Source organism: Hemiscyllium ocellatum, chromosome 21, assembly GCF_020745735.1.
Source record: "Hemiscyllium ocellatum isolate sHemOce1 chromosome 21, sHemOce1.pat.X.cur, whole genome shotgun sequence".
Taxonomy (NCBI): domain Eukaryota; kingdom Metazoa; phylum Chordata; class Chondrichthyes; order Orectolobiformes; family Hemiscylliidae; genus Hemiscyllium; species Hemiscyllium ocellatum.
The window spans coordinates 65665535-65809713 of NC_083421.1; the positions used below are offsets into that span (position 1 = coordinate 65665535).

A 144179-nucleotide genomic window follows, 5' to 3' on the forward strand; every position below is an offset into this window, starting at 1 on the left:
CATGTAGTGTAAGCTTTACACTGTAGCCGACACTGTGCCGTCCCAGTCCTGGGAGTGTTTTGGGGGGACAACGTAGAGAAAGCTTTACTCTGTATCTAACCTTGTGCTGTCCCAGTGCCCGCAACAATGAAAGTGGAAACTGAAGATCATGCTGTTTAAAGGTGACATGGATCTAATGCAGAGTTTCAGTGCGAGCACAGAGAGGGTCCTTTGCTGTGTGGTGGTCCTCGGTTGTGACAGCTCACTGCCTGACTGGTTTCATGTGATCACACTGCCATCTGGTGGTACTGATGTGAATGGCAGAGAAAGGAATTCATGGCCAACTCTCACAGCCCTGCTGCTCCTGATCACTGGGCTCTTTCAACACATTGAAACCATGCTAACTGCCCACAAAGCAATTTGTCAGGTCCATTTCCCTGCTTTAGGGTCATGGACTAATATTATTTCTACAGCACTGAGAGCCCCTTTGGCCCATCTATTAACAGTAATTCCATTTTCTAGCACTTGTCCCACACCCTTGTACACTATGACATTTCAATATCTAAATATTTCTTCAATGTCTTGAGGCTTCCCGGGTGCCAGGGTCCGAGACGTCTCGGACCGTGTCTTCAGAATCCTTAAGGGGGAAGGTGTGCAGCCAGAAGTCGTGGTACACATTGGCACCAACGACATAGGTAAGAAGAGGGGTGGGGAGGTCATTCAAGAGCTCAGGGAGTTAGGCTGGAAGCTAAAAGCTAGGACAGACAGAGTCGTCATCTCTGGGTTGTTGCCGGTGCCACGTGACAGTGAGGCAAGGAATAGGGAGAGAGTGCAGTTGAACACGTGGCTGCAAGGATGGTGTAGGAGGGAGGGCTTCAGGTATTTGGACAATTGGACTGCATTCTGGGGAAGGTGGGACCTGTACAAGCAGGACGGGTTGCACCTGAACCAGAAGGGCACCAATATCTTTTCGTCTTCACTGTCAAGGGGGTGTTACCCGGGGACTGGAGAGTAGCGAATGTTGTGCCCCTGTTCAAAAAAGGGAATAGGGATAACTCCGGGAATTACAGGCCAGTTAGTCTTACTTCTGTGGTAGGCAAAGTAATGGAAAGGGTACTGAGGGATAGGATTTATGAGTATCTGGAAAGACACTGCTTGATTAGGGACAGCCAGCATGGATTTGTGAAGGTAGGTCTTGCCTTACAAGTCTTATTGAATTCTTTGAGGAGGTAACCAAGCATATGGATGAGGGTAGAGCAGTGGATGTAGTGTACATGGATTTTAGTAAGGCATTTGATAAGGTTCCCCATGGTAGGCTTATGCGGAAAGTCAGGAGGCATGGGATAGAGGGAAATTTGGCCAATTGGATAGAAAACTGGCTAACCGGTCGAAGTCAGAGAGTGGTGGTAGATGGTAAATATTCAGCCTGGAGCCCAGCTACAAGTGGAGTTCCGCAGGGATCAGTTCTGGGTCCTTTGCTGTTTGTAATTTTTATTAATGACTTGGATGAGGGAGTCGAAGGGTGGGTCAGTAAATTTGCAGATGATACGAAGATTGGTGGTGTTGTGGATAGTGAGGAGGGCTGTTGTCGGCTGCAAAGGGACTTGGATATGATGCAGAGCTGGGCTGAGGAGTGGCAGATGGAGTTCAACCCTGCCAAGTGTGAGGTTGTCCATTTTGGAAGAACAAATAAGAATGCGGAATACAGGGTTAACGGTAGGGTTCTTAGTCAGGTGGAGGAACAGAGGGATCTTGGGGTCTATGTACATAGATCTTTGAAAGTTGCCACTCAGGTGGATAGAGCTTGTAAGAAGGCCTATGGTGTATTAGCGTTCATTAGCAGAGGGATTGAATTCAAGAGTCGTGAAGTGATGTTGCAGCTGTACAGGACTTTGGTTAGGCCACATTTGGAGTACTGTGTGCAGTTCTGGTCGCCTCACTTTAGGAAAGATGTGGAAGCTTTGGAGAGGGTGCAGAGAAGATTTACCAGGATGTTGCCTGGAATGGAGAATAGGTCATATGAGGATAGGTTGAGAGTGCTAGGCCTTTTCTCGTTGGAACGGCGAAGGATGAGGGGTGACTTGATAGAGGTTTATAAGATGATCAGAGGAATAGATAGAGTAGACAGTCAGAAACTTTTTCCCCGGGTACAACAGAGTATTACAAGGGGACATAAATTTAAGGTGAAGGGTGGAAGGTATAGGGGAGATGTCAGGGGTGAGTTCTTTACCCAGAGAGTGGTGGGGGCATGGAATGCGCTGCCCGTGGGAGTGGCAGAGTCAGAATCATTGGTGACCTTTAAACGGCAATTGGATAGGTACATGGATAGGTGCTTAAGCCAGGACAAATGTTCGGCACAACATCGTGGGCTGAAAGGCCTGTTCTGTGCTGTATTGTTCTATGTTCTACGTTCTATGTTCCTGCCTCTCCTACCCTTTCTCAAGCAGAGTTCCTGATTGCCATCACCTTCTGGGTGAAAACACTCTTTCTGAAATCCTCTCTACACCTTCTCCTCCTTACTTTAAACCTTTCCCCTGGTTAATGACCTCTCTACTAAGGGAATTTTTTTCTCCCTATTGACACTGTCTCTGCCCCTCAGAACTTTGTACATCTCAATCAGGTTCCCCCCTCTCTGCTCTAAGGAAAACAATCCCAGCACCTCTGGTCTTTCTTCATAGCTGAATCACTCCATTCCAGGCAACATCATGGTGAATCTCCTCTACACTCTCTCCAATGCAATCACATCCTTACAATAGTGTAGTGACCAGAACAGCACACAGTGTTCTGGCTGTGGCCTAACTACAGTTTTATACAGCTTCATCATAAGCTCTTTGCTCTTGTATTCAGTACCTTCACTAATAAAGGAGAGTGCTCCATTTGCCTTCTTAACTACTTTATCGATCTGTGCTACCGTCTTCAAGGATCTATGCACACTGAGTTCCTTCTATTCCTCAGTACTTCCTGGGTCCTACTATTTAACATGTACTTGCCTGGTCAATCCTCATGAATTGCACCACTTCACAGTTTTCATGTTTAAACTATTTTTGCAATTGTTCAGCCCGTCTGACCAGACCAACCACATCTCCTGCAGACAATGGCTTTCTCCCTGAATATTGACTGTGTCTTCTTTGAACTTACTCATCAATCCTTCAATATTTATAGTTCGTTCATTGATGTCCACTACTAACAATAAGGGACCCAGAACTGAGTCCTGTGGTATGCCCTGGACCAAGCTCCCAGTCACAAAACTTACTCTATCTTCTGCTATCAGGCTATTTTTGAAACCAGTTTCCCACATTGCTCTGCATCCCATGGCCTCTTAGCTTCTTAAGCAGTCTGACGTGGGAGACCTTGTCAAAAGTCTTGCTGAAGTCCATGGAGACTGTGTCAAATGCATGACCCTCATCTTGTCACCTTTTCAAAAATACCAATTAAACCTACGATCTCCCCTGACAAGAGTCATGCTAACTATCCTTGGTTAATCTTTGCCTCTCCGAGTGGAGATTAATTCTGTCCTTCAGAATTTTTTCAAACAATGGTTTGTAAGTTGACACCAAACTTGGTGCTAAGTCAACAATGAAAAACGTTATTGAAGATTATAAAGGGATCTTGATCAATGAGGTCAATGGGCTGAGGAGTGGCAGATGGAGTTTAGTTTGGATAAAAGCGAGACATTGCATTTTGCTAAGGCAAGCAAGGACAGAACTTATACAGTTTAATGGTATGGCCCTGGGGAACGTTGTAAAACAGGGAGACCCAAGGTTCAGGTATATAGTTCATTGAAAGTTGCATCACAGGTAGATATGGTTAAGAAGGTATTCAGCACACTTCCCTTCATTGCTCAAACCTTTGAGTACAGGAGTTGGGACATTGTGTTATGGTTGTACAGGACACTGGTGAGGCCACTTTTGGAGTACTGTGTGCAGCTCTGGTCACCCTGCTATAGGAAGGTTATTATTAAATTGGAGAGGGTGCAGAAACTATTGACCAGGATGTTGGTAGGACTGGAGGGCGTTGTTTGAGGCTGGAGAGGCTGCAACTCTCTTCACTGGAGCGTAGCAGTTGAAAGGTGACATTTTATAGAAATGTATAAAATCATGAGGGGCATACACAAGGTGAATAGCAAAGGTTTTTCCTGAGGGTGGGGAAGTTCAAAACGAGGCAGTATATTTCTAAGGTGAGATAAGAAAGATTTAAAAGGGACCTGAGGAACAACCTTTCTCACACTGAGGGTGGTTTGTATGTGGAATAATTGGACAGGAAGTGGTAGGTGCAGGTCCAGGACAGGTCCATGAACAGGAAAGGTTTAGAGGGAAACAGGCCATATGCAGACAAGTGGCACTAGTTTGGGAAGCTTGGTCAGCATGGACAAATTGGACCAAAGGGTCAGTTTCCGTGCTGCATGACTCAATAACAAAGACAGATCATGGCACTAGATGAAAGGCAGTGAATGGTGAGCTTGAGTTCTCCTGTTGGCTAACTGGGTCAATCCTGCTGAGAAACATAAAACAGTTCCTAAATTGTCCCCTTCCATCACTACAACCACCTGAGGTATTGTCTATTGAGTTTCCTGAAGAAGGTTTGTGCTCTCAAAGGAAGGGAAGGCATTGTGACCAATACCAGATGTTCAGGGTCCCACTACCTCACCAGGATTACTGAGTTCACAGAAGAAGACGGATTCTGTAAACCAGGTCCCACAGAAACCCAGCACACCCAGTACACGTCCCACAGAAACCCAGCGCACCCAGTACAAGTCCCATAGAAACCCAGCGCACCCAGTACAAGTCCCACAGAAACCCAGCACACCCGGTACAGGTCCTACAGAAACCCAGCACACCCAGTACAGGTCCCACAGAAACCCAGCGCACCCAGTACAAGTCCCATAGAAACCCAGCACACCCAGCACAGGTCCCACAGAAACCCAGCGCACCCAGTACAAGTCCTACAGAACCCCAGTGCACCCAGTACAGGTCCCACAGAAACCCAGCGCACCCAGTACAGGTCCCACAGAAACCCAGCGCACCCAGTACAGGTCCCACAGAAACCCACGCACCCAGTACAAGTCCCACAGAATCCCAGCACAGGTCCCACAGAAACCCAGCGCACCCAGTACAAGTCCTACAGAACCCCAGTGCACCCAGTACAGGTCCCACAAAAACCCAGCGCACCTAGTACAGGTCCCACAGAAACCCAGCGCACCCAGTACAGGTCCCACAGAAACCCACGCACCCAGTACAAGTCCCACAGAATCCCAGCACAGGTCCCACAGAAACCCAGCGCACCCAGTACAAGTCCTACAGAACCCCAGTGCACCCAGTACAGGTCCCACAAAAACCCAGCGCACCCAGTACAGGTCCCATAGAAACCCAGCGCACCCAGTACAGGTCCCACAGAAACCCAGCGCACCCAGTACAGGTCCCACAGAAACCCAGCGCACCCAGTACAGGTCCCATAGAAACCCAGCGCACCCAGTACAGGTCCCACTGAAACCCAGCGCACCCAGTACAGGTCCCACAGAAACCCAGCGCACCCAGTACAGGTCCCACAGAATCCCAGCGCACCCAGTACAGGTCCCACAGAAACCCAGCGCACCCAGTACAGGTCCCACAGAAACCCAGCGCACCCAGTACAGGTCCCACAGAAACCCAGCGCACCCAGTACAGGTCCCATAGAAACCCAGCGCACCCAGTACAGGTCCCACAGAAACCCAGCGCACCCAGTACAGGTCCCATAGAAACCCAGCGCACCCAGTACAACTCCCACAGAAACCCAGCACACCCAGTACAGGTCCCACAGAAACCCAGCACACCCAGTACAGGTTCCACAGAAACCCAGCGCACCCAGTACAGGTCCCACAGAAACCCAGCGCACCCAGTACAGGTCCCACAGAAACCCAGCACACCCAGTACAGGTCCCACAGAAACCCAGCGCACCCAGTACAGGTCCCATAGAAACCCAGCACACCCAGTACAGGTCCCACAGAAACCCAGCGCACCCAGTACAGGTCCCACAGAAACCCAGCACACCCAGTACAGGTCCCACAGAAACCCAGCACACCCAGTACAGGTCCCACAGAAACCCAGCATACCCAGTACAAGTCCCACAGAAACCCAGTACAGGTCCCATAGAAACCCAGCGCACCCAGTACAGGTCCCATAGAAACCCAGCACACCCAGTACAGGTCCCACAGAAACCCAGCGCACCCAGTACAGGTCCCACAGAAACCCAGCATACCCAGTACAGGTCCCATAGAAACCCAGCACACCCAGTACAAGTCCCACAGAATCCCAGCACAGGTCCCACAGAAACCCAGCGCACCCAGTACAAGTCCTACAGAACCCCAGTGCACCCAGTACAGGTCCCACAGAAACCCAGCACACCAAGTACATATCTGTCTTGAATATTTAATAGGTGTTGCAGGAAACATCAAGTTTTATCTCATTAGAATCTGGATTGCATCAACTAATATTTAAAAGATGGCAGCAGAAAATTGACGGAAATAAAAACAGAATTGCTGCCGAGTTTCCCACAGACTCACTGACACATCCCAAACTCCAACAAGAGTAGATTTGGGAGCAGCTGGTGTGACAAACACTGAACTGACTGAAAAGCAGCATCTGTTAGATTGCACAGAGACTCAGCTGTGATACTTTCCTTAGTGAAAAGGCAGTCACTGAGCGGGGGAGAGTATCTGTTGTATAATGACGTGTACAGCAACTCCACTTTCACCATGGAGCTGAGAATGGCAGACTGACTCCAGAAAGGAAATGATTCAGTGAAGCAGCTGATTATAGAGGATGGAACATTAATTTCTCAGGCACAGTGTGGCCCCTCCCTCCCTCCCTCCCACCTGGCACAAAGTGAAGGGGCAAGCTTGAGTGCTAGAGCACCAATGCCCCACTCTGTCTAGGAGAGGCTGAAAGACCAAGTTAGCTCCTATAACCTGCCCAAATATCCCCTTACCCCTGCCATCACATACACTCCCTCCCTATCTCTGTAACCCTCTCTTACCCCTACACCCCCTCCCCTATCTCTGTAACTCCCTCGATGTTGTGGCCATTTCAGAGACGTGGCTAGAGGAGGGACAGGAATGGTTGTTGCAGATTCCGGGGTTTAGATGTTTTATCAAGAACAGAGAAGATGGTAAAAGAGGTGGGGGGGTGTCATTGTTCATCAAGGGTATTATTACAGCAGCTGGGAGAATGTTTGAGGACTCATCCACTGAGTTTGGGCTGAGGTTAGAAACGGGAAAGGAGTGGTCACCCTGTTGGGTGTTTTCTATAGGCTTCCAAATAGATCAGATTATTTACAATGTGGAAACAGGCCCTTCGGCCCAACAAGTCCACACCGACCCGCCGAAGCGCAACCCACCCATACCCTACATTTACCCATTACCTAACACTACGGGCAATTTAGCATGGCCAATTCACCTAACCCGCACATCTTTGGACTGTGGGAGGAAACCGGAGCACCCGGAGGAAACCCACGCAAACACGGGGAGAATGTGCAAACTTCACACAGTCAGTCGCCTGAGTCGGGAATTGAACCCGGGTCTCTGGCGCTGTGAGACAGCAGTGCTAACCACTGTGCCACCGTGCTGCCCACAATAGTTCCAGATATACAGAGGCAAGAATAGCAAAGATGATTCTCGATAGGAGCGACAGTAACATGGTGTTGTTATGGGAGACTTTACCTTCCCCAATACTGACTGGGAATACTATAGTTCAAGTAGTTTACTTGGGTCAATTTTTGTTTAATGTGTGCATGAGGGTTTTCTGTCACAGTGTGTAGACAGGCCAACAAGGGGCGAGGCCACATTGGATTTGGCACTGGGGAATGAACCTGGCCAGGTGTTAGATTTGGAGGTAGGTGAGCACTTTAGCGTTAATTACCTTAATTCGGTTATGTTTACAATAGCAATGGGCAGGGACAGGTATATACCGCAGGAAAAGAGGTGTAACTGGAGGAAAGGCAATTATGATGCAGATCCTTGTGGTACACCAATTGTAACTGAACTCCAAGATGAACATTTTCCATCAACCACCACCCTCTGTCTTCTTACAGCTAGCCAATTTCTGATCCAAACAGCTAAATCACCCTCAATTCCATGCCACTGTATTTTGTGCAATAGTCTATCATGGGGAACATTATCAAACCCCTTACTGAAATCCATAAACACATCAACCACTTTACTCTCATCCAACTGTTTGGTCACCTTCTCAAAGAACTCAGTAAGGTTTGTGAGGCACGACCTACCCTTCACAAAACCGTGCTGACTATCCCTAATCAAATTATTCTTTTCTAGATGATTATAAATCCTATCTCTTATAACCTTTTCCAACACTTTACCAACAACTGAAGTAAAGCTCCCTGGTTTATAATTACCAGGGTAGTCTCTCCTCCCCTTCTTGAACAGAGGAACCACATTTGCTATCCTCCAGTCTTCTGGCACTATTCCTGTAAACAATGGTGATTTAAAGATCAATGCCAAAGATTCGGCAATCTCCTCCCTGGCTTCCCAGAGGATCCCAGGGTAAGTCCCATCCGGCCCAGGGGACTTATATAATTTCAAACTTTCCAGAATTGCTAACACCTCCTCCTTATGAACCTCAATCCCGTCTTGTCCTGTAGTCTGTGTCTCAGTATTCTCCTCGACAACGTTGTTTTTTTCCAGTGTGAATACTGACGAAAAATATTCATTTAGCGCTTCTTCTGTTTCCTTAGACTCCATGCACAACTTCCTACTACTATCCTTGACTGGCCCCTAATCTTACTCTTGGCATTCTTTTATTCTTGATATAACTATAGAAAGCTTTAGGGTTCTCCTTGATCTTATCCGCCAATGACTTCTCATGTCCCCTCCCGAATTAAGAACAAATAAAGAACAAAGAAAATTTACAGCCCAGGAACAGGCCCTTCGGCCCTCCAAGCCTGAGCCGATCCAAATCCACTATCTAAACCCATTGCCCAATTCCTAAGCATCTGTATCCCTCTGCTCCCCACCTACTCATGCATCTGTCCAGACGCATCTTAAATGAATCTACCGTGCCTGCCTCTACCACCTCTGCTGGCAACACGTTCCAAACGCCCTCCACCCTCTGTGTGAAGTACTTACCGTGTGTATCCCCCTTCAACTTTCCACCTCTCACCTTGAAAGCATGGCCTCTCGTTACTGAATCCCTCACCCTGGTAAAAAGTTTGTCTCGATCCACCCTGTCTATACCCTTCATGATTTTGTAAACCTCAATCAGGTCCCCCCTCAATCTCCTTTTTTCTAGTGAAAATAAACCTAACCTACTCAACCTCTCTTCATAGCTAGCACCTTCCATACCAGGCAACATCCTCGTAAACCTTCTCTGCACCCTCTCCAAAGCGTCCACATCCTTTTGGTAATGTGGCGACCAGAACTGTACACAGTATTCCAAATGCGGCCGAACCAAAGTCTTGTACAATTTTAACATGACCTGCCAGCTCTTATACTCAATACCCCGTCCAATGAAGGCAAGCATACCATATGTCTTCTTGACCACTCTATCCACCTGTGCAGCCACCTTCAGGGTACAATGGACCTGAACTCCCAGATCTCTCTGCTCATCAACTTTTCCCAAAGCTCTTCCATTCACTGTATAATTCACTCTCGAATTAGACTTCCCAAAATGCATCACCTCACATTTGTCTGGATTGAACTCCATCTGCCATTTCTCCACCCAACTCTCCAATCTATCTATATCCTCCTGTATTCTCTGACAGTCCCTTATGCTTTCTGCTACTCCACCAATCTTCGTGTCATCTGCAAACTTGCTGATCATACCAACAGTGCCCTCTTCCAGATCATTTATGTATATTACAAACAACAGTGACCCCAACACTGACCCCTGTGGAACACCACTGGTCACCTTTCTCCATTTCGAGAAACTCCCTTCAACTACTACTCTCTGTCTCCTGTTGCTCAACCAATTCTTTATCCACCTGCTAGAACACCCTGCACACCATGTGACTTCACTTTCTCCTTTAGTCTACCATGGGGAACCTTATCAAACGCCTTACTAAAGTCCATGTATATGACATCAACAGCCCTTCCCTCATCTATCAACTTGGTCACTTCCTCAAAGAATTGAATTGAATGTACTGTCTGTACCCATGGTTTTGTTTTCGCTGCTGTTTACCTATTATTAACTATCTATACCACTTAACTCTGTGATCTGCCTGTCAATTGAATTGAATTGCATTTATTGTCACGTGTACAGAGGCAGAGTGAAAAGCTTTGTCTTGTGAGTGATACAGGCAGATCAGAGAGTTAAGTAGCGTAGATAGTAAATAATACCCTAGATCAGAGTGGTGCTGGAAAAGTACAGCAGGTCAGGCAGCATCCGAGGAGCAGGAAATGTTTTGGGCAAAAGCTCTTCATCAGGAATGAGGCAGGGAGCCTCAGGGGTGGAGAGATAAATGGGAGGGGGTGGTGCTGGGGAGAAGGTAGCCAAGAATATAGTAAGTGGATGGGGGTGGGGATAAAGGTGATAGGTCTGAGGGGAGGGTGGAGTGGATAGGTGGGAAGGGAGCTTGGCAGGTGGGACAGGTCATGAGGATGGTGCTGAGCTGGAAGGTTGAAACTGAGGTAAGGGGGGTGGTGGGAGGGGAAATGAGGAAACTGGTGAAGTCCACATTGATGCCCTGGGTCGAAGGGTCCCAAGGTGGAAGATGAGGCGTTCGTTGTAAACAGCAATATAAACAAAACCACAGGTACAGGCGAATGTTACGAATTTGTGAGTCCATTCAGTATTCTAACAACAGGAGGGTAGACACTGTTGTGAAACCGGCTGGTGTGTGTGTTCAGGCTTCTGTAACTTCTCCCCGACAGTAGAGGTTGTAGAAAAACATTGCCAGGGTGGGATGGATCTTTGAGAATTCCTTGACAGTGGGCCTGGTAGATGGATTCTATAGATGGGAGGTTGGCCTTTGTGATTGTCCGGGCTGAGTTCACCACTCTCTGTAACCGTCTCCGATCTTGAATGGTACAGTTGTCCTACCAGGTAGTGATACATCCAGACAGAATGCTCTCGATGGCGCACCTATAGAAGTTGGCAAGGGGATTCGCCGTCACGCCATATTTCCTCAGCTGCCTGAGGGAGATGAGACATTGTTGGGCCTTTGTAACCAGTGCATCCACAGTGCGTCCTGGCTCTTCTTAGCTCTCTCTTCAGGTCTTTCCTGGCTAGCTTGTAATGCTCAAGTGCCCTAACTGAGCTTTCATGTCTCATTCTAACATAAACGTTCTTCTTCCTCTTGACAAGATTCAATTTCTTTCGTAAACCCACAGCTCCTGCACTTCGTCCCTGCCTGACAGGTACATACTAATCAAGGACACGCAACTTGAATAAGCTCCACATCTGAATAGTGCCCATCCCCTGCAGTTTCCTTCCCCATCTTATACATCCTAAATATTGCCTAAACACATCAGAACTACTTCCCCCCCAATAATAACTCTGCCCTGCGGTATATACCTATCCCAGGATGTAGGTTTGCTCACTGAGCTGGAAGGTTCATTTCCAGATGTATCACCACCCTACTAGGTAACATCTTCAGTGGGCCTCCGGGCAAAGCACTGCTGATAATTTCTGCTTTCTATTTATATGTTTGGGTTTCTTTGGGTTGATGATGTCATTTCCTGTGGTGATGTCATTTCCCATTCCTTTTCTCGGGGGCTGGTAGATGGGGTCTAACTTGATATGCTTGTTGATAGAGTTCCAGTTGGATTGCCATGCTTCTAGGAATTCCCATGTGTGTCTCGGTTTGGCTTGTCCTAGGATGGATGTGTTGTCCCAGTCGAAGTGGTGTCCTTCCTCATCCGTATGTGAGGATAGTAGTGAGAGAGGGTCATGTTGTTTTGTGGCTAGCAGGTGTTCATGTATCCTGGGGGCTAGTTTCCTGCCTGTTTGTCCAATGTAGTGTTTGTTACAGTCCTTGCATGGTATTTTGTAAATGACATTAGTTTTGCCTGTTGTCTGTATCGGGTGTTTCAAGTTCATTAGCTGCTGTTTTAGTGTGTTGGTGGGTTTGTGAGCTACCATGATGCCAAAAGGTCTGAGTAATCTGGCAGTCATTTCCCAGATGTCTTTGATGTAAGGGAGAGTGGCTAGTGTTTCTGAATGTGTTTTGTCTGCGCGTTTGGGTTTTTATGCTGAGAAATCTGCGGACTGTGTTCACTGGGTACCCATTCTTTTTTGAATACATGGTATAGGTGATTTTCCTCTGTTCTGGATAGTTCCTCTGTGCTGCAGTGTGTGTTGGCTTGTTGAAATAATGTTCTGATGCAGCTTCATTTGTGGATGTTGGGACGATTGCTTCTGTAGTTCAATATTTGGTCAGTATGTGTTGTTTTCCTGCAGACACTGGTTTGAAGTTCCCCATTGGCTGTTCATTCCACTGTGACATCTAGGAATGGCAGTTTGTTGTTGCTTTCCTCCTCTTTAGTGAATTTTATGCCAGTAAGGGTATTATTGATGGTCTTGAGGGTGTCCTTTAATTTGTTTCATTTCTTGATGACAAAAGTGTCATCGACGTCGCGGACCCAGAGTTTGGGTTGGATGGTTGGCAGAGCTGTTTGTTCAATCTCTGTATTACTGCCTCTGCTAAGAATCCTGATATCAGAGATCCCATTTACAAAATACCGTGCAAGGACTGTAACAAACACTACATTGGACAAACAGGCAGGAAACTAGCCACCAGGATACATGAACATCAACTAGCCACAAAAAAACATGACCCTCTCTCACTAGTATCTTTACATACCGATAAGGAAGGACACCACTTCGACTGGGACAACACATCCATCCTAGGACAAGCCAAACAGAGACACGCATGAGAATTCCTAGAAGCGTGGCATTCCAACCGGAACTCTATCAACAAACACATTGAGTTAGACCCCATCGACCAACCCCTGAGAAAAGGAACAGGAAATGACATCACCAACCCAAAGAACCCCAAACTATAGTATTCCCAGCCAATATATGGAAAGTTAAAGACCCCATAACAACTACCCTGTTACTCTCGCTCCTATCCAGGATCATCTTTGCTTTCTTTTCCTCTACATCTCTGGAACTAGTTGGAGGCCTAGAGAAAACTCCCAGAGTGATCTCTCCTTTTCTGTTTCTAACCTCAGCCCATACTATCTCAGTAGACAAGTCTTCAAACATCCTTTCTATCACCATAATACTGTTCTTGACTAATGCCACACCTGCCCTCTTTTACCATCTTCTGTTCTTATTGAAACATCTAAATCTCAGAACCTGCAACAACTATTCCTGTCCCTGCTCTATCCATGTCTCCGAAATGGCCACAACATCGAAGTCCCAGGTACCAACCCGTGCTGACAAGTTCACCCACCTTATTCCGGATGCTCCTGGTGTTGAAGTAGACACACTTCAAACCACCTTCCTGGTTGCTGGTGAACTCTTGTGACCTTGAAACCTCATTTCTGACTCACTACTCTCAACAAGTTAGGTTCCCATTCCCCTGAAGAGCACTAGCAAATGTCCTCCCCAGGATATTGGTACCCCTCTGGTTCAGGTGAAGACCATCCTATTGGTAGAGGTCCCATCTGCCCCAGAACGAGCCCCAATTTTCCAGTATCCAAAACCCTCCCTCTGGCACCATCCCTGTAGACATGTGTTCAACTCCTCTCTCTCCCTATTCCTCACCTTGCTTTCCTGTGGCACAGGGAACAAACCAGAGATGACAACTCTATTTGTTTTAGCACTAAGCTTCACCTTAGCTTCCTGAATTTCGGCCTTAAATCCCCATCCCTTTTCCTACCTATGTCGTTGGTGCCAATATGGACCACAACTTGTGGCTGCTCCCCCTCCCCCTCAAGGATCCTGAAAACACGATCTGAGACATCACAAACCCTGGCACCTGGGAGGCAACACACCAACTATGAGTCTCTCTCATTCCCGCAGAATCTCCTATTTGTCCCCCTAACTATAGAGTCCCCAATGACTAATGGTCTGTTCATGTCCCTCCTCCCTTCTGAGCACAGGGGCAGGCTCTGTGCCAGAGACCTGTACCCCATGGCTTACCTCTGGTAAGATCCCTCCCCCCCCACCCCACCAACAGTATCCAAAATAGTACACTTGTTATTGAGGTGAACGGCTACAGGGGATGCCTGCACTGCCTGTGGTTCCCTTTCCATCCCCTGGCTGTAAACCACCTGCCTTTCTCTTCTACCCGAGGTGTGACTGCCTTCCTATAACTCCTCTCAATAACCCTCCCCCGCCTCCCGAATGATCCGAGATTGCTCCAGCTCCCTATTGCGGTTTTTGAGGAGCTGGAGTTGGGTACACGTCCCACAGATACAACCAGCACGGACACTAATGGTGACCTTTACCTCCCACCGGCTGCAGGAGGAACATTCAACCGCCCTAACTGCCATTCCCACGATTCTAAATTCACAAAGAGATTATTGAAAAATACAGAATAAAGAAAAGTCTAGTTATCTTACCAATCCAGCGCACAGAACCGTTTTTTTGGTTCAAGGAGGAGGGTAGGGGGAAAGATACTACCTTAGTCGTGTTTTGGGTAACGCAATCACCCAAATATATTACTTCACTTACCCTGCAGTCCCAATTGTTTGATTTTTCCTTTTTTTGCCAAGGGCTGTTAATGAGGATTGTTGCAAGTATTTAGACCATCGTCATTAAGTTGGGACAATCTGTTAGGTTTTTGGATAGGTTGTTATTCGGTATTCTGTTCTCTTTTGTTTGTGTTTCTTTCAGTAATCTTGTAAATAAATTGCTTTGTTTAAAACTAAGTGGTTTAACCAGCTGCACCTCTTCTGGATTATCCACATTACACCTCTTAAAACAACTAGCGGAGTTAAAGTCAGGGCTATTTCTTTGAAATGGTTTGAGGGGGTCCGACCTGGTCCATAATGTGAGTGCAGGGGTTCCCAATTTTAGATGAGGCACTGGATGACAGTGAGGACCACAGCCATTAGGGGAACAGGGAGCAGTCCTTTCATGACACAGAGACAACACTATCATCCCCCACAGTCTCCTGGCAGACATCCAGTTAGTCAGCCACATCTGTGCCACGTAACATGGTGCTGTAACAGACAGCAGCAACTGCAGGAATGTGGATCCTTAAACACACACCATTATTAAAAATCATGTAACTCTGCACATCCCTTCAAACATTCCTTTACGGAATTATATCAAAAATAGAATTTTAAGAAGATATTTAATCAAACTTTTGATTAAATTAAAAATGAAAACAAATACACAAATTTAATGTGGTTGGGTGGGTGGGTGTGCTGTCATTCCACTAATGTCCACTGGGTAGCAGTCTCGCTCCACGAAAAGCAGCTCCACATTTTTAAATCATGTCAATCCAAACTGGGGGCGGAGGTTTCATGAGAAATTCTTTCATTCTCCAGGAGACGTGATCAAATCGGCAAAGGCAGCATTTATTGCCCATTCCTAACTGTCCCTTTCTTCTACACCTTATCAACTCCAGGATTTAGATCAGGATTCAAACACAAGGAGACTTCACCCAGAGATTTAAAACCTCAAAAATATGAAATCTGAAAACTCTGAACGGTTTCCCTTAATTCATTCCTGGAATGAGAGCATCAGTGGCTAGGCCAGCATTAAGTGCCCATTCCTAGTGGCCCAGATGGCAGTTATGAGTCAGCCACATCACTGTGGGTCTGGAGTCACATGTAGGCCAGGCTGGGTAAAGATGGCAGATTCCTTCCATAAAGGACAGGAGTGAACCAGATGGGTTTTACAACAATTAGCAACAGTTTTGTGGTCATCGTGAGAACTTTAACCCTAAATTTTTATTGAAGTCAAATTCTACCACCTGCCATGGCAGGTCCAGATCATTCCCTGGGGCTCCGGGTTCAGAGACGTAAGAAACACACAAGGGGCAAATGTTTTAAACAGAGGGTGGTTTGTGTGTGGAATGAACTCCCTGAGGAAGGGGCAGATGGGGGGGCATTTACAACATTGAACAGACATTTGGATAAGTACATGAATAGCAAAAGTTTGGATGGATATGGACCGAAGCAGGAAAGTGGGATGAGTTTAGTTTGGGATAACGTTTGGCATGAACTGGTTAGACCAAAATGTCTGTCTCCATGGTGTACGACGTTATGATGAGAGATACAACCACTAGACCATTACCTCACCCTGCTTCCAAACAACAATAGCTGCCCTCTGTCTACTTTTCCAACAAAATATATGGGGTCAGAGTGAGGGAGGAGAGTGTGCGACCAGCTGCTCCTTCCAGTAACAGGGTATAGCCCAATCCCCTCCACACTGCAGCTGCTATCAACTCCTCCCTCCCTGAGGCTGGGCAGCATGTGGCTGAGATACCGGGCAGGATCCCCCCCACCTCCCACCCCTCCCCCGGGTTAGTGAACCATCTCAGCTACCTGCAGATGATGGTGAGCTGTGAGTGGATCATGGGGCAGTGCCCATTCCTACCATCGCAATAGCAGCGAGTGCAGACAAGGGCAGACGTGAACCTGACAGTGTGTACAGGGCAGTGAGGGGGGACAGTGAGCACAGGGCAGTGAGGGGGGGGACAGTGTGTACAGGGCAGTGAGGGGGGAAAGTGAGCACAGGGCAGTGAGGGGGGGGAACAGTGTGTACAGGGCAGTGAGTGGGGAAACAGTGTGTACAGGGCAGTGAGGGGGGGGACAGTGTGCACAGGGCAGTGAGGGGGGGAGACAGTGTGCACAGGGCAGTGACGGGGGGAACAGTGTGCACTGGGCAGTGGGGGTTGTGTGGGAGAGATGGAGGCAGCGTTCTGAGGAGAGGGGCTTGGCTGTGTCCTGGGCTGGTTCCAGTTCTCGAGGCCACTGTCCATCAGGGAGGTGCTTGCGGAGAAAGTTCATGCCTTCTCTCTCACCCCACCCCCAGTGCAGGCTCACCTCGGCCCAGGCTCCAGGCCCCGGAGATTATTCCAGTGTCTCTGCTGGCTCCGAGTGGGGTGAGCTGATACCTCCACCACCCTGAGAGGGTAAGGGCACCATGCTCATGAGATGATGGGTCACACTCTCTCCTTGCCACCCACCCATGGAAAGGTTGAGGAACTTTACTTATTGTGGATAGGGACAAAACAGTGAGCTCTGTTGTCAGTGAAGGTCACGACTTACTTGATCAGATTAAAACATTGAATTGTATTCATGTTCAATATGTACAGATTGACACACATGCTATTTCCCTGTAGCTCACTGGTGTGTGTTTCATTACATTAAGCAGTTGGAATTTATTACTGCAATGTTGTAGATTGGGAATTGTATTTTGAATCCAAGTTTGAGAGAAGATATCACGCAACGTGAAGCTATGTCCTGAGTTCAAACCGAAACAGATCTTGCTAAAAGAAACTCAGCAGGTCGGACAATATCTCCGAAGTGAGGTCTAAAGGAGGATGACTGGATCAGAAATATTCACTGCTTCTCTCTCCAGAGATGTTGCCAGACCTGCGGTTTCTCCAGCAATTTCTGTTTTTGGTTCAGATTTTAATAGCCTCAATAAAATCTTGAAAATAGATCCAGAAAATTGTTTTGATCCTTGATTTTGACCCAGCGACACTGAAGGAACAGCGATATATTTCCAAGTCAGGAATGAGAGTGGCTCGGGGGGGACTTGCGAGGGGTGGTGTTCCCATGTATCAGCTGCCTTTCTCCTTCTAGGAGGTGGTCATGGGTTTGAAAGGTGCTGACTAAGGAGCTTGGTGAATTGCTGTAGTGCATGTTGTACATTGTAGGGATGCTGGCTTTGTGCATTGGTGGTGGAGGGGGTAAATGTCAAACATAGTGGTTGGGGAGACTATGAAATAGATATAAAGCCTGACTGCAGAGGCCCCAATGTACATCCAGGAATAGACAGACACCAAGGAACTACTGAGACCACATTCCTGATGAAGGGATTATGCTCGAAACGTCAATTCTCCCGCTGCTCAGATGCTGCCTGACTGGCTGTGCTTTTCCAGCGCCACACTCTTGGACAAATATCCATGAAACAAAAACAGTCTTACAGAAACTTCAGGAGGTAAAATGTGACAAATCCGCAGGACTTGATAGTCAACAGCATGAGATGCTCAAAAGAAATTGCTGCAGAGATATCAATACAATGATGATTGTCTTGAAATCTTTAATGCATTCTAGAATGGAGTCAACAAACACATAAAAATGTAACAATGCTCAAGGAGAGAGAGAGACAAAAGAGAGAAAAAAAAGGAGAGACAGAAAAGAGAGGGGAAAAAAGTGGAGAGAGAGAAAAAGAGGAAAAAAATGGAGGAGAGAGAAGAGAGAAAAAAAAGAGAGAAAAAAGAAAGACAAAGAAAAACAGGGAACTCCAAGTCAGTTAGCCTTGTGTCAGTGGTCAGAAAATTGGGAAAGTTAAGGATGTTTTAAAGATGCAGGTACAAAGTGAAAGCCTGATTAGAATAAATCAATACAGCTTTGCAAAGGGAAATCCTATTTGATAAACCTAGGGATTTTACAGCGTGTAACTACCGAAGTAGATAAAGGGAAACCAGCAGTTGACCTGGATGTTCAAAAGGCTACACAGATAAAGGGTTCATGGAGTTGGGTTATATATTAGTGAGGATTTGCTAACTAATGGAAAACAGAATGAGTACAAAGGGGCAGGCTGTGACGGTTCGAGGTCTGTAAGGGTCAGGGCTAGGGCCTCGGCTGTTTACAATCTACAATCTGGCAGCACGGTGGCACAGTGGTTAGCACTACTGCCTCACAGCGCCAGGGACCTGGGTTCAATTCCCGCCTCAGGCAACTGACTGTGTGGAGTTTGCACGTTCTCCCCGTGTCTGCGTGGGTTTCCTCCGGGTGCTCCGGTTTCCTCCCACAGTCACAAAGATGTGCGGCTCAGGTGAATTGGCCATGCTAAATTGCCCATAGTGTTAGGTAAGGGGTATATGCAGGGGTATGGGTGGGTTGCGCTTCGGCGGGTCGGTGTGGACTTGTTGGGCCGAAGGGCCTGTTTCCACACTGTAAGGAATCTAATCTAAAATTAATGGTTTTGACAAAGAGGCAGAGTAACATATTTAGGTTTTTTGAAGATACAAAGCTCTGAGGAGGACACAGAGGCTGAAAATCAATATAGACAATTGATAGAGGTCCCAAAATGGACAACGGCATATAACGTTGGGAAGTGAAAAACTATTGATTTTGGTAGTAAGAACAGAAAAGTTTAAATTTTAAAGGTATGAAACTGATAAAAGCTGATATTCAGAGGGATTTGAATGGACCTCAGCTACAAATGGTGCTTCGTGTTGATGTTTGCACCATGTACTGATGAAGCTGCTGAAGATGGTTGGACAAGGGGCGACACAGTGGCACAGTGGTTAGCACTGCTGCCTCATAGCACCAGGGACCCAGGTTCAATTCCAGCCTCGGGTGGAGTTTGCACATTCTCCCCGTGTCTGTGTGGGTTTCCTCCGGGTGCTCCAGTTTCCTCCCACAGTCACAAAGGTGTGCAGGTCAGGTGAATTGGCCATGCTAAATTGTTCCATAGTGTTAGCTGCATTAGTCAGACAGAAATGGAGCTGGGTGCGTTACTCTTCAGAGGGTCGGTGTGGACTTGTTGGGCCGAAGGGCCTGTTTCCATACTGTCGGGAATTTAATCAAAAAAGGATATTACTTTGAAGGACTCCTACAGAGATGTCCTGGATCTGAGATAACTGACCTCCAGCAACTAAACTATCTTCCTATCTGCCAGCTATGACTCCAAACAGCAGAGCATTTAGCCCCTGATTTTAGTTTGCTAGTTTGTCACTCTTCCTCAAGGATGGCTTTGGAGGCCAAAACCAGACACAATCCTCCAGCTGAGGCCTGGCCAGTACATTCAAAGTAGGAGTGAAGCAGTGGGAGTGGGTACACAATATATTTTATTACTCGCAGCAATGAGTAACAAATTCAAACTGAAAGGGTTCCAAATGCAGAGTGCTTTGATCCTCGTGATGGTCCGAGAGACACCCTACTGGATCCAGCTAACGTGGAGCAAGTCAGGGCAGAACCTGACCCTTTGACACTTACACCTCCGAGGATCTAGAAATGCCCAAAGACAGTCTGCCCTCAGCAACCAAAGGGCAGTTACTGAAAGCAGAAACTCTTTGGAGGATGAACAGAATATCAGACAACAACTATAGAGAATTCCATTAGATGACGAGATCCTCACAACTGGCATTCAGACAATATTCAGAACACAACAAGCATTCAGCTGTTACTGATCAAAAATTAATATAAGCTAACCTGTCAAATTACACTGTGGATAATTCAGTTCCCAAAGACCCAAAATGGTCCCAGAAACATAAGCTTTCGTCCTGCAGACGGTGAGATGCTTTAACGTAGAGAGAGAATGTTTACAATTATCAGCAATGCTCAATCTAACAAAACAGATAAAGTTTCATTTATACAAAAATAGATTTCTGTAGACATTTTTCTTTTTTTGGATTTTCTGGAAGAGTTTTTGTAGTGTCAACACAGACCAATCACCATCATTTCACAAAACACATTCAGCACACAGATCAGCAGTGGCCTGTTGGATGGCTCCATTCACTGGGACAAAACAGCAGGAGGAAGGGCTGACCGAGGGCAGGGCAGGAGACCGAGGGCAGGGCGGGAGGGGGGTCAGGGTGCACAGGTGAGGGGGGAGGACAGAATGTAAAGGATGCCTGCGTTGCGTCAGTACTTAGTCACACTGACTCCACACTATCCTCTTACTGTGTCACCATGTGTTGAGTGCTTGGGTAAGAATGTTACCAAAGTTAAAAATCACACAACACCAGCTTATAGTCCAACAGGTTTAACTGGAAGCACTAGCTTTCAGAGGGATGCTCTTTCATCAAGTGATATTAGGTGATATCTCACTCTGAAAGCTAGTGCTTCCAATTAAACCTGGACTAGAACCTGGTGCTGTGTGATTTTTAACGTGGTACACCCCAGTCCAACACCAGCATCGCCAAATCATGACCACTCAAAGAATAATTTTCTGTGCTTACCAACTGTTAGCAAATGTAATTTCTAATTTTCCTTTTTTGTACAAAATTGCTGTACATAAAATATTCAAATTTCAGATTAAAAATTAGGGCTCGAAGAAAAACAACAGAATGAGCAGGGCAGGGGTCTACCGGGATAAGAACGGGAAGATAACAGCTCAGTACAAACGTGGGCGAGGAGAGGGGACGGGTACGGAGGGGGGAGGGGTGAGGGGGCCGGGTACAGAGGGAGGGGGAAGAGGGGAGGGGTACACAGAGAGGGGAGGGGAGGGGGCAGGGTACAGAGGGAGGAGGGGCGGGTACACCCTGACAGATAGTGAGGTTTAAACTCAAATGATCCAAGTCTTCAAAGAACCGACATCAGGGTCACACAGAGTAAATCTGTAAGAGGGTGTGCTTCCTGTGTAATGTTGAAATCCTCAGACTGTGAAACCAATGGCTGGGGATTGGAAAATACAGGGAGACAGGAGCAGCTTTGTAAAGGGCATCCAGTTGAAGGAGGTGTGATAGCGCTGAAAGATTGCACACATCATGATACCACATTGACCTTTGGTCATGTGTTGGTGCACATCAAAGACGTGTGTTCTGAGATGAAACGTAAGGACAGCTATCAGCTGAAGGGGAGAGAGGGAATCACAGAAGGTAACAACAAAGGAGGAAAGACACACCTCAGGCAGTTTCTACAGCTGCTTACAAGAGGAAGGGTTGTCTGGTTACCTGAGTAACACAAAACTGAGCATATACCTCACACTGACTGTACAGTGGTGCTGTTAACCACAACATCATCTTAAAGTTGTAAATAAGACAAGTTACCCCAAGGTGCAGGTTAAACCAGTGCCGCCTTTACCCACATTTCCTCATGTGCAGGGCTGCTGGGAAAGTACGGGAATCTCAGAGCTCTCCTCCGAATCAGTGCGAGCTGTATTCCAGAAGTTTCAGAAACTGGAGCATGGCGGGGTAGGGTATGGGAGCTCAGGGAGACTGTTAGTGTACAGGGTGGGAGGGCTTAATTTGTTAGTGTGTTTGAGGGGATCAGCACCAATCAGGCCAGGCATAAACTTCCAGACCAAAACCTGCCTTCTGGCATCTCAGCATCATGACCCGAATTTACTGATCACCGGGTATTAATGAAAGCATTCATCAGCAGCAAACTATCTTCAGGAGTTGAGCTTTGTACACACCCAATCCTGAGCTGAGAGGAAGGGACAGCAAGACACACAAACAGCAGGAGGGGAGGGAAGGGGGAATGTGACCAGGCAGGAGTCAGCATCTCTCCAACTGCGGCAGTGCTGGCATGACCAATACAAAGTCGAGTGATATAAAGAAGTGCAATTAGCTGCCACTCCTGCCGAGGTTCCAATAAAATCAAACCTCTTATTGCTAGGAAACATATAAAAGAACGATGAACAAATACTGGACGTACTGCATTAAAAATCAATTTGGTAGACCAGGTGTCAGAGTTACTGTCATGAACGTGAAAGACAAGTCTCTGGTTCTCTGAGGAGTTGCATCAGTGCCCACCTTGAGGGAGTTCAGTCAGCTGCAACACAATCAGCAAGTGGGACAATACAACAGGAAGCCAAGTCCCCTCTGCTTTCACACACAGTACCTGCCAGAGGAAGTTTTAGATCAGGAAGAGAGACTGGCTGAAAGTTTCTGTCTTGCAGAGTCCAAACCTCCAGCGTTGACAAATTCAGATGGACAGGACAAACCCGTCACCATTAACCACACACATACAAACCAAGTGGAGGAGATGGGAGCGAGAGTGAAGCAGCCTTGAGCACTCTCAAGGTGAGTGATTCTCACACACACTTATGCAAAGACACCTCAACCTATCTTAAGGTGTGATACATCGCAGAACCCAGTGACAGAGTAGATATAAACAGGACAGAAAGGTATTCCGTTGTCATCTGATCACAACAAAGTTAATAATTATTGGGCTTTGGGGAGATGCTGTAAATGTAGAGAGGAGGCCGATGATCTTCAGATCAGCTCCAAGAAATGGATGGCAGTCTGTGCTGGGGAGCGATCTTTTCCACAGCTACTGCAGAGTTAGGTGATTTGATGAGGAGCTTCCAGCATCTCCATGAGGAAAGTGTCAATTGGGGTGTCCCCAATCAGCTTGAAGAAGAACAGATGTTCGAGACACTTCAGTCCAATAGAGCGAAGGGCTGGCAGGCGGAGGAGGAGTTTAGCAAACCTGCATGAGAACGGGGGGGAAGAGTGTCCCAGTGAACATCATCACATCATCCAACAAAAACATCACAGACACAACCTGACAGTCACACAGGGCTAGCAGCACCCAATGCTGCACAGGGACAGCTTATACCAGGAAGTAGGTGGGAGCTGTACCCCAGTGAGAGTCAGTGTGTGTGGGACTGTACCCCAGTGAGGGTCAGTGTGTGTGGGAGTGTACCCCAGTGAGAGTCAGTGTGTGTGGGAGCTGTACCCCAGTGAGGGTCAGTGTGTGTGGGAGTGTACCCCAGTGAGAGTCAGTGTGTGGGAGTGTACCCCAGTGACAGTCAGTGTGTGTGGGACTGTACCCCAGTGAGAGTCAGTGTGTGTGGGAGCTGTACCCCAGTGAGAGTCAGTGTGTGTGGGAGCTGTACCCCAGTGAGAGTCAGTGTGTGTGGGACTGTACCCCAGTGAGAGTCAGTGTGTGTGGGAGCTGTACCCCAGTGAGAGTCAGTGTGTGTGGGAGCTGTACCCCAGTGAGAGTCAGTGTGTGTGGGACTGTACCCCAGTGACAGTCAGTGTGTGTGGGACTGTACCCCAGTGACAGTCAGTGTGTGTGGGACTGTACCCCAGTGACAGTCAGTGTGTGTGGGACTGTACCCCAGTGACAGTCAGTGTGTGTGGGAGCTGTATCCCAGTGAGAGTCAGTGTGTGTGGGAGTGTACCCCAGTCAGAGTCAGTGTATGTGGGACTGTACCCCAATTAGAGTCAGTGTGTGTGGGAGCTGTACCCCAGTGAGGGTCAGTGTGTGTGGGAGCTGTACCCCAGCGAGAGTCAGTGTGTGTGGGAGCTGTACCCCAGTGAGAGTCAGTGTGTGTGGGAGCTGTACCCCAGTGAGAGTCAGTGTGTGTGGGACTGTACCCCAGTGAGAGTCAGTGGGTGGGAGCCGTACCCCAGTGAGAGTCAGTGTGTGTGGGAGCTGTACCCCAGTGAGAGTCAGTGTGTGTGGGAGTGTACCCCAGTCAGAGTCAGTGTATGTGGGACTGTACCCCAATTAGAGTCAGTGTGTGTGGGAGCTGTACCCCAGCGAGAGTCAGTGTGTGTGGGAGCTGTACCCCAGTGAGAGTCAGTGTGTCTGGGAGCCGTACCCCAGTGAGGGTCAGTGTGTCTGGGAGCCGTACCCCAGTGAGAGTCAGTGTGTGTGGGAGCTGTACCCCAGTGAGAGTCAGTGTGTGTGGAACTGTACCCCCGAGAATTGATAATCAAACTAAATATAAAATTGTGGCAATGATGCAACCACATAATTCCTACACAATCTACTTGAGTTTTTCTGATGTGTTCTTTGTGATGTGCCTCTCTGGCTGGCTCAGCATTTACTGTCATCTCCAAATGCCCTGAGGACAGCTAAGAATCAGCCTCATTGCTGTGGGTCTGGAATCACATGATGAATTCCACACTGGGTAAGGTTGGCAGACTTTCCTAAATGAGGTTTCTTAAACTAAACCTAATGGGGTTGTCATAACACAAGTGGGTAATGTGGTAAAGAGGGCACTTGGCATGTCTACTTCATCAGCTTGGATCTCGTGTATAAAAACTGCAAAGTCATTCTGCAGTTGTATAGAACTTCAGTTAGTCCCCATTTAAAATGATGTATGCAGTTCTGTCACCACCTGACCAGATGGTTGTGGAGGCTCTGAGGGGATACAGAAACAGTTTACCCTGATGTTGCCCTGGGTTGGAGGGTATTCACCACAAGGAGAGATTGGACTAGCTTGGTAGGAGGGTGGATGAGGGGTGACCTGATATCAGTTTATTAAATTATAACAGGCACAGATAGATTCGATAGTCAGGGGCTTTCTCCCAGGGTAGAAATGCCAATGACTTGGGGGCTTAAGGTTAAAGGGGTGAAGTTTAAACGAGGTGTGAGAGAGAGTGTTTTTATTCCACGCAGCGGACGGTAAGTGCCTGGAATGTGTTGCCAGAGATGGTGGTGGAGGGCAATGCAATAGCAATCTTGACAGATCCATAAACAGGTAGAGAAAAGAGGGATATGGACTGTGGAGAAGCAAAAGCTGTTTAGTTTTGGGAAGGTGTCATGTGTCGGTGCAGTCTTGGTGGTCAGGGCCTGTTTCTATGCCGTCCTGTTCTGTGACATTTACAAGTGGTCACATGTCACTATTAGATATTTCCCCCCCTCCCCCTCCTTTTTATTGCAGATTATTTCTGAGTTCAAACATCACCATTTGCCCTAGTGGGTTTTAATCTCATATCCCCAGAAGGGTACCTGGGTCTCTGGATGACCAGTGCAGTAAGATTACCAAGAGGCCACTGTCTCCCCTTGAGCCAGCTCTCTGCCTACAAAGGCCTGAGCGTTGTTCTCTGGGCACTGACCTGCCAGGTTGTTCTGGATATTTCTGTTTGCAGTATCCTTCCAGAGAGGCGTACACTTTCTCACGGAGAGCCTCCACCTCCCCGGGATTGGACAGGCCTTTCGCATCTACATGGAACACAGAATTGCACACGATGTTAACTGTTTACTCCCTCACCGCTGCACTGTCAATGTTGGAGAATGAAAGATGTAGTTCCATCTCGCTCCAAAGTCCTGTGAGATCAGTAGATCTTAAAGTACTGAGAGCACGCAGTTCAAACTGTAGCTGCACTATCCTGCTTGCAGACCCTTTAGCCAGTTAAAATCCTGCCAGGTAAATTCATATCACTGTGTGACATTAGTAACTATAATAAAACTGAATGATATCAACTCATTCAAGGGAAATCTGGCAGAAGTAACCCAAGGTTTCAAAGTGGGGACAACTTTCAAATATATTCAAGGTTAATTCCTGATTTAGTGAGAAAGGGAATTAGCACTGATTAAAACACTGATTGAGACAAATCAGTAAATTACTTCAAAAAAGGACAACTGGAAAATCGTGACAACAACTGGCTTTAGTATCAATGTTCAGGGTGTGCGACATCTTGAACCGTTGCAGTCAGACTCACCATGTCATTGAAATAACTCCAGAGGTCAGTATCCTGTCACCAAGACACCCTTGACTGACACGTGAACAGTCCCTACCTCGAGTCCTGTCTCATACAGAGTCAGACAGCAGATTGTCAGTGTCTCTAACACTCACCCTCTACATCAGCCAGAGTTCAACAGCCACAGTCAAGGAACTCATTCTATAGTCCAGCTGCTGACCGTGGAACATGAGGGAGGGAGTTCTTGCATTTTGACCCTGTGGCACCAAAGGAATAGCGATACTTTTCCAAGCCTATTTGTGTTTTGAATTCCACATTTCCATCATTCATGCTTGTGACTTGTAGATGGTGAACAAACTTTAGGAAGTCAGGAAGTGAGTTACTCATCACAGGATTCTCAGCCAACTCTACTTTTGCAACTACAGTTCCATGATAGGAAGTACAGCAACCAATTTGTACACGGCACAATCCTACAACGGGCAAAGTGATACTGACCAGATCATCCATTTCAATTAATGTTCTTTAAAGGGATAATATGCCAGGGATCAGTCCCCTGTTCTACCTCAAAACTGTGCTCTGTGGTCGCAGAGATCCTCCTGAGGAAACAATTCGGGACTTGATATCTGCCTCACTGAGAGGTGTGATTACTTCCTGAGAGTGAGAGCGTTCAGCACTGTGAGGTTTAACAACAGGTGCACAGACAAGCTCCCATGGGCAGGGGTTGGAAATAAGCAACCATGTACCCTGCATACCTGGATTAAAGAGAACAATTGCTCGCAAACAGCCCAGCTCCGTCTTGTCCATCTGCATATCGCGCATTTTAGACACAAGTTCCGTCAGAACTCTGGAAAAGATTAAAGGATTCAGAATAAAACAGGTCTTGGAATTCCCAGGATTACTTTAAATAACAATCTAACCTGATTATCCTAAACTCACATTCAAACCAATATTCACAGCTTCCTAACATCAGGTTCAACACTGCTGTTCTCCCAACTCTCCCAACGTGCCCTACACCCAGCTCAAGTCCACACCACATCCAGATCCAGTGGATCATTTTAAAACCCCATTTAGCCACAGCCACCTTGCAGGGTGGCCCCTGTTCTTCCAGGGCTGTATGAAGCACCTTCCCCACCCAAACCCACCCCCCTCCCCCACTTCCATTAGTCAGGGACCAAAGGAGCTGACCTGTCAAAGATGGCTCCCACCCCAGCGCTGTGTGCACTGTTCCTGTGCACATGGAGACCGGTTGCCAACAGAATGCCATCTTTTACAGTGATGGAACGGTGAGAGAACGAAGCAATCAGCAGTTCATTCCAACCTGAGACACAAACACAAGCAGTGAGACAAAAGCTAGACTTAACTTACAAACAGGCCACTCCACCCTCTGAACCTGCTCAATAAAATCCCAGTTGATTGACTTTATCTCACTCTACATTCCTGCATACCCTCAATAATCTTTTATCCCCATGACCATCAAGAATCTATTGATCTCTCCCTGAAAAGTATTTGAAGATTCTGCATCCAATGCCTTTTGAGAAAGGGAATCCCAAAGACATATCCCTCCAAGAGGAAGATGTTTCCTCATCGTTGTGTGGAGGGGGTGCCATTTTAGTTTTAGACTATGGCCCTTAGTTCTAGATTCCCTAACAAGAGGAAGCATCCTTCTGACATGCCCCCCTGCTCGAGTGCCCTTGAAGAAGCAGCAGGTAAAAGCTGTCCATTGCTGCCTGCCAATGTCAACAGTGACAATTCTCACTCAGTAGTAGGACTACGCTTCCTGTAGTAACACAGTCAGCCAGTTGGATCTCAGGATTTGAAGTCTCTGATTGATTGGACAATATTAATAACCACAAGGAAGGAGTCCTGGCTGACATATTAAAAAGGGGAGTGTCTGAGATACTGACACTCTGAAGAGGCAATACCAGAGTCAAAGACAGTTGATGTGTAAATAAAGGGCAACTTGGAGATGGAATACCAGGATGTCAAATTTTAAACATTGTGATGAGGCCAAAGGAACCTCAATAAAAACTTTTCAAGTAGGGTACTGAGCTCAGAATCAGGTGGGCTGCTTTATCCTGGATGGTGTCGAGTTTCTTAAGTATTGTCGGAGCCGCACTCATCCAGTCAAGTGTGGAGTATTCCTTTGCACTTCTGCCTTGTGCCTTGTGGACAGCCTTTGGGGAGTCAGGAGGTGAGTTAGTCACCACAGAGTTAGGAGGCTCTGATCTGTTGTTATGGTCAGAACACTTGTGGGTTGGTTAACATTAGCTTAAGTTAAGTTATTACTCTGTATGTTGATAGAGAGAGATTCAACAATGATGGGTAAGCCAGATAGCTGCGCTCAAAACTGGATAATCCTACAGGCTGGGGAGAGCCAAAAGACAACTCACAATGGAGAGCACAACATGGGGTAACAACGCAGGAACTGGTGCACGCAGGTCAGGGCTACAAGCTGAGGGTCTAACACGGGCCGGTACATTTACTGAGTTACAAGGTAGCAGTAAATAAAACACATGTTGATTACCTGCCCGCAAAAGGATAACCTGGTCATCCAGAGGGAGCTCGGAGAAATGTGGGATCCTCTTAGCCCACTCGACAAGGGTGAAGAGTTGCTTGTCAGCTGCTTGGCAGATGTTGGTGACTGGGTCATTTGGCTGGCACAGAAACAGGAAGGGGTTACAATCATTCTCTCTCGACACCAGGAATCCTTCCATCCACAGGAGCCAAGATGCACAAAAATGAAACCTTATTCCAAGAAACAAACTTGCTATCGATCAGACATTTCAGGCCTTACAACCAAATATCGATATAGGAGGTGACTATTCAGTCCCCCTCACGTTGTTCCATCACTGAATGGGATCACAGCTGGTCGGAACCTGAATTCCATTTACCCAAAGGGTTACAGAATCATTAATGCCCTTACTCAACAAGAAGCCAACCCATCCCATTGGCTCCAAATGACTGGTTCCATGGTTTTTTAGGGAACAGAATTCCAAAGTTCCCTCCATGTGGGGAAGTGCTTGTTGACATCATTATAACCTGTCCAGCTCACATTTATTGGGTCCTTATTGAAGTTAACTCACAAAAGTCAACAGTGATACGGTTTAATTTTCAAAAACTTGATCAGATCATCGCCCAAACGTTTGAGTCACAGGTAGTTCACTGCAATAATGTGAGAAAAAGTAGCAGCCAACAGCCCATAGCAAGCACCGTAATACAGAACATGAAATGGGCAAGCCCTACCGCTTCAGCAAATATGACTGAGGGACAAACGTCAATCGGGGCATCCCAGACAACTCCTCAAAATCTTCACCATCTGGGACATGTGAGGTTTTATTTCACACCTAATGGACAGCAACAAGCCTAGTTTTTGACCTATGCAGACTTGATAGGTTGTAGGGCCTTTTTCTGCACTGTACACCTCTATAATTCTGACCAACGTGTCGGAGGGTCAGCGCTGAGGGAGTTCGGCACTGTCGGAGGGTCAGCGCTGTGGTAGTGCCGCACTGTCGGAGGGTCAGCGCTGTGGCAGTGCCGCACTGTCGGAGGGTCAGCGCTGAGGGAGTTCCTCACTGTCAGAGGGTCAGTGCTGTGGGAGTGCCGCACAGTTGGAGGATCAGTGCTGAGGGAGTACCACACTGTCAGAAGATTAGCACTGAGGGAGTGTCGCACTGTCGGAGGATCAGTGCTGAGGGAGTGCTGCACTGTCGGAGGATCAGTGCTGAGGGAGTGCTGCACTGTCGGAGGATCAGTGCTGAGGGAGTGCTGCACTGTCGGAGCGTCAGTGCTGAGGGAGTTCCTCATTGTCAGAGGGTCAGTGCTGAGGGAGTGCCGCACTGTCAGAGGGTCAGCGCTGAGGGAGTGGGCACTGACAGAGGGTCAGCGCTGAGGGAGTGCCGCACTGTCAGAGGATCAGCGCTGAGTTATTAATGGCTCTGGAGATACTGCAATTTACTGGCGTGTGCTGAGCATACTCACTGAGCTGCTGGCCATGCCGAGGCTGGAGTCTATGTAAGTCTCAGTCTTGGGTTCGACGGCCAGCTCAGCCTCCACTATCTTCTCCACTGGCATGTCCTCATTGGCACTGCTTGTTGACTCCACCTCATTCTCGTTCCTGTCCTTACCTCGCTGTCTCTCTTCCTGGACCGCTGAAGGTGAGAAAGGGGATAACTGTTGTGGGCCCAGTTCATGTAAAAACCTCACAACTGTGAAAATATCTTATACAGCAATCATATTTCAGGAACACTTCTATTACCTGTTCCCCAGGCTGCTGCTGCTGAGTTTATTTTAAAGTATTTGTTTCAGACACACCTTTCCCCCATTCTCCCCTTGAAGGTGCCAGGTGTTCTCCTGTTGCTGGGCTCCCTCCGGTGAACATGGCAGCACAGAGTCTCCGATCAGGAGATAGCTCTTAGCTCACTGACCACAGGAGCTTACAGCTGATGCTCGTCCTGTTGCTGCGGAGATTTTAGCCCACCCCAGGAGGGGTGTACAGGAAGGAGGCAACAATTACAACCTCTGCCCTTAGGAAAATGCAATGTTTCATTTCAGGTCTCTTCATTTAACAGACAGCCAGTCATATTCAACAACTCATTCATCAAGGGATGCAGGAACAGAGGCACATGAGAATTCAGAAACAAAAGACAGAATATGAAATCCATTTTTAAAAATATATATATACAGGATATTTGGCTTCATAGACAGAGAACAAAATATGAACTCAAAGACGTTGCATTAAATCCTTCAGAATTCACTGTTTGTATTCTAGTTGGGGGTTGGGCCAACTTGATACAACAGGAAGGAAGGATCTCGAGGAGATTTACTGATTGGCTCCGGGGCTGAGGGTCTGCCCTCCGATGAAGGGTCTGGAGAAGTTGTGATTGCTCTCCTCAGAGCACAGCTAATCAAGGTCACCACAAACATGAAGAGCTCTGTTCAAGAATATAGGAGAAACTGCTTTCAGTGGGAGGGATACAAATTGAACGGGAGCAGAGGAGGATCCAAAGTGGGAGAGGAGAAAAACAAGGCCCAAACCATACATATTCATCTGGGCAAGAAACAAAAACGGTTGCAGATGTCAGAAATGAGAATATTCTGAAGAAGGGTCACTGGACCCAAACCGTTAACTCTGCTCTCCCTCCATGGATGCTGCCAGACCTGCTGAGGTTTCCCAGCAATTTCAGTTTTTGTTTCACATTCATTTAGGTGTGGCCTCACCAATGCTCACAAATAACTATTTATACTGATATTCCAGAATATATTGGCAGCAAATCAAACATACCAGTTACTCGAGTTTCAGCTGTGCATGAGCTGGGAGAACTGGAGCTCAACACAAAACTCTCAGCTGAAACTCTGCTTCAGTACTGCCAGCTTTCACATTAGAGACGAAATCAACATCCCAGTTTGTCCCCTCGGGTGGGTACAACATCCCAGTTTGTCCCCTCGGGTGGGTACAATATCCCAGCTTGTCCAGACGTGTGGGTACAACATCCCAGTTTGTCCCCTCGGGTGGGTACAATATCCCAGCTTGTCCCCTCGGGTGGGTACAATATCCCAGCTTGTCCAGATGTGTGGGTACAACATCCCAGGACACAACATTATGAAGTGGAGCCAGGGCACAGTCTCAGAATAAAGACTAGGTTGAGGAGAAATTCTGTCTCAGAGAGTTGAAAGTCTCTGGAACGCCTTGCCATGGAGATCTACATATTTAAGGCTAAGGTAGTTAGATTCTTGAATAGTAGGGTCATCAACAGTAGTGGGGAAAGAGCAGGGAAAGTGGATATGAGGAATGTTGGACCAGCCATGATCCTGGTGATCCTGCATCTTCTCTGCTCCTAATGTCTTATCAGCTCTAAGTGCCAACAGCCAATTGTTAATCTCTCTTAACAAGTTAAATGCTTTCAAGTGATTGAGATTTTTTCTCCTGTTACCCTGGGCTGGGAAGCAGCTGCTTTTTCTAGTAAAGACAGATGCAAACTACTGATTTAACACCACAGCCACACCACTCTCACAATGTGTAAATCCCCTTTCTATTCTCTAACTCCCAGGTCTACCTAACTCCTTCTCCCATCTACTCACCGCTTACTTAACTACCAAACACTTTGGGACTCCCCTTTCTGTTTGCCCCCAGTCCCTGTTCAAAACCCCGCTATTTCTCCTTTTCACTTTTCAACCTCTCTTCTGAATCTTCGCTATTCAGCTTGGTTCTCAATTATATTTTCTATCTAACCCTTGTCATAAGCAGACTTTTTCTTCTTTATCTTAACCTCATCTCTTTTTTTCATCAGGAAGCTCTGGTTTGTTCGCTCACTGCAGAATTGTCAGCCTCTGACCTGCTCTACTTAAAGTGTGGCCCAGTTTAGTCTTAATCATGGTAACCCCCAGAAAGTTGATCGTGGAAGGGTTCAGCAATAGTAATCCCACTGAATGTCAAGGGGCAATGGTTGGATTCTGTCTTCGAGACCACGTCTGGATGTTGTCCCGGTCATTCTCCTGAAAGTATTAGAGTTCGTGCGCAATGAGTCTCCTTGTATCATGAAGAAGCAACTCTAACTGATTGGTTACACTCCAGCTACACTGCACTGTCAGGGAATTGTTTTTGGCCCATTGTTCCCTCTGTCCATTAATCTCACTCCACATTCCATTGTTGCTCACTAGCTGGTGTGTTCAACTCTCAATCACAAGGTCAAGAGTTGGAGTCTGAATCCAGGCTCACCCAGCTTTCTTCCTTGCTTCAAATCCAAACCTTTCTTCTGTTCGACCCACAATAGGAGAACCGATAGGATTAGGAGATTCGCTCAGTTGGAAAAGGCTGTAGCATACTCCATGCAAAATCGATTTCAGTATGATTTAGAATCAAGGAAACAAATTAATCTGTAATTTTCTAAGCACTGGTTCAGAACAGGGAGAGATTAAGACGTACCACAGACTGCCAATGCAGGTGAAACAACAGGAAGCTTCAAAAGGGCTTCGTTAAGGAAATAGGCAAGTTTCTGCTTCTGAAAACTTACTTGCTGGGAGAGATGGGAAGCTGAGGGCTAACCTGGATACAAAGGGAGTTGAGTCGGTACAGCAAGTAGAAACGCTACACAGCAAGCTAAGGGACAGAGTTTCAAGTATGCAGAATGATGCAAAGACAACACAGTTAATGGCACTCTACATGAAAATATGCAGAATTTGTAATAACATAGGTGGCGTAAAGTTATAAATAGGGTAAATAATTGAGTTATAATTGCAATTATAGAAAATGGCTGCATGGTGACCAGTCCTGGGTATTTGATATTCAAGAATGTGCAATATTTAGAAAGGACAGACAAGCAGGAAAAGGAGGTGGAGTTGCACTGACAAGGGATGGGATTGGTACGTTAGTGAGGGAGGATCTCACATTGGAAGAACATTGGGTGGAGTCTCTTTAGATGTCATTCATAAGCAGCAGGAGGAAACAGGTCTTAGTTAAAGTTATTACAAGTCACCAAGCAGTAGTGATAATGTGGGACATGGCATCAAGTCAGAGAGGCAGGCAGCATGTGCAATGCAGTTATCATGGGTGACTTCAACCTGCATACCAGGTAAACCACTACAACTGTGGAGGGCCAGTACCTAGAACATGTTTGTAATGATTATGTTGAGTCAACTACAGGATAGGCTATTTTAAATCCAGGATTATGTAATAGAAAAATGCTAATTAACAATCTTTAAAAGAACCTTTAGAGATGACTGACCACAAGATGATAGAATTCTACATTGATGTTTGACAGCGAGCTATTTCACTTTGAAGCAAAGGTGTTAAACTTGAACAAGGGAAATTATAAAAGCACGAGGCCCAAGCTGGCTTATCTGGATTAGGAAAATACATTAAATGGCAAGATTGTACATGGGCAGTGCAATCTACATCAGCAGTCTTTAAAACACTTTTGCAGTTTTGCTTAAAGCAATTCCTTCTAGTGCAAAAACTCAAAAAAGGTTAATCAACCGTTACTGATAAAGGAATTTAAGGATTGTAGAAGATTGAAAGAAAAGATTTATAAAGTAGCCAGAAATAGTATTAAGTCTGAGTAAAAAAGATTGGACAAACTGGGCATGCACATTCTGTGTTTCCAAGGAATGGCAGTTGATCTCAGTGAAACTTACAATAGACAGAGTAGCTGCAGGTAAGATGTTCCCCCTGGGTGGGGAGTCTTGAACCAGGGGCACAATTTAAAAATATGAGGGTGCTATTTAGGACCAAGATGAGGACAAACATTTTTACTCAGAGAATGGTGAATCTTTGGAATCCAGAAGGCTATGGAGGCTTGGTCTTTAAGTATATTTAATGTAAAGGTTGAGACATTTTTTGATTACCCATGGCATAAAGGGTTTAGGGATGGAGTGGGTAAAAGGCACTGAAATGTTCAATCAGCAGGGATTAGACTAAATGGTGCAGCAGGCTCAATAGCCCACTTTTGTTCCCTTTTCCAATGGTTATTAAGAGCATATTTTGGGAGCAAATTGGAGCTCTGAATGCTATTTCTCAACAAACACATATAGCCACAGCATAGCCACCAGCCCAAACTGATTAAAACAAGTGTTTATTGGATCCTCTCAATGGCCAAGTTGCTCCATATTAAAGCCTATTGTGTAGTTAATTAATATTAATTAAAAAGCAGCATGGCTTAATTTAAAAGTACATCTTTTGTTTATATTGTTTGCTATTCAGGTGCTCTTACTCTTTAAAGCTTTCAGCAATAATTCAGATTCGATTCCCTACAGTGTGGAAACTGGCCATTCGGCCCAACTAGTCCACACCGACCCACCGAGGAGTAACTCATCCAGACCCATTTCCCTCTGAGCAAGGCACCTAACACTATGGGGCAATTTAGCGTGGCCAATTCACCCAACCTGCACATCCTTTGGACTGTGGGAGGAAACCGGAGCAATCCGAGGAAACCCACGCAGACACGGGGAGAATGTGCAAACTCCACATACAGTCCACCCAAGGGTTGGAATTGAATCCAGGTCCCTGGCACTGTGAAGCAGCAGTGAATTTAGATTACATTCCCCACAGAGTGGGGACAGACTCTCCGACGAGCAACCCAACCCCCTCTGACTAATGCACCTAACACGATGAGCAATTTAGCATGGCCAATTCAGCTGACCTGCACATCTTTGGACTGTGGGAGGAAACCGTGCTAACCACTGAGCCACCATGCCACCCATAAGTGAATAAAGTGAACAACTTTACCAGTGAAACATCACAGAGCATTTCACAGGAGTGTCAATCACAGAATAATTTGACATGGGGCCACATAAGGAGATACCTGCAAGAGATGACCAAAAGCTTGGTCAAAGAGGTATTTCTCCAGGAAATCTGAGAGGAGTGAATTGAGGAGAGAGGGTCAGGTTTAGGGAAAGAATTCCAGAGCCTGGGATGGAGCAACAAAGTAGGGTCAGAATTAAAGCAGCACAAAGATCTTGGAGAGGTGTCAGGGCTAGAGAAAATTTTATTGTCAGAGAAGGGATGTGAAAACAAGAATGAGAATTTTAACTGGAAGGCCATGATTGATGAGGAGCCAGTATGGGTCAGTGTGCATAGGGTGTTGTGAGAATGGGATCTGGTACAAGTTAATATACAAGGAACAAAGATTCAGATGATCTGAAGGAGGTTGTCAAAATGAATCAATTGACAGAGAAAACAAAATGAAGAGCATCATTCTCCTCTGCTATCCCATCTTTCATGACAAACATCTCCCTACGGTTTCTTGGCCTGGCATTGAATGGAAGCTCTTTTTACCTCTTCCTGTAACTGAGCACATTAACACTTCGGATATCTAATCAAACTAAGAACAGCAAGGCTCTCCTCATGATGCCTCCCATACAAAAAAAATACAAAACAATCACTTCTTTTCAAAACAACTGACTTTACATGAGGTGCTGAGAAACAGTTATGACGCTTGCCTATTTACTACATGTAGGTTACAACCAGAGACTGTAATCAGCACAGTTTCACACAACAGGCTGCCTTCAATAGACTCCATTTGTAGGCAGATTACTGACCTCTCTACAGGAGATTTCCTCAATGACTTCCTACTGTCCCCACCACACCCCAAACTGCACAGCCCTAATACCTTCACCCCCACAGCCCCCTTGCTGGATGTCTCCCATGTTGAAGACCAGTACGCCTTGGTTAACACAGGGCAGAGCATCACAGGAACTCAGCTGTGGCTTTGGTGTAGTCTGCCTGCTTCACTGATAACAAAACAAACATTACATTCCAGCTGCACCTCCATCATTAACAGCCAACGACTGGTCCTCTGCACAACACACCCAGAAAGTCTACCAGAGCCCACCATCTCACACACTGCCTCCACTGGACTGCTCCCTACTGCACTGTCCCCTCTCAGCCCATCATCATCCACTGCATTAGCCCATCTGAACATACCATTGTCCCCTCCTCAGATTCACCACCAACCCCTGCCCTGACCTGTCCCTCCGGGGTCTATTATCCCTGAGTGAATGCCCAAGTCTGAGGCTGTACCTTCCCCCACAATGACCCTGTAACTGATTCCTCCCAAGCACAGATCTCCCACTAATTTCCCCATAACCCTGACCCCTCTGTTCCTTTCCTTCCACCACACCATCCCCACCATTCCACCCCAACCCCCAACTCCAAGCCCACACCCCACACATCCCCACCACAAACCCACGTCACTCTCCAACGTCCCCAGACCCCACCCCCCACCAATCCCCCCACACCCCACCCACTCAGTCCATTGATAAAGAGCAGTACAGGGTCTCCCTAACAGGGCCAGGGATTGGTGAGGCCATTCAGACAGAAAGCAGTTAGTGTCACGTTACACAGGACAGAGATGGGCAATGACAGAAACTGAGCAATGATCTTTCATTCAGTCTAAAACCTACAATCACTTCTCATCTTTGCAATTAGCATTTTAGTAGAAATCAAGGGGTTAACAAACAATGAATCAGATTTTCAAGACACATGCTTTAAATTGAGTAACTTCAATCCACTGCAAGAAATTTCGACTGGATTAAGATTACAAACAATCTCAGTGTTCACTTTTAATAGTGACACCTCCATTATTGGTACCGGAGCATGCCTGTGCATCAGCGATGGGAACAGCAGCTGGATTACCGAATGTGTTCACTGTCAGCAAACCACACAAGGGATGCATGGGAAACAGAGTGCCAGTGCTAGCTGACCCCACCACCCCGAACTCCAAACAGCAGCAGAATTCCATGAAACTTCTGACTTGCTGAGTGATTCAACAAGATTTTACTTTCGTGAAATTTGGGGAATTTTCCTTTGAGATTTCCACTCTGAATAAGACCACCAGGTTTGAGACAATGCTAAAGAGCACAGCTCTATGATGTGGGGATATCCAGTTGTCAGAATGTACACTGTCCCGTATGCAATAGGGTATCCCTAAGGAATACCCTGTGGGTGATCTGTAATGACCCTTGGAAAGTGGCCCATATATTGATAAGCTCAGTTCCTGCAAATAGATAGGAACCTTCCCTGTGATCAACATTGAAAGGGCTGAGGGTTCAAGGACAGCATTTAATCTTTGATAAAACAGGGCCAGTCTGCAAGATACTAAACCATTTTAAACAGCAAAGGAACAAATAAATGATCGAGTGGGTAAAGTCCCTTGCGAAGGATAACACCGAGCTCCCACTATTCCAATGCAATGTTCAGCCCCTACCCACCCACCTGCCAGGAAGTGACACTACCAGCCCCTGCCCTGCAGTGTTGCCAAACACCCTGCTTCAGTTGAGATTGGCACCTAGCCATTCTGATCAAACCCTGCCCACCCCCAACATACTTAGGGACAACATGAGTCCCCCCAGAGGACAGAAAGGTCCCTATTCCATTCACGAGTGGCAGGGAGTTCAACTGATCTCATTTGGGGCAGTATTCACATCAGCACCTCTCTTCTCAGTGGCCCCTCTGCGAGAGAGGGGAAAGCAACCAAACTTCTTGACCCAGATCACTGACCAGTGATCCCTCCTGGATGGGGGGCAAGAACAATTCGAGCTGAGCTCTGATGCCAACTGTCCACTGAGGCTACAATCAGCTTGTGAACCCTCTCTATGGTAGAGGTACCAGTGGGCTTTTGGCATCTGTGGAATGAGGAAACTATCAGCGTCTTATTTTTATACATAACTCACCTCCCAGAGATGAACAGTGCCAGAGTTAGGGATCAGCCCAAGTGCATAATGAGTTGAACTAAACCAATAGATGAGATAGCACTTTGGGGCAGTGTGTGTGATGTCAGTGTGGATTATCCTGTAATAAAGCTGCACGTCACCAAGAGCCTCCGCAGAGCGAGCCCTGCACGTGCCTTAACCCTAACTAGACACACCTCTGAAGTCTGCGCCCATACCTTCCCGCTTCATCCCCATGGCAAGACACTTCTGGTAGCGGCAGTACTGGCACCGGTTACGCTGGCGCTTGTCAATGATACAGTCCTTGTTGTCACGGCAAGTGTAGGTAAGGTCTTTGCGCACCGTGCGTTTGAAGAATCCTTTACAACCTTCACAGCTGTAAACACCATAATGTTTGCCTGGAGGGAGAGAAAAAATATTGTGAAATCCTACATTTTTTAGTTGGGTGTTTGCACAATTTAAACATCAAAAACAACTAGCGTCAGCAACCCCATTACGGTGTCAAGAATCTGACTGCCCAACATTACAGCACCATCCTGGGGTTGCATCCTACAGCAGGGCAGCCCACCCCATACACTGCAGCTTCCCCCACCTACTGGGTGCACTTCACTAGCCCGGGATTTAACAGAGAAACAGGCTGGGAGGGGCTCAATTTGGTCAGTCCGAGCCTAATCCAACCAGACTTGTCGGTTGCTAATGAATGAATGGAGGAAGTGTAATGGCACAGAACAATGGGACTTCAGTGACCAGTGAGACCACACATACCTGAAGACCTGTCCCCACAGATGGCGCAGATGTGTTTGGTGAGAGAAAGTGGACAGTTTGAGGAATGAGGTGATATCTTAAGCACACCATTAATTCCCAAAGGTGGTTTCACATCCTCCGTACTGCTGACCGAATTCATGGACGAGTTTATCTGCAAAAAAGAGCAAGACAAGACATCGAATTACACTCTGTATGGTTGTCACCTATCACCTACCCAACCAGGTAACCACTAAAAGCCAGCCTTTGTATTTTGTGCAAGTCCAGTAAAGCAGGCTATGCCACCCTACTGCAAGAGAAACAGACCACCCACAGAAACCAATATGTGCCAACAATAGCAACCAGTCTCTCCACTCAGTCTAGAGACTGAGGGAGCTGTCAGTCACAAACTGCTCTCAGTTAGCTTGTTGCTCTAAAGAAATCTGGCTCCTTTTATAGTCTGCTGCTGCGGAATTTCAGACTGATCTCATCTCCTGCACAGCACCTGGAGGCCACAATTGTCACTGGGTTACAGCCATTGAAGTGAATCACCAGCCTGCAGCAGAGTTAAACAGCCACAGTTCACGCGTGAATTGAACGATTGTTCCAGTTTGTACGGGCCTGGTACGTTTTCACAGACACAGCCCAGCAGGTGCTCCTCAATGGAGATCAGAAGCTTGAAGCCCTGCTGTTTTCCCTCACCAATTTTGGAAACTCAGACAAATCTAGTGGCCCATCCCCAGCCTATGTCAGCTCACCACACACAGCAGAAAGGTGGACCCTTCCTATTGTGAGCATGGCTTTCAGCAGGAATTTACCCGACAACAACTAGAACAAGTTCGAACCTAGGCGACTGCTGCAGGAAAGGAAAACCATAGAAACCACAGCCTCAACACAGCACAGGCTCTCACTGTTAGCAGCCCCTTCGCAAGAGACTGAGCCCATTGTCTCAGGGAGCAGCCCATCATACTAATGCTTTCCATTACATAACCAAGTTCCTTCATCAAACCCTATAAATATTAAACAACTTAGAAATGCACTAGCTGTTTGCCCTCTCCAATCTAACCTTTCAGTGAGCTGTTCAGCAGTGAGTTGTCATCCAGCAATATATTGGATATAATACACATATAAATAGCATTGCTTCACCAGGATACGAAGTCACAGACACCCCCTTAAAATCAAAGATCAGTTCAAAAATGGACTGTGTCACTTCAGACCAAGCCTCATAACATCTTTCTTCAGCCAGTAATCAAAACACTGATTCTGTTCAAGGAATATTTGATGGCGACAGTGTAAAAACACTTTACTTTCAGTTCAAAAGAGTAGAGGGAGCTTTACTCTGTGTTAACCATATGCTGTCCCTGTCCTGGGAGAGTTTTTTTTAAGATTAGATTCCCTACAGTGTGGAAACAGGCCCTTCAGCCCAACCAGTCCACACCAACCCTCCGAAGAGTAACCCATGGACACAGTGTGCAGAAGGCTTTACTCTGTCCCCAATTCCTCTCCGAATCCCAATTTATGATCTCTTCAATCAGTGCTCACCCTTCCCTTGCTATGTTTGAACCTGTCCGGTACAGGATTAAAACCCTCAGCAACACAAAGACACCTTGAAAGAAAGCCACCCATTGCATTGTCTCTGATTGTCACTTTCTCATCTTTTCAACTAACAGTCAGCCAAACCCACCTCAGCTAACTGCTACCCTCTGCTCACCAACTGGTGCCACTCAGCTGTACAGACAAAAGGATCGTTCTTGCAAGAGACCTGTGCAGATTTTCAAAGGTGCATACATAGATGGATTGTACAAACCCAAGGACATCGACACCCAGGATTATACTACAGCAGTAACCCCTCAATACCCCAACAGAGTAACTGCACTCCAATTACTGTACAGTACAACTACATCCCAAAGGTAGCTCCCCCTGGATTACATTACAGCAACACCCAGAGGGTACCTACACCAGGGCCTACATTACAGCAACACCCAGAGGGTACCTACACCCGGGCCTATATTACAGCAACACCCAGGGGGTGCCTACACCCGGACCTACATTACAGCTACACCCAGAGGGTGCCTACACCCGGGCCTACATTACAGCTACACCCAGAGGAGGGTACACACCCTTTGCCTATATTACTACAATGCCCTTTGTTAGATTATACTTGGTCTCTGTCTTAGTTAAAATGGAGTTCAGGTTCACAGTTTCCACAGACATATTCAGACTAACTGGGATGTAAATCATTCCCAGGTTTCTAGTGATCCTTCCTTACATGTTGAGAGTATGGTTCTGGAAAACACAGCCAGTCAGGCAGCATCCGAGGAGCAGAAGAATCAACATTTCAGGCAAGAGCCCTTCATCAGGAATTAACTGGGGAACCAGTGGCCTAGTGGTATTATCACGAGACCTTTAATCCAGAAACTCAACTATTGTTCTGGAGACCCAGCTTCAAATCTTGCGGCGGCACAGTGGCTCAGTGGTTAGCACTGTTGCCTCACAGCACCAGAGTCCCAGGTTCGATTCCAGCCTCGGGCACCTGTCTGTGTGGAGTTTGCACATTCTCCCCGTGTCTGCGTGGGTTTCCTCCAGGTGCTCCAGTTTCCTCCCACAGTCCAAAGATGTGCAGGTTAGATGAACTGGCCGTGGTAAATTGCCCGTAGTGTTCGGTGCATTAGTCAGAGGGAAATGGGTTTGGGTGGGTTACTCTTCAGTGAGTGGGTGTGGACTTGTTAGGTCGAAGGGCCTGTATCCGCACTGTAGGGAATCTAATCTAATCTATCAATTCCGAAATGTTTGGAAGTTTCGTTCATAGCTGATATTTGGGAAAAGGAAATCTTACTTCAAGCCTAACTTCCTTTAAAAAAATCACAATGAAATACCCAGACATTGGAATTACACAGTGGCCCACTCACAGACAGTCATGAACTTCAGTAAAACATAGTTGTACCATCTAATCTTTACAGCAGTGACCAGTATTGTCCTACCTCACAACTAATAAATCTATGATTCTGAATGACTCCCCTTCTCCAGGGTTAACTCCAATTATTGCAGTAGCACAACTGGACAGATTCTAATCAGGAAGACTTAACTGATGGAGATTTCAGTGTCAACCATTAGAATCTTTCCACTGAATTCTAAGTGCCCCTACTCCCTGCAAATATGGCAGATCACCTTGGCTAGGAAAGCAATTCCAAACAATCAAAAGTTCCCTCAGATATACATTCCTTTACCTACTGAATTCATCATACCAATGGGTTGTTAGAATCTCTAAGTGAGAAGAACAAAGCTGAATGGAATGGAACACAAGAACAGTGCTTGATGCAGGAATGAAACATCAAACAAGAGCCAAGATGAAATTTGTCTGGAAGGACAGCAGGAGGGACACAGAAGTTACAGGAGCAGGAACTTCTATAGGAACTCTCAACTCTAATCTCCAGCATCTGCAGGCTTCACTTTCGCCTAGTTGCAGAAGCAGAGTCTATCCTGATGATCAAAGCACTGTACAGGCAGAAGGAGCAGAGATGCTGAAAGCTGCAACTATAGCCTGTCACCAGTAATGCAAACGCAGAGTTCAGGGGCTATGTTGAGAACCTTACAGCACAATATGAGGCCAAATGTTCCTCATTTCTCTTTGAGGGAGTAACCTGCTTCATCTCACACCGCTTGTTCATCCATCACCCTGAGCCTTCATCATCTCTAAGCACCTGGCCAGCTCCCTCTTACAATTATTAATGGAATCAGCTCTCATCTAGGTTTCAAGTCAAGCATTTTGACAATCTCCAAGTAAGCTTAATCCCACCTCCAATTACAATACTTTGTTAATGCCTTTCGATCTCTGACCTCCCCCTAATTAGTGCTCCACAGCCAGTGGGAAGAGTTTTACTGTCAACTTTATCAAAAACATCTCGCCAAATATTAAACCCATGAGCAGTAAGTAATGGACAGGGCTAAACAATCCCACAACTAACAGACAGATCTAAAATCTGTAGTTCTGCCACATCCAATCGCATATGGTAGTGGATAATTAAACAACTAACTCTCATAGGAAGCTCCATAAATACATCTCCATTCTCAACCATGGTGAAGTCCCGCCCATCAGTGCACAGAGGTTTGTAACTACCTTCCACCAGAAATGTTGGCTGGATGGCCCATCATGACCTCCTTCTGAGGACCCCGGTATCTCAAATGCCAGTCCACAGGCTTCACTCCACATAAAATCAAAACATGGCTGAATGCAAAAGCTAGGAGCCCTGACAACATTGCAACAATTGTACTCAAGATTTGTGTCCCATTCTAGCCATGCCCCTAGCCAAACTGTTCCAGAATAGCTACAGCATCTGCAGCTACCCAGCAACATGGAAAATTGGCCAGATTCAACTTGTCCATAAAAATCAGGACAAATCCAACCTAGCCAATTAATGCCCAGTCTACTTTCAAACATCAGCAAAGACTATTAGAACGATTGCTCTCGGTGTTATAAAGCATGCTATAAAAAAGTGGTAAACAGACTGACAAATTGTAACTTACATCATCTGATTGATGTACCTGAGACCTTTAGTGGACAAAGTTTTTTTTAAAAAAGGCAAAACATGAACCTAAAATGGCTGCAGACTTGGAAAAGTTTCAGAAAACCCATGTGCAAGAAACAAGCCAGCTGCACAGAAATTACAATTTTTATCAAAATAAATAGAATAGTGAAAAAGATATTTGTTATGCTTTCCTTTGTTGGTCAGAGTAGTTGGAAGGTCATGTTGTGGCTGAACAGGACATTGGTTAGGTCACTGTTGGAATATTGCATGCAATTCTGGTCTCCTTCCTATCGGAAAGATGTTGTGAAACTTGAAAGGGTTCAGAAAAGATTTACAAGGATGTTGCCAGGGTTGGAGGATTTGAGCTACAGGGAGAGGCTGAACAGGCTGGGGCTGTTTTCCCTGGAGTGTCGGAGGCTGAGGAGTGACCTTTCAGAGGTTTATAAAATCATGAAGGGCATGGAGAGGATAAATAGTCACTCCCTTGGGGTGGGAGAGTCCAGAACTAGAGAGCATAGGTTTAGGATGAGACAGGAAAGAGATAAAAGGGACGTAAGTGGCAACTTTTTCATGCAGAGGGTGGTACATGTATGGAATGAGCTGCCAGAGAAAATGGTGGAGGCTGGGACAATTGCAATATTTAAGAGGTATCTGGATGGGTAAATGAATAGGAAGGGTTTGGAGGGATATGGGCCGGGTGCTGGCAGGTGGGACTAGATTGGGTTGGGATATCTGGTCAGCATGGACGGGTTGGACTGAAGGGTCTGTTTCCGTGCTGTACATCTCTACGACTCTATGACTGAGGCAACAGCAAGAAAATAGCATATCCTGTTTAATTCATGTGTGTATGATAACTTCATATATTGGAAGGTGAAAGGCTCACTTGCCAGTTATCTAGCTTGGAAAGATGATAAAGCCAGATTCACAAATACACACTTAGTCCTATTTCAATAGTTGCTTTTGAGCAACAGAGAAGAGGGTAGAAAAAATAAAACAAAATGACTTGTGTTTTGTTTCTGATGGGCAGATTCTGGGGAGTCAGGAGGTGAGAGTTACTCACCACAGTATTCCTTGCCTTGGACCTATTCTTAAAGCCACTGTATCTATCTGTGAAGCCCATTTCAGTCCCCAATGCTTAAACAGCAAGTTATAAAGTTCTGGCCTAATCTCTTTGCTAAATACTTTATTCCTCTCATTATAAATGCAAATAACCCAAATGCTTGTTTCAACACCTTATCACCATGGTTATGCCCCCTCTATTGATTTGTATCTTTGGCATCAAAGTCCATCTATATTTCTCAAAACCAGACAATTTATAGCACACTGAAAACGCAGAAAAACCCCAGAAACTGAAACAATCCAATGAAGTAGCTCTTAGCCCAGAAATGGAAAGATTGACAATCTGACCCAAAAATGATCACACTTCCAACACTGGGCGCAACACTTAATGGCTCAGAATCGAGAAAAGCTGACAATAGCCAAATTGTACCAACTGAAACAGCCATTACTGCAAAATGTTCTGTGAGTCAATGTAAGAGTAATCAATTCCAGAGAACTGACTCACAAGGCTAACAGCAGGGGAAGTGTCACAGAACACGAACTACACCTCTCAACAGACCAAACCACTTTGGTACTGGGTCAAACCCAAATCCTCCAGAATTCCCTTGGTTCATGTCTGCCAGTCAGAGTACTTAGATCAAGAAATGCCAGGTAATTACTCAACTCTGGCAGCTAAAAGTGCAGCCATCTCACCTGGACATTTAGTGCAGAAACAGGTTTCCCGTCCTGAAGATCGAGAGTCAGGAGTGAAGGCAGCTGAAGGGGAGTCTGCAGATCCTGTGTGACCACACCCGAAAACAATTCAGTTGTGGCTGCAGAGCATCTTGCAGTGTCCAGGTTCCTTCACACCACCTCCTCTGTAACCGCTGCCACTGAGAAACACTGCAGACAAACATTATAACCTCACGGTTATGGCTTCTAATTCCATAGAAATTAAGAAGCTATTAGACAGATTTATTCAAATGATAGCTGAACTGCAAGATTACAACCATCAAAAAAGACGGCTTTTATCTAGAAAATCTAAGGTGACAGCTTGACAGAGATCTTACTCATTATGAAAGCAATTGACGAAATAGATGGATGCAACATGTTTCCAGACACATCAAGCCCTGAGTTGGGAGGCCATCAATAGAAAATACTTGATTAGATTTAAATTACTTACAGTGTGGAAACTACCCAGACCTATTCCCCTACATTTTACCCCTTCATCTGACACTACGGGCAATTTAGTATGGCCAATTCAGTTGACCTGCACATCTTTGGACTGTGGGAAGAAACTCACGCAGACACGGGGAGAATGTGCAAACTCCACACAGACAGTTGCCCGAGGCGGTAATTGAACCCTGGTCTCTGGCGCTGTGAGGCAGCAGTGCTAACCACTGTGCCACCACGCCACCCTTGTGTGTGTAAATCCAATAGGGAATTCAGTGACTGAGGACAATGTACAACTTGCTACGATGGGACTGGATGAAGCACCATAGAAACAGAGAAGATAGGAGCAGGAGTAACAGTCGATAAAGTGTGGAGCTGGAAAAAGCACAACAGGCCAAACAGCATCACAGGAGCTGGGGAGTCAACGCCGTCCAGTCCTACCAACATCCTGGTCAATAGTTTCTGCACCCTCTCCAATTTAATAATAACCTTCCTATAGCAGGGTGACCAGAGCTGCACACTGCACTCCAAAAGTGGCCTCACCAATGTCCCATACAACTATAACACAATGTCCCAACTCCTGTACTCAAAGGTCTGAGCAACAAATGGAAGCATACAAAATGTCTTCTTAACCATATCTACCTGTGACGCAAATTTCAAAGATTTAAATGGAGAAATGTTGTCTAAGGCTAGTATTTTAAAGACAATTAAAGGCAGCTGTGTGGCCATGATGAGTTAGCTGAAGTGAACAAGCACCAAGGCTAGGGGATACATCATAGATACACAGTAGGAGACATTTAAGGGAATGTTTCAGAATATTTGTAAGTACATCCCTATTATAAAGGGGAAGTCTAAAGGGAGAACTCACGATATGTGTTTAACTGAAGAGTTACAGAAAACATCAAGATTAGGAAAAGGCATTTAACTGCACAAAGGTAACAGAGTATAAAGAACAGCAAAGAATGAGTAAAAGGTTATTCAGGTCTAAGAAATGAACAGCATGAGAGGAAGCTAGCTAGAATCTTATAGAAATTTAAAATGAAGAGTAAACTAAGTGAATTCTCTACAGTGATAAGGGGGTATTAATAGTAGATACTAAGGAAATTGCTGATGAAATAAACAAATATTTTGCTTCTGTCTTCACTATAGAGGAGACAAAAAGATTCCATTAGTAGCTATAAATCTTATGGAACTATGGGCTGACAAGTTTCCGGGTCCAAATGGACTTTACCAGAGAGAAGCTGCGAATGAGATTACAGATTAATTAGTGTCCATTGTACAAAACTGCCTAGATTCAGGAAAAGTCATCAGACTAGGAAGTAGCAAACCTAGCCCCACTGTTCAAGGAGGAAGGAAGGCAGAAAACAGGAAACTCTCGGCTAGTTAACTTGATGTCTTTAATGGGGAAGAATCGATTATTAAAGAGGTTATAGCTGGGTCCTTTGAAAAACATAACGTAGTCAGAAATCACGTTTAAGCAAGTTACCAGGACGTTTCCAAGTTTGTAAGGTTTGATAAAGGAAGGTTGGACAGACTGGGATATTTTCCACTGGAGTATAGGAGATGGAGAGGTAACCTGATAGAAGGTTATAAAATAATAAGAGGTAGATACAGAGTTAATGGGAGTTGACCTTTCCCTAGGATGGGGGATTTCAAGACGAGAGGGCACATTTTTAAGGTGAGATTTAAAATTCAATGAGAGGCAAATGTTCAAAATAGATGGTGGTTCGCGTGTGGAATGACCTTCCTCAGGAAATGGTGGACATGGATACAATTACAACATTTAAAAGACATTTGGATAAGTATATGAATAGGAAAGGTTTGGAGGGATATGAAACAGGAGTAGGCAGGTGGGACTAGTTTAGTTCAGGATTATGTGCAACATGGGCTGGTCGGAGTGAAGAATCTGTTTCCGTGCTGTATGTCTCTATGAGGGACATGCGCTGTGGAGTACGGGAAGCCAGCATACACACTATACTTGGATTTCCAGAAGGCATTTGATAAGATGCCACATCAAAGCTTACTGTGGAGAATAACATCTCATAGTGTTAGGAGTAAAAACAAAACAGAAGATCACATGAAAACCAGAGAACAGAAAAGAGATTAGGCACAATGTTTTCCGACTGGCAAGCTAAGAGAAATGAATTCATTCAGGATACTGTACCCTGGCATCAATGACATCAATAACATGAGGAGTGCAAAGGCAGGGTGGCTGAATTCACACAACACAAATATTGGAAGGAAACTTTGTTTTAAAAGCAGCATAACGGGGATTCTGACAAATATGGATCAGTTAAATGAGTGCACCAAATCTGGCAGTTGGGGTATAATGTGGGAAAATGTGAAGTTATTTACTTTGGCAGGAATAACGAAAAACAGTATTACCTAAAGGGACAAAGACTGTGAAATTCTGAGATACAGAGGGATTTGGGTATTAGTCATAAAGAATTTGTTTTGTAGGTATGGTATATAGTTCAGAAGAGAAATGGGATGCTTGCCTTTATAACAAGAGGAACTGAAAATAAAAGAAGGATGTGATGTTTTGGTTGTACAGGGCATGATGAGACCACATTGCAAATACTATGTGCAGTTATAGCTTCCACATTTAAGGAAGGATGTAAGTGGGTTGGAAGAAGTTGAAAAAAGATTTACTACTTTGATAGCTGGAATAAGTATGACATGAGGAAAGGTTGGACAGACTGAGTTTGTTTCCACTGGAGTTTCGAAGAGTGAGGGGTGATGTCATTGAAGTGTATCACATCCTGAATGGTCCTGACAAGGTGGACAGGGGAAGGATGTTTCTACTTAGGGATCAGTCCAGAACCAGAGGACATTGGTATAAAATTAGGGGTCACCCTTTTAGAATTGAGATGAAGGGAAATGTTTCTCTCTTCCTAAGAAGGTACAGTCATTGAATAAAGGTGCAGAAAAATCATGAAGAAAGCTAATAGAATGCTGGTCCTTATGTCAAGGGGACTGGAGTACAAGGACGCAGGCCTCACTTGGAGTACTGTGAGCAGATCAGAGTGTAACACCTCAGGATGGCCATATTGGCCTTGAAGGGAGTCCAACGTAGGATTACAAGATGATGGGAGAAAGTGAAAACTGCAGATGCTGGAGATCAGAGTCGAGAGTGTGGTGCTGGAAAAGCACAGCAGGTCAAGGAGCAGGAGAGTCAACGTTTCGGGCATAAGCCCTTCATCAGGAATGAGGCTTGTGGGCTGGGGGTCTGAGAGATAATTGGGAGGGGGCGGGATGTGGAGGGAGGTAGCTGAGAAAATGATAGGTGGATGAAGGTGAGGGAGGTGGTGATAGGTTGGGGGTGGGAAGTGATGGACATGTCTGGAGGACGGTGCCAAGTTGGAGACTTGGGACTGAGATAACGTGGAGGGAGGGGAAAATGAGGAAACTGTTGAAATGTGCACATTTATCCCGGTGGTTGCAGGTTCCCAAGGCAGAATATGAGGCGTTCCTCCTCCAGACATTGCGTAGTAACGGTTTGGCAGTGGAGGTGGCCTAGGACCTACATGTCCTTGACCGAGTGAGAGGGGGAGTTGAAGTGTTCGTCGCGGGGCAGTGGGGTTGGTGGGTGCAGGTGTCCCAGAGATGTTCTCTGAAACTATCCACAAGAAGGCATCCAGTCTCCCCGATGTAGAAGAGACCACATCGGGTGCAAGATGCAGTAGATGACATTGGGAGAGGTGCAGGTGAATTTCTGACGGATGTGGAAGGATCTCTTGGGGCCTTGGACGGAGGTGAGGGGAGTTGTATGGGTGCAGATTTTCAACTTCCTGCAGTGGCAGGGAAAGGTGCCAGGTGTGGGGCATGGGATGATGGGGGGGGTTTGGACCTGATGAGGGAGTCGCGGGGGGAATGGTCTTTTCAGAACGCTGATAGGGGTGGGGAGGGAAATATATCTCTGGTAGCGGGGCCCATTTGTAGATGGCGGAATTGGAGGAGGATGATGTGTTGTATGCAGAGGTTAGTGAGGTGGAAAGTAAGGACCGGGGGGTTCCCATCGTCAACCATATGGGAAGGGAAGTTGTTATCAAGGAAGGAGGCCATCTGGGACTTTCTGAGGTGGAATTGGTCATCTTGGGAACAGATGCGGTGGAGACGGAGGAATTGGGAATAAGGGATGACATTTTTACAGAAGGTAGGGTGGGAGCAGGTGTAGTCTATGTAGCTGTGGGAGACGGTAGTATATGATACCTGGAATTCAAGGGTTGATTTGTGAGGAGAGATTATACAAATTAGGTCAGTTTTCTTGAGAATTTAGGATGTTAAGGAGTGATCTGATCAAAGTCTTCAAGGTATTAACAGGAAAAACAGATAAACTATTTTTGTTGGTGGACGAATCTAGAATCAGGGAGCAGATTCTGAGAATTAGGGCCAGACAGTTCAGGAGAAGTGTGAGGAAGCACTTCTCTACACAAAGGCTGGGAGAGCCACGAATGCTGCATTAGTTGTTAATTTGAAATCTGAGACAGATAGCTTTTTGTTAAGCAAAGGTATTAAGGGATATGGCCAAAGGCAGGAATATCGCATTAAGCCCCAGTTCAGATATAATCTCATTTAATGGCACAACAGCCTCGCGGGACTGAATGGCCTGTTTTGGGATGGTTGGGGATGGATGGGATTGTGGAAGTGAAACATGACTAGATCAGCCATGGTTGTACTGAATAGTGGAGCAGGTTTGAGGAGCAGAATGATCTACTTCATGTGATACCCTCACCAATCTACACTAACCGACTGAGTCAGATGTGCTTTGCGCCTTATCAGATATTGTGTTGACATGTGCCAGCAAATGAAAGAGAAATGCCTGGGAAATAGGTGGTGTGAACAAGCAGATCAAAGCTTATCACTGTGCCTCGGTACACGTGACAATAAATTCAATTCATCAACAGCCACATTTTTGAAACCATTACAGGGCTGTGGTGGTGATCTTGCAAGGTAGATTGTAATCTGATGCACATCAAGAAATAGCAAATTAGTTTTCCCATGGATTACAGGTGAGGTAAAGTCAGAGAACATGACTCAGCCTGAGATAGTCACAGAGCAGGATCACACTGCAAAGCGACAGGACAGATACAGCACAAGCTTAGACTGTCCCCACCAGGACTGTTCCCCCAGCGTTATACAACGACAGACCTGTCCCCACCGGTACTGTCCCCCAGCGTTATACGACGACAGACCCGTCCCCCAGCGTTATACAACGACAGACCTGTCCCTACCAGTACTGTAAGTAAAAAATGAGGTCTGCAGATGCTGGAGATCACAGCTGCAAATGTGTTGCTGGTCAAAGCACAGCAGGCCAGGCAGCATCTCAGGAATAGAGAATTCGACGTTTCGAGCATAAGCCCTTCATCAGGAATACCAGTACTGTACCCCAGTGTTATACAGTGAGAGACCTGTCCCCACCAGTACTGTACCCCAGTGTTATACACTGACAGACCTGTCCCCACCAGTACTGTACCCCAGTGTTATACACTGACAGACCTGTCCCCACCAGTACTGTACCCCAGTGTTATACACTGACAGACCTGTCCCCACCAGTACTGTACCCCAGTGTTATACAGTGAGAGACCTGTCCCCACCAGTACTGTACCCCGTTTTATACAGGATCAGATCTGCCTCCTATGTATTCTATCAGTATTTTAGAAAGTAAGTCAGGCTTTTCAGACAGTTCCAGAACTGCTCATTGCTCCTGGAGCCGGAGGCTGAGAATTATATTCAGTTATATCTTCTGGAACTAGAAAAACACTCCACAGCTCCAAGGGAATTCAAGCAAACACTCAGTATTCGTTTATTGCTAAAATTCATACTTTGAAGGTACAATGACATAAAACAAAGAACAGCAGATGCTAAACATCAAACAAAAACACAAATTACTGGAGAAACTCAGCAGGTCTAGCAGCATGTATAGAGAGAGAAACAAAATTAACACTAACTCGAAACATTTACTCTTCTTTCTCCCTACAGATACTTTCAGAGTTCAGATGTTTGGGTGAATAAAGGCAAAAAAGTACTGAAATTTACTCAATCTCCTGCAAACTCTCTAAGTTACTGAGGACAGTGAGCACGGTGGCATTGCAGACACCAGTAAACGCAGTGCACACAGTTTTGAGTGCTGGGATTGAGCAGCAAGTAAGCAACACCTGCAGGCAATAAACTCACCAAGAAACAGGAAGTTTAGGCCAGGCCTGCCTGGGAGGAGACACTGGGTGACGCCAGCCAATTCATCTTCCTGATGATTAGCAGGAGGCCCATGCAAGTACAGGCTCCTACCTCGCAGGCATACAGGAAGGCAGCTAATGAAATCCATAAGGGAGCTGTCTGAATCAGCCACAGTGAATGGTGTTCTTGGCACAAGCACCAATCTGTGTTTATCCTGCTGACCTTATGCAAGCTTCCACACATAGCCTTCTGACTGCCATTCTGAATGTAACAGTTTGAGAGCCCAGGGACTGAGGCAATAACAGGGGAGGAGAAAGGAACAGTTTCTTGTCCATATTTCCCCAGACGCAGCATTCCTAACTTGCCTGTTTAGGCACAGGGGGAGGGGAGCTGCAGAGTTTCTACAAATTCGAGTATAGGAACAGACCACTCTAAAACTTACAGAAGGTTGCCTATTGCAACCAGACACCTGGGCACACCGTCACTGCAGCTTGGGTCAGTGAAGATACTGAGGGCACCCACTCTCCTCAGCTCAGGCAATGAGGCCAGGCAACACTTTGTCTTCAGCTGTCTAGAGATGATCAGAGAGCAACAAACCACGAGCAACACAATTATTTCCATATTGTTTGAACAAGTTAAGATATAAAAAAAATTCAATCTCACAGAGATGTACGCAGTCCAAAACCATCATGAGGATCTATCAGATATGTTTGTGTCACTGGCTTTAACATACATTCACCTCACAGTGTCAATGTGTTCAAAAATTAAACTAAATAAAAGAGTTTAAGCAGTTCAGTAGAACATGCAAAACAAAACAAAAGAATCCATCAGCTGGGGAATGTCATCGAGAGGGCAACAAAATATTCAGAGTGTAGAGGAAATCACTGAGTTAGTCAAGAATTCAGGGTGGGTTAGACTAAATATAAATACAATGACCTTGTCTCAACGAGACAGCATCCTATCACATACAATCTTCTAGAAGAGGAAGCCATTTGGCCCATCATGTCTGCAACACCTCTTGGAAAGAACAATCACCTTATATGTGCACAACTGTGTAAATATTTCCAGTGAAAGTATATATTAAATTACCTTTTGAAAGATCATATTGTTACTGCCTCTGCAGTCCTTTAAGGCAGCGCGTTCCAGATCACAGTAACTCACTGGCTGAGAAATCTCTTCACAGGCATTCCCGAACTCTGCCAATTATCACAGACCATTGTCCTCTAAATGGTAAATCATCTGCTAAACAGAATATATACTGCCCTGTACTCACGGTGTCTCTCACACTGCCAAAAAGGAAGACTGGCACTGGTAATTAAAGGCTATCATGGCACAGCAGAAATACAGAAAATAGGAGCTGGCACTGTACAACACTGGAATACAGTACTGTAACCAAGGGTTAATACAGGACATTCCTGTCCCCACCACTACTATACCCCAGTGTTACACACTGACAGACCTGTCCCCACCAGTACTGTACCCCAGTGTTACACACTGACAGACCTGTCCCCACCAGTACTGTTCCCCAGTGTTACACAGTGACAGACCTGTCCCCACCACTACTATACCCCAGTGTTACACACTGACAGACCTGTCCCCACCAGTACTGAACCCCAGTGTTACACAGTGACAGACCTGTCCCCACCACTACTATACCCCAGTGTTACACACTGACAGACCTGTCCCCACCAGTACTGTACCCCAGTGTTACACAGTGACAGACCTGTCCCCACCACTACTATACCCGTGTTACACACTGACAGACCTGTCCCTACCAGTACTGTACCCCAGTGTTACACAGTGACAGACCTGTCCCCACCAGTACTGTTCCCCAGTGTTACACAATGACAGATCTGTCCCCTCCAGTACTGCACCCCAGTGTTATACAGTGACAGACCTGTCACCACCAGTACTGTACCCCAGTGTTATAGTGACAGACCTGTCCCTACCAGTACTATACGCCAGTGTTACACAGTGACAGACCTGTCCCTATCAGTACTGTACCCCAGTGTTATACAGTGACAGATCTGTCCCCACCAGTATTGTACCCCAATGTTACACATTGACAGACCTGTCCTCACCAGTACTGTACCAGTGTTACACAGTGACAGACCTGTACCCACCAGTATAGTATCGTAGAGTTTTACACTGACAGACCTGTCCCTACCAATACTGTACCCCAGTGTTATACAGTAACAGAAATGTCCCCTTCAGTACTGTGTCCCAGTGTTATACAGCGACAGACCCGTCCCCACCAGTACTGAAGAAGGGCTCATGCCCGAAACGTCGATTCTCCTGCTCCTTGGATGCTGCCTGACCTGCTGCGCTTTTCCAGCAACACGTTTTCAGCTCTGATCTCCAGCATCTGCAGTCCTCACTTTCTCCCATCAGTATTGTACCCCAGTGTTAGACAATGATAGACTGTCCACACCACTACTGTACCCCAGTGTTATAGTGACAGACCTGACCCACTTGTACCCCACTGTCACGGTGACAGACATGTCATCACCAGTACTGTACCCCACTGGTATTATACAGTGACAGTCCAGTCCCCATTAGTACTGTGCCCCAGTGTTATTCAGCAACAGACCTGTCCCCACTAGTACTGCACCAGGGTGTTATATTGGGCCAAATACTGGCTTCCCCCCGCGCCCTCCCACCCCCCGTCAATTATGTATATATGGAAGTCTGACTCTTCTCATTACCATGATATGGCAGCAACCATTGCTGCAGGGAGGAGGAAGTTCGGCTGGAACCAGGGAGGAGGGTGTAACCTCAGATAGGAGGCGCCTCTGCCAAGTATTCCCTGCATGTTCGGAGACCATGTTAAATGAAATAGACCATGGTACTTTTGGATCAGGAAATGACACACTGTTGTGGTTCTGTTCGCCGAGCTGGGAATTTGTGTTGCAGGCATTTCGTCCCCTGTCTAGGTGACATCCTCAGTGTTTGGGAGCCTCTTGTGAATCTGTGATCAGATTCAAACCACTACAAATGCCGGAGGAAAGATCACAGAAGCGCTTCACAGGAGGCTCCCAAACACTGAGGATGTCACCGAGACAGGGGACGAAATGCCTGCAACACAAATTCCCAGCTCGGCGAACAGAACCACAACAATGAGCACCCGAGCTACAAATCTTCTCACAGACTTTGAAATGACACACTTGCAGCTACATCTGGCAAGGGTGTAATGTTCGTTTCATGTACTCATACCCAGTCAGAAGAGTCCTCTCAGGACTTTCTCAACACGTACATCTTGTTCACTGTTTCACCATCATATTGTCATGATGTTACAAAACTTGGTTTTGGTTTTTAAATTAGCAAAACCTTTACAAAGATGGAGTTTCTAATTTCCATCCAGTTACTGAGTTCTGGTGATTTACAGCAAAACACTGTGCAAGACTTAAAACAAAAAATATCCCACGCTTGCAACGACTACTACTCCTCTGTAAAGTGCCAGCACAGGCACATTGGCAATGTCCCCCACCGTCCTGCTCACACCTTGAGCATGGAGAGGAGGGAACGACCACAATCAGCTTCAGTGTTTTCCAGCCTGAGAACAAGGAGCAGCCACAATCCCTTCCCTAATTCCCATTGTAAGTGAGTATTTACTTGCTTTCAGGCAGCATTCAAATCAGTTCAACACCTCCTCTAGCTGTTTTGGCAATACCATTATGGTACTCAGTCCCTCAAGTAGAAGCATTGCAAATGAAGTTATTCTAATAACGAGTTATACCTCCACTGGCTGGACACTGAGGAAGGAAGTTGTTCACAGACATACCTGCGGACTCTGCCCTCCGTAGCCCATACTGTGAGATGAAGGGATGGATATTGTGTGAGGTCCCAGTGGTGAGCTGATAACTGAGAAGGGAGAGCTCAGTCCATTCACTGGAGAGTTCAAAGTGCTTATTGGTGAATGTAGCTGTCCAGGGGAACTGATGGTGGGGCTAACCCCAGAGCCCATCATCTGGGGGTGAAGAGAAGGTGCATTCATCGCTGCTCCGTCTGAATCACAATTCATTGAAACACTCGCTCAGGAATCAGAGTCTGAGAAAAGAAGAAGTCAAATTTTAAACTGCTGAACTAAAGCATAACATTATCTTTGTTATCCAGTTCAATATCCATTACTACAGGATGGAGTCACACTGAGATACTGATCAACATCCTATCTATCAAAAAAAGGACAAGATATATTAAAAGATAACACTACCTCATAATTTGGGAGCTACAGACTACACAGTTGTGTCAGGATATCCAACTGTCAAAAACATTACAGCCAAGCCTGAACAAGTGCAGACAATGGCCCTTTAAGAGTGAGTGACACAGAAATGAGCACAGCAATGGGATTGCAGGATGGTTTAAATCTGTTCAGAAACCCAGCATTCAAATGAAGGGACTTGTTTGTCAAACTCAGAATTCTCAGGAACAGGATGACATGCATATAGTGTAGCACAACATTGCAGAACAAGAGGACATCAATGGCATAACAACAGGTGTGGGACAGACCATACACGCTCATACAGTATATATAAACTCTGTGAGTGAATACTGTCACTGGGTCAGTACGAGCACAGTGCTACACCGTCACTGGGTCAGTACGGGCACGGGGCTACACCGTCACTGGGTCAGTACGGGCACGGGGCTACACCGTCACTGGGACAGTACGGGCACGGGGCTACACCGTCACTGGGACAGTACGGGCACGGGGCTACACCGTCACTGGGACAGTACGGGCACGGGGCTACACCGTCACTGGGTCAGTACGGGCACGGGGCTACACCGTCACTGGGTCAGTACAGGCACGGGGCTACACCGTCACTGGGTCAGTATGGGCACGGGGCTACACCGTCAGTGGGACAGTACGGGCACGGGGCTACACCGTCACTGGGACAGTACGGGCACGGGGCTACACCGTCACTGGGTCAGTACAGGCACGGGGCTACACCGTCACTGGGACAATACAGGCACGGGACTACACTGATATTTTTGAACCGCATTTTCAGCTGCAGGGAGGTTTTCACTGTAGCCTTTATCAATAACATTACAACAGGCGATCTCTACATGTCTCTGTGGGTGTTTGCTATGTGCATTATTGGCATTTGATACATGGAAATTTTAACTTTACTTCATAAATACAGTTATTATGGAGGATATTATTCATGGCTGAGATTGCTTGATTTCTGGTCTGAGGGGGAATCAGTGGCTAAAAGAGTCAGGTTGAGAGTGGATCTGATGCTGAAACTCAGCCTTAAACTTTCTGAAACACTCTCTAGCCTTGCTGTTTGAATGGCTTCCTCCTGCTATTTATCTATTTCATATTTAAATGGCTGATTTACAGCAACCTCATTGAAGAGCAGGAAGTCAATGCAATCACAAACCAGGCAAATGAAAGGCCATGTTGACCGACCAGCAGCAGTTACCATCTCCCTCACACAAAGTCAAGAGTGTGGTGCTGGAAACACACAAGTCAGGCAGCATCCGAGGAGCAGGTTCCTGATGAAGGGCTTTCGCCTGCTCCTTGGGTACTGCCTGACCTGCTGTGCTTTTCCAACACCTCACTCTCGACTCTGATCTCCAGCATCTGCAGTCCTCACTTTCTCCCCTCACACAAAGACCTGTTCTCCTGATACAGCCCCCTAAGTCCACCTGGCTACACGGTTGCACCCCCACCCCAACACACACAGAAGTGCTCACGTTCATGAAACTATGTAGGGGGAAACAGGATGATTATCAACAACATTCAATCACTGATCTCACAATACCCTCTAACTTGGTTACAGCTGCCCAATGCTCTCCCAGTTCAGACTCTCCCAGTAACCCATTTTGTTCCCATTTGATGCTCTAGATGCCTATGACGAAGCAACAATAACGGGTGAATCTTTCTGCACAATAAGAAAACTGAAATTTACTTTTGTCTCCAATTTCATATGTCAGACAGGCATTAGATTCCACACATTGCAGCCTGGGCCAGAATATCCGACGGAATTTTTCTGCCTATTTTGAAGTGTTCAATGTGCCACAAAACAATCCGTTTGAGGAGATTACAGTAACCTCCAGCAGAGAGGCTGGGAATATCAGATTGCAGAGCTCCAGACAGGCTCCCTAACCGCCAACGATACCAGCTATCAGCAAGGAAACAAGAGAGCAAGTGTTGACATAAACTTGGCAGTGCCGGCAGCACAGGACCACCGGGAATAAGGGTGGGGGGGTTAGGTGAGGGGAGGTGGGGAAACATGTCCAACAAAACTGTCAAATCAACTGACTGTGCCGGAATACTACTGCCCCGCCAGCCCTCAGAAAGCTGCCACTGAGTTTCAAGTGAGAAAGCCCAACCCAGCCTAATCCTTCCCAGTATAAAGCAAGACGACAAGAGGAGCTTTGTAAAACCTGCCGTCCTCTGCTCTGCACATCCACAGCTGACAGGTGACATGAAGATTAAAGTCTTGAGGGAAGCCAACAATTCAGGTTCTGATGAGTTCGATAGATTCTCGACAAGCCTAAAGGCATCTCCTCAAATCCTGCATTATCCAAGTAATCTTCAAGCCCATCTGGGAGTGGTGATGAAAACTGCAAAACTAACATTTAATAACTGGCTCAGTGCCTCGAGATCAGACCAGATGCCAATAAACATTGAAGTAGCAAATGTGGTGGGATAGGAAACAGACACAGAGGTGGTCATCCTCAGTATGTCTGTCAGTGTGGAGCAGTTCCAGGGTAAGGCGGCTGCATTTTATTTCAGAAGGTTAGTGTTTACTGCCTTCCTCTCCAGCTCAATCACAGAGCTTGCTGAAGGGAATGTTTTGAATCTAAGTACAGACTTCAGATGAAACATTTACATTTTGTTCTGAAATTAGCTGTAACTACAGACTCCACAAACAACAATGCATTCTGTCCTCAATATCAGGAACCAGTTATGATGGCATCCAATAAGTTTCCAAGCTATTGAACTTTATGAAGCATCACAACCAAGCTCAAAATTGAATCAACAAAAACATCTTGTGCTTACAATAACATCTTTAACATCCAGCAGCTTCATACCCCTGGTTCCCCTCAGAATTGTTCTCAGATACAAACTGATGCTGAGCATCTAAACAGAGGCAGAGGGGGTTGAATGAATAATTCTAAAGTTCAGGCTCTCAGCAGCTGAAGTCACAGCTTCAAGAGTGCAGTGACTAAACTGGGTACAGTATTCTCAACAGGTCAGAATTGGAGAAGCACAGAAAATGGGGAATCTTCTAGAGCTGCATGAGGCTATGCAGATAGGGAGGGGTGAGCTCATGAAGTAACCATGAAAACCAGGAACACAATTTCATATTTATTGCTACAAGAGAAAAAAAAATTAACAATTGTCCCTTGATGTTGAAAGGCATTATCCTCATTGTATTCTCCACTATCAATACACCAAGTTATTACTGACAAAAATTGAACTCATTCAACCATAAATACTACATGCAGAGGTTGGGAGAGTCTGTCGTGGGTAACTCACCTGCTGATTCCCAAAGCCTGTCCACCAGCTACAAGGCACATGTCAAGAGTGTGATGGAGTATTCTCCAGGTGCCTGGATTAGTACAGCTCAAACAATGCTCAACGTTATCCGGGACAAAGCAGCCAACTTGATTGGCACCACTTCCACCACCAATGCTCATTGGCAACTGTGTACCAGCTGCAAGATTTATAGCAGAGATTCACCAAAGCTCCTCAGACAGCACCTTTCAGTTCCACATCCGTATCACCTGAAGAACAGGGACAACAGATACATGGAAACATCACAACCTGCAAGTTCCCCTCCAAACCACTCACCATTCTGACTTAGAATATATATCACTGTTGTTTCACTGGCACTGGGGCAAGAACTGCGATGAACGTCCAGCACATGACCTGCAGTACTTAAAGGAGGCAGATTGACACCATCTTCTCCCACCCAATGACACTCACATCCCCTGAATTAATACATTTTAAATATGTATTACCTGCCCTCATACTGCAATCCCCTCCAACTTGTCAACTCACTGAAAACACCTACATTTCTCCAAATCTAGCTCCATCTCAACCTCTGGTTTTAATTATCTACCATCTGGTGTTCACACCAGGAAGTACCTTGGGGCATTTCACATCATGAAAGGTGCTCGATACATTCTAGGTGTTATAAGTATGCTTAAGGCAAAAGCTTCACAAGTTAAACTTTTGATCAAGGCTGCCCTTGGATCAGGTACTCTGGTAAAATGGAACTTCTCAGCCCGTGAGGGGAACAGCCAACATCAGAGCACAGTGGCTGCCCTGGCAGTGTGTGGAAGCTCTGCCTGGAATCCTGTCCCTTGTTTACTGCCTGAAGTGTGAACAGGATAACTTCAACACAATTAGTAGAGACGTCAAAAACCTGCATCGGATGCTCTATGGACCCTGCTTAATTAGATAATTACATTTGTAACAATATTTTTAATGCAAAACTTCATGATCAGAAAGTTCAATGTGGAACGAATCAGAATAACCACAGATCATTTGAATAAATGTGGCCTGTCATTTCAATTGCAGTCTGGCAGCTATGCAAAGTTTCGTCAACTGCCAGAGGAGATGAGGGAAAGAGGGTGTGGCAGGGTAGGCGAGGGGGAGGGTAGGACAGGAGAAAAGCAAGGGAACAAGAGAAGGGGTGATGGAGAGAGGGGGAGGGGAGAGGATGGTGAGAGAAGGGAAGGGAGGGGAATGAAGGTTGCAGATTGAGACATGAAGGTAACAGCCTTCCAACTCGGAGCTGGGCTCTGGCAGACTGACTGCTTACCCAGCTCTCCGGGTTTCGGCTGCGTACTCTCCTGTCAAGCTTCACCGTAAGCCAAATACAGATTCTGAACAAGGCTTGTTTCACTGCAATATCCCATAACCGTCGAGCAGAGGAGAGCCTGAACTCACCCCTCGCACATATTAACACCACCCCCACCCCGGTTTATTCAGTCCCTGGTGCCAGGTCAAGAGTTCACAGCTCTCCAGTTCAGCTCAAGACTCTCGACCTCCCAGCCTCGTTAGAAAGGAACCACTGCTCATCTTGAACACTGTCGGTCAGAAGGGCTCTTATTCCTGAAGCTCTTTTCACAAACATGCCGTGTCCCAAAGCACATCACCATCAATCATGTTAGTGCTTTAAAGTGTTGTCATTATTGTACCATAGAAAACACCACAAATAAGGTGTGCGCAAGACCCCAACAAAGTATTCAACAAGCCAATTATAATTTGCTCTTTTGGTTAAGAAATAATTACCAATCAGGTCACCAGGGAGACACCACAGCTGCTCGTCCTCTCCCATCAAAAGATGGCGTGTTTCAAATGGCAGAACTCTCCCTCAGCGCTGACCCTCCGACAACACGGCACTCCCTCAGCGCTGACCCTCCGACAACACGGTACTCCCTCAGCGCTGACCCTCCGACAACACGGCACTCCCTCAGCGCTGACCCTCCGACAGTGTCCACTTCCTCAGTGCTGACCCTCTGACAGTGCAGTGCTCCCTCAGCACTGAGTCTCCAACAATGCAACACTCCCTCAGACAGGGCAAAATACCATAAGACATAACAGGAGAAGTAGGCCATTCAGTCCATTGAGTCTGTACTGCCATTAAAATACGATTATGGTTGATCTGATTGTCTTCAACTCCACATTCCTGCATTTTCCCCATAACCTTCAACATCCTGATTAGAAGTAGATCTATCACAAGACAATGTGAATGACCCAGCTTCTACAGTCCTCTGTGTATGCAATCACATAGCTTCACTTCCCTCAGGGAACTGCATAACATCCTAAACGGCCTCCCAAAGATGGGCAACCTTTGGCTTTCATCTTGTGGGTCAGTCCAGAACTATTGATTTATTTATTTATCATCACATGTATCGAAGTCCAGCAAAAAGTTTTGTTTACGAGCTGATAACAAACAAGGATGCACAGATCAAACAAACAATTTAGACAGAGGAATACAGGTCCCATTGCATAGGGCGTACAAGAGAGAGAAACGTTTGCAAGATCAGCATTATGAGTCTATTCAATCGTCTAATAACAGCTGGGAAGAAGCTGTCTCTCTCCCTGCTGGTACATCTGTTCTAGATTCTGTACCTTCTGCTTTACAGAGGAGATTGTAGGAGATCATTACTAGGCTGCGAAGGGTCTTTGATGATGTTGGCAGCCTTTCCATGGAAGTGAGCCATGTAAACGGAGTCCACAGATGGGAGGTTTGCTTCCCTGATGGTCTGGGCTGTGCACACCACTCTCTGTAGCTTCCTATGATCCTGGACAAAGCAGTTCATGTACCAGGCCATTATGCACTGGACAGCATGCTTTCAATTCCTGATGAAGGGCTCTTGCCCGAAATGTTGATTTTCCTGCTCCTCGGATGCTGCCTGACCTACTGTGCTTTTCCAGCACCATATTCTCAACTCTAATTTCCAGCATCTGCAGTCCTCACTTTCTCCTAGTACGCTTTCATTGGTGCACCTGCAGAAGCTGGTGAGGGTCCTTATGGATGTGCCAAATTCCCTAAGCTGCCTGAGGAAGAAGAGGCACTCTTGACCATTGTAACTACATGGGAAGACCAGCACAGACTGTCGGTTATGATCTCTTTGAGGAAGTTGACCACCTTCACCATCTCAACCTCAGTGCTGTTGATGTAGCTGGGGGCGTGTTCGCCTCCTTTCTAACTAAAGGTCAGTGATCAGTTCTTTAGTGTTTCCAACATTGAGAGAGTGGTTGTTCTCAATGCATCACGTCACCCTCTATCTCCCTTCTGTGTTTTAACTAGTCATTGTCAGATATCCATCCTACCACAGTTGCATCATCAGCAGATTTATCGATACCATTTGTTCAGAATTTGGCAACACAGTCTTGGTTATAGCAGGGGGCTGAGGACGTATCCTTGGGGGACTCCAGTGTTGAGTGTTATCATGCAGGGCATGCTGTTGTCTATCTTCACTGATTGCAGTCTGTGGCTCAGGGTCCAGTTTGAGGACAGAGCCAAGTCCAAGGTTACAGAGTTTTGAGATCAGTCTGGAGGGGATAAACTAGGACACACTTTTATAATTAGGAGTGACCCTTTTCAAACAAAAATGAGGTAAGAGATTTTTCTGAGAGGGTTGAGACACTCTGGAACACTTGACTTCAAAGGTGGTGGAAGCAGGACCATCAAATATCGTTGTGGTTCTGCTCGCCGAGCTGGAAGTTTTTGCTGCAAACGTTTCGTTCCCTGGCTAGGGAACATCATCAGTGCTGTTGGAGCCTCGTGTGAAGCGCTGCTTTGATGTTTCTTCCAGTATTTATATTGGTTTGTTCTGTAGAAATACCGGAAGAAACATCAAAGCAGCGCTTCACACGAGGCTCCAACAGCACTGATGATGTTCCCTAGCCAGGGAACGAAACGTTTGCAGCAAAAACTTCCAGCTCGGCGAGCAGAACCACAACAACGGATACCCGAGCTACAAATCTTCAATCAGATTTTAAACCATCAAATATCTTTAAGGCCATTATAGGGAGATTCTTACAAAGTAGAAGAACCAAAGATTAATCAGGGTGAAATGCGAATGGCAATTTAAAGCAGACAGACCAATACAATCTTATTGAATTATCTTATTACAGAGCAGGTTTGAGGGGCCAATGGTCCTATCCTGCTCCTACTGTGAATGTCCTGACTAAGTCTGTCTGTCATGTGACCCCAGTCTGGCACTGATGTGACTGACTCTAACTGCCTTCAGAACTGACTGAGCAAGCCAGTAGAGTCTGGTCATTTTTAATTATTCACATGATTGGATTAGGCCAGAGTTTCTTGCCTCTCCCTAACTGAACAAGGTGGCAGTATGAAGCTGTTTTCTTGAACCACTGCAGTTCATGTGGTATAGCCAAGCCCATACTCCGGTGGGATTTTGACACAGACAGCATGGAAGGGTGAGAAGGTCCCATGGCAGGATGGTGTGTGATTCCGATAAGATTCGCAGACTGTAGGCTTCCCATACACATTCTGCCCTTGTCTTTCCAGGTGGTGGTGGTTGTGGCTTTGGAAGTTTCTATCTCAGCAGTTATTGATGAGTTATTGAAGTGTATCATGGAAACGTACACGGTGCTGTGACTGCATTTGGGTGGAGAGATTGAATGTTGAAGATGCGAGATGAGGGACCTATCAAGAGGGCTGCTTTGTCCTGGATGGTGTTGAGTACCTTGTCGGAGCTGTACTCTTCCAGGCAAATTGGGAGTCTTCCATCACACTCCTGACTGTGTCTTTTAGATGATGAACAGGCTATGAGGGAACAGGAATGGAGTTACTCACCACAAGACTCCCAGCTTCCAACCTGCTCAGGTAGCCACAGTGCTATTACAGCAATTCCAGTTCAGTTTCTGGTCAATGGTAATCTCCAGGATGTTGTCGGTGGGGGACTCAGTGATGGTACTGCCGCTGAATGTCATGGGGTGATGGTTAGATTCTCTCTTGCTGGAGATGGTCATTGCTTGATACAAGGTAAAAACAAGGGCTGCAGATGCTGGAAACCAGAGCCTAGATTAGAGTGGTGCTGGAAAAGCACAGCAGGTCAGGCAGCATCCAAGACACAGGAAAATCACCATTTCAGGCAAAAGCCCTTCATCAGGAAGGGCTTGATATTTGCTTGGCACTACTATTATTTACCACTTCTTCATTCCTGATGAAGGGCTTTTGCCCGAAATGTCGATTTTCCTGCTCCTCAGATGCTGCCTGACCTGCTGTGCTTTTCCAGCACGAGTCTAGTCTTGAGTCTAATCTCCAGCATCTGCAGGACCCACTTCCGCCTTAATTACCATTTGCAAGCCTGGTCACTGTCCAGGTCTTGCTGAATTTGGACAGAGACTGTTTTAGTATCTAAGAAGTTGCGAATGGTGCTGAACATTGTGCAAACATCCCCATAAAGGAGGAAAGATCATTGAAGATGATATTTCGGGCCTGGGACACTGCCCTGAGGGACTGCTGTTGATAATATTTTGAAGTGGAGCTGACCGACCTTCAACAACCACAACCATCTTCTCCAACCAGCAAAGGGTTTTCCCGGTGGTCCACATTGACTCCAGTTTTGATCCTGTGTGCCACACTCAGTCAAATCTGCCTTGATGTAAAAGGCATTTACTCTCATCTCATCTCTTGGGTTCAACTCCTTTGTCAACATTTGTAGCAAGGCTGTAATGTGGTCAGGAGCTCAGTGGCCCTGGCAGACAGCAGATTGTTGATGACAAAGTACCACTTGGTAGCACAGCTGAGAGACCTTCCACCACATTACTGATAATCGAGAGGAGACTGATATTGGGCAGCAATTGGCCAAGGCATATTTTGCCTGCTCTTCATGGAGGGGGCAAACTTGGGCAATTTCCCACAATGTCAGGTAGATGCTTACGTTCGAACTGTACTAGAACAGATGATCTAGGGGAGTAGTTAGTTCTGGGGTACAAATCTTCAGCACTATTGCAGGAATCGGTGATGCTGGGGACTAATGTTCATCAAAACTGCATTTACACAGCTTTTGCAAGATACACTGCGCAGCGATCAGCATCGGCACACCAATCTTTGCAATGATTTCCCGTTCCAGAAACCACTAGAATACACAGACCTGGGAGGCCCATGCAGCCATAAAGAAAATTAGAGGGAACGCTGCTAGGGATCTCAGGGGAGGCACTTCTGGTTCAAGTTAGGAAAGGCCACAAAGACTGGTTTTAGCATTGATGACCACATTCCAGTGATGACATCTAGTACAAGATAAGCAGAAATTTGCTTTACATGACATTCTACATTCTCCATTGACAGATGCCATCCTTTGCCCAGGCATCTGTCTGAGACCAAACTGAACTATTCACGACCATGGTATCATTGCTGGCCCGAAGATCAGCTAATTCACCAATCAGGAGAAAGTGAGGACTGCAGATGCTGGAGATCGGAGTCAAAGAGTGTGGTTCTGGGAAAGCACAGCCAGTCAGGCAGCACCCGAGGAGCAGGAGAGTCAACGTTTCAGGCAAAAGTCCTTCATCAGGAATTCCTGCTGAAGTCCTCAAACAGATCCTTGTTACGTCCAGATTTGACTTTTCTGAAATGCTCCTGCTGGGATCGCATCCCCTGCCCTTGCTAAGCCCTGCTGACTGTGCCTTAACTCTCCTCAAATCCCCTTCACTCCCCACAGTTAAGGGCCGACTGCATTTTAATATGCCCAAAGGCAGTAGATGGTGTCGTAATCCAGTACTCAATGCTAATGTTCTGGGAACATAGGTTTGAATCCTGTGGCAAACGGTGAGGCTTGAATTCAATTACAGAAAAGCTGATCTAATGGCAACCATGTAACTGCTGTTAATTGTCATAAAAACCCTTCTGATTCACTCCGACCCTTCAGGGAAGGAAACTTGCTGTCCTTACCTGCTCTACATGTAACTCCAGATCCACAGCAATGCGGTTGATTCTTAACTGTCCTCTTGGCAATTAGGGGTGACAACAAAAGCTGGGCCAACCAGAGACACTCGTCCTATGAATAAATAAAAATAAAATCTGCTTATTTTCAATTCGCCCTCTAACTTCCTGCAGCTCTAGCGGCACTCCCCCCTAATTCTGGCCTCTTGCAAAACCCTGTTTTTAATCATATCTTCATAGCTGGCCATGCCTTCAGCTGCCTGGCCCGAGCTCTCCAATTTCCTTCTTAAACCTTCTCGTTTGTTAAAATCAATCTCTTTGACCAAAAGCTAGGTGATCAGCCCCATCTGCAACTTGGCTGGCAAATCAGTTTGCAAACATTCTTGTGCAATGCTGTGGGAGGTTTTACTCTGTCAAACAAGCTATCTAAACACACAATTCTGAGGCTATGTCATAACCTTTTTCGCTGCATTTTAAAAATAAATTTACGAACATATACTGGCCAAGAACGTATGTCCTCTGGAATATTATCCCAGTTCTCTGAATCACAGGGAATAACAAGCACTGCATTACCTCATGGCACTGAGTGCAGTTTCTGGGACAAGAATAACAGCTTCCATCAGGCATCCAGTGAACAGAGATGGTTAGGGAAGTGAAAACACGCCAAACAGGTTATACCACACCATCTGATGCCTTTCACCAATAGACCAAGCTCCTCTCACTGTTCAGCTGCTGCCTCACACACTCACAGCTGAACCTGTGTAGTCTCCAAAATCATATTTAAAAACACCCCATTCTGGAACTTCAGAACATCCATTCCAACTTTATGACAAATATAATTACTATTGTCTCCACATACCGCTTGCTAAAAGCAGATCTAATCAGGTGATAAATTAGGAGGCAGCAATCTTGCTCATAACAACCCTAGCAGCCTTTTACACTGAGACTGCTGAGTGGGCACAATAAGCCTCACATGCTACTTCCTCTCCAACCTCCTCTCATTTATCTCTCCACCCTTCAGGCTCTCTGCCTGTATTCCTGAAGGGCTTTTGCCCAAAACGTTAATTTTACTGCTCCTTGGATACTGCCTGAACTGCTGTGATCTTCCAGCACCACTAACCCACAATAAGTCTCACATTCAGTGTCCACAGGCACTGAGCCACCATGCCGCCCCCAAGTAGGTTCAAGGTGGTGAATGGCTTCCTCTTGTTCCTATGATACTGTCCAAAAGCACAGCACACCCTCTCCCTAGTTGAACTGTAGGCCCCAGTGTCACAGTCTCACCCTTTCTGTTGGCCACCCAGGTGGGTCTGAGCTGTCAGCAATGCAAATGGCCATGGAGGCTGGAACCAGACTGAGTCTCAGCAGCTGTTCCAGCTTCAGGCAGACATTCACCTCATCGATCCAGCAAAGCTCGAAGCCCAGGCCCCAAGAGGTATACCAGCAAGGTCAGAGGCAAACATAGCTCAGACACTCACCCTACAACCACAACCAAACCCCCACCTCACATTCACTTCGTCCACCACAATGATGATGTTACTTGGACCACAAACAAAGCAGAACCCGTGGACGTGATAGATTTGGATCACAAAAGGCTTTGGATAAGGTTCCACACAGGAGGTTAGTAAATACAATTCAAAAACATGCAACTGGGGGCAATGTATGAGCATGGACGGAGAATTTGCTAATAGACAGGAGGTAGAACGCAGGTACGATAATGTCAGTCTGAGGAAAGCAGTTTGTTTCCAGTGGGATGCTTCAAGGAGCGGTGCTACAGCCAGAATTGTTCACAATCTGTGCCAAGTATGTGGATGTGGAAACCAATTGTAAGACTGACACCAAACGAAGTGGCAACATAAGGCATGACAAGGATGTAAAAAGGCATCAAGCAGACTTAGGACAGGCTGAGTGAATGGACCAGAACACAGCTGATGGACTATAATGTGAATTTGTTGGAAAAAAAGGCAAACTCTTTCCTGATAGAAATTTGGAGGATGTGAACTCTCTCTCCCTCACTGCCCTTGAGGACGAAGCAGTGAGGTTTGCAGCTGATTCTTTTGATTGAGGCTGTGTCAATCAACTAAAGGGCATTTCTCTGGGCTGTCAAGCTCTAAGGCTCTGAGATGGAGTTGGAAAGAAATTCCTCCTCTCAGAGGATAGGATGCTGGTGAGGCTGACTCCTTATCCAACTCAGCCTTGAATAATTTGTGATTGACACTGATCCTCACTAGGGTACAGCTCCAACACATACTGATTGTCACTGGGGTACAGTCCCACACACACTGACTCTCACTGGGGTACGGTCCCACACACACTGACTCTCACTGGGGTACAGCTCCCACACATACTGATTCTCACTGGGGTACAGTCCCACACACACTGACTCTCACTGGGGTACAGCTCCCACACACACTGACCCTCACTGGGGTACAGCTCCCACACACACTGACTCTCACTGGGGTACAGCTCCCACACACACTGACTCTCACTGGGGTACAGCTCCCACACACACTGACTCTCACTGGGGTACAGCTCCCACACACACTGACCCTCACTGGGGTACAGCTCCCACACACACACTGACTCCCACTGGGGTACAGCTCCCACACACACAGACTCTCACTGGGGTACAGTCCCACACACACTGACTCTCACTGGGGTACAGCTCCCACACACACTGACCCTCACTGGGGTACAGCTCCCACACACACACTGACTCCCACTGGGGTACAGCTCCCACACACACTGACTCTCACTGGGGTACAGTCCCACACACACTGACTCTCACTGGGGTACAGCTCCCACACACACTGACTCTCACTGGGGTACAGCTCCCACATACACTAACTCTCACTGGGGTACAGCTCCCACACACACTGACCCTCACTGGGGTTCATACTAACCAGCGAGTGCCCCCTCACACTGCCCCTCTCCCAGTGATTGACGGTAGGTGGGACTCTGACTACCCCAGTTTTCGCATTTCTAGGCTATCATCTGCTGAACCAACCGAAAATGAAAAAGACCGTCACAGAATCATACAGAGCAGACAAAAATTATGTCTACATTGTTCAGTGAGGGCAGTTTAAATTAGTCTCATTAGTCTCTGGCTTTTTCCGCTGAAGAGTGGAGTTCAAGTACACGTGTAATTGACACTTCATAGTAGCAACCTTTCAGGTAGTGCTTTTTAGACCTCAGCACTGAGCAAAAACAAGTTCTCACTTCCCTGTGGTTCTTTTGTCAATTACTTGGCATCTCTGACCTATGGTTGCTGATCTGATTTACAGAGGAAACCACTTCTTCAGACTTGTTCTATCGAAACCCCTCAATTTAATTAACTAATAAATCCTTTGCTGACTGCTCCGGCACTGCAGGCAGCAGCCTGGCACAGTGATTGGGTTTCAGCTGGTACAGCCACCCACCGCACAGCGTGAAAGCATGCAGACTACAAGTGAAGGTGCTTCTGGGAGCATGTGCGGCAGGTTCCCCCAGTTATGAATGAATGAAAACAGAGCTGACAGGAGCACGCTCACTTTCAAAAGAGTAGTTTTACAAGGAAATTAAAATAATCTTCAGTTCTTTCTGTAGTTCCTGGATTCAGAACCAAACATTCTGAAGCGATCTCTCTGACATCACTTTCAACCGTTGAGGTGACTCTACAATGAGACACAAGTGAGACGAACTGTGAGTCATATGAAAGGACAGAGTGCAGGAAAGACAAAGAGTTGGTGGGGGATGTGGCGAAGGAGTGTGCATGTGAGAGAGAGTGCGAAAGAGAGAGAGAGTGCGAAAGAGAGAGAGAGAGAGAGAGCCCGCGTGAACATGACAGCAAGCTCAAGAACAGGCACAAGCTAGTCTGAGTGAGCAGGAGAGATTTATTAGTACTAGTAACATTTTCTTAATAATAGTAAGGTTTATTAATTTAAGGACAAGTAAAATAATATTAATAAATAAACCAAAGTAAAATAAAGTTAACAGGAGTAAAATTAAGGCATGGCAGGGCAGCTTAGTCGTGTAGAATGTGTCCCGTTGCAAGTGGAAAGTCGTGAACTCTACTAGTAACCAAGAAAACCTGACATGCAGGAAGTGTAGCTGGCTGCTGCAACTGGAGCTCAGAGGTTTGAAGCTTAAAACAGCAGCTGAAGGCACAATGGCGTATCTGTAAGGCTGCAAACTAGAAGGTTAGCATACTCAGACAGCAGGCTAGGAGAATGCAGGCAGAAAGAATGGAAGACTGCCAGGCAGTACAAGAGAAGCTGGCAGATAGTACAGCAGTCCCATTCACTCGTCAGTTTTCTGGTTTAATATTGGCAAGGGTTTGGAGCCACATTTTGGCACCACAGGCAGCTCTGAAATAGGAGGGGAAGAGAAAGAGATTGATTTGATTTATTGTCATGTGTACCTAAGTACAGTGAAGAGCTTTGTTTGCATGCAGAATACCTATCATGGATGGGAAACTTGTTAGGTTTGAGGAATAGATAGACATTTCTGTGGTTGAAGATGTGTATGTTGTGTCTTTTACACGAGGTTCAAGGATGTCACGGAGCTGCTGGAGATAGGTGAGCGACCAGAGGTCATGGTCTACGATGGTAACAATAACTTGGGTAGAAAGGAGGATGACATCCTAAGAGCAGATTTCAGGAAACTAGAAAAAGACTGAAATGTAGGAACTCCAAAGCAGTAATGTCAGGATTACTTCCAAACCCACATACTGGTGAGCATTGAAACAGGTGAAGTAGCAGGTGAACATGTGGCTGGGAAACTGGTGCAGGAGGAAAGGGGACAGATTTCTAAGGCAGGTAGGACCAGGACAAAATATATGGATTACATTTTAGCAGAACCACATCTAACATCCTCACATGGAGACTCATTAGTGCTGGTACGGAAGGTTTAAACCAGATAAGCAAAGGGAGGTATGAATTTGAAAGAAGTATGGCTAAAAGGCAGTAGAAAAATCGAAATCAAAACCAGAGGGCAGACAAAACACAGCCAAACATCAAATAGGATCAGAGAATAATGAACAGAATAGAGAACAATGTTCAAAATGCAGTGTGCCCGGCACTCTGAAGGTAAGGTTCATAAAAAAGGTTGGTTAATCAAATGCACAAATTGAGATAAATGGATATAAATTAATTGTCATCAGAGAAATATGGTTAAATGGCATTTAGAAGAGAGATAGGCAGAAAGGAAAATGTGGCAGACTTGGGGCGGTATGGTGGCTCAGTGGTTAGCACTGCTGTCTCACAGTGCCAGGGACCCAGGTTCGATTCCTGCCTCAGGCAACTGTCTGTGTGGAGTTTGTACATTCTCCCCGTGTCTGCGTGGGTTTCCTCTGGGTGCTCCGGTTTCCTCCCACAGTCCAAAGATGTGCCGGTTAGGTGAATTGGCCATGCTAAATTGCCTGTAGTGTTAGATGCCTTTGTCAGGGGTAAATGCAAGGGAATGGGTCTGGGTGGGTTGCTCTTCAGAGGGTCAGTGTGGACTTGTTGGGCCAAAGGGCCTGTTTCCACACTGTAGGGAATCTAAAATCTAATTAATTAATAACACTTAACAAGGGACGAGATCTGCTAATTGCTTAAATCTAATAGAATCAAAATTTTAGATCAGTTTGGATAGAGCTAAGGAACAGCAAAGGGCAGCAAACATTAATAGGAGTTGTTGACAGGCCATCAGACTGTAGTAATGTTGGGCAAAGTACAGGGTGAATACTCAGAGAGAATATAAACAGCGTCATTCAATAATAATGGTCAACTGCAGTTTACACTTAAACTCGGTTAACCAAATTAGCACTCCCATTGTGGAGGATGAATTCCTGGAGTGTGCACAAGGTAGATTTCTGGAGCATTATGTTTCGGAGCCAGAAAAGGACCAGGCTTTATGGATTTAGTGTTTTGTAATGACAGCAGGCTAATAAACAAACTTCTCAAAACAAGCCTTTGGCAAATAGTAACTACAACACAGTAGAATATTGCACTAAGTTTTAATTCTGAAACCAAGGTCTGAAATGTGCAGAAATGAAATTCTGAACGTAAAGGGGAACCTTACTACGGCAGATTGGGAAGGTGAAAGATTTGATGGTTGGCAGGCAATGGCCAGTACTTGAAGAAATACTTCACACTCTACAACAGATGTCGATTCCTCTGGGGCACAAACATGCAAAAGCAAAGGTGAATCAACTCTGGTCAGCAATGAGTTATGGATATAATCAAAGAAGTGAATAATGAGAATGCCAGATCAAGAGACAAGGTTGAAGAAACAATTCACAACACAGTAAAGTCCAAAAATCTGATTAAAAAACAAGGAGAATATTAATGCAAGCTAACAAAAGCCAAGGAAAATTATCAAAGCTTCTTTAGGTATATGAAAAGAAAAATTAGCTATGACAGAAGCGGGCCCCTTCAGGTGAGATACAACAGAAATTACTGCGGTGAACACAGAAACAGCAGAGAAACTAAACAGTTATCTTATGTCTATCTTCATGGAGGAAGATACAGAAAATCTCTCAAAAACATTTGGAAACTTAGTGGAGAACATACTTATTCCTTTTAATTCATCAGGTTTATCCGTAGAAAAAGGTAGCACTTCAAAGGTTAACTAGATTAAAGGCTGACAAATTCCCTGGACCCAATGAGCTCCATCCCAGAGTGATCAAAGAGGTGACAACAGAGACTGTGGAAGTATTGGTGGTTATATTCAAAACTATTGATTCTGTAAAGGTTCCTGCAAATTGGAAAGTAGTCACTGTAATCCCACTACAAAAGAACAGGGAGATAGAGGTGTTAGGTTGAGATCAGAAGGGAAATGTTAAAATCTGTTATATAGGATGTGATAATTTATCATTTAGAAAAAATTAGTTAAACTGGACAGAATCAACATGGATTAAAAAAGGGAAATCCTGTTTGACAAACTTGCTAAGAGATTTTTTTAATGTTATTTGTAACAGGCAAAGGCAACCAGCAGATGGGATGTAAGAGAACATTCATAGGTTTTTGATAAGGCTCAAATGGAAAGTTAGTAAATAAATTACAATGCATGGGATTGGGGGAATATACTGGCACCAACTGAGAACTGGATAGTGGGTAGAAAGCAGAGAAACAGATCATTGTCAGGTTGGCAGGCTGATACTAGTGGCTACCCCTGGGGTCAGTGCTATGGCCACAACATCAATGATTTCAACGTGGGTCATTATTGTCATGTTTCCAAAATCATGATGACCCTAAGCTGGCTGGGAATATCAGTGGTAAAGAGGGGGTGAGGAGTCTTTCGGGGAATTTAAACAGGTATGTGAAGGGCAACAAAATGCTAAAGGGAATATAATGTGAATATATGAAGTTACCCACTTTGGTATAAAAAACAGAAAAGGAGAATATTTCTGAAAAGGTGAGAGACTGGGAAGTGCAGATGGAGGGTTGACTTTGCTCACATGTAGGTCCAGTAGGTAACTGAACAGGCAAGTGACATGTTGGGCTTTACCAGAACGAACTTTGAGGTCGAGAGTAAGGACATCTTGCTGCAGGGTATGAAGGCTTCACATTATGTTTTGTGGATAGTATGATCTTCTTATCTAAGGAAGGATATATGTTGCCAGAGAGGGAGGGCAACAAAAGTTCGCCAAATTAATCCCTGGTATTGTCAAATGCAGACAGACTGTGGGAACTGGGCCTGTATTCACTGAAGTTTTAAAGAATGAGAGGTGATTTCAAAACTCTTACAGGGCTTGACAAGGTGGATGTGGATTGAATGTTTCCCCAGTTGGTGAGTCCTGAACCAGGGGACATAGCTTCAGGATAGCAGGCTGGGGTGCAGTTAGGATTGAGCAAAGGAGGAATCTCTTCACTCAGTGCGTGGCAAATCTTTGGAATTTGTTACCCAGAGGGCAGGAATATCACCACTACCTTCACCAGGGCAATTAGAGGGGGGCAATAAATGGCATCTCAGCCAGTGACACCCACGTTGAATCAAGTAATTTTTAAAAATTGAACACATACAAGCTTGAAACCGAAGGCAGGGCACTGACTGAAAGACAGATAAGGTATCTCTAATCGAAGCACAAACTCACAACAGCTGGTCAGTGACTAGCTCCCTTTTTCTACAACTGACAGAAAATGAGGATGCTCACCTCCATTTAAATGCTGGACTGAAGGATTCGAGCAGAGTGGTGGATAATCAGTGTATAAAAGACAGTATAAAAATAGCACAATCACTTGTGTGGTGCAGCTCGGATTATCAGAGGGGATTTCCTGTCTGTGTGGTGGGACAGAGCAGCACTCCCACAGGATGTACCTTTTCTACAGACCCAACCTCAACACTATATACTTTCACCCAAATCAGAGAAAAAGATTCAGCAACGGACAGGAGGCCACAAACCCCCACCCAACACGTGACCATGAGTATTCATCACACAACTCTTTCGAGAGACAAAATGCAACCATGCTCATCTGATAGGTCACACTAGAGCTCAGTCCAGAAAGGATCAGGCTGGCTGAGAACCCAAGGTTGGGGTAAAAATGGGGAGACTAGACTAAGACAATGTGCAGCAAGCATGGACATGAGGATCTAAGCTCAGTAACAAAGTGGCAAACAGGAGGGACAGCTAACAAGCCCGTTCACAAACCAACAAGCCCGTTCACAAACCAATAAGTCCCAAACTGGACAGGTTCGGCTGACACTTGGGAGTTCAGGTGATTGAGAGATGATTCTTAGGTCCTGGGATAGCCTGACACAGTAGATACTGTTACTCAGTGGTTAGCACTCTGCCTCAGTGCCAGGGACCTGGGTTCGATTCCAGCCTCAGGCGACTGTTTGTGTGGAATTTTCACATTCTCCCCGTGTCTGTGTGGGTTTTTTCCAGATGCTCCAGTTTCTTCCCACAATCCAAAGATGTGCAGGTTGGGTGGATTGGCCATGTTAAATTGCCCATAGTGTTCAGGGATGTGTAGGCTAGGTGCATTAGTTAGGGGTAAATGTAGAGTAATAGGGGTGGGGGATTGGGTCTGGATGTGTTACTCTTCAGATGATCGGTGGGGACTTAGTCAGAGTCCTAGAGATGTACACCATGGAAAAAGACTGCTTGGTCCAGCTCGTCCATGCTGACCAGATATCCCAACCCAATAGACAACAGGTGCAGAAGTAGGCCATTCTGCCCTTCGAGCCTGCACCACCATTCAATATGATCATGGCTGATCATCCTTAATCAGTATTGTGTTCCTGCCTTATCTCCATAACCCTTGATTCCACTATCCTTGAGAGCTCTATCCAACTCTTTCTTAAATGAATCCAGAGACTGGGCCTCCACTGCCCTCTGGGGCAGAGCATTCCACACAGCCACCACTCTCTGGGTGAAGAAGTTTCTCCTCATCTCTGTCCTAAATGGTGTACCCTGTATTTTTAAGCTGTGTCCTCTGGTTCGGCACTCACCCATCAGCGGAAACATGTTTCCTGCTGCCAGAGTGTCCAATCCTTTAATAATCTTACATGTCTCAATCAGATCCCCTCTCAGTCTTCTAAACTCAAGGGTATACAAACCCAAACTCCAGTCTTTCAGTGTAAGGTAGTCCCGCCATTCCAGGAATTGACCTTGTGAACCTACGCTGCACTCCCTCAATAGCCAAAATGTCTTTCCTCAAATTTGGAGACCAGAACTGCACACAGTACTCCAGGTGTGGTCTCACCAGGGCCCTGTACAGCTGCAGAAGAACCTCTTTGCTTCTATATTCAATCCCTCTTGTTATGAAGGCCAGCATGCTATTAGCCTTCTTCACTACCTGCTGTACTGCATGCATACCTTCATTGACTGGTGTACAAGAACACCCAAAAGTCTTTGTACTGCCCCTTTACCTAAATTGATTCCATTTAGGTAGTAATCTGCCTTCCTGTTCTTGCCACCAAAGTGGATAACCATACATTTATCCACATTAAACTGCAACTGACCACTCACCTAACTTGTCCAGGTCATCCTGTAATCTCCTAATATCCTCATCACATTTCACCCTGCCACCCAGCTTAGTATCATCAGCAAATTTGCCAATGTTATTACTAATACCATCTTCTATATCACTAACATATATTGTAAAAAGCTGCAGTCCCAGCACTGATCCCTGCGGTACCCCACTGGTCACTGCCTGCCATTCCGAAATGTCATTCACTACTTTGTTTCCTGTCAGCCAACCAACTTTCAATCCAAGTTATTATTTTGCCCCCAATACCATGTGCCCAAATTTTGTTCACTAACCTCCTATGTGGGACTTTATCAAAAGCTTCCTGAAAGTCCAGGTACACTACATCTACTGGATCTCCCTCGTCCATCTTCAAAGTTACATCCTCAAAAAATTCCAGAAGATTAGTCAAGCATGATTTCCCCTTCATAAATGCATGTTGACTCTGACCTATCCTGTTACTACTATCCAGAAGTGTCGTAATTTCATCCTTTATAATAGACTCCAGCATCTTTCCCACCACGGAGGTCAGGCTAACTGGTCTATAATTTCCTGCTTTCTCTCGCCCACCTTTATTAAAAGGTGGTACAACATTAGCCACCCTCCAATCCGCAGGAACTGATCCCGAATCTATCGAACTCTGGAAAATAATCACCAACGCATCCACAATTTTTCAAGCCGCCTCCTTCAGTACCCTGGGATGTAGACCATCAGGCCCCGGGGACTTATCAACCTTCAGATCTAACAGTCTCTCCGACACCAATTCCTGGCAAATATAAATTCCCTTAAGTTCAGGTCCTTCAGCCACTGTTACCTCAGGGAGATTGCTTGTGTCTTCCCCAGTGAACACAGATCTGAAGTACCAATTCAATTCTTCTGTCATTTTCTTTGTTCCCCGTAATATATTCCCCTGTTTCTGTCTTCAAGGGCCCAATTTTAGTCTTAACCATTTTTTTGCCTCTCACATACATAAAAAAACTTTTACTATCCTCCTTTATATTATGGCCAGTTTACCTTCATACCTCATTTTTTTCTCTGCGTATTCCCTTCTTAGTAATCCTCTGTTGTTCTTTAAAAGTTTCCCAGTCCTCCATTTTCCCACTTATCTTTGCTATGTTATACTTTTTCTCTTTTCTCTTGTGGGGGCAGGATGTGGGGCAGGGGGGTGTTGGGTGGGGCAGGGGTTGTGGGTGTGTGGGGGGCGGGGGGGGGTCGGGGCAGTGTGGGGTGTGGGGTGTGGGTGGGGGCGGGGGAGGAGTTGTGGGGTGTTGGGTGGGGTAGGGGGAGTGGGGCTGTGTGGGGTGTGGCGTGTGGAGTTTGGGAGGTGAGGGGGGTGTGGGGGTGTGTGGTTTGGGGGGGTGTGGGTTTTGTGGGGGTGTGGGGTGGTGTGAGGGTGTGGGGTGGGGTGTGTGTGGGGGATGTGCGTGTGGGGGGTGTGCGTGGGGGGGTGTGCGTGGGGGGTGTGGCGGGGTGTGGGGATGTAGGGGGTGCATGTGTGGGGGGTGCGTGCGTGGGGGGGTGGTGGGTGTGTGTGGGGTGTGTGTGTGGGGTGTGTGTGGGTGTGTGTGTGGGGGGGTGGGTTGGGGGGAGGGGGTGTGGGGGGGGGGTGTGGGGGGGGGTGTGGGGGGGGGTGCGTGGGGGGGGTGTGTGGGGGGGTGTGTGGGGGGGGTGTGGGGGGGGGTGGGGGGGTGTGGGGGGGTGTGTGGGGGGGTGGGTGTGTGTGTGGGGGTGGGTGTGTGTGGGGGGGGTGGGTGTGTGGGTTGGGGGGAAGGGGTGTGTGTGGGGGTGGGTGTGTGGGGTGTGTGTGGGGGGGGGTGTGTGGGTTGGGGGGAAGGGGTCTGTGTGGGGGGGGTGGGGGTGGGGGTGGGGGGGTTGGGGGGAAGGGGTGGGTAGTGGGGGTGTGTGTGTGGGGGGTGTGTGTGGGAGGGGTGTGTGTGGGAGGGGTGTGTGTGGGGGGGGTGTGTGGGGGGGGTGGGTGTGTGGGTTGTGTGTGTGGGGGGGGTGGGTGTGTGGGTGGGGGGGAAGGGGTCTGTGTGGGGGGGTGTGGGGGGGGGTGTGTGGGTTGGGGGAAGGGGTCTGTGTGGGGGGGTATGGGGGTGGGGGTGGGTTGGGGGAAGGGGTGGGTAGTGGGGTGTGTGTGTGTGGGGGGGTGGTGTGTGTGGGGGGTGTGTGGGGGGTGTGTGGGGGGGGTGTGTGGGGGGGTGGGGGGTGGGTGTGTGGGTTGGGGGGGGGGTGTGTGTGGGGGTGGGTGTGTGGGGTGTGTGTGGGGGGGGTGGGTGTGTGGGTTGGGGGGAAGGGGTCTGTGTGGGGGGGTGTGGGGGTGGGGGTGGGTTGGGGGGAAGGGGTGGGTAGTGGGGGTGTGTGTGGGGGGGGTGTGTGGGGGGTGTGTGTGGGAGGGGTGTGTGTGGGAGGGGTGTGTGTGGGGGGTGTGTGTGGGAGGGGTGTGTGTGGGAGGGGTGTGTGTGGGAGGGGTGTGTGTGGGGGGGGGGTGTGTGGGAGGGGTGTGTGTGGGGGGGGGGGGTGGGGGGGGGTGTGTGTGGGGGGGGTGTGTGTGGGGGGGGGTGTGTGTGGGGGGGGTGTGGGGGGGGGGGGGGTGGGGGGGGGGGGGTGGGGGGGGGGGGGGGGGTGTGTGGGGGGGTGGGGGGGGTGGGTGGGTGTGTGTGGGGGGGTGTGTGGGGGGGTGGGTGTGTGTGTGGGGGTGTGTGTGTGTGGGGGGGGTGGGTGTGTGGGTTGGGGGAAGGGGTGTGTGTGGGGGTGGGTGTGTGGGGTGTGTGTGGGGGGGGTGTGTGGGTTGGGGGGAAGGGGTCTGTGTGGGGGGGGTGGGGGTGGGGGTGGGGGGGGGGTTGGGGGGAAGGGGTGGGTGTGGGGGTGTGTGTGTGGGGGGTGTGTGTGGGAGGGGTGTGTGTGGGAGGGGTGTGTGTGGGGGGGGTGTGTGTGGGGGGGGTGTGTGGGGGGGTGGGTGTGTGGGTTGTGTGTGTGGGGGGGGTGGGTGTGTGGGTTGGGGGGAAGGGGTCTGTGTGGGGGGGTGTGGGGGTGGGGGTGGGGGTGGGTTGGGGGGGGGGTGGGTAGTGGGGGGGTGTGTGTGTGGGGGGGGTGTGTGTGGGGGGGGGGTGTGTGGGGGGTGTGTGTGTGGGGGGGGTGTGTGGGGGGGGTGTGTGGGGGGGGTGTGTGGGGGGGGTGTGTGTGTGTGGGGGGGGGTGTGTGTGGGGGGGGTGTGTGGGGGGGGGGTGTGTGTGGGAGGGGTGTGTGTGGGAGGGGTGTGTGTGGGGGGGGTGTGTGGGGGGGTGTGTGTGTGGGGGGGGTGTGGGTGTGGGGGGGTGGGTGTGTGGGTTGTGTGTGTGGGGGGGGTGGGTGTGTGGGTTGGGGGGAAGGGGTGGGTAGTGTGTGTGTGTGGGGGGGTGTGTGTGTGGGGGGGTGTGTGTGGGGGGGGGTGTGTGTGGGGGGGGTGTGTGGGTTGTGTGTGTGGGGGGGGTGTGTGGGTTGTGTGTGTGGGGGGGGTGGGTGTGTGGGTTGGGGGGAAGGGGTGGGTAGTGTGTGTGTGTGGGGGGGGGTGTGGGGGGGTGTGTGTGTGGGGGGGGTGTGTGGGGGGGTGTGTGTGTGGGGGGGGTGTGTGTGGGGGGGGTGTGTGTGGGGGGTGTGTGTGGGGGGGGTGTGTGTGGGGGGGTGTGTGTGGGGGGGTGTGTGTGGGGGGGGTGTGTGTGGGGGGGTGTGTGTGGGGGGGTGTGTGTGTGGGGGGGTGTGTGTGGGGGGGGTGTGTGTGTGGGGGGGGTGTGTGGGTTGTGTGTGTGGGGGGGGTGGGTGTGTGGGTTGGGGGGAAGGGGTGGGTAGTGTGTGTGTGTGGGGGGGGTGTGGGGGGGTGTGTGTGTGGGGGGGGTGTGTGGGGGGGGGTGTGTGTGTGGGGGGGGTGTGTGGGGGGGTGTGTGTGTGGGGGGGTGTGTGTGGGGGGGTGTGTGTGGGGGTGTGTGTGTGGGGGGGTGTGTGTGTGGGGGGGGTGTGTGGGTTGTGTGTGTGGGGGTGTGTGTGTGGGGGGGGTGGGTGTGTGGGTTGGGGGGAAGGGGTGGGTAGTGTGTGTGTGTGTGGGGGGGGTGTGTGGGGGGGGGTGTGTGTGGGGGGTGGGTAGTGTGTGTGTGTGTGTGGGGGGGGGGTAGTGTGTGTGTGTGTGTGTGTGGGGGGGGGTGGTGTTGTCTCTGTAGACGGTTGTGTGTTCCGGAGGCTGAGGCGCTCTCGCTGGGCTGGGCTGGGCGGGTCAGGGTCGGGGTGACGGGGGTAAAGTGGGACACTCCCTCGCGACAGCGGCTCTGGTTTCGGTTTAAACCCGGGTTCGGCTGCGCTCCGCACTCACCATCGGACAGCGGCCCCGCGCGTTTGCCCCATCACCAAAGGCGAGTCTCTCCGTCAGGAACCACAGGCCGAGGCTGCGCCCGCAGCTAGGCCAGGCCCCGCCCCCAGCCCGGGGTCCCGCCCCTTCCCTCGGGCCTCGCCCCCTGCACGGGGCCCCGCCCCTTCCCTCGGGCCCCGCCCCCTGCCCGGGGCCCCGCCCCCTGCCGCTGTAGCTGCGGTGAACTCTGAGCTGGGACTCCCAAAACTCCTTAGTGGTTCACATTGCCGAAGTTGTTTCCCGTGTAGTTGTTGTTTATTCCCCGCGGTGTATTCCATCTGGCAGTTGTTAGCTCACACTCCAGCACTTCCTCAGCAACACCTGTCCCTCCACCTGCCTTTGTGCCATCTGCAAACTTACCAACAATGCCCTCAGCTCCTTCATCCAGATCGTTAATGTCCAACATAAATACTGATGGTCCCAACACCGATGACCACCACTCCTCCGTCGCCGCAACCATTTCCGCCCCTCCGGTTGCCGTCGACGCAGCCACTTCCGCCCCCACTGACATCACTAACCTGCAGGAGCACAAATCCTCAGGTTTCCCCGCCCCCACGCCGTCTTTCGTCACGACGCATGACCCCGCCCCCACGTCGAGCAACGTCACCACGTCTAACTCCGCCCCTACTTCGATCTCTGTCCCCGCCCCTAACCCCGCCCCCAGCTCCAGCTCCAGCTCCAGTCCCACACCAGGTCCTAGCTCCCAGCCTTGCCGGATTTTCACCATCCCTCCAGATCTCCCCCTCTCTGAGGATGAAAGATCAGTCCTCAGCAGGGGCCTCACCTTCGTTCCCCTACGCCCTCGGATTAATGAGTTCAACACGCGGCGAGATATTGAACAATTCTTCCGCCGCCTTCGCCTCCGTGCCTACTTTCACAACCAAGACTCCCGCCCACCCTCTGACGACCCCTTCTCCCGCCTCCAACACACCCCATCCACCTGGACACCCGTGCAGGCCTCCTACCCGCCCTCGACCTCTTTATAGCCAACTGCCGCCGTGACATCAACCGACTCAACCTGTCCACCCCTCTCACCCACTCCAACCTCTCACCCTCAGAACGTGCAGCCTTCCACTCCCTCCGCTCCAATCCCAACCTCACCATCAAACCCGCAGACAAGGGAGGCGCGGTGGTAGTTTGGCGCACTGACCTGTACACCGCTGAAGCCAAACGCCAGCTCGCGGACGCCTCCTCTTATCGCCCCCTTGACCACGACCCCACCTCCCACCACCAAACCATCATCTCCCAGACCATCCAGGACCTCATCACCTCAGGGGATCTCCCATCCACCGCCTCCAACCTCATAGTCCCACAACCCGCACCGCCCGTTTCTACCTCCTGCCCAAAATCCACAAACCTGCCTGCCCCGGCCGACCCATTGTCTCAGCCTGCTCCTGCCCCACCGAACTCATCTCCCAATACCTCGACACGGTCCTGTCCCCTTTAGTCCAAGAACTCCCCACCTACGTTCGGGACACCACCCACGCCCTCCACCTCCTCCAGGATTTTCGCTTCCCGGTCCCCAACGCCTTATTTTCACTATGGACATCCAGTCCCTGTACACCTCCATCCCCCATCACGAAGGACTCAAAGCCCTCCGCTTCTTCCTTTCCCGCCGCACTAACCAGTACCCTTCCACTGACACCCTCCTTCGACTGACTGAACTGGTCCTCACCCTGAATAACTTCTCTTTTCAATCCTCCCACTTCCTCCAAACTAAAGGAGTTGCCATGGGCACCCGCATGGGCCCCAGCTATGCCTGCCTCTTCGTAGGATATGTGGAACAGTCCATCTTCCGCAACTACACTGGCACCACCCCCCACCTTTTCCTCCGCTACATCGATGACTGTATCGGCGCTGCCTCGTGCTCCCACGAGGAGGTTGAACAGTTCATCAACTTTACCAACACCTTCCATCCCGACCTGAAATTCACCTGGACCGTCTCAGACTCCTCCCTCCCCTTCCTAGACCTTTCCATTTCTATCTCGGGCGACCGACTCAACACAGACATCTATTATAAACCGACTGACTCCCACAGCTACCTGGACTACACCTCCTCCCACCCTGCCCCCTGTAAAAACGCCATCCCATATTCCCAATTCCTTCGTCTCCGCCGCATCTGCTCCCAGGAGGACCAATTCCAACACCGCACAACCCAGATGGCCTCCTTCTTCAAGGACCGCAGATTCCCCCCAGACGTGATCGACGATGCCCTCCACCGCATCTCCTCCACTTCCCGCTCCTCCGCCCTTGAGCCCCGCTCCTCCAACCGCCACCAAGACAGAACCCCACTGGTTCTCACCTACCACCCCACCAACCTGCGCATACAACGTATTATCCGCCGCCATTTCCGCCACCTCCAAACGGACCCCACCACCAAGGATATATTTCCCTCCCCTCCCCGATCAGCGTTCCGCAAGGACCACTCCCTTCGTGACTCCCTTGTCAGATCCACACCCCCCACCAACCCAACCTCCACCCCCGGCACCTTCCCCTGCAACCGCAGGAAATGTAAAACTTGCGCCCACACCTCCACACTCACTTCCCTCCAAGGCCCCAAGGGATCCTTCCATATCCGCCACAAGTTCACCTGTACCTCCACACACATCATCTATTGCATCCGCTGCACCCGATGTGGCCTCCTCTATATTGGTGAGACAGGCCGCTTACTTGCGGAACGCTTCAGAGAACACCTCTGGGCCGCCCGAACCAACCAACCCAATCACCCGTGGCTCAACACTTTAACTCCCCCTCCCACTCCACCGAGGACATGCAGGTCCTTGGACTCCTCCACCGGCAGAACACAACTACACGACGGCTGGAGGAGGAGCGCCTCATCTTCCGCCTGGGAACCCTCCAACCACAAGGTATGAATTCAGATTTCTCCAGCTTCCTCATTTCCCCTCCCCCCACCTTGTCTCAGTCGGTTCCCTCAACTCAGCACCGCCCTCCTAACCTGCAATCCTCTTCCTGACCTCTCCGCCCCCACCCCACTCCGGCCTATCACCCTCACCTTGACCTCCTTCCACCTATCCCACCTCCATCGCCCCTCCCCCTAGTCCCTCCTCCCTACCTTTTATCTCAGCCGGCTTGGCTCTCTCTCTCTTATTCCTGATGAAGGGCTTATGCTCGAAACGTCGAATTCTCTATTCCTGAGATGCTGCCTAACCTGCTGTGCTTTGACCAGCAACACATTTGCAGCTGTGATCTCCAGCATCTGCAGACCTCATTTTTTACTCGAACTCTACTAGTCACCATCTGCCCTCCTGGAAAACAGACCTTTGTCCGCACTCTGTTTTCTGCCGATCAACAAATCCTTTATCTTTACCAGCACCTTGCTCCAAACACCATGCACTCTCATCTTATTTTCAGCCTCCTGTGTGACACCTTATCAAATGCCTTCTAGAAATCCAAATTGATAGGGTCTGTTTTCATGTACATCTCTATGACTCTTCGGTCCAACCCGTCCATGCTGACCAGATATCCCAACCCAATCTAGTCCCACCTGCCGGCACCCGGCCTATATCCCTCCAAACCCTTCCTATTCTTATGCCCATCCAAATGCCTCTTAAATGTTGCAATTGTACCAGCCTCCACCACTTCCTCTGGCAGCTCATTCCATACATGTACCATCCTGAGCATGAAAAAGTTGCCCCTTAGGTCTCTTTTATATCTTTCCCCTCTCACCCTAAACCTATGCCCTCTAGTTCTGGACTCCCCACCACAGGGAAAAGACTTTGTCTATTTATCCTATCTGTGCTCCTCATAATTTTGTAAACGCCTACAAGGTCACCCTTCAGCCTCCAACTCTTCAGGGAAAACAGCCCCAGCCTGTTCAGCCTCTCCCTGTGGCTCAAATCGTCCAACCCTGGCAACATCCTTGTAAATCTTTTCTGCACCCTTTCAAGTTTCACAACATCTTTCCGATAGGAAGGAGACCAGAGTTGCACACAATATTCCAACAGTGACCTAACCAATGTGCTGTACAGCCACAACATGACCTCCCAACTCCTGAACTCAATACTCTGACCAATAAAGGAAAACATACCAAATGCCTTCTTCACTATCCTATCTACCTGTGACTCCACTTTCAAGGAGCTATAACCTACACTCCAAGGTCTCTTTGTTCAGCAACACTCCCTCGGACCTTACCATTATGTGTATAAATCCTGCTAAGATTTGCATTCCCAAAATGCAGCACCTCGCATTTATCTGAGTTAAACTCCATCTGCCTCTTCTCAGCCGATTGGCCCATCTGGTCCAGATCCTGTTGTAATCTGAGGTAACCCTCTTCGCTGTCCACGACACCTCCAATTTTGGTGTCATCTGCAAACTTACTAACTGTACCTCTTATACTCGCATCCAAATCATTTATGTAAATGACAAAAAATAGAGGACCCAGCACCGATCCTTGTGGTACTCCACTGGTCACAGGCTTCCAGTCTGAAAAACACCCACTGTCTTCTCCTTTGAGCCAGTTCTATATCCAAATGATTAGTTCTCCCTGTATTCCATGAGATTGAACTTTTATGGGGAACCTTGTCGAACGCCTTACTGAAGTTGATATAGATCACATCTACTGCTCTGCCCTCATCAATCCTCTTTGTTACTTCTTCAAAAAACTCAATCAAGTTTGTGAGACATGATTTCCAATGCACAAAGCCATGTTGACTATCCCTAATCAGTCCTTGCCTTTCCAAATACATGTACATCCTGTCCCTCAGGATTCCCTCCAAAAACCTGCCCACCACCAAGGTCAGGCTCACTGGTCTATAGTTCCCTGGCTTGTCCTTACCACCCTTCTTGAACAGTGGCACCACGTTTGCCAACCTCCAGTCTTCCGGCACCTCACCTGTGACTATCAATGATACAAATATCTCAGCATGAGGCACAGCAATCACTTCTCTAGATTCCCATAGAGTTTCAGGGTACACCTGATCAGGTCCTGGGGATTTATCCACCTTTATGCTTCTCAAGACATCCAGCACTTCCTCCTCTATAATATGGACATTTTTCAAGATGTCACCATCTATTTCCCTACAGTCTATATCTTCCATATCCTTTTCCACAGTAAAATACTGATGCAAAATATTCGTTTAGTATCTCCCCCATTTTCTGTGGCTCCACACAAAGGCCGCCTTGCTGATTTTTGAGGGGCCCTGCTCTCTCCCTAGTTACCCTTTCGTCCTTAACATATTTGTAAAAACCCTTTGGATTGTCCTTAAATTTTATTTGCCAAAGCTATCTCATGTCCCCATTTTGCCCTCCTGATTTCCCACTTAAGTATACTCCTACTTCCTTTATACTCTTCTGAGGATCCACTCGATCTATCCTGTCTCTACCTGAAATATGCTTCCTTCTTTTTCTTAAAAAAACCCTTAATTTCTTTAGTCATCCAGCATTCCCTATACATACCAGCCTTCCCTTTCACCCTGACAGGAATATACTTTCTCTGGATTCTTGTTATCTCATTTCTGAAGGCTTCCCATTTCCAGCCATCCCTTTACCTGCGAATATCTGCCCCCAATCAACTTTCGAAAGTTTTTGTCTAATACCATCAAAGTCAGCCTTTCTCCAATTTAGAACTTTAACTTTTAGATCCGGTCTATGTTTTTCCATCATTATTTTAAATCTAATAGAATTATGGCGCTGACCCCAAAGTGCTCCCCCACTGACACCTCAGTCACCTGCCTTGCCTTATTTCCCAAGAGTAGGTCAAGTTTTGCACCTTCTCTAGTAGGTACATCCATATACTGAATCAGAAAATTGTCTTGTACACACTTAACAAATTCCTCTCCATGTAAACCCTTAACACTATGGCAATCCCAGTCTATGTTTGGAAAGTTAAAATCCCCTACCATAACTACCCTATTATTCTGACAGATAGCTGAGATCTCCTTACAAGTTTGTTTCTCAATTTCGCTCTGACTATTAGGGGGCCTATAATACAATCCCAATAAGGTGATCATCCCTTTCTTATTTCTCAGTTCCACCCAAATAACTTCTCTGGCTGTATTTCCGGGAATATCCTCCCTCAGCACAGCTGTAATGCTATCCCTTATAAAAAATGCCAATCCCCCTCCTCTCTTGCCTCCCTTTCTGTCCCTCCTGTAGCATTTGTATCCTGGAACATTAAGCTGCCAGTCCTGCCCAACCCTGAGCCATGTTTCTGTAATTGCTATGATATCCCAGTCCCATGTTCCTAACCATGCCCTGAGTTTATCTGCCTTCCCTGTTAGGCCCCTTGCATTGAAATAAGTGCAGTTTAATTTATTAGTCCTACCTTGTCCCTGCTTGCCCTGTTTGACTCGCTTCTGTTCTCAGCTGTACGCGTCTCAGATTGATCTCTTTCTTCACTAACTCCCTGGGTCCCACCCCCACCCAGAATCTTCTCCCTCTTGAATTGCAAGGTGAATTCTATCATATTATGGTACTGCCACCTCAGCGGTTCCTTTACCTTAAGCTCCCTCATTAACTCTACCTCACACATCACCAAATCTGGGATTGCCTGTTCCTGAGTGGGCTTGACCACAAGCTGCTCCAAAAAAACCATCTTGCAAATATTCCACAAATTCCTTCTCTTGGGATCCACTACCGACATAATTTTCCCAGTCCACCTGTATTTTAATGTCTTTCATGATTATTGTTATCAAGTCAAGTCGCCATAGACTTAGCAGACCATAGGGCTGCTTTTACATTACAGAGAGACAACTGGTAGTGGTTTAACACAAAGGCCACCGTACCTCAGGTGAGGGGAGAGTTGAGAAGCAGAGTCATGGTAACCCCAGCTGGTGCAGAGTTTGAACCCATGCTGTTTCACAAACCAACCATCCAGCCAACTGAGCTAAATCAATCCCTGATTAATGTACCTTTCTTACATGCCTTTTCTTCCCCAGATCCTCACTACTGCTAGGAGACCTGTACGTAACTCAGGTTATAGAAATGTGAATTCTTTCCTTCGTTCACAACTCACACAACAAGGCCAGCTCAGTCAGATATGGATAATATTTGGACTCGGTTGGCAACTGACACATAATATTCAGGTAAAACAAGTACTAGCATGGAGCACATTGATCAAGAAATTCCCAACCAGCTTTCCTTGAATTCGATGGAATCGCTATCATCACTCAGTCCTTCACGAACATCAGTCATCCGTGTAACCTTTGATTTCTCTCTGCTGTGCAAGGCCACACTGTTACGCTGCAGTATCCCTTTAAGATGACTCTGCAGCTGGGAATGTTGTTTGGGAGCAGCATTCCATACACATATGTGGCCCAATGATAATGACAGCAGCCACACACCCACCCGGTTTATAAGGAACATGGGGGATCAACATGACCCAGTGCATGCAGGCTTCAGGACAAACTGCAACAACACAGAAACCCTCCATCCTTGATGACCGAAAACAAGCATTATCCAGTTGTAAATGGGATGGGTACACTATCAACTTCTGCTACACACTTAGTCATGGAGTAAGATAGCACAGAAACAGACCTTTCGGTCCAACTCATCTGCACCAGCCAGACATCTCAATCTGACTTAGTCCCATTTGCCAGCATTTGGCCACAATCCCTATAAGTTGAGAGTGTGTTGCTGGAAAAGCACAGCAGGTCAGGCAGCATCCAAGGAGCAGGAAAATCGACGTTTCGGGCAAAAGCCCTTCATCAGGAATGAGGCTGGGAGCCTTGGGAATGGGGAGAAGGTAGCTGAGAGTGCAATAGCTGGATGAAGGTGGGGTAATGGTGATAGGTCAGAGAGGAGGGTGGAGCAGATAGGTGGGAAGGAAGATGGACAATGGGATGAGTCATTAGGACGGTGCTGAGCTGGAAGGTTGGATCTGGGTAAGATGGGGAATGGGGAAATGAGGAAACTGGTGAAGTCTACATTGATGCCTTGGGGTTGAAGGGTCCTGAGGTGGACGATGAGGCATTCTTCCTCCAGGCATTGGGTAGTAGAGAGTGGCGATAGAGGCAACCCAGGACCTGCATGTCCTTGGCAGACTGAGAGGGGGAGTTAAAACATTCAGCCAATTAGCAGTGGGGTTCATTGGTGCAGATGTCCCAGAGATGTTCTCTGAAGCGCTCTGTGAGTAGGCATCCTGTCTCCCCAGGGCAGAGGAGACCGCATCGGGAGCAACAGATATAGTAAATGACATGTGTGAAAGTGCAGGTAAAAAACTTTGATGGATGTGGAAGGCTCCTTTGGGGCCTTGGATGGAGGTTGGGGGGTGTGTGGGCGCAGGTTTTGCAATTCCTGCAGCAGCAGAGGAAGGTGCTGCCTCCCCCCTCTTCCTCCCACCTTACCTCAGTTCCAACCTTTCAGCTCGGCACCACCCTCATGACCCATCCCACCTGTCCATCTTCCTTCCCACCCATCCGCTCCACCCTCCTCTCTGACCTATCCCCTTTACTCCCACTCCATCCACCTATCACACTCTCAGCTGCCTTCCCCCATGCCCCACCCCCTCCCATTTATCCCTCCATCCCCAAGGCTCCCAGCCTCATTCCTCACGAAGAGCTTTTGCCCGAAACGTCGATTTTCCTGCTTCTCGGATGCTGCCTGACCTGTTATGTTTTTCCAGCACCACACTTTCCCTCTAAATCTTTCCTATCCATGTACCTATCAAAATATTGTCGAAGTGTTGGAATTGTATCCGCTTCCACCATTTCCATACATGCACCACCCTGTGTGACAATGTTGGCCCTCCTAAATCTTTCCTCCTCTCACATTAGACCTACATCCTCTAGTTTTCAACTCCCTGACCCTGGGAAAAAGACCGCGGCTATTCACCCGATTCAGCCTCCTCTTATACCTCAAATCCGGCAAGATCCTCATAGATCCTTACTAAACCCTTTCAAGTTCCACAACATCTTTCCAATAGCAGGAAGAATCCAATAGCAGTATCCAAAAGTGGCCTCACCAATGTCGTGTACAGCCACAACATGACATTCCAACACCTATACTCAATGTACTGGCCAATGAGGCAAGCGTACCAAACACCTTCTTCATTATCCTATCGACCTGCAAACTCCACCTTCAAGGAGCTATGAACCTGCACTCCAAGGTCTCTTTGTTTAGCAACACTAAATGCTACCATTAAGTGTCCTGCCCTGATCTGCCTTACCAAAATGCAACAACTCAGATTTATCTAAACTCCATCTGCCACTCCTTGGTCCATCAGTCCATCTGATCAAGGTCCCGTTGTTCTCAGAGATAACCTTCTTCACCGTCCACGACAACACTAATTTTGGTGTCATCTGCAAACTTATTAACTCGGCCTCTGAGATTCACATCGAAATCATTTATGTAAATGACAAAAAGCAGTGGACCCAGCACCAATCCTTGTGGCACTTCACTGGTCACAGGCCTCCAGTCTGAGAAACAACCCTCCACCACCACCCTCTGTCTCCTACCTTCGAGCCAATGTTGGATCCAAATGGCTAGTTCTTCCTGGATTCCACGTGATCTAACCTTGATCACCAGTCTATCTGGTACAGTGCCTTGAAGTCTCTATATTGAAAAGGTCTACCACTCTGCCGTCATCAATCTTCTTTGACACTTCTTCAAAAAGCTCAATCAAGTTAGTGAGACACAAGTTCCCATGCACAAAGTTGTGTAGACTATCCCTAACAGTCACTGCCTTTTCAAACACACGGAAATCCTGTCCCTCAGAATCCCCTCCAACAACTTCGCCCACCAGTCACCAGTCTATCGTTCTCTGGCTTTTGCTTACTACCTTTCTTCAATAATAGCACCACATTAGTCACCCTCAGATCTTCCAGCACCTCACCTACGACTATTAATACAAATATCTCAACAGGGGGCCCAGCAATCACTTCCCTAGCTTCTCCAGGGCTCTTTAACAAACCTGATAAAGTCCTGGGGATTTATCCACCTTTATGCATTTTAAGATGTCCAGCTCCTCCTCCTTTGTAATATGGACACTTTTCAAGATATCACTATATATTTCTCCAAGTTCTGTAGCTTCCACGTCTTTTTCCACAGTGAATCCTGATGTAAAATACTTGTTTAGTATCATAGAATCCCTAGAGTGTGGAAACAGGCCATTTGGCCCAACAAGTCCACAATGACCCTCTGTACAGTATCCTACCCAGACCCATTTGCCTACCTTATCACTCTACATTTCCCCCGACTAATGCACCTAATCTTGAACACTATGGGCAATTTCATTTGGCCAATTCACCTAACCTGCATATCTCTGGACTGTGGGAGGAAGCCCACACAGACACAGGGAGATCATGCAAACTCCACACTGAGAATCACCTGAGGCTGGAATCGAACCTGGCCTCCTGGTGCTTTAAGGCAGCAATGCTAACCACTGAGCCACCATACCGCCCAATATCTAATTCATCTCCTGCAGTTCCACACATAGATGGCCTTGCTGATCTTTAAGGGGCTGTGGTCCCTCCCTAGTTACCCTCTTGTCCTGAATGGATTTATAAAATCTCTTTGGATTCTCCTTAACCCAAACTGCCAAAGCTATCTCATGTCCCCTTCTTGCTCTCTTGATTTCCCTCAAGTATCATCCTACTGCCTTTATAATCTTCTCAGGATTCACTCGATCTCTGCTGTCTATGCCTGACACATGCTTCCTTCTTTTTCTTGACGACAGTCTCAATTTCTCTAGTCATCCAGCATTCCCTGCACCTACCAGCCTTGGCTTTCACCCGAACAGGAACGTACCGTCGGTGGACTCTCATTATCTCATTTCTGAAGTCTTCCCACTTTCTGGCCGTCCCTTTACCTCCCAATCAACTATTGAAACATCTTGCCTAATACCATCAAAACTGTCATTACTCCAATTTAGAGCTTGAACTTTTAGATCAGGTCTATTCTTTTCCATCACTATTTTAAAACTAATAGAAGTATGGTCGCTGGCCTCAAAGTGCTCTCCCACTGACACCTCAGTCACCTGCCCTGCCTTATTTACCCAAAGAGAGTCAGGTTTTGCTCCTTCCCTCAAAGGTACATCCATAAGTTAAATAAAAAAATTTCTTGAATTTCTGTCCATCCAAGCCCTGAACACTATGGCAGACCAGTCTATGTTTGGAAAGTTAAAATTCCCGAAAAATTCCACCCCAACATTCTTATGGATAACAGATATCCCGACAAATTTGCTTCTCAATTTCCCGTTGACTAGTGGGGGGCCTAGAATACAATTCCAACGAGGTGATCATTCCTTTCTTATTTCTCAGTTCCACCCAAATAACTTTACTGGACATATTCCCAGGAATATCCTCCCTAATTACAGCTGTTATGTTATCGCTAACAAATAAAAACACCACTTCCCCTCCTCTCTTGCTCTCCTTTCTATTCTTCCTATGCAGAATATTAGAATTAAAATCCCCACAATGCGGAAACAGGCCCTTCGGCCCAACAAGTCCACACCGACCCGCCGAAGAGTAACCCACCCAGACCCATTCCCCTTCCCTATATTTACCCCTGATTAACACACCTAGCCTACACATCCCTGAACACAGTGGGCAATGTAGCATGGCCCTTTCACCTGACCTGCACATCTTCAGACTGTGGGAGGAAGCCGGAGCACCCGGAGGAAACCTACGCAGACACGGGGAGAATGTGCAAACTCCACACAGTCAGTCGCCTGAGTCGGGAATTGAACCAGAGTCCCTGGCACTATGAGGCATCAGTGCTAACCACTGAGCCACTGTGCCACCCTTAAGGTACAAGTCCTGCCCTTCCTTGAACCATTTTTCTGTAATCGCGATGATGTCCCAGTCCCATGTTCCCACTTCGCCCTGGGTTTATCTGCCTTACCTGCCAGGCCTCTTGCATTGAAATAAACGCATTTCAATTCATCAATCTTACCCCATTCTCTGCCTTGCTGTAGCCTGCCTTGACTATTTGACTTGCTCCTCTTCTTCCAGTGTGCCAGCCTCAGACTTGTCTCTATTGTCATTAATCTCTTTGGGTCCCCTCCCCTCCAACCTCCATGACTAGTACCAGAAACCTGGCTGTCAGTGCTACATTATAGAACATAAAACAATACTGCGCAGAACAGGCTCTTCGACCCTCGATGTTGCACCAACCTGTGAACTATTCTCAGCTTGCCCCCCTACACTATCCCATCATCATCCATGTGCTTATCCTGGACTGTTTAAATGCCCCTAATGTGGCTGAGATAACTGCATAGGTAGGTAGGGCATTCCACGTCCTTACCACTCTCCGAGTTAAGAACCTGCCTCTGACATCTGTCTTAAATCTATCACCCCTCAATTTGTAGTTGTGCCCCCTCGTACAAGCTGACGTCATCATCCTAGGAAAAAGACTTTCACTGTCTACTCTATCTAATCCTCTGATCATCTTTTTTGTCTCTATTAAATTCCCTCTTAGTCTCCTCTCCAATGAGAACAGACCCAAATCCCTCAGCCTTTCCTCATAAGACCTTCCCTCCAGACCAGGTAACATCCTGGTAAATCCCCTCTGTACCTTTTCCAATGCTTCCACATCCTTCCTGAAATATGGGGACCAGAACTGTACACAATATTCCAAGTGCGGCCGCACCAGCGTTTTGTACAGTTGCAGCATGATATTGCAGCTCCGGAACTCAATCCCTCTATGCCCGAAATGTCAATTCTCCTGTTCCTTGGATGCTGCCTGACCTGCTGCACTTTTCCAGCAACACATTTTCCCCTCTATGACTGAAACCTAACACACCATATGCCTTCTTAACAACACTATCCAGCTGGGCAGCAACTTTCAGGGATCTACATACATGGACTCCAAGATCCCTCTGCACATCCACGCTACCAAAAATCTTCCCATTGACCCAGTACTCTGCCTTCGTCTTATTCTTCCCAAAGTGAATCACCTCACATTTAGCTGCATTGAACTCTATTTGCCACCTCTCAGCCCAATTCTGCAGTTTATCCAAGTCCCTCTGCAACCTGTAACATTCTTCCAAACTGTCCACTACTCCACCAACTTTCGTGTCATCTGCAAACTTACTAATCCATCCACCTATGCCTGCGTCTAAGTCATTTATAAAAATGACAAACAGCAGTGGTCCCAAAACAGATCCTTGTGGCACACCACTAGTCACCAGATTCCAGGCTGAATATTTCCCATCAACCGCCACTTGCTGCCTTCTTGCAGAAAGCCAGTTTCTAATCCAAACTGCTAAATCACCCTCAATCCTATGCCTCTGCATTTTCTCCAATACAGTCCCCTGAGAGTGCATCACTTTCTACATTTTCCAAAACAACATACTTGTTTGAGATGGGGATAGCCACAGGAGACTCCTGCCTACCTCTCTGCTGTTTGCTGGTGATAACCCATCTTCCCAAATGTATCTGCAGTTCTTCTAGATTCCTAAAATTGCCATCCATCACACCGCCTGTCCCCACCCACCCCCACCCCCTCCGGGTTCCTGTAAATTCCTCATTACCTCTAACTGCTGCTCCAACTGATCCAAGCGATTCAACAGGATTCGGAATCAAACATACTTCCTGCAGATATTATCATCAGGAACATCAAAAATCTCCCAAATCCCCCATATCTGACAAGTAGAGTACATCACTCTATAAAGGCCATCTCTGCGTGTTAATCTCATCAGGATCAATTACAATATCTGCACTGTTCAATACTTATTAGAAAATTGAATTTTCTTTTTAATTCATTTGGGATTTTAATGGAGGTGGGCCAGCACTAATTACCCTTGAGAAGTTCCATTCCAGTTGGTGTTGGTGCATCCATGGTGTGGTTGGGATAGAGTCACAACACTGCATTTCTGTGTCAGTGTGGCAGGGAGCAAGTACAGTATTAATGGTGATGGATGGACTGTTAAACAAGCTGCCTGTTTTCTCCTCTATCACAGCTGTATTCATCCAGGTAACGGAGGATCTTCCATCATACGCCCCGCCTGGTGCCAGGCAGATAATGGATAGACTTTGAAGAGCTTTAGGAGGGGGGTTACTCATCACAGAATTACCAGCATCTGACATGCTCTATTTAAATTGCTGGTCTAGTTGTATTTCTGGTCAGTAGTTACACACAGGATATTTGTAGTTGGATATTGATTATACCACTGATAACAGAACATAGAACATAACTGCACAGTACAGGCCCTTCGGCCCTCAATTTGTGCCAGTCTTTTATCCTACTCTAAGATCAAACTAACCTACATACCTTACATTTTACTATCATCATTTGCCTATCCAAGAGTCGCTCTAACGTCCCTAATGTCTCTGACTCTACTCATTACTGGCAGTGCATTCCATGCACTCACCATTCTCTGTACAAAGAACCCAGCTCTGTCATCTCCCCAAACATTCCTCCAATCACCCTAAAATTATGCCCCCTCATGATAGACATTACCCACGCACCCACCACTCTATCTCTGCCTCTCATCATCTTGTACACCTTGATCAAGTCGCCTCTCATCCTTCTTCGCTCCAACGAGAAAAGCTCTAGCTCTTCAGCCTTTCTTCATGTATTAACACACCCTCCAGTCCAGGCAGTATCCCGGTAAATTTCCTCTGCACCCTCTCTAAACCTTCCACATCTTTCCTATAATGAGGCGACCAGAACTGAACAAAATATTCCAAGTGTGGTCTAACCAGGGCTCTATAGAGTTGCAGCATAACCTCACGGTTCTTAAACTCAGTCCCCCTGTTAAGAAGGTTTATGGTGCGTTGGCTTTCATTAACAACCCTATCAACATGGGTGGCAACTTTGAGGGATTTATGCATATGGACTCCAAGATCCCTCTGTTCCTCCCCACTGCGAACAAACCTGTCTTTAACCCTATAATCTGCATTAAAATTCTACCTTCCAAAATGAATCACTTCACACTTTTCCAGGTTGAACACTTCTCAGCCCAGCTCTGCGTCCTGTCAATGTCACGTTGCAACCTACCACAGCCCTCCACACTATCCACAACTCCACCAACCTTCATGTCATCAGCAAACTTATTAACCCACCTTTCCACGTCCTCATCCAAGTCCTTTATAAAAATCACAAAGAGCAGAGGTCCCAGAACTGATCTCTGTGCAAGGTTTGTAGCTCAGGTTGAGGGTTAGGGTGTAGGTTTGCTCGCTGAGCTGTAGGTTTGATATCCAGACGTTTCATTACCTGGCTAGGTAACATCATCAGTGGCAACCTCCAAGTGAAGCGAAGCTGTTGTCTCCTGCTTTCTATTTATATCTTTCTCCTGGATGGGGTTCCTGGGGTTTGTGGTGATGTCATTTCCTGTTCGTTTTCTGAGGGGTTGATAGATGGTATCTCGATCTATGTGTTTGTTTATGGCGTTGTGGTTGGAGTGCCAGGCCTCTAGGAATTCTCTGACATGTCTTTGATTAGCCTGTCCCAGGATAGATGTGTTGTCCCAGTTGAATTGGTGGTTTTCTTCATCAGTGTGTAGGGCTACGAGGGAGAGAGGGTTGTGTCTTTTTGTGGCTAGCTGGTGTTCGTGTATCCTGGTGGCTAACTTTCTTCCTGTTTGTCCCACGTAGTGTTTGTGGCAGTCCTTGCATGGAATTTTGTAGCTGACATTGGTTTTGTCCATGGGTTATACTGGGTCTTTTAAGTTTGTTAGTTTTTGTTTGAGAGTGTTGGTGGGTTTGTTTCCTACTAGGATTCCGAGGGGTGTTAGTAGTCTGGCTGTCATTTTCAGAAATGAGGAATTCCTAAGACCCCTTGGAATCCTAGTAGCACACAAACCCATCAACACTCTCAAACAAAAACTAACAAACTTAAAAGACCCAGTATAACCCATGAACAAAACCAACGTCATATACAAAATTCCATGCAAGGACTGCCACAAACACTACGTAGGACAAACAGGAAGAAAGTTAGCCACCAGGATACATGAACACCAGCTAGCCACAAAAAGACACGACCCTCTCTCCCTCGTAGCACTACACACGGATGAAAAAAAACACCATTTGGACTGGGACAACACATCTATCCTGGGACAGGCTAATCAAAGACATGTCAGAGAATTCCTAGAGGCCTGGCACTCCAACCACAACACCATAAACAAACACATAGATCTAGATACCATCTATCAATCCCTCAGAAAACGAACAGGAAATGACATCACCACAAACCCCAGGAACCCCATCCAGGAGAAAGATATAAATAGAAAGCAGGAGACAACAGCTTCGCTTCACTTGGAGGTTGCCACTGATGATGTTACCTAGCCAGGTAATGAAACGTCTGGATATCAAACCTACAGCTCAGCGAGCAAACCTACACCCTACAGATCCCTGTGGAATCCACTGGTCACCGAGCTCCAGGCTGAATACTTTCCATCTACTATCACCCTCTGTCTTCTATGGGCCAGCCAATTCTGTATCCCTGTATCCCATTCCTCCTCACTTTCTGAATGAACCTACCGTGGGGAACCCTATCAAACACTTTGTTAAAATCCACGTACACCACATCCACTGCTCTAACTTCAATGTGTTTTGTCACATCCTCAAAGAATTCAGTAAAGTTGTGAGGCATGACCTTCCCCTTACAAAGCCAGTTCTACACCAACATTTTTTTCTATCTGTGACATCTCCTGCATGCTTTTCTAAATTATTGCTTGTTGTGATATATCATAAAGAGCCCAATACTGAGCAGGATGCCTTCTGATCCAATCCTGTTGCACCTTGCCATTGCATCACATTTGGATCTAGCTTACCACTTCACTTCAATCCCAAGACTTTTCCTTTTGGACTAGTTTGCCATTTACAACTTTATCAACAGCCTCGATAAAATCCAGGTGGGCTCTACCATTCCCGGTCCTCTCATCAATTCCCCCTAACGACACATTCAAATTCAAATCAAGTTAGACACAACCTTCCCTGAATAACTCCACATCGACCATGCTTGATTAATCTGTGCCAGTTTAAATATTGATTTATATAAACCCTCAGATATTTTCCCAATATATTTCCTAACAGAAAGGTTACACTGACTGGACTGTAGTTATCCATATTATCCCTTTTAGTAACAGCACATTACCAATACCACATCTACAGCCAATGATATAAGCAGCCTGTATTAAACAAGACTAAACAATTCCACAATGGGCAGGTCAGATCTGTGCTCTACAGTGCTGCACATCCAGTTAAAAATGGCAGAGGACATTGAAGTAGTTACCAAATGGTGAGGAGGGAAGTTGTACAAATATCCCCATCCTCAACAACTGAGCAGCTCATCACATCAATGGAAAAGACAAAGCAGAAGAATTTACATCCATTTTCAGCACCAAGGATAATCCATCCCTGTCTCATTGAGATCCCAACATCACAGATACCAGCCTTCAGCTAGATTCACTCCACACGACATCACCAAATGGATAAAGACATCAGATACAGAAAAGGGCCTGCCATCATTTCCAACATTAGTACTGCTATGTGCTCCAGAACTAGCTACACCCCTAACTAACCATTTCAGTATAATCACAATGCTGGCTTCTGCCCAGCAGCATGTGTACTGTGCACATAAGGCAGGACAAGACAAACCCAATCAATGACCACTCCAGTCTATTCTCAATCAGTGAAGTGATTGGAGTTGTCGACAGTGCTTTGAACCAATACCTACAAAGGACTTACTTGCTCATTAGCCCTGGCACAACCAAACGCAGGGTGAATCAGCATGTGACCTCACTAGAACTTCGGTCCAAATATGGACAAAAGCTGAATGTGTGTGGAGGAGAGAGTAAAAAGGCAGCATTTGACCAACTACAACAACATGAAGTCTTGCGAAATGTGAGTCACAACACAAGGTGGTCATGGTTGTTGAAGGTCAATCACCTCAGCCCCCCACCATCACCGCAATAGTTCCTCAGGGTAGTATCCGAGCCTCAATCATCTGCAGCTACTTCAGTGACCTTCCCTCCAGAAGGTGATAAATGTTAGTGCTTGCTGATAATTGCACAATGTTCAGCATCATTCGCAAACTGAAGCAGTCAGTGTCTGTATGCAGTAGGCCATGGATGACACTAAGGCTTGGGCTGATAAGTTTGTGTCACACAAGCATCAAGCCCAAACATGATGTCTCTTCATGTTCAGAATCCACCATTGTCAACATTCCGGAACAGCCTTTACAAACAAGAACCAGAGACTTGGAACTCTGCAGTAACTCATGATCTGTCTCCCTGAAGCTTGACCACTATTGATAAGGAGGTTGATGGAATAAAGAAGCCCACGTGATTGGTACCCAAATCCATCAATGACAGTGGCAGCTGTGTGCAACTAAGTGGCTTGCTAGACCATTTCAGAGGGCAGCTCAGAGTCAACCACATTGCTGTGGGCCTGGAGTCACATGTAAGCCAGACCAGGTGGGGATGGCAGGTTAACTTCCCTGAAGGACATTAGAAAGACAAATAATTTCATGATCATTAGTTGATTCTTAATTCCAGTCCTTTATATTAATGAATTCAAACTCCGCTATCTATGTAGCAGGATTCGAACTTAGAGCACCAGATCATCAGGTGAGTTTCTGGCTTGATACAACTTGACCAGAGCCATTCCCTTATTAACTATGAGATGTAATGCAGTAACTCACCAAGTCTCGTCTACAGCACAATCCAAACCAGTGGCCTCTGCCACCTTAGAAGGCTGGGGCAGCAGATAATGCAAGTTCCTTTCTGAGGCACTCACAATTTGGGCTTGAAACTGTACCACCACTCATTCCTTCATTCTCACTGGTCCAAAATACAATTCCATAACAACACTGTGGGTGTCTCTACAGGAAATGGACTACAATGGTTCAAGAAGTCAGCTCATTGTGACTTTCTCAAGGATAATTTGAGATGGTCAATAAATGCTAGCCTAGCCAATGACACCCACGTTCTATGAACACATTTTTTAAAAAACCTACACTTAGGATTTGTCTTCCAACTAACAATGGATGTCATGTTCAATTGTCACCCCTCTGCAAGAATTTATTTTGCAAACTTCCAGTTCAATGTAAGTCTGAAGTAATTCAGTTTTCAAATCATCTCCTTGACTTATCTTCCCTGGCCCAAATTGTCAGCTCCTGTCAAAATGTGATCTAAAAAGAATCAGAATGTGCCAAAAATCAATATTCTTCTGCTGGTACAATAAACAATATGTAAAGCTTCCTTTCATGACTCAGTTCAAATCTTGAGAAATTAACTACATTGCTCCTTTTGCTATAATCCTGTCCTTTGGAACTATAATGTTCACAGTTGGTCAGGCTAAGTTATTAAGCCAACCTCAGTAATACCATACCCCCTGAACTGGACTTACAGTTGGTGCTGCTGGCTGCATACTCAAACTGGAACTTTCTGAAGATTCCCCAATGATTTTGGTCAATTATTGAATAAAGAGCTTATTCCTTTTGAATATCCCAAAACTGTCTGAATTTTAAATAATTTAAATTTTGTAATGCTAACTTTCTGTAAATCAATTCTAATGATTCCCAGTTTTTGACAAATTTGACTGACTTTGTAATCCTGAAGAAGGGCTCATGCCCGAAATGTCGAATCTCCTGTTCCTTGAAGGCTGCCTGACCTGCTGCGCTTTTCCAGCAACACATTTTCAGCTCTGACTTTGTAATCAGCCAACTCATTTGCAAACAAAATATTCTTAAAAAATAAGGCAACTAAACAAAATTAGTGCCAATTCTGACAACTATCTTAATAAACAAATCATTGCCAATTTAATCAAATCTCCATCCACCAAGTGGTATCTCATACAAACTTAAAACGGGTAAATGACTAAACAATGTTACAACGAATGTAATCTGATCTTTCACTAAAATCAGCTCAATGTTGTATAAATGACAAACACATAAATACACAGATTACAAGTCATGGATCGATTGTGTAAACCGTGTTTGATTTTGATGGTGACTATGCAGAACCCAAAGTAAAAGAAAATATAAATTTAAATCTGATGAAATATTAAATATTTTCCTATCAACTGAAATAATGATATTTTAAACAGCAAACAAATTTTATTGACTAGCAATATTTTACAAACTTTTCTACATGTATCTGAAATTGTACATTATAAGCAAACTTTAAGAGGCTTCAGAATTTCATTCCCTTCACTCTAAGCTTTAATTCTTGCAGAAACCTTGCCAATATTGTGCACAAAGTATGTAAATAAAGAACCCACTTATTTCCATTTGTTTTTCCTTTCTTACTTTTGAAAGAACAAAGTATTTTCACAAAGTATGCAAAACTTCTGCCAAACACAGCCAACTAAGCGCTTGTTTGCGCCATCTTTAAGAAACAACATACTTTTATAGTCCACATGATAATGATACTTCCACAGGTACCAAGTCTTAGGATTTTGACCCAGTGACAAAGAAGAAAGAGTGGCATATGTCCAAGTCAGAATGAACTATGATTTAGAGTTGAACTTGCAGGTTCCCATGCACCTGATGGTACAGACCACAAATGCAGTAACGGAGGGGCGAATGTTTACAATGGCAATGGGTTGTTTCATGCAGCATTGAGCTTCAAGTGTTTTTGGAGGAGGTCAGAGAGTTGTGATCACTATCACCAAAATGCTCTCCCACCAAGAAATCTGACACCTGGCATGGTTCGTTGCCAAGCACCAAATCCCATATGGCCTTCCCTCTAGTCAGCCAATCTACATATTGAGTCAGAAACCTTTCCTGGACACACCGGACAAAAACTGCTTCATCCAAACTATTTGAACCAAGGAGTTTCCAATCAATATTAGGGAAGTTAAAGTCACCCATAACAATAACCTCGATACTTCTGCACCTTTCCAAATCTGCCTCCCAATCTGCTCCTCCATGTCTCTGCTGCTATTGGGAGGCCTGTAGAAAACTCTCAATAAAGTGACCGCTCCTTTCCTGTTTCTGACTTCCACCCATACCGACTCTGTAGACAAACCATCCCCGACAACCTTTCTTTCTATAGCTGTGATACGATCCCTGATTAACAATGCCGCTCCCCCACCTCGTTCACCTCCCCTGGCTATTCCTTTTAAAACATCTAAACCCTGGAACATCCAACAACTATTCCTGCCCCTGTAATACCCAAGTCTCCATAACAGCCACAACCTCACAGTTCCAAGTACTGATCCATGCTCTAAGTTCAACACTCTTCTTCCTGATACATTTTGCATTAAAATAGACACTCTTCAAGACCAACTAACAACTCAAGTCACAGATAATACAAGATAACACAGCATTTAAGAAGCAGCTGGTTAAGTACTTAAGATGCCAGGGCATAGTAGGGAATAGATCTCAAGGTAAGTGGGATTAATGTAGTTTGTTGCTTTTTGTCTAGCATAGACATGTTGGACTGAAGGGCCTGTTTGTATGCTGTGTGGCTGTATGACCTAATCTGCAGATACAGAAAATAGCACACTGCTCGATAAACAATGCTCTGGGATACCTTAATACCTATGTTTTATATTTTTAAAAAATTATTCAGAAGTGTCAGAGGGTCTGAATTGTGAATCTAGAGAGAAACTATTCCCACGAGTCCACCACGTCCTATCAGGCTGTTTCCCACACCCCAGCTGTGTCCCCCCCCCCCAGACTGTGCCCATTTCTCCCCCACCACGCCCAGACCCTGCACCCATCCCCCACACCCTGACAATTCCCGTGAGCATGGCCCTCTGCTCTCAGTTTAAACTCGACCCAGTTATCACAGAGGCTGGGGTGCAGCTGATCAGATAAGAGGTGGGAAAGGGCCGAAGGGATGGAGCGAGTGGCGTCAGCCTTGAGGGAGAATGGAAAAACTCCTTACAGTGAGCACAGAGGTGGTGAGTGTCAGCAGTAACTCATCCCCCAGGGAGACAGAATGGCGGTGGGTGATCAGGGACAGAGATAGTCACTCAGCCCCGTGACTCTATCATGCTACTGTCATCAAAAAGAGAAGTCAAAAAGCAGGCAGCAGATCAAGGAAAGGCAGAGTTCACACAGGGGACACCAGTGACTCAGAACATCAGGATCAGTGTCCACAACAAACAGCTCACACCCTCAGAAAGCTCAGCACCTCGACCAGATCCTCCAGAACGTGACTCGTCCATCTCCCCAATTCCCCCCCCCTCCTCCAGCCACAACCTCAACCAACCTACCCCAGGTAAATCCACAACCCAACATGCTACAGTTTCATTAACCCTCACACAATTCAAAGAAACACACCCAAAGCAAACACACACCCATTACCCTCTCAAAGCATGGTCTCTCTGAAATGAAGCTAGCTCACCAAACAGCTACCATAGGCACACAGCTCTGACTTCAACTCAAATATCAGAGAAGGAAATGCAGACGAAATTGAAGAATACAATCCATGAAACTATAGGACAATAAAACACTGGGGTACAGTACTGTTGGGGACAGGTCTGTCAGTGTATAATACTGGGGTAATCACTGATGGGGACAGTGACTGAATGTTATTGGTTCCTGTGGACAATGAGAGACCTTGGAGTGTAGGTTCATAGCTCCTTGAAAGTGGAGTCGCAGGTAGATAGGATAGTGAAGGCGGCGTTTGGTATGCTTTCTTTTATTGGTCAGAGTATTGAGTACAGGAGTTGGGAGGTCATGTTACGGCTGTACAGGACATTTAGGCCACTTTCGGAATATTGTGTGCAATTCTGGTTTCCTTTCTATCGGAAGAATGTTAAAAGATTTACAAGGATGTTGCCAGGGTTGAAGGGTTTGAGCTACAGTGAGAGGTTGAATAGGCTGGGGCTGTTTTCCCTGGAGTGTCGGAGGCTGAGGGGTGACCTTATAAAGGTTTATCAAATCACAAGGGGAATGGACAGGATAAATAGACAAAGTCTCTTCCCTGGGGTGGGGGAGTCCAGAATTAGTGGGCATAGGTTTAGGGTGAGAGGGGAAGGAGTTAAAAGGGACCTAAGGGGCAACTTTTTTATGCAGAGGGTGGTATGTGTGTGGAATGAGCTGCCAGAGGAAGTGGTGGAGGCTGCTACATTTGCAAAATTTAAAAGACATCTGGGTGGGTACCTGAATATGAGGGGAGTTGGGGCAAGTGCTGGCAAGTGGGACTAGATTAATTTGGGATATCTGGTTGACATGGACAAGTTGGACTGAAGTCCTGTTTCCATGGTGTACATCTCTGTGACTATGACTATATGAGTTGGTGGAGATCAGGCTGGTGCAATCAGCACATTTTATCAAGATCAAGTGTAATTATTTTCATGCTTCACAGTTACTTTGTATTCGCGCAGTGAACCATCTGCACGTGCATGAGAAATATCTATGTCTGGCCAGTTCTCTGTGGTAATGGAGAGATGTTCATGTGGGAACAGGAAGTGGTGACACTGGTTCCAACCAGCAGTCTCCATCCCAAAACCACAGCAGTGATTTGGACAGATCAAATACTCACCAACCACCCAAAAGGAGGACCCTCAAAAACAAATAGGGATCTTCTCGAGCAGGGACAAAGTCCTGTAACTGTTGGAAAATTAGATGAACAAGAGAAAATGTAGACTTTCCTCAGCTGGTGTGACAGTGGGGAGGGGCAGGGGACAGAACAGACTGAATATTTAGGTTGATCTGCAGTCTCGGTCTGATATACAGTGCAGCATTCCCTCAGCACTGACCCTCCGACAGTGCAGTACTCCTCAGCACTGACCCTCCGACAGTGCAGTACTCCCTCAGCACTGACCCTCCGACAGTGCGGCACTCCCTCAGCACTGACCCTCCGACAGTACGGCACTCCCTCAGCACTGACCCTCCGACAGTGCGGCACTCCCTCAGCACTGACCCTCCGACAGTGCGGCACTCCCTCAGCACTGACCCTCCGACAGTGCGGCACTCCCTCAGCACTGACCCTCCGACAGTGCGGCACTCCCTCAGCACTGACCCTCCGACAGTGCGGCACTCCCTCAGCACTGACCCTCCGACAGTGCGGCACTCCCTCAGCACTGACCCTCCGACAGTGCGGCACTCCCTCAGCACTGACCCTCCGACAGTGCGGCACTCCCTCAGCACTGACCCTCCGACAGTGCGGCACTCCCTCAGCACTGACCCTCCGACAGTGCGGCACTCCCTCAGCACTGACCCTCCGACAGTGCGGCACTCCCTCAGCACTGACCCTCCGACAGTGCGGCACTCCCTCAGCACTGACCCTCCGACAGTGCGGCACTCCCTCAGCACTGACCCTCCGACAGTGCGGCACTCCCTCAGCACTGACCCTCCGACAGTGCGGCACTCCCTCAGCACTGACCTTCCGACAGTGCGGCACTCCCTCAGCACTGACCCTCCGACAGTGCCCACTCCCTCAGCACTGACCATCCGACAGTGCCCACTCCCTCAGCACTGACCCTCCGACAGTGCGGCACTCCCTCAGCACTGACCCTCCGACAGTGCCCACTCCCTCAGCACTGACCCTCCGACGGTGTGGCACTCCCTCAGCACTGACCCTCTGACAATGCGGCACTCCCTCAGCGCCGATCCTCTGACAATGCGGCACTCTCTCTGAACTGCAGTTGGAGTGTTACCCTGGATTTTTACCCCAGTTCTCTACTCTGGACGTGTTTGATGACCAGTTGGAGACAATGCAGAATGTAGAATCAGTGTGTGACAAGCAGTTGTTAACAGTTGAAACACATTGTCTCAATATATACAGCCAGTTTGTTCAAAGTGATATGGCACTTTATGCAAATAACCTTTCATAATGAGGGGAGTGAGTTTGTCATTTAAATGTGGGTGTTCCTCATGTTGTCACTCAAATCTGGAGTTTTCAATGACACAAGGTAGATTATAAAAAGCAGTTTAGAATCACTGAACCATGGCTTTCTATCCCCAATAGACCTTTACAAAGGTTCTGCAGAAAGGTAGGGATCAGAGGCAAAATCCTGCATACAAAAAGACTTTAAGACATGTAAATCTGAATTTAAAACAGAAAACGTTGGAAATACTCAGCGGGTCGGATGGCATCTGTGGAGAGAGAACGAGTTAATATTGACTGAGGTTGAGACGTTCAAACATTGACATAAGAGAGTCATTGATGTTGGTGCTCCGTGAGGAGCCTGTGATTCAGAAGGGTCACCGATTCAAGTCCCAACTCTGAGACTGAAGATTAGATTAGATTACTTACAGTGTGGAAACAGGCCCTTCGGCCCAACAAGTCCACACCGACCCGCCGAAGCGCAACCCACCCATACCCTGCGTTTACCCCCTACATAATACTACAGGCAATTTAGCATGGCCAATTCACTTGACCCGCACATCTTTGGACTGTGGGAGGAAACCGACGCAGACACGGGGAGAACGTGCAAACTCCACACAGTCAGTCGCCTGAGACGGGAATTGAACCCGGGTCTCTGGTGCTGTGAGGCAGCAGTGCTAACCACTGTGCCACTGTGCCGCCCATTGAGACAGACTCTCAATGTTGCTCTGAGGGGCTGTGTTTTGGGTAAGATGTTGCACGGCCACTGCTCTGTCCTCATGTGCAAACTTGAGATTTCCATGAAGTGATTTTAAAGAAGGGGAAGGGAAGGTTTATATCATGGCCTGACCAATATTTATCCCTCAGCTAACACCACGGAAAATGAGATTGTGATTATTATCACAGTGCTGGTGTGGGATCTTGTGATACACTGTTTGGCTGTGTTTCCGACATTATAACAGAGACTACATTTTAAAAGGCCATCATTGGCTGTAAAGTGATTTGGCATATGCAAACATGCAAGGTGCTAAATAAATGCAAGTTAGTCTTTCTTCCACACTGGCAGCAGAGGCAGTGTCTCTGAGGAAGGGTTTATGCCCGAAGCGTCAACTTTCCTGCTCCTCGGATGCTGCCTGACCTGCTGTGCTTTTCCAGCACCACACTAATCTAGACTCGAAAGGCTGAAGCAGTTCAGTCTCATCTAGAACTGGCTCTGGGCTTCCTCATCATGTTTTCCTGGCTTGTTTGTTCAGACCATGACAGTTAGGTCACCCAGAAATTGCAAACTTTGTATTTAAAAATGTTGAGTAACAAAACAGCCCAGCAACTGTACCCGTCGTGTGAGGTAATGGTTCTGAGGGAGTTAATGTTGGAAGTTGCATTAGGTTCCACCCAATCTGATGCTGTCACACAGACCTGGGCAGAGAATCAGGGATTCTCGTGGGAGGTTCCAACGGGGTCAGATGTGTTATCCCAGCTCCTGATAGTCTTAGTAATCGTATCTAACTTGAATCTAATGCTGACAAGTATTAAACCACAACTTGCTAGTAAGACTCACTGATAACTCGGCATCTCCCGCTGTTAACCAGCCAGACTGTCAGACCCTTTCTGGGGAGGAGTCTAGAACTAGAGGGCATAGGTTTAGGGTGAGAGGGGAAAGATATAAAAGCAACCTAAGGGGCAACTTTTTCATACAGAGGGTGGTGCATGTATGGAATGAGCTGCCAGAGGAAGTGATGGAGGCTGGGACAACTACAGCACTTAAAAGGCATCTGGATGAGTATATGAATAGGAAGGTTAAAGAGGAATATGGGCCAATTGCTGACAAATGGAACTAGATTAAATTAGAATATCTGGTCGGCATGGACAAGATAGACCAAAGGGTCTGTTTCCATGTCGTACATCTCTATGAGTCATATCGAAGATGTTTAAGAGGTTGGAACGTTGGTCTGAACCCAGTGGCTCATGGGTAAACTGGATTGAACACAAATAAAGACACAGAGAACAGTGCTCAAAACTATGGAGGGTAGAATGTGGGAGATCAATTAGGAGAGCATTGCAATGGTCAGAATGAAACGTCACAGAGTATATTTGAGAGTTCATCAGCACAGGAACTCCAACAGGGATTACAGATGGGCAACATTACAAACAGATTTAGTGATGGGAAGCTCAGGGTGAAATAGGATGCCAAGGTTGTATGTTGTCTGGTTCATCATCAGACAAACAGCAGAGAGAGGGAGGGCTGGGTGATCTGTACAGAGAGTGCCATTTCCTCAGAAAGCAGCCTGTCAGTAGCAGAACAAGAGGAGAGGAGTTCCCTGGTGCTAGGTTCAGTGCATGATGAACATTACAATCACACAGCCGCAGCTACACTCACTGGGAATGCTTATCCAAACATTGATTACAACAGAAGGGAATATTTTAATATTTAAACCCAGAGAGAGAATGTGTGTGCTGAAGGGGTCATGAGGCCATTGATAAGGTAAGGCTGGGCTTCATTAATCCCATAAAAGCTTTTGTAAATTTATTACATGAATTTATTACATGAATTCCATGTAGAATGAGGGAGAAAATGTGGGTCAATGAGGTAGCACCATGTGACATTAAGGCGTGGGCTGCAGATCTCAATGCAGATTTACTAAAAACAAGACAAATCAGCAAATCTGACTTGTTTAATGTTTCACACTCAATCCTTACATTTTTGCCCAACACAGCATTAATACCAACTGCTCATGCATTTTTCTGATTGTTCCATTAATACATTTCTTCCTTTCCTTCTCCCACACACACACACACTGACTCTCACTGGGGTACAGTCCCACACACACTGACTCTCACTGGGGTACAGTCCCCCACACACACTGACCCTCACTGGGGTACAGTCCCACACACACTGACCCTCACTGGGGTACAGTCCCCCACACACACTGACCCTCACTGGGGTACAGTCCCACACACACTGACCCTCACTGGGGTACAGTCCCACACACACTGACTCTCACTGGGGTACAGCTCCCACAAACACTGACTCTCACTGGGGTACAGTCCCACACACACTGACTCTCACTGGGGTACAGCTCCCACAAACACTGACTCTCACTGGAGTACAGCTCCCACACACACTGACTCTCACTGGGGTACACTCCCACACACACTGACTCTCACTGGGGTACAGCTCCCACAAACACTGACTCTCACTGGAGTACAGCTCCCACACACACTGACTCTCACTGGAGTACAGCTCCCACACACACTGACTCTCACTGGAGTACAGCTCCCACACACACTGACTCTCACTGGGGTACACTCCCACACTCACTGACTCTCACTGTGCTCAATGTCTTTGTCAAGTCTTTTTTCCCCACTGACCTTCACTGAATGATACTTTTGGAGTGTCATTGGATAGATCCACTGTCATTTTACACTGAGTTGAACATGAACAGTCATTATATTCAAAATCATTGGGAAACCAAAACAGCAGGGCAAAATAATCAGTACCTTCCTGAAAGAGCTAAGTTTATATCAGTGACCTCAAGTTCAGGACTGACCCACAAAAGGAAGCACCTTTTCCATATCCATCTTGCTGAGCCCAATCAGGATCCCATACACTTCAATCAAGTCACCTCTCATTTTTCTGAACTAACCGTTGTAAAAACAAGCCCAATCTGTCCAACTTAAAGACAACTTATTCATTCCAAATATCAGTTCACCTCTGAGCTGATATTTATGTCTGGTCTGTATAATCTACCAAAGCAGCCAACATGTGACCCACTACACCGTGAGCTTTCATTTTCCACAATGACCTTTGACATGGCATCTTGTCAAATGCCTTTTGGAAATCCAATTACAATGCATCTACAGACTCCCCCTTATCAACAGCACACTGCTCTTCAAATAACTCAAAGAAACAGTTAAACATAATTTCCCTTTGACAAAACAATGCTGACTCTGGCTGATTACCTTGAATTTGTCTGAGTGTGAAGCCATTATCTTTTTAATGAGTAAGACCTTCTCGGTGAAATATATCAAACTCACTGCCTATAATTTTCCCATTTTCTGTCTTTTGAACGGAGAAGTTTCATTTGCTGCTTTACAGTCTGATGGAGTGTTTCCGGAATTGAGGGAATTTTGGAAAATTTATCTCTTTGGCATCCACTACCTCATGAGCAATCTCTAAGGTCCAAGGATAAAATCCATCTGGACCCAGAGAACTGTCAGCCAATAGCTCCATTGATTTGCTCAGTCCCACTCCTGTCCTGGTTGTAATTTCACTCAGTGCCTCTCTCCCTCCCCCCTCCTGGTTTATAGCTATTTCTGGAATCATTTTTCTGTACTCTCTAGTGAAGACAGAGAAACATATTTGTTCATTTTATCCACCATCTCCCTGTTATCTCCGAATAATTCCCTTTCTCACTCTGGAGAGGACCAACACTCACTTTCTCTTCTTTGCAGGTACCTGCAGAAACTCTTGCTACCTATTTTTTAAATTTCTAGCTAGCTCCTCTCACACTCTAACACTTAACTCATTCTCTGCCATTCTTTATATCCTGACCAGTCATCTCATCTACTAGACATTTTTCTACAATTAAATGCTTTTTCCCTGAAGTTGTCAGCTCTCCCGAACTTCTTGGCTCAAGTCCTGATGGTAGGTTCTCCCTTTAGAATTTTTCTTTGTGGTAGGAATGTACTTACTCTGCATATTCTAAATTATACCCTTATACAACTACCATTGTGTCTCTATTGATCAATCCCTAACCTGTAATGCCAGTTCCCTTCAACTGGCTCAGTTTTCGTGTCCACAATTAACCGTGAAACACCTGTTTTAGACCCACCCTTCTCCTTTCCAATAACATTCTCGTTACTGCTATGGAGCAGTGCCTTCTCTCAGAGGTCAGTAATTAATCCAATCACATTACACAATGCCAAGAATAATATCACCTGCTCGGAGAAAGTGAGGATTGCAGATGCTGGAGATCTCTGCAGACAAGTGTTGGAAAAGCGTGGCAGGTCAGACAGCATTCAAGGATCAGGAGAATCAACGTATCAGGCAAGAGCCCTTCATCAGGGCTAATGTCACCTGCTCTTTGGTCAGTTCCAATATTTCTGCTTACATATTTTGTCCCACATTGTGGTTACTGTTAGGAAGCCTGTAAATTACTCCCATCATGTTCTTCATCTCCACCCAAACTGATCCACATCCTGTTCTCCTCAACCAAGGCCATCTGTAAAGATTGCACTAGACCTATCCTTGATTTAACAGTGTGACCTCTCCACTTTTTATCCTATTCTTCTTGAATGTCATATACTCCTCAATATTCAGGCCTCGATCCTTATCATTCCGCAACTGTCTCTCCAAAATGGGCATCAGATTGAACGTATTTACTTCAATGTGCACTGTCAATTTATTCACTTCATTATGAGTACTATATACGTTCAGATTTTGAGTCTTTCATTTTGACATTGCGTTATCATCGTAATTGCTTGTCTTGATTATTGGTGTATTCTGTTTATTTCTCCCTGTCGCTTTCTGTCATTCTCTGATCCTCTTTTCTGACATTGCTATGTTCTACTTGTACCTGTCTGTGCTCTTTGATATTCCACACATGTCAACACTGTTCTACTGCTGTCGCTACTGAGGTTAAAGCCCTCTCTATGTGGTTTGTGAGAACACTGATTCCATCACATTCAGGTATAAATCATTCCAACTATTCAGGCCTCACATTCTCCCTCGTTGGTGCCATTGCTACTCGAGCTGGAACCCAGTTTGTCCACACCAGGCTATTAACCTTTCTCATTTTATGTGCCTTATTCCAAACTGCACAGAGCTCAAGTAACCCAGCACCTCACTTCCACCTGGAGACCCTGCAGCTTTCCAGACTCAATATCAAGTTCAATAATTTTAGAGTTTAAACTCTCCATGTCCTTATCCCACTCCTACACATTATCCTTGTTATCACGTAGTCTGCTATTATACATCACCCATTGTTCATCACAAACAATGTCCACAACAACTATTCACCCTCCCAGCTATATCCTCATTTACTCCTCTACCTCTTCTCTCTCTATCCCCCCCCCCATCATTTATTCCTTACTCCCACCCCCACCCTATCCTCTACATATAAACCAACATTTTCCTAGCTACTGTTAGTTGAGAAAAGGTTACTTCACCCGAAACATCAATTATGATTCTCTGCACAGATGCCACCAGACCTGCTGAGCTTTTCCAGCAATTTCACTTTTTGTTTGTCAACAGAAGGTCATGCATTTATACTGCACCTTTAATGTCGGAAAACCTTCCAATGACCTCATGATCTCAGACACCAAACCTGAACAAAATAGTGTACCTGAGGAGGATGGTGAGATAGAGAGTTAGGGAGAGATCTACAGAGCTCAGGACCCAGGTAGCTGAAGGGGTAGCCGGGGCCCAGGTAATGTTCTGAGGGGAGGCGATGGCCTACAGGTGTTATCACTGGACTATTGATCCAGAGACCCAGGTCATGTTCTGGGGGACCGGGTTCAAATCCCACCAATGGCAGATGGTGAGAATTGAATCCAACAGAAATCTAAAAGTAAGAGTCTCAAGATGACCATGAATCCCTTGTTGGAAAAACCCATCTGGTTCACTAATGTCCCTCAGGGAGGGAGATGGCCATCCTTACCCGGTCTGGCCTACATGTGATTCCAGACCCACAGAAATGTGGTTGACTCTCAACTGCCCTCTGGGCAATAAATGCTGGCCTGACCAGTGACATCCTCAACCTGTGAATGAATAAAAAAAAAAGGTAGCTGAAGGGGTGATCACCATTGGTGGAGCAATTAAACAAGTTGTGATGTTCACACATCAGAATCAGAGTGTGTTATGGGGATGGTGGAGACAGAGGTAGCAAGAGTTGAGGACATTAAGAGATCTAAATTACAAAAGAAACATTTTAAAATCCATTTGTTTCTTACCCCAGAGCCAGTGTAGGTCAGTGAGCACAAAGGAAGGGTTTGAATAGGATTTGGTGCATGTTGGATAAGATCATCCATTCACTTGCTTAGTCCATCTCTGTCAGCACAGAGAGAGACCGTGAGAGTGAGTGAGGGTGTGAGTGAGAGACTGACAGGGACCAGGCTTTAAACATTTACAGTATTTATGATAAACATCCAACAATGTAACCTATCCACTGCTGTCAATATCAACAGGCAGACAGACCTATACAATTCCTGATGAAGGGCTTTTCCCCGAAACGTTGATTCTCCTGCTCCTCGGATGCTGCCTGACCTGCTGTGCTTTTCCAGCACCACTCTAATCTAGACTCTGGTTTCCAGCATCTGCAGTCCTCACTTTTGCCTATACAATACATGTTAACACCAACAAATTAGAACCTAAACAAATGTGCCTGATGTGACCCCAAACTGTTAGGACCCTGTTTCAGAGGAACAGAGGAGCAGAGGCGTTGACCTGAGCACAGAGTAAAGTCAGACAGGGGAAAAATACATCTCATCTTGCCCAGCTCTCCGAGTTCTCACTGGGTAATCACAGAGTGACAGCTCCTTTTGGGAGAAGAGCAGGGATTTTCCTGTGATATTAAAGATAAATTTATGCTGCAGGTGCTAGAAATCTGAAATTAAAAACAAAACACTGCTGCAGATTCTGAGGTCAGGCAGCATCTGCAGTGAGAGGGCCGCTGTTAACATCACAAACTGAATATAATCCTCCAATATTTTCTGTTTATACATTTGCACAGTGTCAAAGAATCATACATTAAACAACCGTTCAGCCCATCGCGTCAAAAATAGAATGTGACGTACACGTGTTCCACTTTCCTGCACTAGACCCACTAGGACACTGTTTGAGAGCAATAGCCAGTTCTAAAGTAACGACATCAAAAGTAACACATTCAGTGAACATGTCTCACTGTTGTGACAGTGTCCATCTCCACACCTGCTGGTGTTAATGATAACACCTGATGAAGAAGCAGCGCTCTGAAAGCTAGTGCTTCCAAATAAACCTATTGGACTATAACCTGGTGTTAATGACAATCTCATCCACACAAACTGAACAGGGAGATTCACCCAGAGACACTGCTCACTCACAACCGGGAACAATGTAAACACTTCAGCAACATTTTCCAAACTGATCAGGCCAAGTTCTCTGCAAACAAGAACTGCAGATAAACTTTGAACTTTCTGAATGAGAGTCACACCGACTGGAAACATTAACTCTGTTTTGCTTTCCACAGGTTCTGCCAGACCTGCTGAGTTTCTCCAGCAATTTCTGTTTTCTTACCACCTGAAACTACCCTAAGCACCAAGACACTAATCTCAGGCAACAAGTAACGGGTTAAAATCCACCAAGCTGCATGTGTGTATGTGAAAAGGTGACATGATCTCTCTGCCATGAATGTGAAATCAGTGAAAGACGGAAACTTCCTCCTGTCCTGAATCCAGCAGTTATTTTTACACCCATTACTGTGGCGACAGGGACACCAGGGAGCTGAATAAACAGCAAAGAGAGAAAAGTTACTGCAGCTCTCCCCCCTCCCCCGGGCTCCGACTGCCAGCAGCTGGGAGTTAGGGGGGTTTTGCCGAGCTCAGGCTTTTACTAAAGGTTGAGATTGAGCAATCAGGACAAACACAGAGTAAAAGAAACTTCGAGAACATTCAGTGCTGGCCGAGAGGACAAATACAGCACAGAAACACTCAGAGAGACACTCTCTCCCTGAAACCAGTGACTCCCAGAGAGAGCTCTCTGTCCCTGGGACCCCACCTCCCGATACCTCCCTCATACCTCAGGCGGTCTCCCTCTCCGGAGATCCCTCTCCGCCAGCTCCTGCTCCCGGGACCGAGCCGCCTCACTCTCTCCCTCCCTCCCTCACTGACTGCACTCCTCCCGGGAGGAGGCGGAGAGACACTCGCTCTCTCGATGTGGTCGATCATTTACAACACGGGCAGCCGAAACACTGAGAGTTCAACACCACCCCCCCCAGCCTGGAACACCCCCAGCCTCACTCCCTCCCCAGAACAGAAACCACCCTTTACATCCCAGGAAAGGACCCATTCCTTACCCCCTCAAATACAAAAACCACCCCTTTAGGGCAGCTCAGTGGTTAGCACAGCATTCTGGATTCAGTGGTGCTGGTTAGTACTACAGCTCACAGCACCAGGGACCCAGGTTCGATTCCAGCCTCAGGTGACTGTGTGGAGTTTGCACATTCTCCCCGTGTCTGTGTGGGCCAGGGTGAATTGGCCATGGGAAATTGTCCCCTAGTATTAGGTCCATTAGCCAGGGGTAAATGTATGCTAGGGGAATGGGTCTGGGTGGGTGACTCTTCAGAGGGTTGGTATGGACTTGTTGGGCCAAATGGCCTGTTACCACAATGAAGGGAATCTAATTTTACCTTACCAAAATAGAAACTGGCCCCTTCTATAAACATCCCCCCTTGCCCCTTGAAACATAGTGTGGCACTATCACTGTGCTAAATACAACAGGTTTTGAACAAATCTCGTAACTCCAGACTGCGTATCCATGAGGCGCTGTGGGCCATCAACAGCAGCAGAACAATCCGTAACCTCATGGCCCAGTATATCCCCCACTCAACCATTAACCATCAGACCAGGGGATCAGCCCTGGTTCAATGGAGAGTGCAGGGGGTATGCCAGGAGCAACAGCAGGTATACCTGAAGGTGAGGTGTCAACCTGGTGAAGCCACCAAACAGGACTACTACAGGCCGAACAGTGTAAGCAGCAAGTGATAGACAGAGCTGAATGATCCCACAACCAATGGATCAGATCTTAGCTCTGCAGTCCTGCCACACCTAACCCTGAATGGTGATGGTCAATTAAACACGTCACTGGAGAAGAAGGTTCCAGAAATATCCCCATCTTCAATGATGAAAGAGCCCAGCATCACTCATGGGAACACCACACCATGTATGTAGTAGTTACTCATGTGACTCGGTCAATGTTGTCTATATTACACGCCGCAGACAAAAATGCCCCGAGGTATGGTATATTGGCGAGACCGTGCAGACACTACGGTAAAACCAATGACTGCAGATGCTGGAAACCAGATTCTGGATCAGTGGTGCTGGAAGAGCACAGCAGTTCAGGCAGCATCCGAGGAGCAGGAAAATCAACATTTCAGGCAAAAGCCCTTCATTAGGAATAAAGGCAGAGAGCCTGAAGGGTGGAGAGATAAATGAGAGGAGGGTGGGGGTGGGGAGAAAGTGGCATAGAGTACAATAGGTGAGTGGGGGAGGGGATGAAGGTGATAGGTCAGGGAGGAGAGGGTGGAGTGGATAGGTGGAAAAGAAGATGTCATGGGGACAGTGCTGAGCTGGAAGTTTGGAACTAGGGTGAGGTGGAGGAAGGGGAAATGAAGAAACTGCTGAAATCCACATTGATGCCCTGGGGTTGAAGTGTTCCGAGGTGGAAGATGAGGCGTTCTTCTTCCAGGCGTCTGGTGGTGAGGGAGCGGCGGTGAAGGAGGCCCAGGACCTCCATGTCCTCGGCAGAGTGGGAGGGGGAGTTGAAATGTTGGGCCACGGGGCGGTGTGGTTGATTGGTGCGGGTGTCCCGGAGATGTTCCCTAAAGCGCTCTGCTAGGAGGCGCCCAGTCTCCCCAATGTAGAGGAGACCGCATCGGGAGCAACGGATACAATAAATGATATTAGTGGATGTGCAGGTAAAACTTTGATGGATGTGGAAGGCTCCTTTGGGGCCTTGGATAGAGGTGAGGGAGGGGGTGTGGGCACAGGTTTTACAGTTCCTGTGGTGGCGGGGGGGGTGCCAGGATGGGAGGGTGGGTTATGGGGTGGGGGCATGGACCTGACCAGGTAGTCACAGAAGGAACGGTCTTTGCGGAAGGTGGAAAGGGGTGAGGAGGGAAATATATCCCTGGTGGTGGGGTCCGTTTGGAGGTGGCGGAAATGTCGGTGGATGATTTGGTTTATGCGAAGGTTGGTAGGGTGGAAGGTGAGCACCAGGGGGATTCTGTCCCACCCCTCCAACCATAACAAGGACAGAATCCCCCTGGTGCTCACCTTCCACCCTACCAACCTTCGCATAAACCAAATCATCCACCGACATTTCCGCCACCTCCGAACAGACCCCACCACCAGGGATATATTTCCCTCCTCACCCCTTTCCGCCTCGGAACACTTCAACCCCAGGGCATCAATGTGGACTTCAACAGTTTCCTCATTTCCCCTTCCTCCACCTCACCCTAGTTCCAACTTTCCAGCTCAGCACTGTCCCCATGACTTGTCCTACCTGCCTATCTCCTTTTCCACCTATCCACTCCACCCTCTCCTCCCTGACCTATCACCTTCATCCCCTCCCCCACTCACCCATTGTACTCTATGCTACTCTCTACCCACCCCCCACCCTCCTCTAGCTTATCTCTCCACCCTTCAGGCTCTCTGCCTTTATTCCTGATGAAGGGCTTTTGCCAAAAACGTCGATTTTCCTGCTCCTTGGATGCTGCCTGAACTGCTGTGCTCTTCCAGCACCACTGATCCAGACCCATGCAGACACGACTGCAAAGGACAAATGGACACCACACAGCAATCAAGAGAAAGTGAGGACTGCAGATGCTGGAGCTCAGAGTCGAGAGTGTGGTGCTGGAAAAGCACAACAGGTCAGGCAGCATCCGAGGAGCAGGAGAGTTGATGTTTCAAGTGTAAGCCCTTCATCAGGAATGTGATGAAGAGCTTATGGTCTCAATGCCAACTCTCCTGCTCCTTGGATGCTGTCTGACTGGCTGTGTTTTTCCAGCACCACACTTTTGACACTGCACAGCAATCGCCAGACAAGAATGTTCCCTCCTAATCGGTGAGCACTCCAGCGTCAAGGATATTCAACCTCTGATCTTTGGATAAGCGTCCTCCAAGGTGGCCTTTGAGATACACAGCAGCATACAATCGCCAAGCAGAAACTAATAGCCAAGTTCCATATCCATGAAGACAGCCTCAACCATGGTCCTGGGTTCATGTCACACTGCGTGTGACCCCACCACACTGTATCGGTAAAATCTTTCTTACTGTTCTGTTTTGACAGCAGTGTCTTGATAATCTGTTAAGATCTCTTTTCCTCAATTAGTTTGTACAGTTTTAGATTATTTGTTATTTTGGTTAAACTCCCAGCATAAGGCTCACATACCTATCATGCCATTCCAGCCATTAGATTAGATTACCTACAGTGTGGAAACAGGCCCTTCGGCCCAACAAGTCCACACCGACCCTCTGAAGAGCAACCCATCCAGACCTATTCCCCTACATTTACCCCATCACCTAACACTAGGGGCAAGTTAGCGTGGCCAATTCACCTAACCTGCACATCTTTGGACTGTGAGAGGAAATCGGAGCATCCAGAGGAAACCCACGCAGACACAGGGAGAATGTGCAAACTCCACACAGACAGTCACCCGAGGCTGGAATCGAACCTGGGACCCTGATGCTGTGAGGCAGCAGTGCTAACCACTGTGCCACCGTGCTGCCCTCATTTTTAATATTTTGTAATTTTCTGTGTGCCTCAACTAATTGAATTATAAATCATCCCTTCACCTGCTATTCAGCTGTTGACACTTTACTTTCACCGTCTGACGCTTTTGATCACCTGCAAATACTTATTATTCAGCGGGTCAACACTCCACTCACACCATTTGTACAATCTTTTGATCTCTGTACCTTTAAATTCTGTGCTGAATGCTTCTTTTCACTTCACCTGACCAAGGAGCAGCGCTCTGAAAGCTTGTGATTTCAAATAAACCAGTTGGACTATAACCTGGTTTCATGTGACTTCTGACTTTGTCCACCCCGGGCCAACACCGGCTCCTCCACGTCAGTAAAGTGATGGTAGTGGTTCTGTAGAAGGGTGACTGGACCCAAATGTTGACTTTGCTTCATCTTCCCACAGGTGTTGCTTGACCTGCTGAGTTTTTCCAGCTGTTCTGTCTCTGATTTCCAGCATCTGCGGTTCTTTGGGAGTTTTTTTAATGGTAATGGTTGCTGACTATCAAGCAGCACTTGCACAGGAGCAATGTTGTGAAACTTGGAAGGGTTCAGAAAAGATTTACAATGATGTTGCCAGGGTTGGAGGATCTGGGCTATAGGGAGAAGCTGAACAGGCTGGGGCTGTTTTCCCTGGAGTGTCGGGGGCTGAGGTGTGACCTTATACAAGTTTACAAAATTATGAGGAGCATGGATAGGATAAATAGACAAAGTCTTTTCCCTGGGGTCGGGGAGTCCAGAACTAGAGGGCATAGGTTTAGGGTGAGAGGGGAAAGATATAAAAGAGACCTAACGGGCAACGTTTTCATACAAAGGGTGGTACATGTATGGAATGAGCTGCCAGAGGATGTGGTGGAGGCTGGTACAATTGCAACATTTAAGAGACATTTGGATGGGTATATGAATAGGAAGGGTTTGGAGGGATATGGGCCAGGTGCTGGCAGGTGGGACTAGATTGGGTTGGGATACCTGGTCGGCATGGACAGGTTGGACCGAAGGGTTTGTTTCCATGCTGTACATCTCAATGACTCTATAGCACACTCATTAACATACTTGCATAGGAATTACACGCATTAACACACTGATTTGGAGATGCTGGTGTTGGGACTGGGGTGTACAAAGTTAAAAATCACACAACACCAGGTTATGGTCCAACAGGTTTATTTGGAAGCAGGAGCTTTTGGAGCATCGCTCCTTCATCAGGTGGTAGTGGAGAGTACAATTGTGTTCCTACCCACGTCCTGAGTTCATCTGCCTTCGCTGTTAGGCCTCTTGCATTGAAGTAAATGCAGTGTAATTTATCAGTCCTACCTTGTTCTCTGCTTTGTCCCTGCCTGCCCTGACTGTTTGACTCACTCCTTCCCCAGTTGTACCAGTCTCAGGTTGATCTCTTTCCTCAATATCTCCCTGGGTCCCACAAAACCACCCCTCCCACCCAACCTTACTCGTCTAAATCCTCCTGAGTATTGTAGCAAACCTCCCTGTCAGTATATTAGTCCTCTTCCAATTCAGGTGCAACTCATCCTTGTTGTACAAGTCACTTCTATCCCAGCTTTAATCAGCCTCTGTCCAGAATTTTTGCATTCAAAAGGCTTAAAAATAAGCCACCTTCTGACCACAGTCTCCCAGCTTCCATTCTCCATAGGGTTTAGCCAAAACTCTGCAGCCTCTGTCCTGAGCAGCAGCAAGTCCCATTCTCCCTGTGCCCAATGATCCAGTGCAACTCCCAAGGCCTACAATACCCCACTTCTGAAATTCTCATCCTTATATTCAGATCCTTCCATGGCCAGGTTTGACTGAATGCTGAGCAGAATTGCATTCAGTAGTTCCCCACTCATCTCCCAGCTCCTTTCACAAGGGCCTAAGTGACACATTAATCTCATCAGTGACCCGAGGGACTGTCAAACTAACAGCACAAAACAGTTCTTCAATTCAAAAACTCCAACTTTTGATTTTAATTTCACATTTATTGCAAAACAATGACAGGTTTTGTTTTGCAAAGTTTATCATTCACCAGCTTTCCTTTTCATCTTCTGACAAATGTTGTTTAAAGATTTTAAACCAAGTCTCACTCTGGGTAATGTTTCAGCAAATCATTAGTGTTTAACATTTTATCTGACTTGTATTCCTCCTCACACTGTTCATTGACAGGGACTGACACAACACAGGCCACATTTCACCGATCCCCAGCACGGGAAGGAATCAGATTCACATTGCCCCAACAGGCAGGGACCATTCCCTGGGAGGCTGAGTGATTATACTGCCCAGTGTCCTGCTACAGTCTGCTCACTGCCTAACAGTGAGTCACAGAGATGTGCTCTCACTCAACTGTCTGCAGTGTGCACTCTCAGCTCAGTCAGAAGGTTGTAAATTTAATCTACACTCCACACACTTCAGAATGTAATCAAAGGGTCAGTGCTGAGGGAGTGCCGCACTGTCGGAGGGTTAGTGCTGAGGGAGCGCTGCACTGTCCGAGGGTCAGTGCTGAGGGAGTGCCGCACTGTCGGAAGGTTAGTGCTGAGGGAGCGCTGCACTGTCCGAGGGTCAGTGCTGAGGGAGTGTCGCACTGTCGGAGGGTTAGTGCTGAGGGAGTGCTGCACTATCGGAGGGTCAGTGCTGAGGGTGTGCAGTACTGTCGGAGGGTCAGTGCTGAGGGAGTGCCACCCTGTCGGAGGGTCAGTGCTGAGGGAGTGCCGCATTTTCAGAGGGTCAGTGCTGAGGGAGTGCCACACTGTCAGAGGGTCAGTGCTGAGGGAGTGTTGCACTGTCAGAGGGTCAATGCTGAGGGAGTGCTGCACTGTTGGAGGGTCAGTGCTGAGGGAGTGCTGCACTGTCGGAGGGTCAGTGCTGAGGGAGTGCCGCACTGTCGGAGGGTCAGTGCTGAGGGAGTGCTGCACTGTCAAAGAGTCAGCAGTGAGGGAGAGCACACTATTAGAGGGTCAGTGCTGAGAGAGAGCACACTATTAGAGGGTCAGTGCTGAGGATAGCCTTAGATTGCAGGAGGATGTAGACGGCTGGTCAGATGGACTGATCTGTGACAAATGGAATTCACTCTGGATAAGTGTGAGGGTGATACACTTGGGCAGGACAAACAAGGGAAAGGAATCCATGATAAACAGTAGCACGCTGGGAAGGAGAGAGGATCAGAGGGTTCTCGGGGGGCGGATACAGTAGTCAAGGAGGCTGGTGGGAAACCTGCCTTTATTGGTCAAGCCCCAGAGTTTCAGAACAGGGAGGTTGGGTGGAACTGAGTAAAACACTGGTTAAGCCACAGCTAGAGTATTGTGGTAAGAGGGATGTGACTGCAGTGGAGATGGTGCAGGGGAGATTGGGCAGGGGAGATTGGGCAGGGGAGATTGGGCAGGGGAGATTGGGCAGGGGAGATGGTGCAGGGGAGATGGTGCAGGGGAGATGGGGCAGGGGAGATTGGGCAGGGGAGATTGGGCAGGGGAGATGGGGCAGGCTGGTGTCTGGGCTGGAGAGTTGCAGCAATGGGGCAGGTTAGGGTTGTGTCCTTGGAGCAGAGGAGACTGAAAGGGGACAGGTCTGAGATGGAGAAAATGGTGAGGGGCACAGGCAGGGAGGCAGCAAGGAACGTGTCCACTTGATGAAGGGTCACTGACCAATGGGCATGGATTGAAGGGAAGGAGCTGGAGATTTATATTTAGAGGGAAACAAAGAAAAACTTATTCAAAGGATGATGGTAGTCGGGGCAGCACCCCCTCAGTAATGCCCCCTGACAGGGCAGCACCCCCTCAGTAATGCCCCCTGACAGGGCAGCACTCCCTCAGTAATGCCCCCTGACAGGGCAGCACTCCCTCAGTAATGCCCCCTGACAGGGCAGCACTCCCTCAGTAATGCCCCCTGACAGGGCAGCACTCCCTCAGTAATGCCCCCCTGACAGGGCAGCACCCCCTCAGTAATGCCCCCCTGACAGGGCAGCACTCCCTCAGTAATGCCCCCTGACAGGGCAGCACCCCCTCAGTAATACCCCCTGACAGGGCAGCACCCCCTCAGTAATACCCCCCTGACAGGGCAGCACCCCCTCAGTAATGCCCCCTGACAGTGCAGCACTCCCCATGTGTGTTTCAGCGTGTTTGGTGATTAAAGGAATCAATCTGTGGGGTTTGTCCATGACATTATGGGCAACATCCCACTCTCTGCAATAGTAACAACAAATCACCTTCTTATAGCACCTTTAACATTTAACATTTCCCAAAGTGCATCACCAGACTGTTATTTAATGATTCTTTAACAAATCCAATTGAAGATGTTTGGATTTGATGATAGGTTGTGGAATTTCCAAAAGGGGCACAGAGAGATAGTTGAGATTGTCTATTAGTAACAGGAAATTCGACGTTTCAGGCCAGAGCCCCTCATTCCTGATGAAGGGCTCTGGCCCGAAACGTCGAATTTCCTGTTCCTTGGATGCTGCCTGACCTGCTGTGCTTTAACCAGCAACACATTTTCAGCTCTCATCTCCAGCATCTGCAGACCTCACTTTTTACACTCTGTCTATTAGTAGCAATGAACACTCCCCGCACCCATCCCCAGGTTTAAGCCATTCCTCCGTCTGTCTCTCTGTGTTTCTCTCTCTGGGCTCCTACTCCACTGCCCCCACCACGCACCTCCACCCCCCCCCACACACACACACACACCCTGTCTTTACCATCATATCACCTTTTCCTAACTCCAACCTGGACCTAAAATGTTAACTCTGCTTTCGCTCCACAGATCCTGCCAGACCAGCTGAGTCTTTCCAGCACCTTCTGGTTTAATTCCTGTTTTTCAGGATTCCCGGTTGTTTGAGGGCGAAGGGGCCCAGTGAGGGTGGCCCGCAGCTCAGGGCCCAGGCGGCTGAACACACAGCCACTACCCACTGGGCGACTGGAATGGAAGATGTTCAAAAGAATATAATTATAGCAGGTGACAGAGATAGGGAGGGGTGTAGAGGCTGGAGGGGGTTACAGAGATAGGGAGGGGGTGTAGGGGCTGGAGGGGGTTACAGAGATAGGGAGGGGGTGTAGGGGCTGGAGGGGGTTACAGAGATAGGGAGGGATGTAGGTGCTGGAGGGGGTTATAGAGATAGGGAGAGGTGTAGGGGCTGGAGGGGGTTACAGAGATAGGGAGGGGGTGTAGGTGCTGGAGGGGGTTACAGAGATAGGGAGGGGGTGTAGGGGCTGGAGGGGTTTACAGAGATAGGGAGGGAGTGTAGGGGCTGGTGGGGGTTACAGAGATAGGGAGGGGGTGTAGGGGCTGGAGAGGGTAACAGAAATAGGGAGGGGGTGTATAGGCTGGAGTGGGTTACAGAGATAGGGAGGGGGTGTAGGGGGTGGTGGGGGTTACAGAGATAGGGAGGGGGTGTAGGCGCTGGAGGGGGTTACAGAGACAGGGAGGGGGTGTAGGGGCTGGTGGGGTTACAGAGACAGGGAAGGGGTGTAGGGGCTGGAGGGGGTTACAGAGACAGGGAGGGGGTGTAGGCGCTGGTGGGGGTTACAGAGACAGGGAGGGGGTGTAGGGGCTGGAGGGGGTTACAGAGATAGGGAGGGGGTGTAGGAGCTGGTGGGGGTTACAGAGACAGGGAGGGGGTGTAGGCGCTGGATGAGAAATTGGAGATTGAGCAGATTGATTGTTGGGTCAGAAATTTCGCCTGGGCAGCTGTGACTCGTGTTGTTGCTGGTGATTGGGTCGGATCTTGGGAAAGCCCCCACCCCGGCCCATTCTCTGCTGTTTGAGTCACTCTGTCAGAGGCAGCCTCAGGGTCACTGTCGGTTAAACCTGGAAGGGGCATTCACAGTTTGTGCAGAGAGACTTGTGTTTCAGCTCGCAATGAAAACCTTTCAGCTTTATGCCTTTCCCATACTCACCCTGTCATAAAATATTGAGTAATGAGCTATCACTGACGATGATTGATGGCTGTCTTTATACACACCTCTCCCCTTGTCCCGTTACCCTGGGGTCAATCATTCCAGCCTCCAACTTCCCATAATGTGACTCCAATCATGCAGCAGAGACCCCATCCATCTTACACTCCTTATGACACAGAGTAGACCCCCTCCCTCTCTCAACACTGGGTGGGCTTTGTGTATCTGCCCCTGTGTCAGACTGAGACAAAGAGTGAGTCAGCAAAGCTGCAAGAGACTAGAATGAAAAATTAATCCTCAGAGCAGCTCAGGAGCCAGGAACTGACAGTCACCTCGATCAGCTTGGTGTTTCAGAGACTCTGGGCTTGGGGAAAGGCATGTGTGAAGCTGAAAGGAGCGAGATGGGAGAAGGGGAAGATGGAATTATTGCAGTTTCAACGCGCAGTGACCTATTAAGTCGAGTTGCAAGTCAAGTCACAGCTCGGGTAAATGGGTTTTAAGTCCATCTGCTCCATGTGCACGTCTCTATTCAGTTCAGGCCTCCTTCCCCACCCCACCCCCACCCCATCACTCTATCCTTCAATACATTTCTCCTTCCTTTGTTGACCCAGTTTCACCTTAAATCTACCAATGCTTTTTGACTCAGACACCCTCTGGAGAAGCAAGCACCACACTCTCATTGTACGGTTACCTCATTGCGTCTTCCAGGATCTTGAATTTGTTCTGCTCCCAGGTGACTTGCATTTCTGCCTTTTGAATTCTCCCTCTTTGAAGCTTCTTTAGCATCTTCCATGAGACAACATTCCAAGGTTTCGTGCAGAGAATCTTCCAGCAGTTCCTCAATTCCATTCTTAAAAGATACATTCCCAACTGGACTCACTTCGTAGACTTTATTTGAAAGAACCGTTTCCCTTGTCTACTCGGTTATTTTGTCAGTAAGTCATTCAGGATTCTGTCACCGTGACATCTTAGATAAGGGTTATTTGAGGCAGTTCACTACCACCAATCTTCCTTTTTCTGTACTAAGTCTTGAGCATGTTCAATGATTCAGTGGTCAAGGAAATACCACCATAGAATCTTTACCAAATAAGTGTCTTTGTTAGTTACCAAGATGGGTTATTACCATAACAACAATAAGTATCACACAACACCAGGTTATAGTCCAACAGGTTTATTTGGAAGCACTAGCTTTCAGAGCGCCCCTTAAGTTATCTCAAAAATGTGATTTGGAAGAAGTTCATATTAATGAACTGAAGCCTGCAACCCATTCTGAGCAGTAATTTAGGTTTGTTCAATATATCTTCTCAGTTGCATACATGACACTGTGATTTTTTGCTATAAATTCTGTCTTGTGATGCTGCTCCACAGCTACTTGATGAAGGAGCATCGCTCTGAAAGCTAGTGCTTCCAAATGAACCTATTGGACCATAACCTGGTGTTGTGTGATTTTTACCTTTGTCCCCCCCAGTCCAACACCGGCACCTCCACATCCTGATGAACAATAAGTACAACTGCATTACTAACCAAGTATAATTGTGTGTACTTGTGAGAGCTGTGCAGAACATAACTCATTGTTAAAAAGACTAGAGCACAACTCTCTGACTCCAACCAGAGACTGTATGTGACACTGACAGAATGGATGGAATTCAGTGTAACAAAAACATCGAGTCCTTCAGAACCAGACAAGAGCTTGCTCCAAGATTTACCGCTCGTTGTTAACCCAAAATACAATCACCTACAGAACGATGTTCAGTTCATTTCTCCGCTGAGGCATCTTTCACATCTCGACATTCATAATAGAGGGCTTTGTTTCTTGTTGACTTTGTCATTGGTCTATATCCTTATATATCCTATATCATTGGTTTATATCCTTATATATCCTATATCATTGGTCTATATCCTTATCTGGAGGACTCTAATTTTGAAAAAAAAAGACCGGAATTTCTGAAAGCTAGCACAGGGAAAGAGGCAATTTATGGGCAACCAGAGAGCTGATCTGAGCTTAATTTTTGCTTTCTGCTAATCTCCATTTTCCAGTAAACAGTTTTTAAAAAGTATGTTAAAAGTAAGCTTAAGGTATAGCAAGGCTGCTTGGCCCAAGTGGAAGGCCCATCCTGTGGTGTGCTGGGAATCATGGGCACTACACATGACCCAGATGGAGCCCATGTGCAGGACGTATCATCATTGTCATTCCTTGAGTGAGTTACATTATCATACCATCCTGATGAAGGGCCCCGGCCCGAAACATCGATTCCCCTGCCCCTCGGATGCTGCCTGACCTGCTGTGCTTTTCCAGCCCCACACTCTCAACTCTGATCTCCAGCATCTGCAGCCCTCACCGTCTCCCTGCTCAGTAACTCTCACCAATGACACAGAAAGTGTTCTGACTTTTGTTGTTGTTGTTTGATCAGGCTCTTTCAATTCTGACAGATTAGAGGATACTCTGGATCAGACAAAATGTCACAACATGAATTACTGGTTTAAATCGCACAAAAAAATAGAAGATGGAAACATTGCGGGTGCATGTGGAAACATTGAAATAAAAACAGAAATTGCAGGAGAAACTCAGCAGGTCTGGCAGCATCTATGAAGAGAAAAATGGAGTTAACATTTTGAGTCCAGTGACCCTTCTTCAAAAAAGTGGGAGGCTCTGGGCCTGGGGCTGAAGATTGTGAGTGTGAGTGTGAGTGTGAGTGTGAGCGTTCTGATTATGGGAGGGAGCAGTTTCTGCAGAATTCCAATGATTGAGGAAGCCTGGTCCTGACCTTCACAGTTTTAAATACAGCCCAATCTGCATCACTGGGAAATGCTCCCAGTGCGTTTTTAAGTGAGGTTACAGCTGTAATAGGAAACTTTCCTCTTCATCACAAACTAGCTGCAGAATCTGACTGAGAGCAATGTGGGGAACCCCCATCCTCTCAGGGGTCAGTGGGCACAGCAGAAAGCCCAATTCAATTCGTGACCCTGTCCCACAAAGAGCTCAAAGCATCTTGTACACTCTTGTGGAGAGTCACAACAGGACACAGTTACAATGACATCCATCAAAATGCAGAGCTCCATGAGGACACAGAGACTGTGCTGAGAGAATGGAGCAGGCGAGTGGGAAAGAGCAGAAAGGCAACATTCTCCCTATTCACAGCCAGTGACACACTGACACAGCAAGGAGCACAAGGACAGGCTGATCCCAGGGGAGGAGAGCTCAGATTTACCACAGCATGATCCATCACACAGAGGAGAAACACTGACACCAGCTCTATTTCACATACAGCACTCACCGAAAATAATCACTCCATTCATCACCTCCCCTGGTTTAGATCACATGGCCGACTGTGGGAGAAAATGTTTATCGAAATGATCCATGACACTGGTCATAACATTCATAATTCAACAGTGCGGCATTCCCACAGCACTGATCCTCCGAAAGTGCCCACTCCCTCAGCACCGACCCTCCGACAGTGCCCACTCCCTCAGCACTGACCTTCCGACAGTGCAGCACTCCCTCAGCACTGACCCTCCGGCAGTGCCCACTCCCTCAGCACTGACCCTCCAACAGTGCGGCACTCCCTCAGCGCTGACCCTCCGACAGTGCAGCACTCCCTCAGCACTGACCCTCCAACAGTGCGGCACTCCCTCAGCACTGACCCTCCAACAGTGCGGCACTCCCTCAGCACTGACCCTCGGACAGTGCCCACTCCCTCAGCACTGACCCTCCGACAGTGCCCACTCCCTCAGCACTGACCCTCCGACAGTGCCCACTCCCTCAGCACTGACCCTCCGACAGTGCCCACTCCCTCAGTATTGACCCTCCGACGGAGCAACACTCCCTCAGCGCTGACCCTCCAATAGTGCAGCACTCCCTTAGTACTGGCCCTCACTGCTCCAGCTGCCATCTCACTGTGCTCAATACAATGGAAACAAGCTCTCGTTGCTCCTGTACTTAAATCCTCTAGGGATAAAGACTAACATATCATTTCCCTTCCGAGGTGTTTGTTGCAGACAGTTTTGTTAGATTCCAGAGACGTCTGAAGGAGGATACCCAGGTTCCTTTGGGTTATTGATACTTTCCAAACCTTCACCAGTTTAAACATAGCCTGCAGCTCCTTCATCCCACCAAAGTTGTTAACCCCACAAACGTATCCACATTACGCACACGCTCCATGCTCTTTCCTACTTACTCAGAATTTAAATCCCTTAAAAGGCCTTTGTATCCTCCTCAAAACTCACATTCCCACCAAGTGTCCAGATCTCAGACACGGACCCCCCCCCCAGGTCTCAGATACAGCTTGTGAACAGCTGGATACCATGACCTCAGCCTCTCAGTACCACACAGCTCACAGTCTGCAAACCATTTTTCCCTGCTCGGTTTCCTGCAAGTTAATCAATCCTCAATCTATGGCACTATATTACCCTCAATCTGAAACACTTTCATGTTGTTTATGAACCTCCTTCGTAGGACTTTGTCAAAATCCCTCAAAATCTAAATGCACCACATCTACTGTGACACCCTTATCAACTCTGCTGGAAACACCCTCTGAACATACCAATTTGTCAAGAAGAGTCTCCTTCATGAACTCACGATGACCCTTCCCAATCAGCCAATTATTTTCTAAGTTTTAAATATCCAGTAATCCACACTTATGTAATAGATCCTATTATTTTTCCTGCTCCTGACACCTGGCTAACTGTAGTTCCTGTTTTCTCTCTCTCCAATCTTAAACAGTGCGGTTCCATTTACAACATTCCAATCGCAGGCCGTGCTGCAGCATTAATTGATGGTCACCATTGTAACCACTAACTTCCGCCATCTCTTCCAACTCTCTCAGGTGATGGTCATTGGGGATTTGTCACCTTCCAGTCTCAAACATTTCTCCATTAACACTTTGTTTTACAGTCAATGGACCATGAGATCTTAATCTTATTTCAGGGAGATTGGGTTCACTGGATGTGTCAGTTTAGTGACTGCCCAAGTTGATGGATGTGGGAGTTGAGATGATTCCCAATCTCTCACAGCGTTGGCTCCAAGGGCTGTGAGCTTGCTCTCTGTGCTAATGTGGAGATTGAAACTCTGACACAGACTGAGTTCGAGATTCACAGGACTTCCTTCCTCTCTCTTCCCCCGCATTGGCACCAATTTATTTCAAAACCACCGGAAAAGATGAAGTGAGCAAACCCAGAGTCAGGCAGACAGTGTCAGGGCAGTGCCTGGCCCATAAGCTTCCTCTTTACAATGAAAAGGTTGATATTTCTGTATAGGATCAAACTCAGCCTTGGGGCTTTGCCAGATCTCTGAGTGAGAAATACTGGAGACATTTGGTGGTTGAGGGTGAGGGAGGAGGTTGGGAGGGAGGGGGAAATCAATAGTGAGTGACAGGGGTGGGTGTGGGTTTGTAAATCAGAGTTGAGCTATGAGGAAGTGAAATAGTTCAGTCGCCTCTGATTACTCAGTAAGAGGAACATTAACAGACAGAGTGACTCCTGTGTTTTGGGCACGGACTCATTATTCTTTCAGCAGATTTCAGGAGTTTCAGTCACATTTTGCACCCCCCCCCTCCCAAAGTCATAAGTCCATAGATTCAGCCTGAAGCTCTAATATCGAGGCTCAGTACAACAGGTCGATGTGTTCCTCCGGATCTGTGTCTGTGTCTGTGTCTGGCTCTGTGTCTGTATCTGTATCTGTGTCTGTGTCTGTATCTGTGTCTGTATCTGTGTCTGTGTCTGTATCTGTATCTGTATCTGTGTCTGTGTCTGGCTCTGTGTCTGTATCTGTGTCTGTATCTGTGTCTGTGTCTGGCTCTGTGTCTGTATCTGTATCTGTGTCTGTGTCTGGCTCTGTGTCTGTGTCTGTGTCTGTATCTGTGTCTGTGTCTGGCTCTGTGTCTGTATCTGTGTCTGTATCTGTATCTGTGTCTGTATCTGTATCTGTGTCTGTGTCTGTGTCTGTGTCTGGCTCTGTGTTTCCCTGTCAATGGGTAACATTTCCATCTTCATGTTGATTGGACAATTGAAATTGATCTCGAAAACAAGGTTGTAGAATCTTTTCACGGCAGGTTCTGAGGGAAATATATTATGGATCCAACAAGATACAGAGTTATTTTTGATTTAATATTGTGCAGTGAGATCGAGGTATTTAATGATGTCAACATAAAGGATCCACTGAGAAGGAGTGATCATGATCATTTCACATTCAGAGAAAGTTACATCCTCCAAACATATAAAATAATTTTAAACTTAAGCAAAGCTAATTACCTAAGTACGAGGAAACTATTAACTACAGTTGAATAGATAAATGGACTAAAAGGTGTGGTGCAAGTAAATAGTATAAAATTTTGGAATATTGCAGACAATTCTGGTCACCATGCTACCAGAAGGATGTAGAGCCTTTGGCGAGGGTACAGAAAAGGATTACTGGGATAGTGCCTGGTATGGAAGGTATTTGTTACGAGGAGCGATTGGACAAATCTGGTGTGTTTTCACGTAAATGTTGGAAGCAGAGGAGTAACCAGGCAGAAGTTTACAAAACTATGGGAAGTGTGGAATGGAACGGATAGTCAGAGCTTTTCTCTCGAGGTAACAATGTCAATTACTGGGGGATGTAGGTTTAAGGTAAAAGGGGGAAAGTTTAAAGGAGATGTGAAGGTCAGATTTTTTTATATAGAGAGTGGTGAGTTCCTGAAATGTGCTGTCAGAAGAGGTGGTGGAATCAGATACAACACCAATGTTTAAGATGTATCTTGACAGGTACATGAACAGCAGGGAACAGAGGGATATAGACTGTGTAGAGGCAAAGAGATGTTTGTTTAGAAAGATATCATATATTGGTACAGGCCAAAGGGCCTGTTCCTGTGCTGTATGGTTCTTTGTTTATGTTCTTAGTTCTTTGAGAGTATTTAACAAATCATTCCAAGTGAGAGGGAGAAAATGAAAGGAGCTATAGACTAGTTAGTCTCAGCTAAGTCATCAGGAAAGTGTTTCAATCTATTATTTGGAAAGTCTTTGAAATACCATGGGAAGTTTTGAACACATCAACATAGCTTTACAAAAGGAAATCCTGTTAGACAAACTGTTTTTAGATTGTTTTCAGTGTGTAACTGTTAGGCTAGATAAAGGGGTATTAGTCAACACAGTACTCTTAGATTTCCAAAGGGCAATCAGTAAGATTCCAGACCACAGGTTGATACAAAAGATGTGTTCATGGAGTTTGGGTGATATTTTAGTTTGGACAGAGGATTCGTTAATGGATGGGAAGCAGAGACTAAGAGTTGACAGGGTATAACTGGTGGAGTGCTGTGAGGATCAGAGCTGGGGCCTCAACTATTTATAATCCATATTCATGACTTAAATAAAGAGGTGCAGAGGATTCTATCTGAGTTTCCTGATAATAAAGCTCGATGAGAATATAGATGGTGAGGAGGGAACAAAGAGGTGGGTGAGTGAGTGAGCTGGAGGGTGGTTGATGTGAGAGGAACAGAAGATGGGTTCAGGAGTCGGACCTCGCGTTACATTCACAGCTAAAACTGAAACATTGAGGTGATTTATTCTGATTAGAAAACAAAGCAAAATATTGTTGAAGAAGAGTTTCATGTAGGAGTGGAAGTGCAGGGGGATTGTGATGCACTTGCAGCCCTTAGGGTACGTTAGCACACAGGGTTAGTACACAGGGTTAGTACACAGGTTAGTACACAGGTTAGCACACAGGGTTAGTACATAGGGTTAGTACACAGGGTTAGCACACAGGGTTAGTACACAGAGTTAGCACACAGGGTTAGTACACAGGTTAGTACGCTGGGTTAGTACGCAGGGTTAGTACACAGGGTTAGCACAGCAGGTTAATACACAGGTTAGTACACAGAGTTAACACACAGGTTAGTACACAGGGTTAGTACACAGGGCTAGTACACAGGGTTAATACACAGGTTAGTGCACAGGGTAGTACACCGGGTTAGCACACAGGGTTAGTACACAGGGTTAATACACAGGTTAGTACATAGGGTTAGTACACAGGTTAGTACACGGGGTTAGTACACAGGGTTAGTACACAGGTTAGTACACTGGGTTAGTACACAGGTTAGTACACAGAGTTAGTATGCAGGGTTAGTACGCAGGGTTAGTACACAGGTTAGTACGCAGGGTTAGTACGCAGGGTTAGTACACAGGTTAGTACACAGAGTTAACACACATGTTAGTACACAGGGTTAGTACGCAGGGTTAGTACGCAGATTAGTACACAGGTTAGTACACAGGGTAAGTACGCAGGGTTAGTATGCAGGGTTAGTACACAGGGTTAGTACACAGGGTTAGTACGCAGGTTAGTACATAGGTTAGTACACAGGTTAGTACACAGGGTTAGCACACAGGTTAGTACACACGGTTAGCACACAGTGTTAGTACACAGGGTTAGTACACAGGGTTAGCACACAGGTTAGTACACAGGGTTAATACACAGGTTAGTACACAGGGTTAGTACGCAGGTTAGTACACAGGGTTAGTACACAGGGTTAGTAGGCAGATTAGTGCACAGGTTAGTACACAGGGTTAGTACGCAGATTAGTACACAGGGTAAGTATGCAGGATTAGTACACAGGGTTAGTACGCAGGTTAGTACGCAGGGTTAGTACGCAGGTTAGTACATAGGTTAGTACACAGGTTAGTACATAGGGTTAGTACACAGGTTAGTACCCACGTTAGTACACAGGGTTATCACACAGGGTTAGTACATAGGGTTAGTACACAGGGTTATCACACAGGTTAGTACACATGGTTAGCACAAAGGGTTAGTACACAGGGTTAGCACATAGGTTAGTACACAGGATTAAAATGCAGGTTAGTACACAGGGTTAGCACACAGGTTAGTACACAGGGTTAGTACACACGGTTATCACACAGGTTAGTACACATGGTTAGCACAAAGGGTTAGTACACAGGGTTAGCACATAGGTTAGTACACAGGATTAAAATGCAGGTTAGTACACAGGGTTAGCACACAGGTTAGTACACAGGGTTAGTACACAGGTTAACACACAGGGTTAGTACACAGGTTAACACACAGGTTAGTACACAGGGTTAGCACACAGGTTAGTACACAGGTTAGTACACACGGTTAGCACACAGTTTAGTACACAGGGTTAGTACACAGGGTTAGCACACAGGTTAGTACACAGGGTTAGTACGCAGGTTAGTACACAGGGTTAGTACACAGGGTTAGCACGCAGGGTTAGTACACAGGGTTAGTACGCAGGTTAGTACACAGGGTTAGTACGCAGATTAGTGCACAGGTTATTACACAGGGTTAGTACGCAGATTAGTACACAGGGTAAGTATGCAGGATTAGTACACAGGGTTAGTATGCAGGTTAGTATGCAGGGTTAGTATGCAGGTTAGTACATAGGTTAGTACACAGGTTAGTACATAGGGTTAGTACACAGGTTAGTACCCAGGTTAGTACACAGGGTTAGCACACAGGGTTAGTACACAGGGTTATCACACAGGTTAGTACACATGGTTAGCACAAAGAGTTAGTACACAGGGTTAGCACATAGGTTAGTACACATGTTAGTATACAGGGTTAGCACAGAGGGCTAGTACACAGGGTTAGTACACAGGGTTAGCACACAGGTTAGTACACAGGGTTAGTACGCAGGTTAGTACAAAAGTTAGTACACAGGTTAGCACACAGGTTAACACACAGGTTAGCAGACAGGTTAACATGCAGGTTTACTCCTCTCTCACCATTGTTGTTTACACTGATAATCGAACCATTAGCAGAAGCCATCCGGACTGATCCTAATATAACGGCCCCGAGGATTGGTACAGGCAAACACAAAATTACCCTCTATGCAGATGACGTTCTCTTATTCCTCAGTAATCCTTTAATGTCAGTGCCTCATCTAATTCAAGTTATTAATACATTTAGTGCATTCTCAGGCTATAAAATTAATTTTTCAAAATCGGAAGCCATGCCAATGGGCGGTCTGGCTATGATACCCCACCTAATGGACGGATCCCTTTTTCCCTTCTGTTGGTCCCTGGAGGGCTTCTTATATTTAGGTATTTTTATCACGCCAGTATTTGGTCAGCTGTATAGGGCTAATTTTGTACAATTAATGGAAAGGATAAGGCAGGACCTCCAGCGATGGAGAGACCTTCCGATTTCCTGGCTAGGTAGAATAGCATTAATTAAAATGAATGTTCTGCCCCGTCTCTTATATCCTATGAGAATGCTCCCGCTGATGCTGCCAAGGCTAGCCCTACGTAAATTATATGGCTGGTTGGGCTCCTTTATTTGGAACCATAGACGGCCCATTATTAAGCTGAAGAAGCTACAGCTTCCACAGGCAAGGGGAGGACTGGACTTCCCAGACTTTAGGAAATATCAGTTAAGCTCCCTACTAAGTTACATAGCTGATTGGGTTTCATCTGATCCACAATCAATCTGGCTGGATATCGAAGCCTCCCAAGTAAAATACCCACTTACTAACCTTTTATTTTCAGATAAGAGGAAAATCATTACAGACCACTGTAAAAATCCCATAATATTAAATACAATTAAGGCCTGGAATATAATGCGGCAAAATGAGGGTAACTCACATAAAACATCCCCCCATGCACCAATAGTAGGCGCATGGGGATTCCAACCGGGGATTACAGATGCCACCTTTAAATTCTGGAGATCCAGGGGCATCTCATGCTTAGGGGACCTATTTAAAGATGGGATCCTGATGTCCTTTGAGCAGCTGCGTCTGAAATTCGGAATACCTAATGGAGATCTCTTTCGATACTTCCAAGTTCGAGATTATGTACAGAAGAAGACTGCATTAATAGATAGTCTTTATAAATCAGACAGAGAACGTAATGTCCTACGACCAGCGGGGGTATCCTCCGTTAGTACTATATACCATTTGCTACATGATGGAGTTTCAGGAGACATGGATGACCTGCTTAAAACATGGGAGCAGGACTTGGGGCTAGAAATTTCTGAGGATATGTGGAATGACATTTGGGAAAATGCTAGAAGAATTACTATCTGTACAGAACCCAGGCTATCCAACTAAAGATACTTCATAGGGCCCATATAGCACCGGCTCGACTGGCAAAATTTAAGGCAGGAGCATCTCCAATGTGTCCTAAATGCAAAATAGAGGTGGGTACTCTTGCACATTGTCTGTGGACTTGTCAGAAAATCCGCAGATACTGGACTAAAGTGGCAAATACCCTGACAGAAATTTTTGGAACGGAAATTAGGGTGGACCCTGTATCTCTCCTTTTGGGCTTTTCGAACCTCTCATCTCTGGATACGCATGGGAAGAGACTATTTTCTATTCTCTCTTTCTGTGCAAGGAAAAATATTTTGGTGAACTGGGTGGCTGAGGGCCCCCCATGACTTTCAAATTGGCATAGATTAATTATGGAATATATCCCCTTGACTTCCTCACAAATATGGTGCACCGAAAGACTGAATTATTTTATAAAATATGACAGCCCTTTTTGAATTATATCAATGCAGATATTTCGGCTATCCTAACAAGGGCTTTTATTTAGTGAAGATTTCAGACCGGGCTGCTCCGGGGCCCCTTGGGAGAGGAATCCTGCGCGAATACAGGTTTTATTATATTTGATGTTTATACATTCCGAGCATGTAAGAGACTTAGGTATACACTCTGGTTAGTTATAGGTTAGATTAGTAGAAAGTTGAGTTTTTTTTTTCTTTCTTTCTTCAGTTGTTTTTTTTCTTTTTCTTTTTGTTTTCTTTCTTTCTCTTTTCTTTGTTAAATTGTGACTATTGTATATATGATTTAATTGTATATCAATGTTTGTATTTGAGAGTTTTGTTTATTTTTGTAAATTTGCAAAAATGTTAAATTTCAATAAAAATATCTATAAAAAAAAATGCAGGTTAACACACAGGTTAACAAGTTAGTACACAGGTTAGTACACAGGTTAGCAGACAGATTAACACATAGGATAGCAGACAGGTTAACCTGTCAGTACAATAAACAACTGGAAACATTAAAGGCAGGTTGGTCTTCATCACAAATGATTATTGTGCAAGAATAAATGAATAAAGAAGTGTCACTGCAGGGAAACAGCCCTGGAAGGCCGGGTGCAGTCGGAGCTTCAGCATCCAGGGAAGGAGGGAGGTATATTGGCAGCAGAAGAGAAAAGGTTCACTTGAGAGTATCCTGGAATGAAGGGATTGTGCTGTGATGTGATGGTCAACAAATCAGGTCAATATTCTTGTGAGATTCAAAGACTGAGACACAAATAACAAGATTCTTTCTGGTCTCAACAAGGGAAACACAGAGAGATTGTTTTTCTCTGGAACTAGAGCCAAGAACACAGAGGGAGAGTCTCAGTAAAAGAGGCCACGTTTATCAAGGACACAAGGAACAAAACTTCATTTGGAAATGCATGGAATTCTGCAAATGTCACAGGGTCAGTGCCGAGGGAGTGCTGCACTGTCGGAGGGTCAGCGCTGAGGGAGTGCTGCACTGTCGGAGGGTCAGTGCTGAGGAAGTGGGCACTGTCGGAGGGTCAGTGCTGAGGGAGTGCCGCACTGTCGGAGGGTCAGTGCTGAGGGAGTGCCACACTGTCGGAGGGTCAGTGGTGAGGGAGTGAGCACTGTCGGAGGGTCAGTGCTGAGGGAGTGCCGCACTGTCGGAGGGTCAGTGCTGAGGGAGTGCTGCACTGTCGGAGGGTAAGTGCTGAGGGAGTGGACACTGTCAGAGGGTCAGTGCTGAGGGAATGCTATGAATTTGTAAAACATGTGAAAGTTTCATGACCAAATGTGCTGGATGGATTTGTGAAACATGTTTCTCAACTCTCTTTGATCAATTTCATCACAGAATAGAGAATCAAATCTCCGCAGATACAACAAATACAGGAGAACACAAACACATGGAGAGTGAGCAAGCTCATGTTTTGAGTCACTTCCCCCTCCTTCTCACGGTCCTTTCCCATATAACTGTAGAAGGTGCATCACCTGCCCGCTCCCCTCCTCCCTGCTCTCTATCTTAGGGCCTAAACAGCCTTTCCAGGTGAAGCAGCCTTTCACCTGTCCCTCCTCTAACCTTGTGTATCGTCTTTGCTGCACCCAACATGGCTGACTCTACATTGGAGAAACCAAATGCAGACCGGGTGACTGCTTTGCAAAACATCTCCAGTCTGTGCGCAAGCAGGACCCTGACCTTCCCGTAGCCTGTCGATTTAACACACATGTCTGTCCTCGGCATGTTGAAGTGTTCCAGTGAATAACAGCACAAACTGGCAGAATAACGTCACATCTTCAGACAAGGCACTTTACAGCATTCTGGATTTAATATTAAGTTCAACACCTTTAAATAGTGAATCATTCCCATTCCTTCCTTTTCTTTTAGCTTGTTATCATGTCCTGTCTCCACTCCATCTATCCCAGTGTCTATCCTTTCAAGTCTGGCAGGAGACAAATGATTGTTCTGCCATTCTCACATCCTGATCACTTAAAATGAACTGTCAACATCTTTCCTCCATCAGCATCCTACACCCAACACCCAACACTGCCCCCTGCCAAAACAACCTACAGTATAAATGCTGTGCCCTACACACTTAAACGTCACCTTGACTCGAAATGATAGCTCGCTCTCTCTCCACGGATGATTTCTGATCTCCAGTATTTGTTGTTTTTATTTCACAGAATGGTCTGCTTCACAGCCTCTGTGTGTCTGACTGTATTATTTTGTGTGGGACTGCTGAAGGCCCTGGTAAACCTGCAGGAAAGCAGCAGGACAGACTCTGGCCGGACGCTCAGTTACAGGAAGAATCTCCATCAAGCTAGGAAGCACCTCAACTCTCACTCACTGACAACACATTCACCAGGCCAATCAATTCTCAGCTTCACCTCCACAGACAATTTTCTGACAAGACCAGAACAGGAATAGGAATCAGAGTGAGGGATTGTACCCCAGTGAGAGTCAGTGTGTGTGGGGACTGTACTCCAGTGAGAGTCAGTGTGTGTGGGGACTGTACTCCAGTGAGAGTCAATGTGTGTGGGGACTGTACCCCAGTGAGGGTCAGTGTGTGTGGGGACTGTACCCCAGTGAGGGTCATTGTGTGTGGGAGTGTACCCCAGTGAGAGTCAGTGTGTGTGGGAGCCGTACCCCAGTGAAAGTCAGTGTGTGTGGGAGCTGTACCCCAGTGAGAGTCAGTGTGTGTGGGAGTGTACCCCAGTGAGAGTCAGTGTGTGTGGGACTGTACCCCAGAGAGAGTCAGTGTGTGTGGGAGCCGTACCCCAGTGAGAGTCAGTGTGTGTGGGAGTGTATCCCAGTGAAAGTCAGTGTGTGTGGGACTGTACCCCAGTGAGGGTCAGTGTGTGTGGGAGTGTACCCCAGTGAGAGTCAGTGTGTGTGGGACTGTACCCCAGTGAGAGTCAGTGTGTGTGGGAGCCGTACCCCAGTGAGAGTCAGTGTGTGTGGGAGTGTATCCCAGTGAGAGTCAGTGTGTGTGGGACTGTACCCCAGTGAGAGTCAGTGTGTGTGGGAGCCGTACCCCAGTGAGAGTCAGTGTGTGTGGGAGTGTATCCCAGTGAAAGTCAGTGTGTGTGGGACTGTACCCCAGTGAGGGTCAGTGTGTGTGGGAGTGTACCCCAGTGAGAGTCAGTGTGTGTGGGACTGTACCCCAGTGAGAGTCAGTGTGTGTGGGAGCCGTACCCCAGTGAGAGTCAGTGTGTGTGGGAGTGTACCCCAGTGAGAGTCAGTGTGTGTGGGGACTGTACCCCAGTGAGAGTCAGTGTGTGTGGGACAGTGCCCCAGTGAGAGTCAGTGTGTGTGGGAGTTGTACCCCAGTGAGAGTCAGTGTGTGGGGGACTGTACCCCAGTGAGAGTCAGTTTGTGTGGGAGCCGTACCCCAGTGAGAGTCAGGGGGAGCTGTACCCCAGTGAGAGTCAGTGTGTGTGGGAGTGTACCCCAGTGAGAGTCAGTGTGTGTGGGACTGTACCCCAGTGAGGGTCAGTCTGTGTGGGAGTGTACCCCAGTGAGAGTCTGTGTGTGTGGGACTGTACCCCAGTGAGGGTCAGTGTGTGTGGGAGTGTACCCCAGTGAGAGTCAGTGTGTGTGGGACTGTACCCCAGTGAGAGCCAGTGTGTGTGGGACTGTACCCCAGTGAGAGTCAGTGTGTGTGGGAGTGTACCACAGTGAGAGTCAGTGTGTGTGGGACTGTACCCCAGTGAGAGCCAGTGTGTGTGGGACTGTACCCCAGTGAGAGTCAGTGTGGTTGGGGACTGTACCCTAGTGAGAGTCAGTGTGTGTGGGAGCTGTACCCCAGTGAGAGTCAGTGTGTGTGGGACTGTACCCCAGTGAGAGTCAGTGTGGTTGGGGACTGTACCCTAGTGAGAGTCAGTGTGTGTGGGAGCTGTACCCCAGTGAGAGTCAGTGTGTGTGGGAGCTGTACCCCAGTGAGAGTCAGTGTGTGTGGGACTGTACCCCAGTGAGGGTCAGTGTGTGTGGGACTGTACCCCAGTGAGAGTCAGTGTGTGTGGGAGGGATGCAGTCCTGTTGTCTCTGATTTAATTACATCGTCTGTTTCTGCTTTTCACTTGGACAGATTGAGGCCCCTGTCCAACCTTTCCCTCTCAGAAAACCCACTCCTTTCTGCTGTTAGTTCTGTAAACATTCTCTGAACTGCCTCCAACACATTTACATTTTTCATTAAATACAGAGACCAGAGAAGAACAGTTTTCTTCCCAAGGTGAGATTGTCGTTTTGCTCTCTGTCTCTGTGGGGATAATGTGTCATATCACTCCACAGATCTGGGGAGAGTCTATTCCCAAGTAAAATCTCCTTTCTGGAATTGTTGTTGTTGTTTGATTTTACAGAAACACTGACGCAGGGGGCAGGGGGCAAGGATCAGGGTGAGGTCAAAGTTCGGCAAGTTCAGTCAACTTGCCAAGCAGTTCAGAAACAGTGGCAACTGCTGCCACCTTGTGCCCCGTCCCTGTACTGCATATGGCCCCAGCTCCGTGCTCCACACACTCACTGGTGGGCTACCTGTCCCAACATTGGGCTAGCACTGCCCACTTCATCACTTACTGAGGACGCTGGACCGAATGTCAGCTGAATGGTTCAGTTACACTGTCCTGAAAGCTCAGATCTAGTTAAAAACCGAAGGAACTGCAGCTGCTGGGACTCAGACGCTGCCAGTTTGATTCACCTCCTGTCCTCTGGCTAACATCACAGTTTCAGATTTGCTGCAATGAATCTCAGCGCGAGGTGGGAGGGCAGCACCTCATTTTCCATTTGGGAACGTGGCAGCCTCTGCACTCAATACCTTCTCATGTCCTGAGCCCAACCCCCACACACCAAGTTTCCTCACGGCTGGATTCAGCCTGAAACATCGAATCTCGGGCTCCTCAGATGCTGCCTGACCTGCTGGGTCTTTTCCAGTGTCACACTTTATCGACTGTGACTTCTCCAGCAACTGCAGTCCCCACTACCCCTGAGTTACTGCTAACACCCCTCTCACTGTGAGCAACCAACAGTCACCACTACCCCTGAATTACTGCTAACACACCCCTCTCACTGTGAGACACCAACAGTCCCCACTACCCCTGAGTTACTGCTAACACACCCCTCTCACTGTGAGCCACCAACAGTCCCCACTACCCCTGAGTTACTGCTAACACCCCTCTCACTGTGAGACACTAACAGTCCCCACTACCCCTGAGTTACACTAACACACCCCTCTCACTGTGAGACACCAACAGTCCCCACTACCCCTGAGTTACTGCTAACACATCCCTCTCACTGTGAGACACCAACAGTCCTCACTCACAGCTATTCATTCTCCCAGCCTGACCACTATCCAATCTTTCTCTCTCCATCTGTCTCTCTCTCTCTATCTGTCATTTAGTCCTTACTCCCTCACCCCACCCCATCTTCTCTATTTACAACAACATTTTTCTGATGAAGGGCTTATGCTCGAAACGTCGAATTCTCTATTCCTGAGATGCTGCCTGGCCTGCTGTGCTTTGACCAGCAACACATTTGCAGCTGTGATCTCCAGCATCTGCAGACCTCATTTTTTACTCCAACATTTTCCTGGATACCACCAGTTTCTAAAAGGAAGGAAATTCGACCTGAAACGTTAACAGATGCTGCCAGATTTGCAATTTCCATTGTTGGGTCAGAGCTGGTTGTTACTTTCAGGGAACAGTAGAATCGTATGGCACAGAAAGATCCCATTGGGCCAACTGTCTCAATCAAAGACAAATTGCGTTAGTATGCGCCCCTCCCCCCCATTCTTTCCTGATATCCCTGCACTAAATGTCTACATCAGCGATCTTTCCAGTTCCATATTGGAAGCCGTAATAGAGGCCAACAGCCCAGCTCATACACAGAAACAAAACAGGAACAGAAGTAGGCCATTCAGCCCATCGAGCCCACTGCAGCATTCAGTGAGACCACAGCTGATCTGTTTGTATCTCAATCCTACATCACCATCTAATTCCTCTGACCACCCTCTCGTCCCCCACCCAACCAGAATCCACCAATCTCCAACCTAAAAATCATTCATTGAATGCTCTTTGTCAATGATATAAATGTTTTGGATGTGAACATAGAAGATGTGGTTCCTAAGTTTGCAAATGACATCAAAATTGGAAGTGTAGTTGACAGCGAAGAGGGTTACCACAGAGTACAATGGGACCTTGATCAGATGGGCCAGTGGGCTGAGGTGTGGCAGATGGAGTTTAATTTAGATCAATGTGAGGTGCTGCATTTTGGAAAAGCAAATCAGACCAGGTCCACAGCCAGTGACCAGGAACACAGCCAGTGACCGGGACCACAGCCAGTGAGCGGGAACACAGCCAGTGACCGGGACCACGGCCAGTGACCGGGACCACGGCCAGTGACCGGGACCACAGCCAATGACCGGGAACACGGCCAGTGACCGGGACCACGGCCAGTGACCGGGAACACGGCCAGTGACCGGGAACACGGCCAGTGACCGGGACTACAGCCAGTGACCGGGAACACAGCCAGTGACCGGGACTACAGCCAGTGACCGGGAACACAGCCAGTGACCGGGACTACAGCCAGAGACCGGGTCTACAGCCAGTGACCGGGTCTACAGCCAATGACCGGGACCACGGCCAGTGACCAGGACTACAGCCAGTGACCGGGACTACAGCCAGTGACCGGGACCACAGCCAGTGACCGGGACCACGGCCAGTGACCGGGACTACAGCCAGTGACCGGGTCTACAGCCAGTGACCGGGACCACAGTCAGTGACCGGGACCACGGCCAGTGACCGGGACTACAGCCAGAGACCGGGTCTACAGCCAGTGACCGGGTCTACAGCCAATGACCGGGACCACGGCCAGTGACCGGGACTACAGCCAGTGACCGGGACCACAGCCAGTGACCGGGACCACGGCCAGTGACCGGGACTACAGCCAGTGACCGGGACTACAGCCAGTGACCGGGACCACAGCCAGTGACCGGGACTACAGTCAGTGACCGGGTCTACAGCCAGTGACCGGGACTACAGCCAGTGACCAGGCCATCCTTTCACCTGTCCCTCCTCCAACCTTGTGTATCGTCTTTGCTGCCCCCAATATGGCCGACTCTACTTTGGAGAAACCAAATGCAGACCGGGTGACTGCTTTGCAAAACATCTCCAGTCTGTACGCCAGCAGGACCCTGACCTTCCTGTAGCCTGTCAATTTAACACACATGTCTGTCCTCGGCATGTTGAAGTGTTCCAGTGAATAACAGCACAAACTGGTGAAGGGTCAGTGCTGAGGGAGCGCCGCACTGTGGGAGGGTCAGTGCTGAGGGAGTGCCGCACTGTCGGAGGGTCAGTGCTGAGGGAGTGCCGCACTGTCACAGGGTCAGTGCTGAGGGAGTGCCGCACTGTCGGAGGGTCAGTGCTGAGGGAGTGCCGCACTGTCACAGGGTCAGTGCTGAGGGAGTGCCGCACTGTCACAGGGTCAGTGCTGAGGGAGTGCCGCACTGTCGGAGGGTCAGTGCTGAGGGAGTGCCGCACTGTCACAGGGTCAGTGCTGAGGGAGTGCCGCACTGTCGGAGGGTCAGTGCTGAGGGAGTGCCGCGCTGTCGGAGGGTCAGCACTGAGGGAGTGCTGTGCTGTCGGAGGGTCAGCACTGAGGGAGTGCCGCAATGTCGGAGGGTCAGTGCTGAGGGAGTGTCGCGCTGTCGGAGGGTCAGTGCTGAGGGAGTGTCGCGCTGTCGGAGGGTCAGTGCTGGGGGAGTGGGTACTGTCACAGGGTCAGTGCTGAGGGAGTGTCGCGCTGTCGGAGGGTCAGTGCTGAGGGAGTGCCGCGCTGTCGGAGGGTCAGTGCTGGGGGAGTGGGTACTGTCACAGGGTCAGTGCTGAGGGAGTGGGCACAGTCAGAGGGTCAGTGCTGAGGGAGTGCAGCTCTGTCGGAGGGTCAGTGCTGAGGGAGTGCGCACTGTCGGAGGGTCAGTGCTGGGGGAGTGCCGCACTGTCGGAGGGTCAGTGCTGGGGGAGTGCGCACTGTCAGAGGGGATTTGTTGAATGCTCCTTCTCTTTATGCTGTCCTATGGATTGTTCTACAATACCACAGCTGTAACCTGAGAAGTCAAATGATTCCGAATATTTAGGAATACGTTAGTGCAGATGCGGGAATCTGTTCTGGAAACAACGAATGCGGAGATCACAGTGGGTCAGGCAGCATCCATGGAGAGAGAGCACGGTAACGTCTCGAGTCCAGTTGACTCCTCGTCAGAGCTGCTGTCTGTGTGGATGCTGTTCCCTTCACTAGGTGGTACCAGTGAACCTGTTAATCTGGGACAAATTGGTTTCATTGAAGATAAATGGAAGGTAAGTGTAAACAGTAAAGCTCTAAGACTTGGAGCTGTCCGGGTTTGTATTTTTCTAACCATCCTGTCAGAGACGTTATTACACGTCTCTGGAGTAAGTGAGGCTTGAACCCAAGCCTCCTGGCTTAGAGGGATGTATACGATCAATACCCACACAGTCCTTTTGCCCAGGTTTATAGATAATGACAAAATCATGAACAGATGCAGAAATTTATCAGGAAGGCAGATGGAATATGACCTCAGTAACTGGAATATGAGTGAGTGGGAGTCTAACTCCATTGACATAGCGACCTGGTTAGACCACAGCTGGGTGACAATGAGTGGCTTTGAGCAGTGTCCCTCAGGGCGGGGAGATTGACCAGAACAAAACCTGAATTACAAGGAGTATAACGGGAGCAGTGAGAGCGAGGACAAGGGGGCTACTGGGATCCCTACACTGTCTGCCTGTTCCCTTTCAGTCCCCTGATTGTAACCCATCTACCTTCTTCCTGTACCAAGCAAAAGCCCAAATATATTACCTCACTGACTCAGCATTCCTGTGTCTGCTCCTGCTCAGCGCGTGTTCTGCCTGTACAAGAGATAAGTTATTAAAGGGTTAATAACTGTAGGATGTGGGAGGTGAGGGTCACCACTAGTGTCCCCACTGACTTCATCTGTGGGAAATGCACCCAGCTCCAGCTCCTTGTAAATCGCTTTAGGGAACTGG

General features: G+C 47.2%; 2 protein-coding genes across 12 annotated transcripts in view; both read right to left on the reverse strand.

Moving 5' to 3' along the window:
• Nucleotides 1-19875: 19875 nt before the first annotated feature.
• LOC132825972 (retinoic acid receptor RXR-alpha-A) lies at nt 19876-114166 on the reverse strand. 11 transcript variants are annotated; one of them, XM_060841667.1, is made up of 12 exons: nt 80624-80727; nt 66359-66464; nt 59458-59705; nt 55753-56018; nt 39082-39232; nt 38514-38714; nt 30133-30302; nt 28679-28808; nt 27340-27472; nt 26907-26998; nt 25570-25675; nt 19876-23203 (listed from the first exon to the last, which is right to left on the reverse strand). In XM_060841667.1, the coding sequence occupies exons 4-12, from the start codon at nt 55990-55992 to the stop codon at nt 23056-23058; spliced, it is 1371 nt and encodes a 456-aa protein (XP_060697650.1). In that variant the 5' UTR covers nt 55993-56018; nt 59458-59705; nt 66359-66464; nt 80624-80727; the 3' UTR covers nt 19876-23055. The 11 variants fall into 11 exon arrangements, with proteins under 11 accessions (XP_060697650.1, XP_060697649.1, XP_060697651.1 ...); XM_060841666.1 differs by lacking the exons at nt 59458-59705; nt 80624-80727 and adding an exon at nt 114061-114162; XM_060841668.1 differs by lacking the exons at nt 59458-59705; nt 80624-80727 and adding an exon at nt 81020-81113.
• Nucleotides 114167-141402: 27236 nt separating this feature from the next.
• The window catches only part of LOC132825773 (uncharacterized), a 43463-nt gene continuing 40686 nt past the window's right edge, over nt 141403-144179 (reverse strand). The window contains exons 8-9 of the mRNA XM_060841237.1: nt 142201-142328; nt 141403-141660 (exon numbers count right to left, since the gene is read on the reverse strand). Coding sequence (XP_060697220.1) covers nt 141403-141660; nt 142201-142328 — 386 coding nt within the window. The remainder of the gene's footprint in view (nt 141661-142200; nt 142329-144179) is intronic.

Coding starts and splice junctions, on each gene's coding strand:
- LOC132825972 (XM_060841669.1), bottom strand. CDS start 55,992: ATGAATTGTGATTCAGACGGAGCAGCGATGAATGCACCTTCTCTTCAC. Junction 25,676..26,906: donor AATTGTTCTCTTTAATCCAG/GTATGCAGGGTA, acceptor TGTTCCATGTAG/ATGCGAAAGGCCTGTCCAAT. Junction 23,204..25,569: donor TATCCAGAACAACCTGGCAG/GTCAGTGCCCAG, acceptor GTTCTCATGCAG/GTTTGCTAAACTCCTCCTCC.